The 144,179-nt window shown below is 44.4% G+C and overlaps 1 protein-coding gene across 2 annotated transcripts; it reads left to right on the top strand.

Moving 5' to 3' along the window:
- Nucleotides 1-40,995: 40,995 nt before the first annotated feature.
- LOC144770369 (CD209 antigen-like protein C) lies at nt 40,996-133,620 on the top strand. 2 transcript variants are annotated; one of them, XM_078654836.1, is made up of 7 exons: nt 40,996-41,386; nt 94,694-94,747; nt 113,983-114,093; nt 115,206-115,268; nt 118,962-119,113; nt 126,956-127,056; nt 132,605-133,620. In XM_078654836.1, exons 1-7 carry the CDS (start codon nt 41,269-41,271, stop codon nt 132,759-132,761), a joined length of 756 nt encoding a protein of 251 aa, XP_078510962.1. In that variant the 5' UTR covers nt 40,996-41,268; the 3' UTR covers nt 132,762-133,620. The 2 variants fall into 2 exon arrangements, with proteins under 2 accessions (XP_078510962.1, XP_078510963.1); XM_078654837.1 differs by lacking the exon at nt 94,694-94,747.
- The last annotated feature ends 10,559 nt before the right edge of the window (nt 133,621-144,179 follow it).

The following is a 144,179-nucleotide window of genomic DNA, read 5'->3' as shown; positions in this document are numbered from 1 at the left end:
TCCCGACATTCTTTGGCTTTTGCCGACGTCACGCGACGCCGGGAACGCCCCCGATTCTGTTCCGGCATTGCCGGCACCTCCCTTGCTCCCCCTCCCGCTTGTTTCCTGGTGCCCGCCTTCGTGCTCCGGCCGGCCGTCGTCAGCGTCTCTCCTCCCCCTTTCCCGCCCCCTCCCGCTTGTTTTGGTGCCCGTCTTCTGCTCCGGCCGGCCGTCGTCAGCTCTCTCCTCCCCCTTTCCCGCCCCCTCCCGCTTCTCTCTGATGCAACATTAACGAGAGTCTTCATTACACGGAAACAGTCAGAAATAAAACAAAACACATCAATTTATGCACCATAGAATGTTAAGCGTGCACAACAAAATACTCTGCAACCCACACATCAGGTGTGGGGGCGATCAGTCAGTGACAGCAGCATCACGGGGGCTGCTCCTGATAGCCCAATGATCACGCCGGAGGCATCAGTGCCAAGAGCGGCTCTCGCTCTCCCCGGGCTCAAAGGGGGAGTAAAGTCCACGATCCCTCGCTCTTCCGTGTGTGACAGGTAGCTCGGGCTGTGAGAGCACGCGTGGTGGTGACCTACGGGAGTGAAGACCCCAGGGAGCTGAGTCAGTGCTCGTGAAAGGTGCGGGGCCCGCTAAGGTGCACTGGCGCTGCTTGGTCAGCGCTTACCCAACCCACCTCATCCTGCCCTTTCTCTGCCCGAGCTCACCCGCCGTTGCTGCCTGCCGCCCTCTGTCCCTTGTCATCCTGCCCTTGACCTTGATCCCTCGGGCTCACCCGCGCTGGTCCCCCCCCCCCCGCATCTACGTCCTGCCCTTGATCCTGCTTACCTGCACGATGTGTGTGACAAACTGCAAATATTAGATCGACAACACATAAAAACATCCAATAAAAATCAAAGAACGACAAGACCAATTAAACAAGGCACACGTAGGGCCGTGGAGCTTCAGAGTGCAGAGTGGAGCTTCAGAGTGCAGAGTGGAGCTTCAGAGTGCAGAGTGGAGCTTCAGAGTGCAGAGTGGAGCTTCAGAGTGCAGAGTGGAGCTTCAGAGTGCAGAGTGGAGCTTCAGAGTGCAGAGTGGAGCTTCAGAGTGCAGAGTGGAGCTTCAGAGTGGAGCTTCAGAGTGGAGCTTCAGAGTGGAGCTTCAGAGTGGAGCTTCAGAGTGCAGAGTGGAGCTTCAGAGTGCAGAGTGGAGCTTCAGAGTGCAGAGTGGAGCTTCAGAGTGCAGAGTGGAGCTTCAGAGTGGAGCTTCAGAGTGGAGCTTCAGAGTGGAGCTTCAGAGTGCAGAGTGGAGCTTCAGAGTGCAGAGTGGAGCTTCAGAGTGCAGAGTGGAGCTTCAGAGTGGAGCTTCAGAGTGGAGCTTCAGAGTGGAGCTTCAGAGTGGAGCTTCAGAGTGCAGAGTGGAGCTTCAGAGTGCAGAGTGGAGCTTCAGAGTGCAGAGTGGAGCTTCAGAGTGCAGAGTGGAGCTGCAGATTCAGAGTGGAGCTGCAGATTCAGAGTGGAGCTGCAGATTCAGAGTGGAGCTGCAGATTCAGAGTGGAGCTGCAGATTCAGAGTGGAGCTGCAGATTCAGAGTGGAGCTGCAGATTCAGAGTGGAGCTGCAGATTCAGAGTGGAGCTGCAGATTCAGAGTGGAGCTTCAGAGTGGAGCTTCAGAGTGGAGCTTCAGAGTGGAGCTTCAGAGTGGAGCTTCAGAGTGGAGCTTCAGAGTGCAGCTTCAGAGTGCAGCTTCAGAGTGCAGAGTGGAGCTTCAGAGTGCAGAGTGGAGCTGCAGATTCAGAGTGGAGCTGCAGATTCAGAGTGGAGCTGCAGATTCAGAGTGGAGCTGCAGATTCAGAGTGGAGCTGCAGATTCAGAGTGGAGCTGCAGATTCAGAGTGGAGCTGCAGATTCAGAGTGGAGCTGCAGATTCAGAGTGGAGCTGCAGATTCAGAGTGGAGCTGCAGATTCAGAGTGGAGCTGCAGATTCAGAGTGGAGCTGCAGATTCAGAGTGGAGCTTCAGAGTGGAGCTTCAGAGTGGAGCTTCAGAGTGGAGCTTCAGAGTGGAGCTTCAGAGTGGAGCTTCAGAGTGGAGCTTCAGAGTGGCGCTTCAGAGTGGAGCTTCAGAGTGCAGAGTGGAGCTTCAGAGTGCAGAGTGGAGCTTCAGAGTGGAGCTTCAGAGTGCAGAGTGGAGCTTCAGAGTGGAGCTTCAGAGTGGAGCTTCAGAGTGGAGCTTCAGAGTGGAGCTTCAGAGTGGAGCTTCAGAGTGCAGCTTCAGAGTGCAGCTTCAGAGTGGAGCTTCAGAGTGCAGAGTGGAGCTTCAGAGTGCAGATTCAGAGTGGAGCTTCAGAGTGCAGAGTGGAGCTTCAGAGTGCAGATTCAGAGTGGAGCTTCAGAGTGCAGATTCAGAGTGGAGCTTCAGAGTGCAGATTCAGAGTGGAGCTTCAGAGTGCAGATTCAGAGTGGAGCTTCAGAGTGCAGATTCAGAGTGGAGCTTCAGAGTGCAGATTCAGAGTGGAGCTTCAGAGTGGAGATTCAGAGTGGAGATTCAGAGTGGAGCTTCAGAGTGGAGATTCAGAGTGCAGATTCAGAGTGCAGATTCAGAGTGGAGATTCAGAGTGCAGAGTGGAGCTTCAGAGTGCAGATTCAGAGTGGAGCTTCAGAGTGCAGAGTGGAGCTTCAGAGTGCAGATTCAGAGTGGAGCTTCAGAGTGCAGAGTGGAGCTTCAGAGTGCAGATTCAGAGTGGAGCTTCAGAGTGCAGAGTGGAGCTTCAGAGTGCAGAGTGGAGCTTCAGAGTGCAGAGTGGAGCTTCAGAGTGGAGCTTCAGAGTGGAGCTTCAGAGTGGAGCTTCAGAGTGGAGCTTCAGAGTGGAGCTTCAGAGTGGAGCTTCAGAGTGCAGCTTCAGAGTGCAGCTTCAGAGTGCAGAGTGGAGCTTCAGAGTGCAGCTTCAGAGTGCAGAGTGGAGCTTCAGAGTGCAGAGTGGAGCTTCAGAGTGCAGAGTGGAGCTTCAGAGTGGAGCTTCAGAGTGGAGCTTCAGAGTGTCAAGAGCAATGCCAATAGCTCTAACTTTAACAAAGGCAAAACCATTGCATTGTAAATGCTTGTTTAGTTGTAGGTTCCTAGATCCGTCCCCAAAGCTGGTCCGCGGTGCCAGGCAGCAGCAGAGGCCTCGATGGGCAGAGCACACAGCTCCTGGGCTTGGCATTATCCCGGCTCCTTCACGCCTCCTCCTAATCAGTTGACACAAGTATTTAAGACCTGGTAACGGGAAAGAAAGCCGGTTTAAAAGCCAAACTGCCCAACAATTACATAGGGCTCGCTGAGAGGAGTGATGGGGCTGCCAATATTATCCTTGTATCTCTGTTTGGTTCTCTTTTGTAACATGTACACGCCACTTTTCTCTTGTAACACATTGTTTGCTACCTCTCACATTTTGTTTGCTTTTGATACTTGCACAAGTGCCACCTTTGCCTACATAACGTTTGTTCTTGTGCCTCAGTGTCTAGCATATATTGCAGTATATTACCTCTAAATGTACTTTGTTTTCTCTTGTAACCTGCACACTTGTCACTCTTTCCTCCTGTATTGCACTGTTTGCTACCTCATGTATTTTGTTTGCTCACAATTGTCACTTTTACCTCATGTAACTTATCGTCTGCTTTTGTAATTTGTTCATTTATAATTTTCTTTTCCTATTGTGAAGCACTCTGACGCCTTCGGGTAAAGTCTGCGCTATATAAAAACGCATAAATAAATTAAATAAATAAACGATATGAGGAGGGCGGTTCATCACCCGACAGCGTCACCGAGGCGGGGCGCTGCCTGGCGCCCGAGGGCAGGTTCTCTAGGCACTAGGAGGCGCTGCTGCACACACTAACACCCTGTGTTTTGGTGAGTAAAGCAAGCAGTGTCTATGGCCAGCAGTTTTAGTGTTTGTGTAGTGTAAACACAGTTCTCGAGATTCGATTATTACGCTAATAAGCAGGAGCTTCACCATTTCATTCTGCTCTCCCACACAGAACTGCAGGCTAGGCAGCAGTGCAAACTTCACACACATACACATGACTGGCACCCTATGGCAAAAGCAGTGCTGCACATACACGTGCTTTCACAAACATACAGACACACATACACACACACATCAGTGGCGTAGTACAGTAGCACAAGCTTCACACACACACACACACACATGACTGGCACCCTCTGGCAAAAGCAGTGCTGCACATACACGTGATCTCACAAACATACAGAGACACACACACATCAGGTACAGTACAGCAATATCAGAACAAGCTTCTCACGCTCTCGCTCACTTACATATGACATGTACAGTCAGGCAAAAGTAGCACAAGCTTCACACACACACACATGACTGGCACCCTCTGGCAAAAGCAGTGCTGCACATACACGTGCTCTCACAAACTTACAGAGACACACATCAGGTACAGTACAGCAATATCAGAACAAGCTTCACACGCTCTCTCGCTCACTTACATATGACATGTACAGTCAGGCAAAAGTAGCACAAGCTTCACACACACACACATGACTGGTACCCTCTGGCAAAAGCAGTGCTGCACATACACGTGCTCTCACAAATATACAGAGACACACATCAGGTACAGTACAGCAATATCAGAACAAGCTTCACATGCTCTCTCGCTCACTTACATATGACATGTACAGTCAGGCAAAAGTAGCACAAGCTTTACACACACACACATGACTGGCATCCTCTGGCAAAAGCAGTGCTGCACATACACGTGCTCTCACAAACATACAGAGACACACATCAGGTACAGTACAGCAATATCAGAACAAGCTTCACATGCTCTCTCGCTCACTTACATATGACATGTACAGTCAGGCAAAAGTAGCACAAGCTTCACACACACATGACTGGTACCCTCTGGCAAAAGCAGTGCTGCATATACACGTGCTCTCACAAACACAGAGACACACATCAGGTACAGTACAGCAATATCAGAACAAGCTTCACATGCTCACTTATATATGACATGTATAGTCAGGCAACAGCAACACAAGCTTTACACACACATAGCAGGTACAGTACAGCAGCTCATGCTTCATACACACTACATCTACAGTACTGCCACAGCAGTGCAAGGTTCACACACACAGAATGGTCACAGAATTGTCTCAGTAAAAGAAGCGGCAATGCAACCTACACATACACACAATCACAATTACATATACACATTATAAAAGGTACAGTTGTGCACGCAAGTCGGTCAGTTTAAGGAGGCAGTTGGTAGAACTTTTTTAAATTTGTGACCCCATGTCTAATTGCATGTAAAATAAATTTGTATTAAAGTGCACTCTTTTAAAACATTTTTACACAGGGGACAACCCCCGATTCCCCTTTTGTTGATCGGGCTTGCTTGGTTCCGATGTAACACTCAGCCCCAACTTTTACGCCCTACTACTTTCAAAAGTCACCAGCCGCCACTGGAAGTGCCGGCCCATAAATCTGCGCTCCCATCATTAGACACGTTGGCCATTATCGGCCACCATCTATTACAATAAGGCAGAGTTAAATGTACCCCAAGGAAGCGCAGGACTAACTCGAGAACCAAATCCAGCAATTATGGATAAAATATGCTTAGCTAAAAACTGCCACGGCGGCGGCGTGGGGGCATTTAGGGCACGCCGCTGGGTTCGAAGGGCTGGAGTTCTTGTCCTATGGAGGACATGTGGGTGGGACATGGCGGGCCACAAGCACTGGGACAATCTTGGTCTATGTTTTTTGAGACGTCAGTAAGCCCAGATCAGGAAGAAAGGTTATTTCCTCTAGAAGGTCACTGGGGCTGGAGTAGAGTTGGCTCTGTCCGCCTTTCAGGGGCATGGGTCTCCTTGGCACATCTTCCAAATTCCTTACTTTAGGCAGGGCCGCTGGTAGGATCCGATTTTGTGACAGTGACTTTTTACCACATGATTGTGGATTGGTATTTGTCACATATTGCATCAACTGCAGCCTAATCTGCCGATTTTGAAAACATTTGTTTGTAGCTCGGACAGATCAAAAGTTAGTGAAAATGCAAAGATGTTTCAGCGCAAGGCCTTTCACAAAGTTGGGTAGCGCTCTTTCAGTTGCTTATTGCTATATTGAGGTATTAACTGACGCTAGTCTTGTTGTTGTCTTCGCAATGGTCCGTGGGCGTGGCGGCGCGCAGTTGTTGTCTATGAGTCTGCACGCCGCGGGCTTCAGGGTGGGGGCGGGGCTGGGTACAAATGCGTGTAATTTTGTCATGCGCATTGTAAAGTGCACATGATTTAGTACAACAGACTTCGAAGAACTAAGGGTGCAGCCGCCGTTCGTTGTACCGTTCTAGAAGAACAAAGAGTATTAGCTCCTGCCTGGCCCTGCCCTGGTGGCTAGCCTCGCCCAGGCCCCAGTGTCGCACTGTCTTCTGCTGCCCGCAGCCCACCCCGCTCTCCTTAAAAGCTACAGGCCAGCCCAGGCATAAGGAGGTGAGGTGCGTGAGCGATGAGTATGTGTGTCGTGTGTCGTCCTGCTGCTTAGGTCGGCCTCTCGTTCTCGGAGGATGTAATGATTGAAGCCTTCCGGCTATGCATTCTCAGGGCGGTGAGGCATTGGTGGTATAGGAGAGACGGGAACCTTTAAGGAAATAATATCCCTTAGCAGCAGTGCTTCCAAGCTGAGTACCGGCACTTCTCTATCAAACAGAGTACCGGTACACGTGAGCATAGATGTGTATGTGCCCCCATGGAGGATAGCAATCAGAAGGCCAACTCAGCCTCTGCTCCAGCATGGGCTCAGAGAGAACTGAAAACCCTCACCCACTCACTCCCTGGGTGTCTGCCATGCTTGCCACACTGTGTGCATTTTCAGCAACCAAACATGAATGAAGGCGAGGAAGGTAAAGGACGTCGGTTAGTGCAACTTATGTGCTATTAACAAAGTGGTGAATTAGACACTGAAATCCTCCAAGTTGACTACAGTTAGGTAAGTATTAGCAGTGGTTGGGTGACAAGCTACACATCATTTCTAAAATAAATGAAATATTTGTAATGCTATGGGAGAGGAGACAGGAGAGAAGATGTGATTTGTGACTGAGTTCCCACAGCCTATATAGTCTGACTCAAAAAGGTCAACTGGTTTCTTTGAGGACTTCCCATTGTATCCTAAGTACCTGACTGAGTTGGTATATTTGCGTAGCACCTACATATGCGAAATGGGTGTCTAGGTGCTGGTAACCTAAAAACTGCATATTAAAATGAACAGCCTTTGAGCAGAGGAGGAAAAAAGTATTAATCTAGACTCCGTAGCTTGGCAAAAAAGCAAGACCTTCCTCACAAAAAATCCATGTGGTATCTGTGAAATAGCAAATCAGATGAAAATTGAGTCAATACATAAAGAACTAAAAGAATAGAGAGGTAGTGATCAGTAGTTTTAAAGAAGTCAGAAAATTCCACACTGGAAAATTTTGTAAAAACTGTGTTCAATGTTATCAATGTTATCCTGTGGAAAAAGTAAAACATGTTTTCTCTACAACTGTAACTTAGGGGCTGTCAGTGGCTCACCAATGAGTGAATGTGGTCAGATAGAAGTTTGTAGGTAGTACAGCTAAAAGAGCTTGTCATTGAATGTAGACACTTTTCTGGAGGTGGAAATATTTAGGGAGGCGAGCTTGGAAACTGTAGCCCAGAAGTGTCTAGTGAAGTGTGACATCTTTGCTGAGCGCCTCCTCAAAGATATCGGAGGGGAGGAACCATGAAGATAAAGCAGCAGATGTTGCCTTTTCTTTGGGAAGCCATGGCAGGTTTTCCTAGTCTTCCAGGGGAAGTAGAAAAAGTGATCCATTCAAACTGGTCAACTGGAATCCTTTCCGAGTGCAGCGGCGTCCTCCAACCCTCTTAAGACCTTCTGCACCATCATCCCATAGGTGGTGCAGGGAGGGCATCATGGTGGGGCAGCTGGGGCCCATCCAACAATAAAAGTATAACATAGAGTAGGGCGGTACACACTTCACCCACTCTCCATCTCAAGCCGGTCATACAACTGAAGGAAATTTCTCTGCATATACCATAAAATCAATAGATCAATTTACATGAAAAATGAAAGCCTTTCCAAACTATATATTTTAGTATTTCTACTGGTAGTTGTTTAATCTCACATCAGGGCTCTAACGGAGTCAGTATATATTGATGAACATCATGATCCCTGTAATAGGCAATGTTTCCTTAATTCGCTTACCACTTTAACGTGTTTATCTACTTTAGTTGATCATTATCGTACTAAATCCTATTTTACATCGTCATTGACATATTAAAGTCTTTAATGTGGATTTAAGTTTGGCTAATATAATGTTTGCTGTGCTCTCATTTCTCACGTATGTCTCAGTCATGTATTAGTTATTCATAAAAGACATTCCAGCAGTTTGGCCATATACCCCCCTCCAAAACTTAGAGCTGCCTTTATCAAATGCCTCAGAGCATTCTACGAGGAGCAATGTGTATATATGCCTATCTGTGATAAACGGGGTACTTCTACCACTTGTGGGTTTAACCTGAGGAATTGCTGGACTGAGATGTCGAGATGATATACTGTAGGTGGTGGGCTGGGTCACCAGGGGGGCCCCCTCCATGTGCTTTGCAGGGGGGCCCCCTCAAATTTCGTATCGCCACTGACCAGAGAGGGATGAGAGCCAGGAGCCAGGTCCAAGTGCACAGAATGCATCAGAGGACACAGGTGCGACAAGTACACAGCCACCATCCCAAAACTCAGAAATGGCTCCAGAGCTGCAGGCGTCCCCAGAACGTACACAATCCCCACTGTTACTGTCATCACCAGAAATGCATGCATCACTGCCTATGACAACACCTGCATCAAAACAGAGCAGGAGGCATGTAGTTGCCCCACTAGTGGAAATGGAGTCATCAGCAGGTGGCATGGAGGGGGAAGACACACACACCTTGCCTGGGGAAGGTAGCTATGCCACACTGCAGTCCAATGCAGAGGTGGGCCTTACCGTTACCAGACGCCGCAGGTTCCAAGAAAGCAGTGTAGCAGCACGTGTGGAGGGTCCCAGTGTGTTCCGTGGCCTTGAGGGGAGCATGGTAAAAATTCAGAGCATGCAGGGGAAGGCCATCATGTCTGTCCAACGCCAAATGAGGAACCTACACAACAATATGGAAGACATAGGGAAGGGTATCAGAGAACTAGTTGATGTCAACACGGAAATGGCTGCCGGGATGCGTGATATGACTCAATCGGTGCAGCTACAGTGCACCAAATTAGATCAGGAAATGTCATCAAGGCGCAAGGAGAGGCAGCGTGCGCAGCAACCAAATAAAGCCATCAATCGCCTGGCCACAGCCACTTCCCTGCTATGCAGGAGATGCATAAACATGCAAGAGGGACTCACGCAAAATAGTAATGAGGTGTCCAGGGGCATTGCTAGGATGACCAGTGCTGTTGAGGTGCTGATAAATGCACAAACAGCACAAACTGCTGCTCTGGATGTGCCAGAGAGTGAAGGAAGCACAAGTAGGAGCAGCATGGCAAGCCCCTTGCCGTTGAGACACGGAGGAGCAGCAGGCGCCATGGTGAGGCAACAGCCCAAATGCCAAGTGAAGACAGCCAGCCACCAACATCTGGCACGGGTAGGCGTGGACACAAATGAGTGGTTCAGTAAGGAGGAAGTGACCCAGGACTTCCATCATTGAATGGATACAATTGGTGTTGCATAATTGTGCTTTTGAAACCTGCGTAGTGACAAAATTAAACTACGTTGGGTGCATACTCCACCTGTCTGTGTCTCTTTACTTACTAAAAAGTAGTTGCGTGTGATCTCTGCCCGTCTGTGTCTGCCATCTGTTGGTGTCGCAACTCCGGCTGTGTTGGGTTCGGGCAGTGCATGTTCGTCATCATGGTCCTCATAGTCACTCAATTCAACCTCTGTGCCATCCTTAGTAGCGAGGTTGTGCAACATTGGACAAGTTGCAATCATCTTACAGCAGGTTATTGGTGTATACTGCCATGCCCCTCCACTATTGTGGAAGCAGCGGAATCTGCTTTTCATCAGCCCAAAGGTGCTCTCCACAATGTTTCTAGTAGATTTGTGTGCCTTGTTGTATCTCCTCTGGCTGGGGGTGGAAGGGTTGAGGTAGGGTGTCGGGATGAAAGAGCGGACGGCATATGCACTATCCCCTATTAGAAAATGAGAAAGACATTACTCACATGCACACATGCACATACACCTGCAATATCTATCAGGGATTGTCACAAGTGCTTTACCTAGCAGGTATCCTTCGCCAAATTCCCCCGCTGTCAGGCGTGTGTAGATCCCACTGTTTTGAAAGATGTAGGAGTCGTGGGTACTTCCTGGGAACTTGGCCACGATGTCTGTGATAATGTACTTTGCATCACAGATTACCTGTACATTTATGGTGTGGGTTGACTTTCTATTTCGGTAAATGTACTCTGCGGCAGCAGGTGGGCATAGTGGGATGTGGGTGCCATCAATACAGCCGATGACGTGTGGGAAATGTGCAACTTGATAAAAGTCAGTTTTGGTCTTCAGCAGTTCTGCGTGAGTTTCAGGGAAGCTGATGTAATGCTCCATTCTCTGCATCATTGCCTCTAGGAACTTCCTGAAAAAACGCGACAGGCAGCTCTGAGACACCCCACCTGCCACAGCGATCACACTCTGGAAACTCCCAGAGGCAAACAGGTGTAGGCTACACAGCACCTGCACATCAGGTGGGATGGCGTGCGCCCTTGGTGTTGGGTGGATCAACTCCAGGATGGTTTGGGGGTGTAGCCTGTACCTGTGTAGGATCTCTGGCTCAGTCAGTTGGAATAGGGTGATCCTCTACCTGCAGACCTGCTCCTCCCTTCTCCAGACCCTCTCTCCTTCTGCCTGTAGCCGTAGCCGCCTTGCAATTACGTAGAATGCCACCATTCTGGTCACACTGCTGCATTTTGGGCCTTTTTTTATAGCCTGCACCTGGTTACCACCTGCTTTCAATCCATGGTAATTACAGACACTTAAATACCGAATTTCAAGCAAATTCGGTATTTTAGAGGTCACCTACATCTCAAAAAAACAATTTTACCAATTCTTATTTTCCGATTCGGTAAATTTACCGATTCGGTAAATATACCGATTCGGTAACTTTACCGATTTGTAAAGTTTACCGATTCGGAAAATTTACCGATTCTGTAACTTTACCGAATCTGTAAATTTACCGAATCGGTAAATTTACCGAATCGGACGATTTTTTGACCCCTACATCTCAATATCCAAATACCTTCGGAAACAGCCGAAATTCGGTATTTTCGGCCGTTACCGACCGGTATTTCGATACCTACATCTGGCCCAAGATTCTTATTCCTCAGCTCATGTGATGTGTGTATACATGTGCAACCAGTTATTTTCTGATAAATGAATGCCCAAGGAGTAAGGGCAATATTTGAGGTGACTCAAGCTTGACTGATGGATGTTATGAATCATTAAGTGAAATGTGGGGCCAGCTATTCCACAAGCCATGGTGGCACAATCTGAGATTAGCTAGTAGTAATCAGTCAATGTAGCAGGCACAAGTTTTAAGTATGTTGCCATCCTTTAAAAGTTGGCTGCCACTCGAGATCTGCACTGCTTACATTCTACACCGTGTGGGGGGTGCTCCCAACCTGAGAGTTCCAGCACATCATAAATGCCTCAGCCCACTTAATAGAGGTGATCACGCCCCTGCTATTTGTTAAAGGGAATCTGAAGGATCACGTGTACTATATTATCAAAGGCCGTCAAAAGGTGAGCAGCAATACTGGTGCTGCAGAACTCCCATCTCTCGCCGCATCTGTCTCTTCCTACCATCCATCTTGGCCGTCTCCATGTTGTGGTGAAGCCTTAACGTCACTGAAGATTGCCAAGAAGTCAATGGGACTTGGGGTGACATGTAAGCCTTTGCATAACCACTGTCTCCAGTATTTTAACATGGAAGGGGGTCCCTATGATCAGCCTATCCATAATAGGGGCCGCAGAGCTCAGGGAGGGCTTTCTCATCACAGGGGTTACCCATGACTGGTTAAGGGATGCTGGATCTCAGCCTGCCTTTATAAAACGTTGGGGATTTATTTGGGAAATGTGCTTATTTAATTATTATTTATGTATAAAAATAGACCAAAAAATGATTTTAGGTAAGCTAGAAACTGCTGAATATTGTTCACATTCTTACATTTTCCACAAACGGAATAGGCTTTGGCAAAGTTTAATTTACTGCTAAACAAAGAGAAACCCCGTACCCTACCACTTAAATTATGCTCATAAATCTCACGCATCAAATACAAGGCTAATTCATCTCGACAGCGTTTATTGCAGAGGCCATTGGGCTAGTATTTCAGAGATCATGTCAGCCTTGTCTGAAGATCCACTCTACAAGGTGCTCTCACTGTCTTGTGTCTCTGAAAGCAGAGCTATCACTCTGGCAAGAAAGACCACACATATCCCAGACATCTTTCATGTTGCTCTGGTCCTGCAGTTGTTTGCCACTGAAAGCAGAGCGGATGTTGGTAAAACCACACCAGTTCACACCATTGGCAACACGAGGTGAAATGCTTCCCCCTCGAGGGGGGCAGCCCTTCAGGGGGCTCCTATTCATACAGAGTCCTATAAAGTTAAGTAAGATATGGGAGTCTCTGGGGCCCCTCGCCACTTACTGAAGGCGGGACTTGTCAATTGTGTTACTCTACTGGCGCATCTATCCTTCATGTTACTCTGATCTTATAGTTTATGCTTCTGACAGTAGAGCTATCCGCGAGTTACAAAGGTATGGCTCACATTTTTTGTACTGACTTAGAAGCGTCCCTCGCGAAGCACCCAGAATAGAATCACAACAAAAGGGGATTTCCTCTGTTTTCCATTCACCCACTTGTCATAATGTTCTCACTTCATGACCACAAAGAAGTGAAATAGGAACTGTTGTGAAAATGTCTCCTTGCGGTCTGAAAGAGCGGCCAGGAGAACTGACTGGTTTTTCCACCAAGTGCGGAGTCAATCCTAGAGATGTGAATGTTTGCGAAACCATACATTACAGCAGTTTGTGAGAGCTTAACTAACCGAGTGCTGTCTGCTCAGTGGCTCCCATGTCTTAAATGGACCAGTTACTTGCTTCAGACCAGTTATATGATAAAGCACATAAGACGGTGGCCAAATTCTCAAATTATCGCATTGTACTCAAACTTCCACATGCACATTTTCGCTTATCAAGTGCAAACCACTTTTTCCAATCTAGGCACGTTGGTTTTACGCCCCTTGATTTACTCACACTAAGATTTTCATATGACTGGATCTACCACCAGTGATGGAGAGTGGGCGGGGAATGGGCGATCCAGGGTGGTGATTTGAGTGAGCTCTTCTTGAACACACACAAACGTAGAGCCCGTCTTTCCATCCTGGACAGGGATAGAGCTTCACTCGTTACAACTACGGGAATAAATCCCTCGACATGGGAAAGCCGAAAGAAACACCCCCATAACTGGTATAACTGGTGGGGTGCAAGACAAGGGGTGTCTTCACGAGGAAGTTTTTTCCCCATGCTAACAAATAAAGGGAGTAAACCCATTTGTACTGGGGCTGTCGGTTTAATCATAAAAATCATTATGCATACTTTCTGATAAGAACATGACATTTCCTAAAGATATCTAGGAGTATGCCAGAAATCTGAGACTTAGGCAGAGTTATCTAAAATACAAAGGGCCAGATTTACAAGCCCCTTGCGCCGCCGGTGCATCACGTTGCGTGACGCACTGGTGGCGCAGCCTGCTAAAGGATATTTACAAGCACAGGTAAAGTCACCCTGCATGACTTAACCTGTGCTTGTAAATATCGCCCCTGTTCACGCAACACTTTGCGTGTTAGGGGCGGGACATGGCTGTTGCTGTGGGTGTTCCCGCGCAACACCCATGTCCACTGAGGCATTTCCAGATTTATGAGAAATCGTAAACCTGGAAATGCTTCAGTTTGCTGCGCCACCATAGGGGTGGCGTAGCCAAGCGAAACGAGGAGACATGTTTTCATTTCTCCTCGTTTTTTCCTCTTTCAATGCATGCTGCATTCTACAGCACGCATTGAAAGAGGAAAATGCCTGCAGTGATCGCATTTGTGCAGGAAGGGGCCCCTTCCTTCACAAAAGCAATCTCCTCATGGCGCAGGCATCCTTGCACCATGGTGCAAGGGTGCCTGCGCCGGCGCATGGCAGCTGTTTCTGCGCCAGCACAGAGGGGAGAGCACAGGAATGCGACATATCATTGTAGATATGTCGCATTCCTGTGTTCTGAAAGTGCCGCAGCGTGGCGCAGCCAAAGGGCTTGCAGTGCCGGGCTGCGGCACTTTCTTGTAGATCTGCCTCAAAAAGTCGAACGTGTGCTCCCAGGCGCTGTCGGAAAGCTGCAGGTGCGGAATCCTGAATTTGCTGTGAATGAGTCTCATGAACGTAATTTGTAATTTGTAATTTGTAACTGGGTTTTGTATCGCGCCAACTCACCGACAGGTCTCAAAGCGCTACTGACCAAGTACAGCAACAAGAAACAAGATGAGAATATAGAAGTGTCTGAGGCTAATAACGACTACTGAAATGTAAATGCGTCTTTGAAGAGTAAAGTCTTCAAGGACTTCCTGAAGCGGAGAAGGTTAGATTCTCTGCGCAGCGCCTCCGGTAGCTTATTCCAGATGATGGGGGCCTGAACAGAAAAGGATCTGCCTCCTTTTGTTACCAGCTTAAAGCGTGGGCCGGATAGCAGAAAAGATCCGGACGATCGCAGGGCGCGCTTAGGTTCATATATTTCAAGCCTATCTTTTATATAGGCTGGCGCCTGTCCGTGGATTGCTTTGTGGCAGATGCACATACTCTTGAATTCGACTCTTTGGGCTATAGGCAGCCAATGTAGCCTATACAGCAAAGGGGAGGCATGAGTCCGCCTCGGCACTCCGAATATCAAACGCGCTGCGTCATTCAGAATAACCTGAAGACGGTTGATGGAATTTTTTGGGAGGCCAAGGTATAACGCATTGCCGTAGTCAATTCTAGACACTATTGTGGCTGAGACAATGGTTCGAAGCATATTCCTTGAGAGTAGGGGGACGAGCTTACGCAGCTGCCTGATCAAATTGGTACAAGAACCAACTACGGCGGATACTTGGTTAGCCATCGAGAGTTCTTGATCGATTTTCATACCAAGGCTCTTAACACTAGGGCACGGTTTTGGAGTAGGTCCAAGTTCTTGTGGCCAAAACAAATCATTCCAGGGGGAGGTGAAGGTTGAAACTACGAGAACTTCCGTTTTATCTGGATTGATTTTCAATAAATTAGACGACATCCAGTTTACTGTAAATCGTAATATGTCTTGGGCCTTGGACTGAGCCGATGGTGTGTTGTCGATACTCAGCAGCAGCTGAGTATCATCGGCATAGTTAAAGACTTTACAGTTCATGTTAGCCAGGGACTCTATCAATGGCTGTAAATAAAGATTAAATAAAAGTGGAGAGAGCGCAGAACCCTGCGGGACTCCACAGGCTAAGGTACCCACATCGGAGACCTGATCTGCTAGCTGGATCCTCTGCGTCCTCCCTGATAAGAAGGCTGTTAACCATTTGAGGGCTTGCTCTCCTATCCCAAACCCGGCCAATCTACCCAGGAGCAGTGCATGGCTGACAGTATCAAACGCCGCTGAAAGATCTAGTAATATCAGGGCGCTTGGCTTTTTACTGTCAGCCATGCCTCTGAGCTCATCTAGTACAGACAGCATTACTAGTTCGGGGCTATGGTGGGCACGAAACCCAGCTTGCCACTCCTGGAGAAGGTGGTGAGATTCCAGGAGGGATGATAGGGATTTTAGCGCGTGCTGTTCTAGTACTTTTGACAGAAATGGCAGCTGGGAGATTGGCCTGTAGTTCTTCAGGTTGGTTGGATCTGCCCCAGGCTTTTTTATCAGGGGTCTGACTCATGCCTCTTTAAAGGAAGTTGGTAACGATCCAGTAGCTAGTGAGGTGTTTAATAGGTCTAAGATCTGATCCTCTAGAATCGGAATTGCTAGTCGAAGGATGTCGGGTGGGCAGGGGTCAGCGGGGGAGCCTGACTTGGTGGATGCTACAAGTTGTCTCAGGGTGGTAGGGTCGATTTCGGGGAATCTGGAAAAGATAAGGATTGAGGAGTTTAAAGGAGGCAGTTGTTCAGTATGTGAGGTTGAATTGTCCTTCTTGATATCAGACAAGATGGTCGCTACTTTTTCAAGGAAATATCCTTGAAAGGTATCACAGTCGATCAATATGTCTGCCTTTTCCTCTTTCTTACTTAACTCTTTCAGGATTTGGAAGGTTTCTCTCTGGATGTTTGTAGCGTTATTTATACGTGTCTCGTAATAATCCTTCTTAGCTGAAACAATAAGCTTTTTATATACTTGAAACGATGTTCTATATGATTCCCTATCGGTATCCTTTTTGGATCTCCTCCAACATCTTTCGAGATAGCGGAGCTTTCTTTTTTGTTCGCGTAGACTTTGGGTGAACCAAGGGGCTCCTTTCTCGGCACCCTTTACTTTTTGTGTCTTTTCGGGGGCTAACTCATCGATTGATTGCCTGAGGGTAGTTATTATCGCATCATACTTTGAATCAAGGTCAGTACCATCTGGAGAGAGTAAGGAATTCTGTTTGTATTTGGGCAGGATTTTGGCCAGGGTATCGCAATTCACTTTTTTCCATTGGCGCACTTTTTTAGTTTTTAAAGGGAGTTTAGTCTGGAAATTGTTTTGCGGTATGTCGTACAGGATTAGGTGGTGATCCGACCAGATACAGGGTGTAATACTTGTAATGACCGCCTTTGGCATAGAAGACCAGATGAGATCTAAAGTATGGCCTTTTTTGTGGGTTGGAGCTTCCACAAGTTGTACCAGTCCAAGAGCGGTCAAAGTGGTCTGTAACTTCTGGACTAGCGGATCTTGATCACTTTTATCCCAGTGGACATTAAAGTCACCAGTTACCAGAATGTTTTTGTAACGTGTAGTCTCTAATGTTCTTCCCTTATTAAGCGCCGTTATTCTTCCTTTACATAGCTGTCTCCCTAGTCCAGGGGGCAGATGGCACTGTATGTACGACAAGAGAACTACTTCCAGGTATATATTTGTTCAAAAAACAGACCTATAGCGCCAGGGTTTGGTGTGGGCCTAAGCTCTCATTCCTGGAAAATGAAGGCCCCATGACAATGACATGCAAGACAACGCAGAACCTTCATTAAAATGCATGAGGTGTATGGATGAAAATGCATTAAGTTCCTGCATAAGAAAAGGTTGGATCCTAAATGTGGTCTGATAGATCTGGCATCTTTTGGTGTGGTTCCCCCTGACTTTTTGCCTTCTAACCTGTTTTCACTGTGTGCTGAGTTTAGTTTTTGCTGGTTTTAGGACTCAGTGCACTTTCTCGCTGCTGACCAGTGCTAAAGTGCATGTGCTCTGCGTCTAAATTGTCTAAAGGTGTAGTGATCTACTCCCTGCCAAGGGAAGGGAACTTAATATGGAAGGGCCCACCAGTGATGATGGGAGGGTCTTCAACCATGGAGGATCATGTGACAAAATCACCCACTGAGGCAGTCATCAGGAGAATGAGGAAACCATTGTTCATCCACTCACCCATAGTAATCTAACAGGTCCAAGCTCTTTACAGGTTGAGTCAGCAATGGCTCCTATTGGTAGTGAGAAAGAAGGGGAAACAAAACCGGGTTGGGATAGTGCCTTGGATCAAGTTAAATCTCTGGTGAGACCTGCTCTATGGATAGGCTGCATGCCCTAGAAGGAGCATTGAGGGACTTGTCGTCTAAAATTGATCATCTATTGGCACTCCCAGCTTTTAAGCAAGTGTAATCCAATGCTGGAAGTAGTGGAAACATCGCCACCAATCTAGAGAATCAGATATCCCAGCCATTCCAGTTGCCTGCTGTTCCCTCTGCTCCATATCCATCTGTAAATCCATCAACTTCAGCTAAATAGCCCTTGAGTTCATCTGTACTTTCCAGGGCCCCTGATGATAGGGAGAACCAAGAAGAGGCTAATAGAGCTGGCAGGTGGTTTCCTACAGGACCGTATGACACATTTCCATGATTGTCGGCCCCAGCCCAAACTTGATCTACCTCCAGATTGCTGCCCTTACACAGCTTTTTTGCTCAGAGAGCCATCATTGTGCCACGGTAGAGAGTAACCTCATGGGAACTGAAGTGCAGAGCGAACCATTGGCTAATACCAAATTTTTGATTATGGAGTATGATGATATCCTACAAGTAAGGAGAATTGGATGGATTGGTTATACCTCCAAAACCACTGAAGGGTACTCTGTGACCATAAATTGCAGATATCAAAGACTTGGCACATCGGTTGATTACAATTGGATGTAGACTGGGCTAGTCAGATGCTGTAAAGAGCATTCTTCTACTTGGGTTCTTTTGTAGACCAATTCCACCGAGCCAATTGAATAGAGGAAGGTCTCTGAGCTATCAACTCAATGGCATAGGAAACTATGATGGCCCAATTAGTAACAAATTTACACTGCTATCTGGTTTGTATAGAAATGATCTACTCTTTTGTAGCACAGGATATGGTTATGGGATCAGTAGATGTCACAGAAGCAAGAGTATGCCCTGATGCCTATGAAATAAATGATGGCTCCTCTTTTTCAGAGGAGATACAAAGTAACAAAAGTACCCAAGTTACTTATTCCTCTCCACTAGGAATTTTAGAACCCACTGTGCACCTCTCCCCTTTGCTCCCTTATTTTCATCTCAGGTTGGCTCCTTCAGTATTGCCCCCAATTAGGTTACTCCGTTAATAAGTCTTATAATCTGGAATGTAGCTGGTCTGGTGGCTAAATTAGACATTCCAGAGCGGTGTGATTTTATTGACCAATATGATGTTTGTCTTTTCCGAGAGGCATGGTCTCTGCAGCCCTCTACCATACAGAGTATGTGAATTTTTACGTGGCAACTATTACCATAGGTGCGGGCAGGCCTTCAGAGAGTCTTCCGCTGCGTGTGAAAAACACCATCTAAGGCCTGTTGAAGGAGGTTATAGTGGACTTCCCTGACATATTCCTCAGCTTGGCTGCTCACTCAGATGTAAAACATATTATCTTTATATGCTATACTGCCGACCCATCGGGGATAGGATGGAATTTATTGTTGTAGATTGTCTGAATGAGCATTTAGCTTTACTTCCAGCTACTGAAAGGAAAATTATTAGGGCAATTTTAATTCAAACCATTGATTATAGATAGCCTTGCCTTGAAAGCAGATGAGTATGCTATCTCATTACAAATCAATGCGCATTCATCAATCACGCTTGCAGTGGCAGATCAGTCTCTGATAAAATAGGTAACCACACGTTTAATAGGTAAACAATACCAGTCTAAGTCATTATATAATGTTGGAAGTTAAGCTTTGCCCATTTTGGTGGATCTGGTAGTCTTATCACGGTTGGACAGTGACCACAATGACTTGACTCTCAAGCTAAGTTTGCCCATTAGTGTACAACATGACCCTAGTGGAGCCCTTTGATGGGAGACTGAGAGTCACTAGTAATAGTGTTAAATGAGTACATTAAAACATTCTCAGGAGTCTAATAGTGAGTTGTAGGATCGTTGCCACAGGTATGGTGGGCATGATAGCACTGGCTTGTATGGGGAATTCTTCTGAGTCACTAGGGGTGATAATTGACACTTGGATGTATATGAATCTTAGGAGCTTTTTTCTAGTTAAAACAAAGCGCGTAGTGGACAGGACGCACCCTAGATCCTGGTATAATAAAGTGTGTTGGGAACCTAAGTCTGCTCTGATCCTTGCGATCAGTCAGAGTAACAGACCATTGATTTCCAGGGCCAAAAAGGAATGGGATTAGGGAAAATGGGAGGTCCTCCTTCATGTTGCCAAACTGAAAGATCATTGTTCCTTCTGGAACTTGGTAGCAACTGGTAGCAGGGATGGGTTCAGCGCTATAGAAAAAACCATTGCAGCAAGAGATGGGGTGGCACATTTCTCCAGTTAATATATGCAGAAAGAGGAGCATCGATATAACACTGGGAGACAGTGGGTGTTGGAAAGTGGGTTATTGGTAGGGGCAAATGTAGGGCAGCTACTGGCAATAAGACCACTAACACATGATGGGACCCAGCATAGGTCTTAGAAAATTATTACTATGCTCAACACTTGGCAACGTGGCTGCGAGCAGACAGGCTTAACTTCAAAGACAGGTATGTAAAGCATTTAAAAACACAATTTCAGTAAATAATTAAGACACCACACATAATTAAAAATCTAACACCAATTTATAAAAATGGGAAATATGTTTATCTTTAAAATGACACTAAAACAACAAAAATCCAATGTAGAGAACCAGAGATTTGAATTTTCAAAGATTTAATAAAATATAGCACTTAGAACATTGGAGCATCATATTGTGATACCTGCTTGTATTTGTATTTGTATTTGTATTTTCAACTTGTAGAGCGCCTTATCACCCCGGGGTCTCTAAGCGCTTGACAGGTGAGTGAGTACTGGCAGGGGGAAAGCAGACTAGATATTACCCCATGCCTCTTGGAAAAGCACGGTTTTTAGCTTTTTCCTGAAAGGCAGGAGTCTGGTTTCCTTGCGCAGATTTTCAGGCAGTTTGTTCCAGGCTTTGGGCATTGTGTGGGAGAATGTCCGACCACCAATAGTGGATCGTTTGATCCTAGGGCAGATCAATAGGGCGGCGTTAGCTGAGCGTAGGTTCCTGTTAGGGGCATATGGGACAAGTCGTTTTTTAATATATTCCAGGGCTTGCCCATATAAGGCTTTCTGCGTGCCCTTGAACTTCGCTCGTTGATTCACTGGCAACCAGTGTAGCTCCCGGAGGAGGGGGGTGGCCGGTGTCCTTCTCGGTTTATTAAAAATAAGTCTAGCCGCGTCATTCATGACGATCTGCAGTCTCCTGGAGAGTTTTTTCGTGATGCCGAAGTACATGGCATTACCATAATCCAGACGGGCTAGAATTAAGGCTGACACTGCTCTTCTGAGAGTATCTGCCTTTAGAATAGAAGCTAGCTTGCGCAGTTGTCTCAGGAGACCTACACAGGTGCCCACCACCGTCGAGACCTGGGCTGACATCGTAAGATTTGTGTCTATGATTATGCCCAGGCTTTTCACTGCTGTTGCCGGTATTGGGGGGGTACCCAGCTCCAAAGGCCAAAGGAGGTCGCACCAGGGGCTGGATGAAGTGGTGATAGGAAGGACCTCCGTCTTATCAGGGTTAATCTTTAAAAAGTTTGCCGTCATCCAGTTGACGGTAAATTTTAAAATATTCTTCAAATTTTGATCAGTCAAAGGGGAGTCGCCTATCTGGATGATGATCTGGGTGTCGTCAGCATAATTATATATATTACAGTCCATCTGATTCAGAGATGCAATGAGGGGCTGCAGATAGGCGTTAAACATCAAGGGGGACAGTGCGGAGCCCTGCGGGACACCGCATGTGATTTCAGCAGCCTCTGACACCATATCATCCAGTTGTACTTTCTGGACCCGTCCACCTAGGAACGAGGTCAGCCAGGCGTGGGCCGTGCCCTTGATGCCAAACTCCCCCAGCCGCGACAGAAGAAGGTCATGATTGACCGTATCGAATGCCGCGGAGAGGTCGAGAAGCACCAGGGCACAGGGATCTTTATTATCTGATTTAAGACGTAGGTCATCTAGCACTGATAACATGACTAGTTCTGTGCTGTTGTGAGCTCTAAACCCAGCTTGGTTGGGTTGTAGTAGTGCGTTGCTCTCGAGGTGGTGCGAGAGGGCAGACAGCACATGATGTTCCAATATTTTTGCTAAAAAAGGCAATTGAGATATGGGCCTGTAATTCTTTAGAATCTTGGTGTCGGCACCGGCCTTTTTTAGCAGGGGTATCAGTCTCGCCTCTTTCAGAATAGAGGGGACTAGTCCCGAGGTTAGGGAGCTATTTAGGAGTGATAAAATATCCTCCTCCAGAACTGGCCAGGCTTGTTTAAATATCTGCGGGGGGCACGGGTCCGCCGGAGAACCTGATTTAATTTGGTTCATCACTTTTGTCAGGGAGTCCTTGGTAAGTAGGGGTAGGGAGGTTAAAGGCTCAGTGATTGTGGGAGGTGGAGTTAGCGGAGTAGTCGGGCAGTCAAGCCTAGGGGTGCTTTTGATTTCTCTCACAAGGTCGGATATCTTGGAGGTGAAGAAGGATTGGAATTTATGACAGTCCTCTTGCGTAAAGGAAGGCGGTTGGTCCTTCTTTTTCCTCAGTTCAGTGAGTTCTTGGAAAACTTCCTTCTGGGGGTTAGATGCTGTGGCAATTCTGTTCTCGTAGAACTCACTTTTTCTGGTTATGATGGCTTGTTTATACAAGGCAAGCTTTTCCTTATAACAAGTCTGGCAGTTAAGATCATACCCCTTTCGCCAGGCTCTTTCACACTGTCGCAGGGACCGTTTTAGGAGTCTCAGATCATCATTGAACCATGGGGCGCCTTTACCTTTTTCCCTGATTTTTATCTTACGTGCTGGGGCTACCACCTCAACTGCAGATACTAATTTTTGCGATAGCTTTTGACTGGCCTTCTCTAGGTCATCTTCCGGTAGCCTGTTTAAGTGGGAGGCTTGCTGTAGAGTAGATAGCAAAGTATCCGGGTTAATGGCGTTCCATCTTCTCACAACCCGCCATTTGTCAGATGAGGTGCTTTCTTGTTTCGGGAAAGCTAAGCTACCTTGTACAAGATAGTGGTCTGACCAAATGCAGGGCAATGAAGTGACTGGGCACAGGGCAGGAACAGAGGTCCAAATCAGGTCCAGTGTATGGCCCTTTATGTGGGTTGGGCCTATCACAATCTGGGTTAGTTCTAGTGTGGTCATTGCATCTTCTAGCTGTTTGGATGTGATGTCTCTAATGGGCACCTCCCAGTGGAGGTTAAAATCGCCCATTACCACGAGACCCTCATATCTCGTACGGAGGTCATGGAGCAATGCCAAGAAAGGTTCTAGAAATGTTGGGGGGGTTTTAGGTGGGCGATATACAATGATTATCGTGAGGCAATTGGTGGGAGAGCAAAACTTAACACCTAGGATGTCTGCTCCCTCAATGCATTCAGCACAGATAGTTTCTGCTTTGCGATAGACAGGGGGCAAAGTCAAAGTTTCAGGCCGGGCACGATGGAGCCCTAAGCAGCCATGGTCCCCGGCAGGTCCTGGTCTCAGTTTCTACCTTCACACTTAGAAACTTTCCCGGAGCTTTTCTTCTCGAGGCCCCTCAAAGCTCCCAGTCAGTCCGGATTCGGTGAGGGTCCGCCGGCTTGACTTGTGATGAGGTCCCGGTCTACTTCCCTGGAGCGGACGTAGAAAATATTTCAAGTTTGCTTCAGCGAGAAAACCCAGAAATCCAGGCCCACACGGGATGGAAGGCAGGCGGCTTGGCTCTCGCGGTTGCTCCTGGTCACCTTTTCCACAATCGTACTTAGAAACTTTTCTGGAGCTTTTTCTTGCGGGGCCTCTCGATGCTCCTCATGTAGCTGGATCTGGTGAGGGTTTGCCGGCTTCAGATTTTTTCTAGTCCCAGTCAATCTCTGGAAGTTGGAGCTATGGAGCTTTTAGTGTGACAAACTGGTTAGCTTGGCCGGCTGCTCGTGGTTGAAGGCAGGCGGCCTGGCTGGCCAGGTTGAGTCAGTACCTCTATGGAGCTTTTTTCAAAGTTGGTCCAAAGTTCTTCAAACTTCTTGAACTTCTTCCTGAAGTTCCTCAAGGGGTCCCAAAGTGTCTCCAACTCACTCCAAGGGTCTGGAAGCTCCAAGATGGTCCTTGATAGTTGAGGGCGTCAGTTACCACAATCCACTTGTACAAAACCCTTACAAATCCACTGATGGGTCTCCAAGGTGTAGATTTAGTTGGTGATGTTCCAGTTGAGCTGCTTGAACCTGTGGCTTTCACTCTTTTGTTTTTTTTCCAGCAAGATAATCCACAGGGCTGTAGTCTCAAATGGCGCAGTCTTCAGAGGTCAGACCTTAGAATCCTATGCACAGCAAAATCTTCTCAGCAGGGCACTTCTTGCTTCATTAAGTTTCAAGCAGCAGATCTGGAGGGCTCTGCCCCTCTCAGATACTTATTCAAAATTACCTGGGTCAACCAGCAGGTCACTCCTGACCAATGAGAGAAGGGTAACTCCTCAAGGCGATGACCACATCCTGTAGAGTGTGGCATTATTTTGTCCCAGAGTGCATCACATCTTCCAAATCCATAATGGCTGATTTTCCAGCAGAGAGTCAAGACCTGGCTAAACACACCCCCAGGATTGGCTCATTTCCTTATACTCTCCCACTACGATCTGCACATACCTACCTAAGCCTAGCACTGACTTTGGGTCAAAAGTGTAAAAGTGCAACTGACACCCAGGCCTCCCCCCTGCCTTTGAAGAGCATGGTTTACAACTCCACCCCCTGGTCTGGCATTCCTATGGACCAGAACACGACCTTCCCAGCAGAGCTGGTATCCCCAAGGGCTCTTTATCACCTCTTCAAAGCAGCCTGACTAATCCACTTAACTCTGAACAATCAGGGCAGACCACTGGAAGTCTGAATTTGGACTTACAAACAAGAAAGTCTTATTACGTTTTGTAAGTACACTTTAGGAGAACTTCAACAATATGATTTTGTTGGATTTACTACTACCATTCTGGGACATTTTTGAATGGCCAGTCTAGTCCTCTCCTATCAACAATTATTAATCAATAACTTCCAACCATGTTAACCTATGTAACAAGATATCTGCAAAGGGAAAAATGACTTGGGCCATTTTTCCAGCCTCAGGCCCTACACAAATATATTTTATAAGTACTTGCCTTATATCTACAGGAACCCCACCTCATGTGCAACCTGGGGAGACTTTAGGGGTTCTGAATCTGTAGAAATATTGCAGATTCTCCTTTACTGTGCTCCTAGCATCAAAGTCGAATTTGAGCAGCACTTTACCACAATGTGGGGGGTGAAATGTGAAATTTGACTTTACCAGGCATTTACAAACTCATTTTATAAGGGTGTACTTTATAGATAATTGACCCCCCACCCCGGGGATACCTAGGGGAGACCCTGGGAGTCCCTAATAAGCCAAAACATTGTAGGTCTTCCATTTTTAAGTGCCCCTACCACCAAAGTGGAGTTTGGGCACAATTTACTTTTTTAAAAGCAGTCCTGGCACCCAGGCATGTTTTAAACTGACCTCAGGCTTCAGCAGTGCACACATGCACGTGCAGAAAAAACTGCTGGCCTCTAAACTGCCATGCCCTAGGGCACTGGGGACCTCAAGATAGTTTCAATCTCCTGCCCTATTTTATACTAGGGGTGTATGGGGTAGGTCATGCCAACTACAGGGGTACCCCACCATACCATAGTGTACCCTAGTGTATGTTAAGTGTTTTAACTGTATTCTAGCATGTCTCTTTCAGCTTAGCACTGGCCCTGGGCCCGGTTAGGTAGAGCCCAGGGTCAGTCAAAATCAGTTACCACCAGTATCAGTCAGCAAAAAGTTGGGAGGTGCCTAAGTCACAGGATGACTTTGCAACAGTTGGGTTCTGGGGAAACCTGTCAGTCATATAGTGTTAAAGGAGAGGTGGTCATGGGTGCTGAGATTGTCTCCTCAGGGTCCATCCTCTATGCACAAGAAGAGGCACTCAAGAATAGTTCAGTGGAGGAAATAATCTTGGCAATTAGGGGAATAGTCACCAATAAGCCCCAGGGCTACACAAAGTCACTGGCAAGCTATTCTTGAGTGAAGAAAACACTCTGGAGTGCTTACTTTGAAGTGTTGTTTACAGTGATTCTGAAGTATTCCACACACTTGGGTGGGGACCATAATAATCCCCATTTTATAAAAGAGCTCACATGACTTGCCTGCGAACTATCGACCAATAAGTCTCATAGATAGTATGCAAAAGCTTTTTAGAAAGGTGATCCTGGGTAGACTACAGAATTGGCTAGCTGACAATGAGAGTCTTACACCCCTCCAGGTGCTCTTTAGAGAGTTCACAAGTACAATTGATCATGTTTTCTGTTTACAAATATTGTACTGGGAGACCGTTTCAATGGGAGAGGGACAAACCTACATAAGTTTTGTAGATCTGTGTTCTGCCTTTGATTTGGTGCCAAGATCAATGCTTTGGCAGGTCCTTTCCGAGATGGGAGTGCCAAGTTATTTGCTAGATACCATGGTTAGGCTGCATTACAATAACTATGCGTAGATGAGGCATGGTAGCGCAGGTGAGCTAACTGATCCCTTCCCTGAGTCAGACCGGAGTGCATGTTGGCCCCCTTGCTTTTTACACTCTACATTAATGGCCTTGTTGAATTCCTGAATCAGTGTGACTACGCCGCTCCCAGATTAGCAAACATGAGGGCTCCTGCCCTCATATTTGCTGATGGTACCTTATTGCTCTCCAAAACCCTGAGGGGTCTCCAGAAGCTGTTGGACCAGTTTTAATGTTTCAGCCAAATGACGGAAATGGAGATTAACGTGAGCAAAACTAAGTATATGGTCCTGAATCCTGGGTTCTCGACCAGGACTCATCTCACTCTAGCAGAGGCGCCACTGGAATGCGTGCGTACAATTATGTATTTAGGCAACACTTTGACTGTACATCTGTGGTGGCAAGCTCACATAATGCAGCGATGATTAAAAATGGAGCAAGTATTGGGAGGTATTTTAAAGTCATTGCACAGCTCACAGTATTGTTCCATCCTGCTAGCAATATAGATTTACAATCTTAAGGCCTTAGGGTCAGCGGCGCATGGTGTTGAGTTGTGGGGGCATCTGTGTGCGATTCCATTGCCAACGGTGTTCAATCACTTTTTATGTCAGTTGGCAGGTGTACTTGTAAGAACACGTTTGCTTTCACTTAGGTTAGACTTTGGGGGTATGAGACCTCTCCGACACAATGGCTCGGCACCCCTTACTTTATTGGATGAGGATCTGGGCCACTCAGGAATTATCTGCTTATTGACTAGAGTTAGAGGAAATTTTGTCTCAAGTTGGTTCGTTTAGAATTCCATGGCTAAATCATGTGAAGGGTACACTGTCAGACCTTTGTGGTCTATGGAGTACCCATGACCAGCCTGGGGCCATTTCCAAATCATTCATCAAAACAGCATATTTGCAATATAGAGATAACCATTTACACAGTCAGTTGAGCCGTGGATCGTTAACAAATGCCTTTCTTACAGTTAAGCACTCCTTTAAACAGGAGGACTTTATGTATGAAATAGAACCCTCTCTCGCTACCGAACTGTTTTTATGATTCCGGTATGGAAAATTGCCCCTCCAGGTCTTGACTGCCAAGTGGGAGCTTATGCCACAGGTCAATGAGCTGCAGTGTCCGACCTATGGAGACTCAAAAGAAACTATTGAGCACATTATCTTCTTCTGTCTAGCCTATGTGACCTGTAGGAGGTGCTGGATAATTCTGCTCTGTTGGAGTTTGGGAACTAGGGAATACATAAAAGCACTTCTGAGATATGATACATGTAGATTGATAGTTTTTGCTCTCCCGTTTTCTGATGGGTGTGCGGAGAATAAGTCACAAGATAAGCATTTGCCATGAAAATGTGTATAGTGGCGATCTGTAAAACAGTAATTGAGATTTCTGTTGGAGAATAGGATGTGAAATAGTTATTTAAATAACTAGCTTACCTGTCGCGCGTTGCTGCGATCTTTGAAGAAAAGAAATTCAAGGAAACTCATTATGATAACATTCAATTTACATTGTGTCATTTTTATTGAAACTTATTCATTTTAATATGGAAAACATTTCAAAGTGTTGTTTTAATTCTATTTATTTATTCGAGTGCTTGTGAATACACAATTTTTTTATTTTCCGTCTGGTGCATATTTCAGAATTTGAAAGATTATGAGGGCCCTGGGGGGGCCGATATTTCAAAGAATTTTATGCCAGAAACCTTTGCAGTTGTGTACTCAACAACTTCCCAAAGTTTCCTGGCGATCGGATGAATGCTGTGTTAATTCCATTTATTTATTGGAGTGCTTGTGGATACACGATTTTTTTGTTTTTCCGTCTTGTGCGTACATCAGTATTTGAAAGATTATGAGGGCCCGGGGGGGGGAGGGTGATATTTAAAACAAATTATGCCAGAAACCTTCGCGGGAGTGTACTCAGCAACTTCCCAAAGTTTCCTGGTGATTGGATGAATGCTGTTTTAATTCTATTTATTTATTCGAGTGCTTGTGGATACACAATTTTTTGTTTTTCCGTCATGTGAGTACATCAGTATTTGAAAGATTATAAGGGCCCTGGGGGGGGGGGGATATTTTAAAGATGTTTATGCCAGAAACCTTCACGGGAGTGTACCTAACAACTTCCTAAAGTTTCATGGCGATCGGATGAATGGTGTTTTAATTCTATTTATTTATTCGAGTGCTTGTGGATACACGATTTGTTGTTTTTCCGTCTGGTGCGTACATCAGTATTCGAAAGATTATGAAGGCCCTGGGGGGCCGATATTTAAAACATTTTTATGCCAGAAAGCTTCGCGGGAGTGTACTCAACAACTTCCCAAAGTTTCATGGCGATCGGATGAATGGTGTAGTAATGCATAAAGGAAAAACAGACAGACAGACAGACATACATTCGTTTTTATATATATAGATATAGAATACTTTTTAGAGTATTTAGATATTTTAACCTTTAGTGACTGGTCAAACTACTTTAGTGTGTACTCATTTATGTACAGCTTGATGTGCAGTTATAGGATTAGCTGATTACGCAATTATGTTAATAAACAACATCAGTCAGGGATATACCTGGCACTAATTGACATTTTGCAGGAGCCTACCTAGACAGTAAGGAGTTAGCGGCTGTCATAATGTCTATAATATTGCACATTTTATATTACACATCTTAACTGTTTTATTGTATTTTTTTATCTTATGTGCTCATAGCTGAAATAAAGTTTTACTGAATCAAAATCTAATGGTATTTGGTTTTTCCATGATTGGCATATTTGATTTACTAATAAGTCCCTTGTACAGTGCACTACATGTGCCCCGGGCCTGTGAATCAAATGCTACTAGTGGGTCTGCAGCACGGATTGTGCCACCCAAGTAGCCCTTCAAACCTGTCTGAAGCCTGCCACTGCATAGCCTGTGTGTGCAGATTTTGACTGCTATTTTGACCTAGCAAGGTTACCTTCTTGTCAGGCACAAACCTTCCATTGTATTACATATAAGTCACCCCTAATGTAGTCTTTACGTAGCCCCATGGGCAGGGTGCAGTGTATTTAAAAGATAGGCCATGTACTGTGAAGTTTTAAATGTCCTGATTGCGAAAAACTGCTAAATTAATTTGTCACTACATCAAGGCCTATCTCTCTCATAGATTAGCATTGGTACTGCCTTGTAACACTTTCCAAGCGTAACTTCCAATTAGGAAAATATAGGAAGAGTAAGTTTGTTGTCAGTGGAGTCACAATTTAAAAACACATATTTTAGTGAAGTTGTTTTGCATTTTTAGTTTTTAGTAATTTTGTGCCTTTTACTGTCCATAGAATGCACGTCTGGGTTGGGTGACAGGTGGGCTTTGGACATTCCATTTAGACAGTCACCTAAAAAGGGATCTGAGGTGTGCCCTGCATTTTCTGATAGCCCATCACCATTCTGATCGATCTTCCTGAGCTAGAGTGGGAGGGAGGAGCTTAATCTGCACCTGAATAAGGTTGTGCTTGTCCCCACAGAGAGAGCTACATACCCCCTTGTAGTGTGTCTGGAAAATCGGCGAATTGCTGCTGTCTGCACTGAAGCCTTGGATAGGCTCGTCCAGTGCGTGATGCAACAACTTTGACTTACAATGCTTCCCTGAGCTTGCCGACGCAGTGCCTCCAAGGAACCACTGCTGTGTGAGACTCGATCAGTGCATCGCGGACGTCTTCAATTCCCTGTCCCCGAATGTACTCTGATACATTCCTGGCCCCAGGTGGTTTCGCACCAATGCATCACCTTCAGCCTAGTAGTTCGGTATCAAAGCTTCAGAACCAACACGAAGCTCTCTTGACATTGGCACTTCAACAACTTTGCCTGTCTTCAGATCTGATGCATTACATGCGAACATGTAGCATCACCTCCATATTTCCACTCATGGTCCCCGAGCATCGGCGCATCTAAGGTACTGCCAGTGGGTCTACATTACTTCTGTATCCAGGCCAGGCTGCATCAGGGTCAGACTGAACTTTTCGATTTACCAAGTCAAGCTCATTCAGATAGCCCCAGTTGGAGCTCCTGATTTCTAAGTAGTGCAGTTTTGATTTAATCTTCCAAAATTCATATTTTGACTTGTGTATGTTGGATTTTTGTTGTTTTGGTCTATTTTTCTAAATTGGTGTGTAGTACTTTTGGGGTGTTTTCACTGTGTTCCTGTGTGTGTGTGCATAAAACTTTACAGGTTGCTGCTTTAGTTTGGCAAACATCCTTTACAACGCAACTTTTACCACGCAGTGCCTTTACGACGCAACTTTTACAACGCAAACCATTACAACGCAATGCGCTGGGGGGCGCTCTAAGATAGGGAATAGGTTTAATGTACTATCCAACACCTTCCCTACTATCCACGGGGACTGGAGTTGGAATAGTAAATTAAACTATTCACTATCCAGCGCCTAAAAGCACTATGCGTTGTAATGGTATGCGTTGTAAACCTTGCAATGTAAAGGTAGGCGTTGTAAAAGTATGCGTTGTAACATCATACATCCCTTTAGTTTAGCCTGACTGCTGTGTGCCAAGCTTCCAGAGCACAGGCAAACTTTTAGTGTGTACTTCACTTACCCTGACTAAGATTGTGGTTTCCTGCTGGGACATGGTGCATATCTCTGCCAAACAGAAACCTAATTTTAACAGATCACCTGAGAGCTCTGAATGTAGGACTTGGCAGCATAGCCCACTTCTTTCCCTAGAGAATCTTTCTTGCCCCTCTTCCCTAATACTGGTCTCAACTGTGAATGGTAACCAGCAGGACAGTCAGGCAGGGCTTTGAGTGGGCTGGGTTTCTTCATGTCTCAGGCCAGTAGCAATTCTAAATGGACTTTGAAACAGGTCTCTATCTGGCCTTGTATTCATGTCCTTAACTTTACTGGTAAAAACATTGATGATTTCTGAACATTTACTGTATAAATGTTAAAGTAATCTGTGTCAGTGAATTAGTTCCTGTTTATTTTTTGCATGTTCTACTTAATCTTGCAATCTATAAGGGTGTTTGTTAGTAGTTTCCAGGATGTTGTGTTTCTGTACTTTTTCGTGTACCAAATTACTCTTGTATAGTGCATACTTTCAACATAGTCGCCTCAAAGTGTTTATAACAGACCACAAGTGAGAGCTCTGGAGTCGCGGCTAAAGGCACTGCAGGTTTCTCACAGTGCTTGTCAGTGGGTCAAAAAAGAAGCTCAGAATAAATGGTCATCCAATCCTTTGACTCATTGACAAAGCCAACAATCCTGGCAGGTTTTAGGTGTCTGCCAGTTATTGTGCTGCATATTTGAATGTAATAGCGGACAACTTGCAGAGACACCAAAATTCCAGTCAGGTAGCACACTTTGGAAATCAAAGTAATTTAGTTTACGTTTTAAGCCATGTCTATAATCACATAGGCCATGCCCCTTTTAGAGACCCCCCTCCACCACCACTTTTTTAATCCCACCTAAAGTCCTGCTGTCAGGCATGCACTTGATGTGAAATGGAATGCAGGCAGAGGGCAGCTCAGGATGTGGAATCAGTACCCTAACAGGAACATAGAATAAAGAGAGAAAGAGATCTTAGAGGAAGAGGGATGAAGGAGAAAAAGGAAAAAGAGAACAAAAACATTAGAGGGATTAACGGAATGGGAGTGGGGATAGTGGAGTGAGATAGAGAAGAAAGAAGGGAGGATAGAGGAAGCATAAATAAGAAGATAGTCCGAAATGATAAGCAGGGGAGTACGTTTACATAACAAGAGGGGAGAACAGAAGAGAGGAGAAAGAGAAAGAAGAGAGAGAGAGAGCAGACTAAAGGGGGGAAGTATAATATAGAATGCAAGGGAAAGAACTAGATAGTGGTAAATGTTTTGTTCAAAATGAAAATCACAATTGGCACATTGATACCACACCGGATGAGAGGACAAGAATATACTAGCCAAGGTGTCTATGCTCCACCTAAAGCCTTCTCACCCCTTTAATGTATTTATGAGAGTTGAGTGAGTAGGCATCAGTGCATCATGTGAGGAGCAAACACAAGTTGGCAGTGTGAGGAAAAGGCACTGGTGGGCAGTTTAAGGGGCTGATTCAGATGGTTGGTGATATGAGCATGGTTAGAGTACTGAACATTTTCCAGCTCATCTATCAGACCACTCGGCAGTACAATTAGTTCTCTCACTATCAAAGAACAAAACCCTCCCCAGATGGACTGTAGAACGGTCTATATTCAAGGACTCACAAAATATAAACCAGCTTGAAACTGTCTCTACAAACTATTTTGAGGATAATGCAATCGGCACCTCGACACAGACTACCTGGGGCGCCTACAAGGCTGTGATCAGAGGGAAACTACTCAGTTTAGGCGCTCATAAAACAAAGATTAAAAAACAGGAGATTATGAAAATGGAAACAGAAATTAAGGCAATAGAGCTACAATTAGAGACCGGAAATCTTTTAGAACCAAAGGAAGATCTGGTTGAGAAGAGCCACAAACTAAAAGAGTCCCTAACCGAATATTTGGACAACATAGTACAAGAAAAATGGGAAAACAGCAAATTGTCAAACTATGAATATGGGGAAGGGTGCGGGAAAATGCTTGCATGGAAAACTAAAACAGAGCAATCAAGGAATAATATACCATGTATCCAGACTCAATCCCAAGACCAAATATCACAAAGCTCAAATGATGCTACTATAAGACAGGAGTTCACAAAGTTTTTCTCAAATATTTACAAAGAAGACATAAATCCAACAAAAGAAGAGATTAGGAAATATCTTGACGTCATATCACTTCCTACCTTAACAGAAGAAGAACTATCAGAATTAAACAGCGAAATTAAACCCGAGAAAGTTAGAGCGGCTATAAGGGGCTTAAAAAAAGGAAAAGCTGCAGGCCCTGATGCTCTACCAAACGAATTTTACATGGCATTAAAAGAATCCCTAGTTAATCAGTTAGCAGAAATTATTAATAAGGTATACGTAGACCAAGAAAAAATACCTGACTCCTGGAATGATGCGACAACTAGTATTATCTTGAAACCTGGAAAAAATCCAAAACTATGTGAGTCTTATAGACCTATTTCGGTACTTAATTGTGACTACAAGCTATTCATGCAAGTTATTTCTAAAAGGCTGGCCACGGTAATGCCTAAGTTGATCAACCCGGACCAAAAGGGCTTCATAAAAGGACGACAAATACATGAGATAACACACAAATTATTTGCAGCAATAGATGTTGCCACTTGTGATAAACTTCCCTTGACTATAATTACCTATGACGCGGCCAAGGCGTTTGATCGAGTCAACTGGCATTCCTAAATGAATCCATTGAGAAATACAAACTAGGGAAAAGCTTTGGCCACATGGTTAGGGAAGTGTATAAGAACCCAAGAGCGAAAATAATAGTCAATGGAAATCTGACTAGTAACATCGAAATACAAAGGGGCACCAGGCAAGGCTGCCCACTGTCGCCATTACTTTTCAACTTATATATTGAGCCACTGGCCTGTTCGATCAGAAACCATCCCTTAATAACACCCTTCATTTACAAAAACTGGTCAAAAAAAGTGGCATTATATGCAGATGACCTAATGGTGTTTACGAACAACTATGAAATTTCCAACCAACCAATAGAAGATATGATGAATAAGTTTGGTAAAGTTTCAGGATATCTAACAAATAAGGATAAAACTGAGTCGATGAGTTGGAACACGAACCCCAACACCTCAGTCACTAGGGATAAAATAAAATATCTGGGAATCACATTGGTAAATGAGCTCGAAAACATCCCTCAACTGAACCTCAATATAGTAGCCAAAGAAATGAGAAGACTTCTTAAAGTCTGGTCAGGAATACCATTAAGCTTCCTGGGGAGATCCAATGCAGTAAAAATGACCATTATTCCTAAATTTACGTACCTATTTAATACTATACCACTAGAATTCAGAAAAGAATCACTGAAAAAGATCCATGGAAAAATATCCAGTTTCATCTGGGCATCAAAATGTACAAGGATAGCATGGAATAAACTCAGAAGAAAGAAAGAGCAAGGCGGAATTGCAAGCCCGGATGTACACGAGTACCACAGATCGTTTCAATTTAAGAACATTAGATCCCTTTTAAGGAAACATCAATTATACCCAAATTTCCTACAGATTATGACGAATGGAGTAGACCATTTTCTTTTCAGGTTTGGCCACCCAAAATTTTTCAAAAAAGTGAAGCTAAAGGTCCTGAATAATGCTGCAAAACTCTGGAGTCAAATCAGAAACATAGTAAATATGCCGTATTATAGTAACATAGCCCCAATATGGGACTCTCCTGTGACCCCAGACTGCCTGAAAGACTCCTTGGCGATACCGCTCAAAAAAGCAGGAATTGAAAGATGGGGACAACTGCTGGTAGAAAACGCCTTAATATCATGGAATGACTTATTCACGATTACCGAAGGCAAACTATCAAAATTCCAATTCTACCAACTGAGTAGCTGGGTTAACTCCCTATCAAAAGGAAAAAATGACAACAAAAATCTTGAACTCGAAATGACAAAAAATACACCAATAAAGAAAGAAATAGCAAAATGGTATTGGACCTTCATTGAATCAGGAGATAAAAACTTTTTAATACCGGAATCAATATGGAGAAGAGATATGCCTGATCAAGATCTAGACTTACAATCTATCTGGAAGAAATCTGCGGAAAAATGTTGGTCCTGTGTAAAACCAGCCTCTCTAAAAAGGAATCATTTATTCTCACTACACAGAGCACATTGGACGCCAAAAAAACTGTCTAAATTCAAAGATTCAAATATAAAATCATGTCCCAAATGCGGAGAGGCAAAAGCAGATGACATCCACATGTTCCAGAAATGCCCAGCACTTTCCTCCTATTGGATCGAGATTGGTAAGACACTAACCATGGTAATGGAAACCCATATAATTGAAAGTACCCCTCTTATTATTTTTGGGATATATAACAACAGTGAAAATGGTATGGGCAAGCTAAGCAAAAATCAGGAAAATCTGATGTTCATGTTAATTCTACTAGCACGAAGTGAGATATGCATCAACTGGGTTAAACCAGCTCCGCCTACACATAATAACTGGTTAAATTCTATAATAAAAATTAACAAACTTGATAGGAAAGGGAAAAACTCCAAGAGAACAAGATTCTGGGAAATTTGGGAACAGCATTTCCAGATAAATCATTAGCTCCTCTCTAGATACCGAAATAAAAAGTTCAATGATTAATGCGGAGACAATAATTTCCAGGCAGGAAGGATTCTTGCTGAGTAGCCTAATAGGCTAGCTCCTCCCCCGAACTCCGAAACTATTGAATACGATAAAGGGTAAGAGGAGTAAATTGATTGGTCGTACCAAACAAGGGTATACTCCCCAAGTACAACCGATAACAGCGGGGCAGTGAAGGCCTAGAACGAAGAACCTTTCAGACTCCCGAAACCTCCTTATCAAAAAAATCCGCAAGATGAGGAAAAAAAAAAAAAAAAAAAAAAGATATGAGCATGGTTGAAAGAGAGAGAGCAGTGCCCACAGTGAGGAAAGATGGCATTGGTAGGTAGGGTGAGGAGCAGGGGTGGACAGTGGACAATGTAATAAGCATACATTTGTGGGCATTGTGAGCATTATGAAATTAATGTTTTACATTACAGTTAGCACACCTTTTATTAGCAAAACTTGATGTGCTTTCTTACACTAAAGGATGCAATTCAGTGAAATATTGAAATGATAATATAATATTTTGTGGTGGTAAAAGTCTGTCTTCACTTTTTATGTATTTTTTTCACAAGTCACGTGTTTTTTATTTAAACATTACTTTTGACATAACTCATTAACTCGTGAGCAAGTAAACGTGGTTTCCGAAACGCGTAGAGGGTTTGCCATCAAATAAACTCTGTTGAAAAGCATTTGTGGTGCCGTGGACCGTTGTTTGTGCTTGGAGAAATACACAACGGAATTGTGGATATTTGGACGTCGCAAACCCACCACGGCCCGCCGTCGCAAGTGGCTCGAGTTGAAGCAAACTTTGTTCTGTGGATATTTTGTATCAACTTTTGCCCGCCCTGCTGTTTGGATATCTAACGCTTCCCGGACAGAAAAGCCTGTCATTGAAGTTACCGCAAACGGAAAATTGAAAACTTTGGAGTGAGGCAAGAAGAACTGGATAAGCGAGACACCTAATATCTGTGTACAATATTTAATTTTACAGCTAGAGGGCAGACGGAGTCCTAATGTTCGTCAGTTATCTTTGACTTTCCTGAAAGGATCGCTTTTCACCAGAGGCGCGCTACGAGTGTTTAAGTTTGTTAACACCAACACAATGGCAATGCAGAGAAATGCTAAACGCAATGATGCGGCAACATTAATGTTTGAAACTAACTCTATCAATGATGATATTGTAATCACAGAAGGTGCCCCTGACAGACCATTAACCCAGAATAAGAGGCAACTGTGGGATAAGCTATGGAAAGCACTAAAATCCAAACAAAATAAATGGTGGGAAGCGACCTCTCTACAAAAATACATTGTCGTGGGAAGGGTCTAACGCGGACTACGGATTTTTATAACACCAACCTTTACCAACCACGACCCTGAGCTGGTCGAGGTGTGGGCGGGTAACAGCCACAATTGCTCCACAATAATGCTGGGCCTCCTCGTCAAATATGCATGTAAAGACTGTGAAAGACTGGCTATTGAAGGTGGCGAATTAACAACCAAATTAAAAGACTGTTGCACCCCCGAAGAGTTCCTGTCTGATATGACTAAAATAGAAACTAAACTCGAAAAAATCGAGGAAGACATAAAAGCCAAGAAACAGCGTAAATATCACAGAGATCAAGTTGACTACGAGAAGGGACAATTTAACCTTCGCTAAAAAGATATGATCATTTGCGAACCCAAAGACAAGATCAAACATTGAAACCAAAGAAAAGAGTCCGTATTATCAGCTCAAAGTCTAATGATGCAGAGAAATCAGGAGAACAAAGTGAGACTGGTGACAGTGATTACTATGAGAGCGATGCATCTGCCTTTTCGGGACACCAGGGGGTAAAAAACAAAATTTTAAACGAATTTACTCTAATGGCACAGGGAAGAACGACGACCCAATACAAGCAAGGTGCCGGAGGCTACAAAGGACGTGGCATGATAGGAGAAAGAAGCAATACAGCAGTATCAACAAGAGTTGTTGACAGCCCAGTGGGAAAAAGAACAAGTGGCCAACAGAAATCAAAATGAAGAACACGAACAACAAAAGAACAGTTGTCAACCTTTGAGGTCGGATTTTAAGCCAAGCAGAGATTGAAGTTCTCTCTCTTGGCCTCTCTTTTTGTCCCACGGCTAACTTTAATTATACACAGATTCGCATTGATCTTTTCCAATTCTCTCGAAAATTAAAAATTAAGAAATGTTTTGCCACAAAAGTAACTGCCCATAATGATTAGACTCTTCCCATACCTAATGTCTTAAGTATAGATGACATTGAATTGCTACATGACATGCATCAGCTACAAGGTGATGAATACCTTAGTGATGACCCGTATCTCAATCTCATTAATGACAATATTCAATTAGACTTGTGCCATGCGAGTGGGTTCAAGCCTAAATCCATTTTTCTTCCTCAGATAACTAATGATGTGATAGAGGTGTTTGAGAAGGGGATGATGCAAGAATTTGTTAAAGTACGTAGGAAAAAACACTTTAAAAGATACAATCTTAGTCAAGTACAATTGAATGCAATTCAATCCATAAAAAATGACAAGAACATTGTAGTCAAAAAATCTGACAAAGGGTGGAACGTTGTTGTCCTCTCTAAGGAGATGTACCTCCGTGAAGGACATCAGCAATTGAACAATAAAGACAACTACGAAATAACCGCTAAAATGAAATACGAACAGCCAAACAAGGAATATTGTGAACAGTTGGGAGAATGGAAGGATCGAGGATTGCTGGCACAGGAGGAATATGAGTTCCTCAATTGCAAATATCCGAAACTCCCAGCCTTCTATCTTCTCCTAAAACTACACAAAAACGAAACGAACCCCCCTGGAAGGCCAATCGTTTCCTCAAGGGGTAGCTGTTTAGAAAACACTTCACGTTATGTGGATTTCTATTTGCAACCGCTTGTTCAGAAACTCCCATCCTATATCAAATATTCAAGTGACTTTTTAAGACTTATCACTAAGATCAAATGGGAAGACAGTTACTTTTTTAATGACTCACAATGTTACGAGTCTATATACGTGTATCCCTCATGAGGCAGGGATCAAAGCTTGCCGCCACTTCCTGAGGAATAGATCAATTTCATATCTGTTCCATAAGGAGATGATTGTCAGCATGATGTATAAGTGTCTCACACAAAACCATTTCATCTTTGATAAGGTGATATACCATCAGATACTTGGAACTGCGATGGGGACCTGCTTTGCTCCCAGCTTCGCAGGACTGTATCTCGTTGGTGGGAGGAGCAGGTCGCCATCGCACTTCCTCTCTATAAAGAATGTGTGATCACATGGGTGAGATACATAGACAACATTTTTGTTGTCTGGAATGGGAGCGTTGAGCAAGTCAACCAGTTCGCAGAATGTATTAATGACAACACTCTCAACCTGAAATCCAGCAGCAGTATTGAGAAGGAAAAAATTGAATTCCTTGACCTGAACCTAGAGGTGACAGGGCACAGACTAGAGAATTTCTTATTTCGCAAGGAAACTGCTGGGAACAGCTTACTCCATGCGGGAAATTGTCACCCTACATACCTCATACACAGCATCCCCTTGGGGGAGTTGCTGCGTGCCAAGAAAAACTGTAGTAGTACTGTGGGCTATGAGATGGAAAAGGAGACTATGATTACACGCTTTCCCGAGAGAGGTTACTGTCAGAAAGACATTACAAAAGCTTGTATAGAGGTTGACAATAGATCCAGGAATGACCTCTTAAAAGTTAAAACAGTTGAAATAAATGAGAATGGTGCTGAAAATAAAATCAGGTCCATTACCACGTTTTCTAATCAGGCACACGAGGTTAGAGAAAGCCTTCAGAAATACTGGCCAATCCTAAAAACTGACAGTGACCTTACCCGAGTGGTAGAACACTACCCACAGGTGACCTATCGAAAGGACAAATCTCTTAAAGACACTCTTTGTCAAAGTACAATAACATAAGCACCTAAAACTGCTAATCAAATATAAGGTTTTTACACATGTCAGCGATGTAAGGCCTGCAAATATAGCAAGAATTGTAAACAGGTTGAATTGTCTCCAAACAGCAAGCCATATCTGATCAAGAAACATGTTAACTGCAACACAGACAATGCCGTATATGCTCTGATATGTCCCTGTGACACGTTTTATATCGGCAGTACTATCCACCCGGCAAAAAAGAGGGTTTTAGAACACCTAAGGGCGATTACAAAAGATGACAAACAATACCCGATAGCCAGACATTTCAAAGCAGCACACCAACAAAACACTGGTCTCCTATCATTCTGTGTCCTAGACACCATCCCTTTGAGAGAGAGAGGTGGCAACAGGGTCCTAGAATTAAGACGTTTAGAGTCCAGATTAATAATAGAATACCAGACAATACAGCCTTTTGGGCACAACATTGACGAGGAACTTTCGGTCCATTTGGGTTGAAATGATAACAGTAGCGCCCATCTTTCAACAGACATACAATAGTGTATGAGGTCATTGGTTAAGTCTGTATCAATTTAAAAAGTCGTCCTTTTGCTGTTTTCATGTATGTCTTTTAACCATGTTATATGAGCCACTTTGTGACCCTGTTTTTATCATGTGTATTTTTTACAGGTCTACCACCTAACGAGTTTTGGATCACGAGTTTTAACTCTTGTTGCACATATTGAGGAGAGCAGCGGAGATTTGAGAATAGACCCCGGGACTGGTAAAGCATAGATGGGTGGCCGTTACTTGTGTTAAATCATTAATTCCCCTGAGAACCCAATTATTAGGTTGTCCAACAGCAACCCACAATTATATATTCACCAACCCCATCTCAAACATGCATCTAATCACATCTATGCATCATTTGATTCCACCCATCGATGCAGTCTATCGACCCACACACATGCATTCACCAATCATTCCATTCACCGAAATCCAGACATTCATTCTTTTACACGGAGAACGACCTATTTATCATTCAAACCTCCTTGTATGAACCCTACCTCAAACCGCCCATCCCAACATCCATAGATCCATCCAACAACCCATCCATCAACCTGGCCAGCAAATGTGCGAATATCTTGTTTGTGCTTCTTTCAATGTTGTCATTTGTGTATTGTCTTTTTATGTGTCTTCAGCCTTGCTGTGCAGGAATGTCTGTATGCTTTCTGCTCTGTGCCTTTGTATTCGTCCTTTGAAAATATGTATTGTATTAAAGAAGACGAAACATAACATGCAATACATTGTTCATCGCGTTTACATATTTAAGCGCACGTCACCGCCCCTCCTTTATTTTCCAATTGGTACTCAAAACATTCTACTCCGGACTCCCAAAAACATTATTTACTTTGCGAATCTCTCCATCTTGTGAGCTTCTGTCCTCGGGTTTAGACCGGAGCAACCCTGACAGGTAATTCTGGCTCCACAGCTGGTGCTTCCGGGCGAGAGGGAAAACATGCTGTTGCAAGAGGCCCTGGTTCCGAATTTCGACATGCTTACCGCGCTGCATCTCGTTATCCGGTGATTTCCTGCATCCCTCTCGTTAGCCCGGTTGTGTCATTGTCCAGCAAGCACACACCCTGCTATTTAACCGAGGTTTGGGCTGTTGGTTTCGCTTCTCTGTGCCAGTTTTTGGCAGGTCCGTTGAGAAGCGCCTAGTACCGTCATGAGACACGGAGATTTAACCTGAATTTCTAACGCGAGAGCATTTGAACTTAAGCCGTGCTTCGCTTTGGAGTCGGGCAAAGAGGCAGTTGGTGCGTTGCTTTTGAAGGATCCTCTTTCCCTGCATTGCTGCCCAAGAGTTGAAAGATGTCGGCTCCCTCCATTTACCAGGACTTAAACTACCAAGACAGCAACGTCTACTCCGTGCTAGAAGATGTACCGCGAAAGCAGCAGCAGCCTTATTGGAATGTGCCAACTTTACAAGGTAAGACCCTTGTGTACTCAGATTTCCTGCATTTCTGGCAAGGGAGCGCTGCGTGAAAAATTGAAGCGCTTTGTTGTGAGACGGGCAGAGCATAGCACAGATTCATAAGAGTACCTGCCTATGGCAAAATCGGTAGGGTTTGCGCTAAATCTGGATGTGCGCAGAACGTAGAGCCTCGTGCTGTGGCACATATGAGATTCAAGGCTGTCCTATGTAGGCTGTGCGCAGGCGGTACATAGTTTAGCGCGATCTCCTATGAGGAAAGGCAGAGCCACTTTGTATGGCTTTTCATGGCCTCATAAATACAGTGTGAGGTACCACAGCAGAAGTGGCTCTGTTGCCTTACACTGCATCATGGAGGCATTCCATGGACATTGCAGTGGGTGTTCATATGCAACACCCTTTAGACGCATTCCCAGATTTACACGGATCTGTAAACATAGGAATGCATCAAAACCGTAAGCCTCCCAGGGCAGGCATAACAATGAGAAATATCTTTATTTCTCCTCTTTTTTTCGTCTTTCTGTGTAAGCTGCAGAATTTCCACTTTCCATGTGTGCTAAATTCTGCAGCGCACATAGAAAGAGAGAAACGCCTCCATGGATTGTTTTTGTGCATGAAGGTGTCCCTTTCTGCACAAAAACAATACTTCCAACAATGCAGACACCCTTGCACCATGGTTCAAGGGTGCCTGCATTGGCGCTCAGCTGGTAATTGTGCGCTTGCTGAAAGGACAGAAAATACACTACCTCGTAAATACGGTACATTCCTGCCATTTCGAATTGGCGTAGGGCAGCGCAGCTAAATGACTTGCGGTGCTGCCCTACTTCAAATGATTTTAAACGAGCAGCCGCGGTCGGTAGTAGTCGTTCCTGCAGGGCGGTGACGTTGGGAGGGGAGGGGCAGGGTGGGGGTTAGTAATGTATGGATTACGGAGTTTAACAGGTAAGTAAACATATAAAGTAAACATATTGGGCTTGCCAATTCACCTGTATCAGTTTAGGGAGAGAGCACTTGCACTCGGGCTGGGCAGCAGGCCACAGTGCAATTTCAGATTCATAACCATCAGCGTTTAAGCAAAATGTGGTGGTGTGGCCATACAGAAAGGGCACTTTATGACAGATACAATCAAACACCGAATGAGCTGGTACACATAAGAGGAAAAGGAAATGAAGGCACAAACATATGGAAGGACAGATGTTTATATAAATTTATTATATGTTTGTGCTCTTTGTTGCTGAATTCAAATTTGAATTAGAAGAACGATTTGTGTCAATACTAATCAATACATAGCTTCTTCGTAAAGGAAGCCTCTTCTTAAATAAATTCAATTTACAGGGTGCTGGAGTACGTCACTGTCTGTGACCATTCAATCACTGTCCTCTTTAGAATGGTCACCTTTTGTAACAATGTTTGTATATGTGTGGGGATTCGTATACAGAGTAAACATAGCTGGTAAAAAAAGTAACATTGAACTGAACAGACATAGCAGGAGGGTTAAAGCAATTCAGATAGTAATATGGGTTGTTTTAGCAGATCCTGAGTGAATAAAAAGAGAAAGCCTGCCTTCAGGTCTTATATTTCTTTTATTCTTACTTGTTTCCCATCTGGCAATGTCTGGGCTTCTTGTGCGACAATGTTTTCCAAAGATGGCTAGTTTCTTTACTAGGTATGCTGTGGTTTGGTTTCTGAAGGCCTGTTCTGGCGAGGCAGCGGTTGTTGGTGATGAATTGACCTGAAAGGGGGAGACAGCGTAGTTTCTTCACTATTGGGGTGATGGGTTCGAAAATAGTTTCTCCTGTTACTTGCAATGCACTCTGCAATCAGTGGCATAGGACTGGATTCATATTTTGGAGGTAAAAGCAGGTGACTAGTCATGCCAAGAATAAAAGTGCTTTATTAGGTATTATCTATTTAAACAGATGCTGGTTACATGGCTAACATGCCTCCACTTAAATATTATCACGTTTTCACCCGATTCCTCTGGGAAGTATACTTTATAATCAAAAATATACATAAAACGCATTGACTGGTTTCCAAATCACATAAATATAGCAGATATTCCTCACACATTTTAACATTATGCTAAAACTTTCATCTAATAAATTATGAAGGCCTTGCGCCGCCGGTGCGTCACTTTTAAAATGGGAAAAAGTGACGTACCAGTGGCGCAAGGCCTTCATAAATGAGGCCCTAAACTTTTTCCTCATGTTGTTATTGCCGGGAGGCATGCCTCCCCCCGCCCAAAAAAAAGAAAAACCCACTTTGCAGGACCAAATCTCCCATAGTTCCAATAGAAACACTGAACCATAAAATAAGTATTGGCCTAGAAGAAGTGGTGACCTTCAAAATTGTAAATAAAAAACCAAAAGAGGAATACTGTGCCAAAGTCTGAACACTAAGGGTCAGATTTATGATGACTGGCGCATCCCTGGGGATGCGCCAGTCATCCTGCGCCGCTGCTCCGCCACCCATGGTGCGCCGCATTTATAATGCAAACACAACAGTGATGGACAGAATGTGGATCAATGTCACACATTCACCCCAGTCCAAAGATCTGGGCCCAAATCCATCGTTTTTCCACTCCACACCACCCTGGGTTAGACAATGGCGATATGCAAATCAGCGCTGACCCTGTGCCCCATGGGAACAGTCCAGTCCGAACTACAAAAGCCATGTCCTTCCCAGAACGGAATCAAGCATCCGAGGACCGGCCCGGTTTCGAGGTAACACCTCTCATCAGCCCGGCTAGCTTGACTCCAGTGGTGTGGAGTGCCTGGGACTCACGTCTGAGCATCCCCAGTACACTTAGAGCGGTAATTGCAAACACAACAGTGATGGACAGAATGTGGATCAATGTCACACATTCACCCCAGTCCAAAGATCTGGGCCCAAATCCATCGTTTTTCCACTCCACACCACCCTGGGTTAGACAATGGCGATATGCAAATCAGCGCTGACCCTGTGCCCCATGGGAACAGTCCAGTCCGAACTACAAAAGCTATGTCCTTCCCAGAACGGAATCAAGCATCCGAGGACCGGCCCGGTTTCGAGGTAACACCTCTCATCAGCCCGGCTAGCTTGACTCCAGTGGTGTGGAGTGCCTGGGACTCACGTCTGAGCATCCCCAGTACACTTAGAGCGGTAATTGCAAACACAACAGTGATGGACAGAATGTGGATCAATGTCACACATTCACCCCAGTCCAAAGATCTGGGCCCAAATCCATCGTTTTTCCACTCCACACCACCCTGGGTTAGACAATGGCGATATGCAAATCAGCGCTGACCCTGTGCCCCATGGGAACAGTCCAGTCCGAACTACAAAAGCCATGTCCTTCCCAGAACGGAATCAAGCATCCGAGGACCGGCCCGGTTTCGAGGTAACACCTCTCATCAGCCCGGCTAGCTTGACTCCAGTGGTGTGGAGTGCCTGGGACTCACGTCTGAGCATCCCCAGTACACTTAGAGCGGTAATTGCAAACACAACAGTGATGGACAGAATGTGGATCAATGTCACACATTCACCCCAGTCCAAAGATCTGGGCCCAAATCCATCGTTTTTCCACTCCACACCACCCTGGGTTAGACAATGGCGATATGCAAATCAGCGCTGACCCTGTGCCCCATGGGAACAATCCAGTCCGAACTACAAAAGCCATGTCCTTCCCAGAACGGAATCAAGCATCCGAGGACCGGCCCGGTTTCTTGGTAACACCTCTCATCAGCCCGGCTAGCTTGACTCCAGTGGTGTGGAGTGCCTGGGACTCACGTCTGAGCATCCCCAGTACACTTAGAGCGGTAATTGCAAACACAACAGTGATGGACAGAATGTGGATCAATGTCAGCTTGACTCCAGTGGTGTGGAGTGCCTGGCACTCCACACCACTGGAGTCAAGCTAGCCGGGCTGGTGAGAGGTGTTACCTCGAAACCGGGCCGGTCCTCGGATGCTTGATTCCGTTCTGGGAAGGACATGGCTTTTGTAGTTCGGACTGGACTGTTCCCATGGGGCACAGGGTCAGCGCTGATTTGCATATCGCCATTGTCTAACCCAGGGTGGTGTGGAGTGGAAAAACGATGGATTTGGGCCCAGATCTTTGGACTGGGGTGAATGTGTGACATTGATCCACATTCTGTCCATCACTGTTGTGTTTGCAATTACCGCTCTAAGTGTACTGGGGATGCTCAGACGTGAGTCCCAGGCACTCCACACCACTGGAGTCAAGCTAGCCGGGCTGATGAGAGGTGTTACCTCGAAACCGGGCCGGTCCTCGGATGCTTGATTCCGTTCTGGGAAGGACATGGCTTTTGTAGTTCGGACTGGACTGTTCCCATGGGGCACAGGGTCAGCGCTGATTTGCATATCGCCATTGTCTAACCCAGGGTGGTGTGGAGTGGAAAAACGATGGATTTGGGCCCAGATCTTTGGACTGGGGTGAATGTGTGACATTGATCCACATTCTGTCCATCACTGTTGTGTTTGCATTTATAATGCGGCACACCATGGGGAAAAAACGGCACAGATGCGTGACGCATCTGTGACGTAAAGGTGGCACATTGCTGGAGCTGCGTCGCAAGCGGGACGCAGCTCCAGCAAGGCTCGGGGGTGCCCCATCTCTACAATGCTGCGTCAAGACCTACGCCTGCTTCAAGCAGGCGCAGGGTTTTGACGCAGCATTGTCCTGAAAGTGACTGAGTGAAATCTCATAGATTTCACTCAGCCACTTTTAGGAGGTGTTCCTGCGCAGGAACGCCCCCTCCCCCTGCGCCGGAACGCCTCCTTAAGGCGCAGGGCTTTACAACGTGACGCATCTCCTAGATGCGTCACGTTGTAAATAGGGCGCATTGTTTGCGCCGCCGTTGCGTCAAATAAAGTGACGCACCGGCGGCGCAAGGCCTGCATGAATCTGCCCCTCAATATATCACTCAGAATATAAGGAGGATGCTAACAAAAAGCATATTGTGATTTCTAGCAGGTTCACGGAAGAAAGCGCCTGATATTTCAAAGTCTGTGTTTGAAAACACATCAAATGTTACCAGACGAATCACTTCATGGGCCTCTGTTGCTTATATTCCACCAGAACTGGTCAAGGGTATCTGGGGGCGCTGCAGCACCTCCTGCACCTCTCGTTCCAGCGGTGACGTTTGCACTGCTTTACAGAGGCGCAACTAGAGCGACATTTCGGGGTGGAGGGCTAAGAAAAAACTTCGGGGGTGGGGCTGAAACTTTAAGCAATAGGCTGAGTGGAGCGGCAGGGGCTCTTGGAAGGGGTAAAACAACAACAAAGCCTACATGCCCGGGAGCCGTCTGATCCCTGGCTGCCACTCACGACGAGGGGGGGGGGGGGGGGGGGGGGGGGCGCTGAATCCCTTTGATCCCAATGGGTGTTGCGCGCCTGCTGCTTTATGTGTCTGGCACACCCATAGTGATCAAAGTGCGTCACTGCCACAGCTGAAGATTACAAAACATCCAGCACAACTAGAAAGCGAGAAACTGCTGCATTACTGAGGCATGTTGTGAAACACACACTTGCTGGGTCAGTGCCGAAACACCCATTCTAAGACTAAGTAGGAGTGTTGCTGTAAATGGGTCACGAAACTCCAGGCTGTTGTCATAACGTGGTGTGAGTCAGCGCACAGCAGTTTTCATAGCTACTAAAAAACTCGGCTAAGAGGTGGAAGCAATTTCTGTTTTCCCTTTGCAGAAAATGCCTTCTATTATCTTTGCAAAGCCCGTCATTTTCTTATTGATTTAACCCTCTCACTGTTTCGTAAAGGGGCCATCCAGGCTACAGAAAAACAATTCTCTTATCTCCTGACACTTTCCTGTATCCCTAGAAACCACCAGCAATAGGCATTATAAAATGTTGCTTTGTTCCATGACGTCAACTTAGGTTTCGAGATATACTGAGACATCAGTCAATGGATGGGCCCTTTAACTAGATTCGCCATCTCTTTCAAAGGCGTTTGACACTTTAATGAGAATGGTACGTTTTATAGGGCCTGCAAAAAGTGTCCAACATGTCTGAGAGAGCTCTTCAAAGGAAAAGATGTTGGTGCAATATTCTTCACTCCTAGTTTATTGACATAATATTAACATTGTGTGTAGTACATACATGTTCATATTCCCTGTTTATGATGGAGACAGCAGCTTTACACGGATGTACATGCGTTTCGCCCTTTGCGGATGTATGACGATGCAACGGATACGACAACAACGCATACCATTACATCGCATTTTTTACATCGCATGCATCGTTGCATCGCATGCATTTACTACGCAAACCATTAACTCCCACTCCGCCTCCACATGCATGCAAAAGACCTTCACAACGCACACAAATACCGCACATTCTATTACACCGCAAAATTCTCCCTAACGGCCACCCAAAACACTCTACGATGCCCTGACACAAAACATTAAAGTCTATAAAACGCTCCAACACAATGAACTAATATAGCAACGTACCAAACACAGTACGACCCCCCCTGACACAACCCTCAACCCTAAGGCGTAAACAGTAAAGCCAAACACAGTACCATACACTACTCTTAACCCTAAGTCCTAACCCTAAAGCCTAAAACACTACCATATCCGACTCTTAACCCTAAGCCCTAACCCTAAAGCCTAAAACACTACCATATCCAACTCTTAACCCTAAGCCCTAAACCCTAAAGCCTGAAACACTACCATATACGACTCAACCCTAAGCCCTAACCCTAAAGCCTAAAACACTACCATATACGACTCTTAACCCTAAGCCCTAAACCCTAAAGCCTAAAACACTACCATATAGGACTCAACCCTAAGCCCTAACCCTAAAGCCTAAAACCCAACCATATACATCTCTTAACCCTAAGCCCTAAACCCTAAAACACTACCATATACTACTATTAATCCTAACCCCTAAAGCCTAAAACAGTCCCCTCTACTACACTCCCCATCAACTACCCTAAACCCCAAAACACTACAAGTACAGCATCGTCCTTACCTGTCTCTCGTCGGTGTTCCAGCGTTGTCTCCCGCCTTCCGTGTCCCGGCACCCGTGTTGCAAAAGCGCCCACGATGTAATGGTGCCTGCGATGTAATGGCGTGCGTAGTGAATGCACGCGTCGTAACGTCACATGCATTGTGACGCCAAGCAACGTAAACGCATGCGCTATAACGCATGCGTTGCGATGGTCGTTCGCCCTTTACACAGTACCTGGTTATTCTAGCTGGCTCAGGATGTGTCTGGGCCATCTTAAGGGGGAAGACATACTTGTCGGCTGTTCTCTGCGTATTGTGGGCATTGTGCTCACGTGTGAACTATCCTTCAAGGGTGAACATGTCAAGGTGGATTCTACCACTATTATCACTGGCCGCCAGAAAATGGGAGAAAGATGTCTGATTCTTGCAAGGCTATATATATTTTAGCATAATCTTGAAATCCCAGACCCTAAAGCTGCAGATGCTGAGAAAAAAGGAAACGAGGATACGCTGAAACCGAATAGATGTGCATACCATTATAGGTATTATAGGTGGCGGGAGGTGGGGGAGCGGCCCCTCCATTAGGATGTAAGAGCGGCGCCCCCCTGCCACCACCCACAAATAGAACAGTAATAAAACGGGTTTCTAACACGTTTTATTATAATCCTCCTGGACCTGCCCTCAGGACTCTGACAAGTCCAGGGGGATTACACTAATGGGGGAGTAGTAGCGCATAAGGTGTTTGGCCGGCTGTTTTAGGCGGGCCAATCATCTCATGCGCAGTGAAGTTTTCTCCAGCCCGAGCTGCATTGCTGGGGCTGGAGAAGCAGGCACGGACTCCCAGTCTGCCTGGGAGAGCAAAGTCATAGCTCTCAGGCCAATCCTGACGCTGCTTTCCTGAATCGTCAGGATGACCGCAGTGCAGTCTGGAAGCCTGTCCTAGAAGCAGGAAGAGCACGATGGAGCAGATGTACGGCAGAGGTCGCGGCAATCAGGTACATTTAATTTTTATTTTTTTTCCCAAACCACAACCCCAACCCCAGCCAGCTACTTGCCACTTTTGGCACGGGCCGTGACTGATCCCGACCCTCGAAAGAACTCCATTGGCTAACAAAAGGGCAAAGAGTGAAATTGATGGTGTTCGCACGTACAATTTGTTTTGGTAACGTGCCTGGGATTTGTCCTTTAGCTAAGCCTTCCAGATCTGCCCCACTGAATGTAAAAATGGGAGAAACCTTATATAACAGACTGTCTTGGCTTTGGGACAAATGCCATGCAATAGCTTGGACTTCTGCTGTATGGCTCAGTCCAGCCATCAACCATTCGAGATGAAACTCAATAACATTTCTTTTCAGACAAGCATTTATCTGCAAGCCTGATTGGTGTAACATGATTCATCAAGACTTTGTGTGGTTACTTAGACTTAGAAAAACTTGAGGGGCATATCAGCAAGGCCAGGTGATAATTATCGCAGAGTGCACTTAGCACTAGGATAATTATCTCTGGCTATCACTTGTTTTTATCGCTGAGATAGTGTGTTATCAGCAACACTTATCTCAAAAGCGATAAAACACAACCGAGTTAGCTACCAAATGTGCAATTAACGCTCGGATTCCTGCGATAATCGCACAACGTTTGGCGCTACGTTGCTGATAGGGAAGGGCATGCTTAACCATGATATCCACCTTCCATTGGATATCATGGCTAAGTCAAACTAAAAGCAGGCATAAGGAAAGTCGCGATAACCGTGGTTAGGGCTACTTTTCTTATCGCTATGCTTGTTAGTGGGCCCATTGATAATTGGAGAAATATTGGTTAGTGACATTTCTCCAGTTATTTTGGGAAGAAACGCCCACTTTGCATCTCATTAGAGATGCAAAGGGAGGTGTAGGGAAAAAGGGTGCTAACATGTGATTATGCATGTTATCACCCTCTTGGTGATAGGGCGAAAACATAATCTCCGCTTTTCTGGCATTTAAAGCCAAAAAAGTGGAGATAAGGCCCTTGCTGATATGCTCCAAATTTCGGTAAATGCAATTACAAAGATAAAATACATTGTTACGTTCAGTGGTTAGGTTTAGGGTTGTCCTAAAAGGTACATTCATATTATTTATATGAACCAGGACCTCCACACTTCATTCAAAACCACAGGAGACATGGCACATTGTCATGACAGAAGAAACCCCACAAGGTCGCTGCACAGCATTATCGACACAAAGTATTGCCCCTTCTCCGTGCAATACTCCAAAGTTTGATCACACAGCAGCATCCCTGAAGATATAATCAACTCTATCATGTTTGTAAAATTCCCACTCACAGAAAGAATTGTTTAATGCGTGCGGCTGAGCATGGTTCCATAGGCAATTTAGATGATTTTTGTTTGGAAGCCGGTGTTAACTATTCCTCAGTCTTCAGTGAGCTTACAGCTGCAAAAGAGGGTAAGAGGTGACAGGATGGTGGTTGGACAATTTGCCGAGGCAGAGTTTGTTGGCGACAGAGACCCAGATGCTGCTTATTCAGAAGTTGTTGGGTACCTGGATGGCAGCATTACAGTTAGTTCGTTGGATGCTACAGGTACTGATGATGGATTGAAAAACCGTGTATGCAGGAAGGGTTAACCTATGTTTACGAGAGACATGAGAGTTAAAGAGCTTTAGCAGCAGGGACATTACAACAGTGTGTGCAACCCTAAGGTGCCAGAGTTGCAGACAGCAGGAGGGACGTGTGGAGTAGGCCTTCCATTGAGGCGAGGTAAAATGCACAAGTCAGTTGTAAATCAGAGCAATGTGGACGAATAATAAGGAATTGAAGGCCAGATTACCAAGAAGGGCGATACATTATCACCGCTTTTATCGGCAGGAAACTGCTGCTAAAGGGGCGATAATGGGCTTGATAATATGTCCTTGTGAATTCCCATAGCAGCCCAGGTTCTGGTGTTAACCTGGGCTGCTATGGGAATTCACAAGGGCATATTATCAAGCCCATTATCGCCGCTTTAGCGGCAGTTTCCTGCCGATAAAAGCGGCAATAATGTATCACCCTTTCGTGACAATATGGCCAGTAGTTCGATGGTGGCTAGAAGAGTAAATCCGCTGTGCTTAAGCGTTTGTGTTGGGCAGGGGCACGGATTCGACTGGGGATGACAGGCAATCTTTCATCTGATCCTGGGTATGAAACTGATGGTCTGAAGAATTTTCGATATTTCAAGAGGCGTTGTGGGAGGGTTTTGATGAAAAAGCAGATAAGATGCTGTAAGTATGTGCACATTTAACCCCCATGAACTTGTGCATATCTCTGGCTTCAGTGATTAGGTGTTGACCTTCCAATTGTTCTTCATGATTCACCAGTATAATAGCAAGTGAGGAATTCAAAGCATGTTATTAATGAAAGGTTTGACATGGTAATTGAGACCATTTGCTTGATGATGTAAGAAGAGAAAGCATGCTGTGCATGCGTCTGCACTTTACAAAGGGAGGTGTCCATTTTGCTGTAGAGAGTGTGTGTGTGGGCGTGTGTGCGTGTGTGTGTGTGCGCATGTGTGGGTGTGTGTAGAATACTAGACTGTGGGTCATAAGGGGCTCATTTATGAGCCCCAGCAGCACTTTTGTGCCACCAGTGCATTACTTTTTTTGACGCGCCAGTGGCGTAAAACATGCGCCATGTTGCGCCATATTTATGAAGTGACGCATCTAGTTATATGCGTAACTTCATAAACCCCTGCGCTACATTATACCTGCGCCAGCTATAATGTATGCAGGGTGGGCGTACCCCCGCAAAAAAGGGTTGTAGGAGTGGCGCAATAAAATCAATGAGATTTCGCTGCGCCACTTCTAGGACGCCAATGCGTCAAAACCTTACGCCTGCCTCATGGCAGGCGTAAGGGTGATGCAGGCCCTTTCACATGGAGCTTGCCCCATGTGAAAGGAACATTGCTGAAGTTGCGTCAGGCTTCCGACACAACTCCAGCAATGCGCCACTTTTTGCACTGACAGATACGTCAGTTATACTGACGTATCTGTCCTTCCTTGCGACATGATGCGTCATATTGTAAATATGACGCATCATTGGTATGGCACAGAGGGTGCACTGAGAAGTGGCGCATCGCTGCTTTCACGCAGCGATGCACCACTTCTCGTAAATGAGGCCCTGAGGGCCCTATTTATGAAAACTGTTGCATTGCTGCGTGAAAACAGCGATGCAACAGTTTTTACTGCGCCCTCCTTGCGACATGATGGATATATCATATTTACTGAATGATGTATTCTGTCGCAAGGAGGAACAGATAAGTCAGTATTTCTGACGTATCTGTAAGCGCAGTAATGACGCATTGATAGAGTGTGTCAAAAACGTGAGGCAGCTCCAGCAATGAAGCCTTTCACATGGGGCAAGCCCCATGTGAAAGGACCTGCGTCAGTCTTACGCCTCCTGTGAGGTAGGCGTAAGATTTTGGCACAGTGGCATCCTAGAAGGTGCAGTGAAATTGATAGATTTCAGTGCGCCACTTCTAGGAGGCTTTTCAAGTGGGAACGCCCACCCTGCACACATTATATCTGACGCAGGTATTATGAAGCACAGGGCTTTACAAAGTGACGCATCTAAGCAGTTGCTTCACTTGGTAAATAGGGTGCAACATGGCACAGTTTTTACGCCGCCGGTGCGTCACAAAAAGTGATGCAACAGCAGCGCAAAAGTGTCACAAGGCCTCATAAATAAGGCCCTGAGTATGTAACACCACCCTATACAGTACATGTCTAGTTCAAAACTTGAATAGCAGAAATTCCACCATCCAATAAAGGTGCGGCTTGAAATTCGTGGAGCAAAGTGGCTTCTTCAGTTCAAAAAGATATTTATTAGGATAAAAGAATGCAATAGCGTACAAAATATAAGAACAATAAAAATAATTAGATTATACATAATGTATCAGTTGGATTGGAAAGTATGCAAGGAATAAAAAAAAGCAATCTAATATTAACTAAACAATGAAAACATCTATATCATATATCACAGTAAGATGGAAAAAGAAAAAAGTTAAAATTTCATAAAACATTAGAACATATAAGAAATATAAATAGAGCTATATAATAACATAGAGGAAGTCATGGAGGTTTAGCTACTTCTTGCTGCAGAGGTGTAGAAAGGGGAAGGCACCTAGCACTAGTATCAATGAATAGTATAACCGGTTCCCACAAATCTAAACGTTTGGATGCTAAATGCTGTGGATATACAAATGTAGTGTCTAGTCTATGATTATAACAAACAGCATACCATCATGCTTGATATGAAAGTTTGGTGGAAGGAACAGCCTCTGGCAGCTTGCAGTACATGGTTACATGTTCAGTTGCCCATGTGAAACTGGGGGAAATTTCCTCAGCTACTGGATACCAGCAGTCAATTTAAACAGCCTGCAAGCAGTCAATCATGGTGCTCGATGCTAGAACAGCCCAGATTATATTACTCACGGCACCCTTTAGCCCTGATATCTGCTATATCCTCATTCTATTAGAGCAGTTGAAACTAAAAGTGAATAAAAACAGCCCTACCACATAAAATAGCAGTAGGTTCCCTTCTCTACCTAATTATACCTGCAACAAACCCTTTAGCACACATAAAATCAATACTTTTTCCCCTCCCAACTAACTCTCCCCACTCTGTCCAAAAACACACACCCCTAGCACGCAAATACAGTCCCACAGAGCACCTTCATGCACAAATATGGTCCAAACTATGGGTGGGCGGACATTTCCATTCCGCCCACGGAATGGGCGGAGATTTGCCCCTTCCGCCTTCCGCAAAGAAGGCGGAGAAACGGGGCAAATCTCCGCACACTCGAGGGCGGAACAGAAGTTGGCCGCCCGCCTCCCACCCACCTCCCGCCCGCAATATTAAACAAAAATTAAAGCCTAAAGTAATATTTAAATAACACTTACCTTATCGCAGGTCATCTTCCTGGTCTATCGCGCCTTCTTCTTGAAACTGCGCATGCTCAGAGGCATGCGCATTCCTGGTAAGGAATGCACATGCGCAGCCTCCCGCGCATGCGCAGTTTCAAGAAGAAAGCGCGATAGACCAGGAAGATGACCCTCGACAAGGTAAGTGTTAGTTAAATATTACTTTAGGCTTTAATGTTTAATATTGCAGGTGGGAGGCGCGGGTGTCACGTAACGGAAATTTGCAGAGAGGCACGGAGATTGGTTCAATCTCCGTGCCTCTCCGCGAAAGTCCCTTACGTGACTTCCGCCCACCCCTAGTCCCAACTCTTAATGCATACTATTTCCTCGTAATCTCTCCAAACATGCAATAAAAAACTTAAAAAATAAACTCCTCAAAGAATACCCAGAAACACGAATAACTGACATTTATTACAGTCCACCAAACAGAGGCCTTACTACAGACTTTATATTCTACACCAAGGAACTTGCCAAATGGAAAGTAATTTTTCTACACCACCGACATATAACCAACACAATCCCCATCTCATACAGATCCAAACTCACTATATCTCCACAACAGAAGTTAAGTGGAGAACTGTCCATATCCATATATGGAAATGGAAACATCCTAATCCAAGCCACAGAATAGAACCTCTCCATCGTTGACTGCCAATTCCACATGCTCTGTGCCACCATGATATCTGCACAATCCCTTGTTTCCTCCCCCACAGAACACACCCTCACACTCTCTCTTCGCCTAGTAGAACTTGCCTCTCCCTAATCACCTAGCACCAACCCCAACTACACCCCCCACATCTCCTTCCTTCCCTAATCCCCATGAAGTTCTGCCAGAATCAAAGAACTATCACCCACACTCCAAAGGCCACTTACTCTGCTCAATCAGACCAATCGATCACACCTGACTATTCCCAATCCTGGAACCATATCAGGCAAGACCTAAACATAGACTCCACTCTATCCTACGATGATCATCAGTCTAATCCACTCTCTGCCACAGATTCTACTACCTCTCAACTGATCCCTTTAATCACCTGTCTGGAACTTAAAATGAACATTATACTGGAAGAACTCACTTCAATACAAAAGGGCACTAAGATCTACACGAACACACTTACAAACCACATATCTATGGAGCTCACGGATCCTGCACCAAACGCGCCCTCGGACTACTACCACCTTACTCCCAGGTCAACTATCCCCTTCAGTTACTATCACCTCAAACCTAGATGCAACACCTCCGGAATTATGCAACTGGAAGCAGAAACATATACAAGAATGTACCCAGGCAACACTGCTACCTCAAGATTCCAGTTATCCTTGGCACCAGCAGGGTCCCCCCTTCTAAATACCGTCCCAGGCCACCTGCCCAACTAAATACCATCCAACCCAATAAATCTGAACCAAGAACAGCACCCATGTTAAACTACATGCTTATAAATTGTCGATCAACAGTCAAGGATTCCACTGAAATAGCTGTAACTATCCTACATCAACATTATGTTAGGTGACCTAAACCTACACTTGAACAATGCCAGTGACAGAACAATACAAGCCTTATCCAACCTCCTTGAAATAAAAGGTCTCATTCAACACTGCACAAAGCTAGCTCATAATAAAGGTTCCACCCTCAATGCAGTCATTACTAACCACCATACCTTATCCTCCAATTCCATCCTACCTGTTGACTGGACTGACCACCACCTAATATTATTCGATCTCCATGTCAACCCATCTAAGCTCCTCACCAAAAGTACCTGTCCTAAGGACCTGTCAAAGAATATGCACATTATCCTCCAATCAAAGCTTGAATCCTTAATCAGCTCCCAGATTCTACCGTCACTTGACCTCACCTCGGCTGACGACCTCACCTCCCAAATATAACAAAAAAATGACAGAACTTCTTGACACTGTTTCACATTTAAAGCTCAAAACATCAAGAAGTATCCCTTCCTGGTTAAATAAAGACCTTAACTAGGAGAGATTGCAACTTAGGCTGAGTGAAATAACCTAGACCCATCTCACTCTCCTCCAAGCTAAATGCTTAAAATGCAAAAAATACATCTACAGTCCTCTTTCTTCCAAGCCGAAATTGACCACTCTAGAAACAGACCTAAAAACGTTTTCAAAATCATTGAATAGCAAACGTCCTTTTTACTACAAGATTCAATTGATGACTCTGACAAGTGCTGTGAAGTGTTCGCCAGATTATTCTAAAAAAAAATAACAAACATCGAATTCTATCTAGACCCCTCCACCGCTACACCACCACGCCTACCATGCCCCTTCTTCCAAAAATGGTCCCCTCGCTACCACACCTCCAACTATTGTTGATCCCCAAAACTCACCCCTTCGGTGAACCAGAATACCAACAACCACATACAACTGAAAAACATTGCAACCTGGACCAAGTTTGAAATTATTCCTGAAAAAGAAGTCACTGAAATACTCTCATCCATGATGCCGACATCACAGCTCTCATGCCCTCTTCCCTTCCCTCTTGTCAAAAATGTCAGATACATCTCCACAACATGCACTAAAATCATCAACTCTTCTTTATCCAACGGCTCTATGTCAGCCTCCCTTAAACTCAGCCAAGTTACTTCCCTCATCAAAAAAACAGATGCCAGCGCTAGTGACCTTAACAACTATAGACCTATAACTAACCTTCCTCTCCTTGCCAAAACGATTGAAACATGTGTGATCTCCCAATTTAACAACCCCATTAAAAAATCCAAACTTCATGACACCTTCCAATCTGGTTTCAGGACAGGATGCAGCACTAAAACTGCAATTCTAAACATCATTGATGACTTACACTGAGTTTTGGACGATGATGAGTCCTGCCTCTAAATCCTCCTAGACCTCTCAGTAGCCTTTGATACAATACAGTCAACCACAACATTCTCCTAATACCCTCTCACAGCGGCAAGGTATCAATGGTACTGTTCTACAGTTGTTTGCTTCATACTTGGATCAATGATTCCATCTAATCAAATTAAACAATTCCAACTCACCAGTAGAATCTGTCCCACAAGGAGTTCCTCAAGGATCAATTCTGCCCCCGCTTTGTTCAACCTCTATATCGAACCCCTTAAAATTGACTTATTCTGATGCACTTCTCCCAACGATCAAAGAACCCGACCATCTCTACCTCAGGACATTTCTGCTCCTCTATTCCTCCAATCTCTGAATCAACCCTCCATTGTGACCCATAAACCTTTTCACCCATCCACACCACCCTCTATGTTATATTATTTCTTGGATAACTACTATTTTTTTTCTTGTGTACTCCTTATAAATGTTCATAATGCAAACTGTATAAAGTGCTCTAACACCTTCAGGTCAAACTCGAAATAAATAAAAAAAGATTGCTGGTAACATATCTTGATATCCAAGTTAGATTAACTGAGCAATTAAACAATCTCTATTGAATATTTATGTTTAATACTAATACACATTTTACAAAGATTTTAAAAACTGTAAATCATATCATATTTTGGTTCAATAAAAAGAAACATTCTTTTAGAAAAATAATGTCAGAACACAACATATATTTTAAAGCCATTCTATCATACATTCACTCGCAAAGATAATTAATTTACTTTAAAAAAAACTACAAATTCAGTGAAAAAACAAAGGTTAAAGTAATGTTTTAGTTAGGTGAATTTGTCAGTGTGAACATTGGCATTCACTATTTTGACTTTCTCTGAGCAGTTGTATATAGGTGTCACACCATACTCAATAAGGGTTTCCCATATATCTGTGTCTGGTTGTTAATATGAACTTTGCTATGTGTCATAGCAATTTTTACAGCACTATGCGGTAAAATGAAGCTTGAATTATGTCATTTGAGATGTCATCAGTGATGTTATAAATTACTTCATAGAACATGTATTGGAACATGTCATGAATGATGTCATATGTGAGGTCATAAGCAGTGCATAACCACACACACACACACACACACAAACACACACAGACATATATATCTATATATATATATATAGATATATATGTCTTTACATTTGCTCCCACGAAGACCCTGGAAAGCAGTAAGTGGCACACTCAAGCTGAAACTGTGTCCATTAATCATTGCAGCAGCACTCCCTTCATCTTCCCAACGCGTTTCGACAGTTCGTCTTGATCACGGGATTGACATTGCAGGAACTCCTCAGTCCCCCAGGTGATCTAAATATATGCAAAGAAATTGTGCGTCATCGCTGCAATGCATCCTGGGCAAGGTAGTTTCAATTCTGTCACAATCATAGGTGTCAATATGCTGCAATCACATTTTCGAGGGTTTAGCTTGTTCCACCACGGACCCACAATCATCGCGGCCCTGGTAGACCCTCGTCGTTTTGGAGGTGACGCCCACTTCTACCGGCACTGGGCTGTGCCGCTAAATATGTCTTTACCTTTGCTCCCACGAAAACCCTGGAAAGCAGTAAGTGGCACACTCAAGCTGAAACTGTGTCCATTAATCATTGCAGCAGCACTCCCTTAATCTTCCCAACGTGTTTCGACAATTCGTCTTGATCACGGAATTGACATTGCAGGAACTCCTCATTCCCCCAGGTGATCTAAATATATGCAAAGAAATTGTGCGTCATCGCTGCGTGCTCCCAAACCCGCTCGAAGGGCCTCCATAAACCACCACACCTCCATCCACCCAAAACAACACTCTCTAAGTAATTGCGAGTTACTACTGGCCCCTGATAAGGCAGGTGACCCCCTTGTAGTTGTGACACTCACCGAGTTCATGAATTTCACGAACCCGAACAGGTGTCCGCCAGGAGGGTCTCCCTAAGAACACAATCTGCAAAAAGAATAATACGTGAGGCTGCTGTACCTTCAATGTGTAAGATCTCCCATCTGAGACTCGACCGTGGTACAAAAAAACGCCCGTGGGAGCAGCCAAATGCATCCGAAGGTTCAGAGAATTGACCCTTTCCCCAAGCACCTTACCGTTCTGCAGGCCAGCCCTGTCCAATCTGCCTGAGTCACGGGACACCGCAAAGGTAATTAACGCCGTGTCCCATCGGTCTTTCAAGGGAAAATGACCCCTGACCTGTTGCGTCCATAGCGCTCCACGTGACTAACGTCATGTCGTCGTGACGTTGCACGCGGGGCGTCTCCGCTCAATGAGGAAATGTAGTTCAGGGATATAGAGCCGCCCGACAGACATGCGCGGTATGTAGTTAAAAGTGTAGGCTAGCTGTGTTCTGTGTTACACCGCCCATTATGACCTCGTGGATTTAGCCATACGTGAAACGGGCACAACGCATTAAAACAACCAACAGACCCATGTCTCAGATGTGGTTGTAGTGGCCAGACCTCCCCCTAGTAAAGATCCTCCGTTATGGAATCACAGTTAGTTGGACATGATTCATATAATCCATGAAAACCATAAGGTTCAGGCTCTATGGGGGCTACGAGGGGAAATATTGTGTCAGTCATTGTGTTACAGATATCAGTATGGTATTACAGCTGATATGTCTAGTGTCCACCCAGAGACTGCCAAGGGATGTCATAGTTTAATCCCACCAGATGACTTTTGAGGCGGTACACCCATCTCTGTTCTCATTGGAGTAACACCCTCTGGTCACCAGCTTGGTGTCTGCCAGGTTGGACCCTCTCTATCACGGTCCATCTCAGATCTTCTATGCTGTGTCCAGTTTCTGCAAAATGTGCTGTAAGTTTTGTGTTTGTTTTACCACACCGTATCTTACTGCGATGTTCAGTGATACTAGTTCGCACCCTCCTACTAGTCATCCCTACATACTTTTTCTAGCAAGGACAGGTTATCAAATATATCACATTCTGGGAGGTGCAATTTGTGTGGGATCTCTGTTCCCAAGGAGTGTGAAGTCCTAGATCTAAGGATGTGGTGTTGTTAGTCAGGTGGCACACACTACATGAACCACATCGTGTATGTCCCATCAATTTTGGTAAGCCTGCCATTGTAGTCGTTTCTCTTGTTGCCCCCAGGTCCCTGGGTCTAGTATGTATCAGGAGGTCTTTGAGGTTCTGGCTTTGTCTGAAAGAGAAAAGAGGTGTCTCTATATTCATGCCACCGGTGTTTAGTATTTTCCAGTTTTTCAAAACTAAACGTTTGATTTGGTGTGATGTAGTGTTGAAGGTCGATACGAACACCGGTTGCTTAGTCTGGGGTGTCATGTTTTTAGAGAGTAAATTATCACGGTTTGCATTCAATGCTCTTTTTCTAGCTCTTTTGATAATCCGTGTCGGATATCCTCTCTGTTGTAGTTTTTGTGTTAAAACTTCAGATTCCACGATAAAGTCATTTTTATCAGAACAATTTCGGCGAATTCGAAAAAATTGGCCAACTGGCAAATTTTCCCATATGGAGCGGGGATGGAAGCTCCCGAATGCCAGCAAAGCGTTCTTATCAGTGGGTTTATGAAATACCTTTGTTTTCAAGAACCCGCGACATGGTTCAATGACTTAGTCCAAAAATGGTAAATTGGTCTTAGTGATGGTCGAAGTGAAATGGAGGAACGGATTCTGGGCATTAAGCCAATCAAGGAATAGGTCAACAGATGTTCTCTCGCCCCTCCAGATCACTAAGACGTCATCAATATAACGTCTCCACAGTCTCAGGTTCTCAGCCCAGGGTCCATTGATGTTCAGCACTGTCACTTCTTCAAAAGCCCCTACATAAAGTCCCGCTAGACTTGGGGCAAAAACACTCCCCATGGAAGTGCCATGGGTTTGGAGATACAGCCCCCCTTCGAACTCAAAAAAGTTTTTGGTGAGGGCTATCTCAGCCAAATGCAAGATGAATGCCTGTGGGGTTTCATAAGGCCAATAACTTGCAAAGAGTAGTGTTTCCAGTACCCTGAGGGTTTCATACTGTAGAATATTCGTATATAGGGCCTCGATATCGAGCCTTATCAAGAACTCATTATCAGGATCGAATGGTATTTCCTTTAACAGATTCAGAATGTCCAGGGTATCTCTCAGGTAGGTAGGTAATCGTTGTACCATTGGTTTTAGGAAGAAATTGCAAAATTGCGAAAGAGGCTCCAGCAAAGACCCCATCCCGGAGACAATCGGTCTACCGGGAGGGGGTATTGCCATTTTGTGGATCTTCGGAAGACAGTAGAAATAGGGGGTCCTAGGTTGTTTATTCACAAGGAACTCCGCTTCTTTTTCAGTGATCCAGTCATTGGTTCTTGCCTCTTCCACCATGCTAATAATTTCCCTCGTGATCTCCTCCGTGGGGTCATCTCTGAGTTTTTGATAAGTTCTTGAGTCCGCTAGGAGCCGGGTACATTCCTGTCGGTAGGCCTCTATATCCATAATAACAGTGGCGCCACCCTTATTTGCGGGCTTCAGAATGATTTCTTTATTATTCCCCAAGTCCTTGAGGACTTTTTTCTCGCTGTTAGAGAGATTGGAGAAATGACTCCCTATTTTTAATCCTGGTAGGGGTACCTAATTGTGTTCAATAAAGTAATTCTTTCTATTGGCACCCTTAATCAGTTTTAAATCACTTTCCTATACTGCACCTTTTTGTCGCACTATCAGTCCCAGTCACAGGGTTTTGCACACGCTTTTCACCTCATTTCATGTTACTCGTTGTATGTGTTGAAATTATTTGGTTGTACGTCTTGTAGTGTGGAATTTATTATTTTTTTCCCCCTCCCTAATGCTCTGCCCTGGATGTGGCTACACCAGGGCGTTTGTAGCAGGCCCTATGATGAAGCATGTCACATACTTCGGTATGTGAGTGAGGGCAGTTTTTCAAAACAGAGAAATTTTTCTTGGTTATGTCTATTGTATACTCTATATACCCCTTTAGTGTGAACAAGGAGGCAAGTCACCCATGAATAAGAATGTACACAATGCCAAGTGTGGCGGTGATGTGCTGGACAGACTTCATAATGCAGAGCACAGACATGTCCATGTGGACATATACTGCTGGTGTTTGTAGTGTTGTTGACAGTGGATGCAACCATGTTACCTCAGGCAGTGGGGAAGACCTTGGTCATGTACCTTGGTCCCCCCCCCGGTAAGCGTAAGCAGAGTGAGCTGGTCTGGCATATGCCAGTCCAGCGTATGGGTGTGAAGACTTTGCTCTGGGCCCTGGACATGGTTTAGGTCTGGCCTGGACAAGAAAGTAACGAATGCGTGTGTCTCTGTTGTAGTGTCAGCGCCACCCGGCCCACAATCAACAATGTTGCAATGTAGCATGCACCGGGAGGGCGGGCTCGCATGAATGGAGAAATGAAGGAGTGCAAGACCTCTCTGGGTCTTGGCTCATACATGCCAAGTGTTGTGTGTATCTGTATTACCGCAGCATGAGCCAAATGCCTAGCCCTACTCGCAGCGCTAGTTCAGCCAGGCATGAACTCTACATCTGTGTCCGCCCTATCCTTACCATAGACCTACACTCACGTGGCTGTACACCTTCAACGGCCAACAACACAGTGTCATTGTCAGGCTTGTGGACATGGTCAGATAGGCATGACAATGGTGTGGCTTAGGAGTGCGAGTGATGCAACCGCGGAGCCCACATAAGTAAATGGGCTGGTGGGGAGTGAGGAGCAGCTGTGAGGCAACGTAACACACAGTGATGCCGCTCATTTATCACATGTAAGACATGTCAAACATGAATCCGAAAGAGGCACAAAACCCACCCCACGCCCAACAAGCCACGTCACATTTCCTGAATGCAAGCAGATGACAAACTACCATCAGGGATGAAAGCTCCTTTGTCTGAACTGTCAGTCGGGAGCACATCTGCACCTCCGACCTCGGAATTGCATGTGCCAGCATCCCCTGATAGACAATGTAGCAGATGATGATAACTCCCACACTACGCACAACCTGGCGAAAGACCAACATATACACATCCCACAGACAGAAGTCCTTGCTCGAAGTTATCTTGCATGGAATGGCCTTCACACATACTCCCACACCATTCCAGGTGTACAACTGTTGCACACTAAAACAACTAATTGATCTGAGCTGTGACATTTCATCCACAGAACTGGCACAGTTCAGAACAGTGCCGCTTCAACCAGAGCAACTGACAAAATGGCAGAACATCCCAGACACATGCACAACCCCTGTCACTTGGAACTGTACCAAGCACGTATGCTACATTTACTGGGGGCACTGCCATTATCAGTGCTGCAGTCAGTTACCGGCTAAGCTTCCACCTTGCCAACGTCACCTGCATTCAGCCTGTGTTGCATTGTTGATTGTGCATATTCGCGTGGTCCATGGATGTTTGCCTGTCCAACAGGACGGTAGCTGAACTGGATTTTGACATGTGTGTGTGCCCTCTGTTGGCACATGAACAGGAGTGTCACTGTATATCTGTTTATGAGATTACTTAATACTTGGCATACATGCTGGCAGCTGGCCCTGAGACATTGCGCAAATCCTCACGTGCAGTGACCACATTGAACGGCTCCCCTATTGGGCTGTAGTGCTAATTGGTGAAAGGGGGTGAATGCAGCACATCTGTCCTTACCTAGTAATGGATCGACTTGCCGTCCTGTTTGCTGAAGTCGACAGCGACCTCATGTTGGAAATGATAGCCTATGAATCTGCAATCGCTTTCATGGATGAGTAACTGATTGGAACCCATTACACATGTCCCAACACCTTGTTGCATCTTGGAGATCTGGTCATATATCCCACGATAACAGTGGACATGGCTGCATTCGCCTGGACTCCGAATACATGAGTGGACAACAATGCAGGTTAACACACACCTGTCAAAGGTGAGGCACTCCCCCAGAGTGGACAGCGGTGCTTGGCAACGTTCCTCATTCTGACATATTGCTGCATTGGTCTGCATGTTATGGCACTTATGTTGCCCGTACCGACACGCATATGCTAATAAAGTCTACGCACCTTTACTTGTATTCAACTGTGATGAGTGTTGATTTGAATATCGATGTGTGTCTCACTGCCTGTCTGGGTCACGGCCATACGTGCACATTGATAGCATTACCCAGGGAGTACTTTTTTGTTGAATCACTATCCCTAGATCATTCCATACTTACATACTTGATTGATCATAGCCATGACACATCTGTGTGAATCAGAATGTTTTATTCACATTCAGTGGAGTGTTGAAGCTGGACCAGCACAGGGCCATGCAAACCTCACTTCAGGTGCCTCACACTTCAGGGGCAGAGATGTGGATGAATTGGTAGAAGCAGCATTCATCCGAACCAGGCCTTGTGGTGGCAATGCCATGAAGACGATCTGTGGGGCATGGAAGATCACAGCTACATCTCGCTGATGTGCAGCCGTGGCAAACATTCTTTCCACCTGCATCCACTCCAAGCTCTACATCATTCCCCTTATGTGTCCCAGCTCCCGGCTGACATCCCTGGAGCCACTCTGAATAGACAGTAGTTCCTGGCTCAGAGTCATGACTCCAGCGATGTCAGCCATGTATTGTTGAAGAGCATGGAGCGGACAGTGGGTGTCCGTTAGGGACTGTAAGTTGTCCCTGATTGGACTTAGACACCCACGTCTGGCATCTAGTTTGGCTGCCATGAGGTCAAACCCCACCCACAGCTGATCAGCCATCTTCTCCTGGCACCCTAACACACGGCGTTGGAATGCCATCTGTTGGTCGTGGGGGTCCTGGGAAACAGCCGTGGTGGTGGGTGCTTCCTGCTGTGTGGTCTGTGCAGGGGGTGGGGTCTCCTCGATGCAGCTGGGCTGCCCTGCTCCTGGAGGTGGGGTGCCAGAGCTGTCCATGAGCTGTAGGAGGGCGTCAGTGTCGATGTTGGGGAGGTTCTCTTCATCATCAGTGCTGTGTTGTTGGGTCTGCTCTGCAGGAGGTGTTAATTCTCCCTCTGCAATGTGAAGGGGAGATGCATATTGACACTGTGTTCAGATGTATGTTCACGCATTGTACAAGTTTACTAACAGACTGCATGACAATGCACATTGTGACTGCTTGTGAGGAAATGCCTATTTGATGCGGGACAGTTGACATTTCTACACCATCACGGATGTGAGGTTGTACTTGTACATTGTCATCTCACCGTTTCCTGGTATGCCAAATGGGAATGGCCATTTTCTACACACAAGTGGCAGCAGGTGTATCCTCTGTTCTGTTGTGAAAGTGTTGCAGTTTGTACCAAATTGTTGTCAATGTTGAGGTGCTCTGATTCTTATGTGTGTGTGCTGCATTGTGGGTGAGTTGCCTCTTCTGCTCTGATTTGGCTGGTCCTTATCCCTTTCAGGCGGTGTGCCTTTCACTTCTGTGCTTATACAGTGCTGAAATGTTGCAGAGTTGGGTAAATTGAGCTCTTGGTCGGAGTTGTGACTCTTGGGCATGGTTTGTTCGCAGATATGCTATACTTAATTGTGCATATATGCCATTGTGTCCATCTCCCCTCTTCCCTGGTCGTTACTCACCCTGTTGCTGTTGGCTCAGGTCATGTTGTGCAGTGTCCGGTCCCCCAACTCCTGCCACCGTCTCCCCAATGATGGTCTCAGTCTGGTCCTCCGTGGGCTTCTGGGGTTCTGGTTGTCCTCTGTACTTGCTCTGGCTACCTCCATGGTGCTTCACAGTTGTTTTTGTTTTTTGTTGCCTCTGTTATAGTGATTTTTCCCGCCTAACTTGTGGGACTTGCCGGCATGGCCCTGCTTATCTCTGAGTTTTTTTTATCACAGTTGGGCCCATCGCAACTTTTTTCACGTTTGGGTTTAGATTTTTACCACTGTCCCGGTGATTTTCTCACGGACATTTGACGAGTTATCGGGAAACTATCACATGTTACCGCCGTGCTGTGAATACGACGTTAACACAGAGTTATTTTCCCGCGATAGACAGCGATATGAAAATTTGCCTTAACCTATTTTGGCGATGATTATCACACATTCTTGAGAATATCCCCATGTGTCCTTCCGTTTTTGTGTGGAACCTTTTTTTTTTTTTACTTTCCCTGGCTGCACGCATTCACACCCTGTCACACATCTTGTTTATTTTCCCTGGCTGTATGCTTTGAAACTGCTTTTGAAGGAGTATCCTGCATGCTACATCGGTGCCCATAAGGTCAAACTGGAATTATAAACCCATTGGAAACTAACTTGCTTTCTCACACAGAGACATACATGTTGATTCTTTCTGCCTTATCACTTTCAAATTTCATCCGTCGCCCTAAAAAAAAACGCATCGCCATCACCTTGTCTCCCCAAGGAAATCAATGACTTTTTCCTAAAATTAGCTACTGTAGTAAAAATGTGTGGTTAGTTTTATAGGCGAGCCAACCAAATATATGGGAAATTAGTCATTACCAATAAAAGTCTTTAAAAAACGAAACCTGGAGCCACACTGCCATCTTGTGGTGAATTATTCTCATTACGACAGTTGCTGAACATCTACTTTATCTCAGTGAGATTCAGAGGGAAAGCACATGGAAACCTCACTGTTCTCGTTCAGGCGAAAAAAGGTCAAAAGCAAGTGAGGCACTGCTTTCTGTCAGTAAAGAGAAAATCAAATATTAACGCTCATAAGGAGGCGACATAGCAATAGATGCAATAAGGCTCCAACATTTTTAATACAGAAACTGGTGAGTGTAATTGCTAGCACTTGCCCAAAAATAAATTCTTTGCATTCTGAAAAGATGAGGACTACGATGGATTTGTAATTCAAAACAAAATGAGAGGTACCCTCTGAACCAATATGGGACAGGGTAAACAAGATTAAAACAAAACAAAGTCCCTTATAAAAAGAATATGTACTAAGTCGTAATACCGCCTGCCACAGTAAAACTATCGGAGGAAGTAGTCGACTTACAAATGACATAGAAACCATTAAGAACTACCCTTGCAATAAATGTCTAAGGGATATAAAGAACGTCAGTTGAAGCTCTGTGTACGTCACCACGAATATAAAAAGCAGTAAAAACACTAAGGAACAATTAAAACCATCAGTTTATTTCTTAAAACAGTTTAGAACAAATCAAGGCTTAGCCTACACGTCAATACAGCATACAGTCATTTAAATCACAAATGTATACAGAATACACATTTTATTAAAAAAAACAAAAGTCGACGCGGCATTGCGGTGTTTTATGGGGATGAGAACACCTTCTTCAAGACGGTTTTTATCTCTAAAAAGAAATACAACAATTAAAATCTATATTACACAGAGTCCTGGTTTAACCTGACGTTCTTAGTTATATTCTTGCTTACACTATATCTTCCTGTGTAGACACATACCACATTGTCCTTTGGTTTGTAATATTAAAACTAAAGAGACATTTTCTTCGGTCAATTATTCAGAAGGAAAAGAGTAACAATTTGAAACATATCTATACATATAGAACTCCTTTCTGCTTGTCGATGCCTCATAACGTACCTTACACAACAATTGTACAGTATATTGTATAAGAAATCTTTGCAATTCCCCTTAATCAACACACTATTAGGTTTTAGAGAAAAAGAGGGGTAGCTGTTATAAACATGATTGCACATGTATCATACTTATATTTTCTTACGGTATCACATAGAATGTTTTAAATAACAAGTCGTGCATAGAGTATTAGAACCATTACAATTCCCCCATGAATAAACATACCTCAAATTTTGAGAGAATAGTATGAACATTTGCACATGGTGCCAACACGATACGGCTACTTGAACATTTAGCTTCGTATCTTGTAGTTTGGTTAGAGTTTATTAAACGTCCACCTAGGGCATAAAATATGTCGGGGCACTTAATGAGACACATGTTAATACCAGACATATTCACATTGTTAACTCTTATATTGAGGGGTCATACCTGTGGATAAGAATTTCATTGGTGTAGATAAATGCTGTACCAAGGATGACCACCGTATGAATAAAAATGGAAAACGAATCAACACGATCGTGCTAGATAAACAGAAATACACGTTGTTTGTTTTTAATTAAAGCGTTTTTTTGGACATGTATTAGAGTCTTTGTATAAAGTTAAAAGACATATCATGGATCAATACCTCCTATTAGATTGATAAGCACGATCCCATCATGAAGTCACGTTGTTAGAAAATCATTAGACTGCAAAAGCAGTTTAGTAGAGGGAACGCCTTGGTGCTTGTCACTTCTGCCGCTATTAGTATCTTCACATTAAGGCATTAGTCTACGAGTAAAAAATTACCTTATATTAGTAATAATCCTAATGTCTCGTCCACATACTTTAAGACCCTCTAAAGTTCGATCCTACAATGGTTATCACTAAATATTGGCTCTCTAATTCGGAAAAACCGATATCGCAGAGCCATGTCAAAACCTGGCGTTAAAATACCATTTATTTATGCGAGAGTATCTCTGTTGCGCCGGACAATCAGAGAGAATAGAAGCAGGCAATGTCACGAAACCCATTGTAACATCCCCCGCGGTTAAATGGCCCACGATTTTTATCAACGGAATATTCAAATGGGGCCGGTTAAACAAACTCGGTCAAGTTATAAATTTTTTAGCCATAATGGCTTACGAGCAACAAGTTAGCAAGATGCCCGCATCGCATTCGTTCTCCATACCTTATTAGAAATCAGCGGCCTCCCTGTCACCGGGTCTTGGTACAGCTTCCTGGTGTGCAGAGGGCATTCTGTCTTTACTAGTTATATATGCCTAGGGGTCAAGGGTCGCTAAAAATTAACCCGATCACGTGATTTCAAGTTTGTCGGCCATCTTGAAACGGGTAAACTAATTGATATAGCGATAGGATTCGTATCTACCGGTTTCAATCGGTATTTGTATTACAATTTTGATAAACTGGATTATTGATATTGTAAATTTACAAAATCAGTCTAAGTGAAGAATTTTTTAAGCAAGTCATTATATTCACAAAGATTCTTATATAGAATCGTACGGACTATTCATGTTAAAGTAGTGTTACTAACGTTTGTCGTCCATCTCGGAACAGGTGAATTATGGAGTTCCAAGTAACCACTAGATACATAACTCGATTATTCTGCTTATACCCTCACTAAATTAGTAATCTAAATAAGAAGAAATGGCAAACAGGTACTCATCGCTTAGATTTTAATTTGAATTTGTTCGTGCCATATGTGTTTGAAAAAATCTTACTCACATGTTGTGATGTTGAGACAAGATGTTAGTGTCTTGTACATTGCAATGTAAATGTGGAACAGTAATTGCCGCTATGGAAACATTGCTCTGAGAACTACAAATTTCTACCAATACTGTGGGGAAGCTGGAATTCACCCAGGAACTAAGACCTAACAGTGTTCAAGGATTGTGTAGGGAAAAGAACTCAGTCTAATCATACTATTCTTTCCCAATCCTCTTTCTTATTCAGTCCTTTTCGGACTGAGTTGAATTTACACATATAAAATTGTTCTCTTTTCTTTCGTTTTGAGGTAATATCGCCACCTCTCAATGAAAATGAACTTGACCGAGTTTGTTTAACCGGCCCCATTTGAATATTCCGTTGATAAGAATCGTGGGCCATTTAACCGCGAGGGATGTTACAATGGGTTTCGTGACATTGCCTGCTTCTATTCTTTCTGATTGTCCGGCGCAACAGAGATACTCCCGCATAAATAAATGGTATTTTAACGCCGGGTTTTGACATGGCTCTGCGATATCGTTTTTTCCGAATTAGAGAGCCAATATTTAGTGATAACCATTGAAGGATCAAACTTTAGAGGGTCTTAAAATATGTGGACGAGACATTAGGATTATTACTAATATAAGGTAATTTTTTACTCGTAGACTAATGCCTTAATGTGAAGATACTAATTGCAGCAGAAGTGACAAGCACCAAGGTGTTCCCTCTACTAAACTGCTTTTGCAGTCTAATGATTTTCTAACAACGTGACTTCATGATGGGATCGTGCTTATCAATCTATTAAGAGGTATTGATCCATGATATGTCTTTTAACTTTATACAAACACTCTAATACATGTCCAAAAAAACGCTTTAATTAAAAACAAACAACGTGTATTTCTGTTTATCTAGCACGATCGTGTTGATCCGTTTTCCATTTTTATTCATACGGTGGTCATCCTTGGTACAGCATTTATCTACACCAATGAAATTCTTATCCACAGGTATGACCCCTCAATATAAGAGTTAACAATGTGAATATGTCTGGTATTAACATGTGTCTCATTCAGTGCCCCGACATATTTTATGCCCTAGGTGGACGTTTAATAAACTCTAACCAAACTACAAGATACGAAGCTAAAAGTTCAAGTAGCCGTATCGTGTTGGCACCATGTGCAAATGTTCATACTATTTCTCTCAAAATTTGAGGTATGTTTCTTCATGGGGGAATTGTAATGGTTCTAATACTCTATGCACGACTTGTAATTTAAAACATTCTATGTGATACCGTAAGAAAATATAAGTATGATACATGTGCAATCATGTTTATAACAGCTACCCCTCTTTTTCCCTAAAACCTAATGGTGTGTTGATTAAGGGGAATTGCAAAGATTTCTTATACAATATACTGTACAATTGTTGTGTAAGGTACGTTATGAGGCATCGACAAGCAGATAGGAGTTCTATATGTATAGATATGTTTCAAATTGTTACTCTTTTCCTTCCTTCCTTCTAAATAATTGACCGAAGAAAATGTCTCTTTAGTTTTAATATTACAAACCAAAGGACAATGTGGTATGTGTCTACACAGGAAGATATAGTGTAAGCAAGAATGTAACTAAGAACGTCAGGTTAAACCAGGACTCTGTGTATTATTGATTTTAATTGTTGTATTTCTTTTTAGAGATAAAAACCGTCCTGAAGAAGGTGTTCTCATCCCCATAAAGCACTGAAACGCCGCGTCGACTTTTGTTTTTTTTAATAAAATGTGTATTCTGTATACATTTGTGATTTAAATGACTGTATGCTGTATTGACTTGTAGGCTAAGCCTTGATTTGTTCTAAACTGTTTTAAGAAATAAACTGATGGTTTTAATTGTTCCTTAGTGTTTTTACTGCTTTTTAAATTTGTGGTGATGTACACAGAGCTTCAACTGACGTTCTTTATATCCCTTAGACATTTATTGTAAGGGTAGTTCTTAATGGTTTCTATGTCATTTGTAATTCGACTACTACCTCCGATAGTTTTACTGTGGCAGGCGGTATTACGACTAAGTACATATTCTTTTTATAAGGGACTTTGTTTCGTTTTAATACGATGGATTTGTGGCAGTTCTCTGGCTACCTTTCTCCATTGTTGCGATGGAGTTGGTAGGATCTATAATGGAAAACCTGCTTTTAACAGTTTGGAAACCATGTAATGCTGGAGATTTCCTGCGGTGCACCAGTGTCTTCTAGTTCACAAGAAGTGAGTGGCATACATAATTAAAGGCAAAGCCACCAGGCAGCACTAGATTCCAAACATCAGATCTCATTCGGAGTCACCTGTTTCAAATGGATACGCACAAAAAAAGTAAAAACATACACCACCGGGCCAATATGCACTTGTTCAGCACATTTAACTGTTGGACGCAGCAAATTTTCTTTAGTCGGCCATATGGTTTACCAGAATGGGTTAAAGGCTTACAATATACATGTACAATGTTGTCACCTACATTTTATTTGCAAAACATCCTATGCTCTTCACCTTACCTCTCAGGGCTCTAATTTTGAAATTTATTTTTTCACTGCTATATTTAACTTCTAAACATGCAGTCACAAGTGCAGTTACCTTGCAGGCACTAGGGTCATGGCTTAAATTGTACAGTAGGTGTTGTGATTCTGGCGCCCAAAGCTCTAGGAACCCCTACAAACACCAAATATTGCAATATTTTACAACTAGTTAGGCAGTCAGAAGTGCAGTTACCTTTGCTATTACCAGGCAATTGGGTCATGATTTGAATGGTGCAAGCAGGCGCAGTGGTACTTGGGCCAAAAGTTGTCAGAACTCTTCTAAACACATAATATCGCTCTTACATCAATTCATTCTATTATTTCCCTCTTTCATTTTTTTATATTTTGCTATTACTCGCCATCACTATACCACTAGTAACAGCACAATATGTTGCCATTTTGTACATAAACAAGTCATAACACTTTAACAAACTCGATGTAACTTATATTGTCCAACTACTCAGCAAGCCACAACTTACAACAAAAAACAAAATACTATTAATCATGCAGGCCAAACATAATGCATTTAGCAATTCTTGTTTAATCCACTAACCTTCCTTTACCTCTATCTACCCCTGAACCCTAAAAAACCCTTACCCATTTTATCTCTGCTCACCCCATATCCTAAAAGCCCTTACCTTTCTTTACCCCCTCTACCTCAAACCCATATGTGAATTCATAACTATACCTTTCCACCTCCTTTTACACCTACCCTCCTGTGTACCCTAAAAATCCCTTACCTGCACTCACCTCTAACTGCCACAAAGCACTATCTTACCTTCCTTTTCCTCTACCCTCCATTAACCTTAGCCATCCCTTCATCATTACCCACCCCTCCATCCTTAAATACATTTTTTATTACATATTATTTATGTCATGTAAAACAAAAAATAACTTACCTGTGTGATAAAGTAGAGTGAGGTAAATTCAAAGAAATGGGCCTGTGTAGTATTTGCCTGCGTGGTACTTACCCGCACTGTATTATCCTGCAGGTTAATGATCGCAGGGTAAAAACTGTATACTGCCCCAAACATCTCCATTATTAAGTATTTATGGGACCAGATTCCTTCCAAAAGGAAAAATGCCATGCGAAAGAAAAAAAGAGGACAAATGAATACGCAATTCCACATTAACCTCATACATCTGCATATCCAGTTTGCAGATGCATGTATGTATTGGTATTTATATAGTGTGAACCTAAATAGGAAGCAATAGAGGGCTGCACATTACATCAACCAAGGATCACATAAATACATTTCATGTTTGTCCTTCGATATTGTGTCCTGGGAGATTCCTACCTTGATACCACTAGAATTACAGTTCACAAACTCTTTCAGTATTACAGCGGATTATTTATAATAGTGAATTATCCTATAAAGGAATGTAGTTAGGTTTAAAGCAGTTTGTTTCAATAGTTACAATATTCATTGGCATTTTGTACTACCCATATAATTTATCCTTCATGGACAGTGTGGAACCTAAAAAACAAAAGTATTGTTACTTGTGTAATCATATGGGTAAGCAGGGGATTCAATTTTTTTCATTCACATAAACTGATACGGAAATGTTACTAAATAAAAAGTGGGCATTGCTTTAGCTTTACTAATTCATCAAACATAGAAAAAAGACAAATCATATATCCATTTGGGCTCTCTTTGCTTCAGAAATAATGCTCTGTCCTCTCTTCTTATTATGATGATCGGCCTGCCTCAGTCCAATGCAAACAATTTCAACCCATCTGTTTTTCTTTTATTCATCTCCATGAAGTGTAGGATAGTTGCATTCTTGTAGTCCCTATTAAATAACCAGGATATGTTATGTTTTTTTCAGGCTGGGAATTGTGTTACCGGCATATTGTTTACACCCCTTGTAACTTTGTAAAGATTACACAATCTGAATGATTTTCTGATACAGAGTCATTTTACTTCTCAGAAAATGTATAAAAGAGCTTGGTTGCCACCTCCAGCAAATAGATTATATGCAGAGGCCACTTTATAATATGTACATTTGTGCCACATTTAAAAATATAATTTAGATTAGCATTGACTCTGAAAATGGATTTTACTATAATATTCTTTTTTTTTCTTTTCATTTTCCTACCATCTGGTGGCAGCAGCTCCTGCTGGGTCACATTACAGTGTGTAGCTGACAATTAGTTAGACCTTGTGAATTCCTCCCAGTAAGTCACAAAATAGAGGGATTAGGTGTGCCTTAATGGGTCATCTGCTAGCAGGGTAGGGGGCAGGAAATAGCTAGGCATAGCCCCATTTGGAACTGAATAGGCTGTGTGCTGCTTTCAAACAACAGGATAATCACCTCCATATTGCGGCATGGCAGCCAGTTTGGAGCCAGGTAAGGGAAGTCAGGAAATTCTAAGCACTTCAAAGAGAAGCCTCCAGAAACTTCTCCCATCTTCAAGGAAGGCACCAGGTGTAAACATAGATCCTTCAACCCTCTCTTCAGTTCACTCCTGGACCTGCAGAAGGACTCTCAGAGGACTGCCTGCAGCTGGGACCTGCTCTGCACTCTGCAAGACCCTCATAGGACAGCCCTCCTATTTAAGCCCTGCATTTTCACCTGAACCTAGGACTACCAGAGTGACTCCAAGGGCTTGTTTGCTGGCCTCCCGTTCAGAGCCATAGGGACTCAAAAGACTCCCACCATCATGAACATGCACCTGGATCCAACCTCATGGAGCCTTGAATGCCCTGTGGCGTGTTTTCTTTAGGACCCACTTAATTTATTCGTATTTTAGTTTGTTTGAACATTTAGGCTGCTTTGCATTGCACATGTTACACTTGACACATTTATTTTTATGTCACAAATGTATTTTAGAAAAGCACTGTGCATGCTTTTGTAATTGTTTCAGACTGAACATCTTCTACAAAGTCAAAGAACACTCTGCCCGGTCTTCTTGTGATCGGTTAGCGAACATGGCTTGTCACTTAGACACAAGATACATTTACATCTACTGTTTTCAAGAAGACATCTCGTAACATATACACCGAGATGCATCATTTTGAAAGAGAGAATACTTTCTAGCAGGGCAAAGGTCATTTTTTTTTTTGTCCTCATATATGCCACCAGTAGATGTTAGCTCTAAATAGACGTCCTTCAGGCCACTAACACAAACCTTCTTTAGCCGCCCTTGTGTTTGTGGATAGCCATTGAAGATCGCCCAGAGGTAAGGTTAGTTCCAGTCCAACTTCCTATCCCGATGTTACTTGCTACTAAGGGAGGACGAGACCACTTAACCTCTGGCATAATCATTGGACTTATTATTGTTATTTTTCACACCATACTTTTAAGGCAGACCATAACTTAACAGACTTAACCCCTCCGCATAGTAAATCCAATCTGCTCACCGCCATGATGTTCTTAAGGCAGTCCGCAAATTTTGGAGGGAGTTCTGATTTCCATTCTTTGCAGATCTCTCTTCCAACGATGACAATTACATAAAAGATAAACTGTGATATACAGCTATTTATGTTATAGTCAGGTAAAAAAACAAAAAGAACAAGTCTGGGAGTACATGTAATAGGAAATAACAGTACCTCTTCCAAGAAACCACATACCTGTCTCCAGAAATCATGTAATACAGGGCATTCAGCAAACATATGGATATCATCTGCTGCTAGAAACTTACACCTTGGACAGAAATACTGTACTGTTGATATTTTGGAAAGTTTCGCCGGTGTCCAATAAGCCCTGTACATTGTGAATAAATGATTTCTTCTCAGGTTCGATGGTTTAATAACTTTCTGAGATATTGTGAAAGAGTCTGACCAGACTTTTATTATGTCATCTGAAGTCTGTATTGCAGGGGTATCCCATAATTTAGTTATTTCAGCCTCCAAATTTTCCTTGTCTTTACTTCCCGTTATCATTTTGTACCAATCAGAAGTCTCACCCTTCCATCCATTCTGCCTAGTTATTAAGTCGAGCGGGAGGCTCTCCTCTTCCGTATTCCAATTCTGGCTTCCCCACCATGCAGACAATTGGTAAAATTTAAACCTTGTGATGGTGCCCTCTGTTAAGCGTGATAATGTTTCCCAACTTAATAAACTTGAAACGTCACAGAGGTCCCCCCATTTTATAAGGCCAGCTTTCTTCAAAGGGAGAGCTAGTTGATCCAATAAACATTCTGGAGTACCAGGGGAATCCCAGATTGGGGCTTGAGAGTGATAATAAGGGATACCTGTGATTTTCCGTATCCATCGCCAATTATCCAGGGCAGTCCGTAGAAGCTTTAGTCGAATTTTTTTAAAGAACTTTTGGTCGCCAAACTTAAACAAGAAAAAATCTGCACTATATGGGAGGTCTGATAACATAGCTTGAAACAGTCTGCCATGTGAAGTAGAATCCAACTTATTGGCTAAAAGTCTAAAGTTCTTAAATTGGAAAGCGTAGCAATAAGAAAGTAAATCTGGGAGTGCTAATCCGCCAAGTTTCAGTCCTCTTCTGAGCTTCTTCCAGGCTATTCTAGGGGATTTTGTAGCCCAAATAAAAGTACCAATTCTTCCTTGCAGATTGGAAATATCTTTTTTATTAAAGATTAAAGGAATAGAATTAAACAAGAAAGTAACTTTTGGGAGAATTATCATTTTAACTAAGTTCACCCTACCAAATATATTTAAGGGAAGGGTGTTCCATCTAGTCAAGAGTTTTCTGATCTCTTTTACAACTGTTACCCAGCTAGTCTTGGGAGTGTCATCCAGATTTTGAGTGAGATAAACCCCCAAATATCTAATTTTAGATGTTGCTTCTGCAATTGGGACAGGGTTATTCCAGCTTATTATTTCAGTTTTGTCCCTGTTAATGCTGTACCCTGATATTGAACCAAAATCTTCAGCCAGTCTAAATAATTTTGGTATCGCTTCCTCTGGGTTAGAGGTGTAAAGAAGTAAATCATCAGCATAGAGAGCTGTCTTCAGTTCTAGATTTCCTATTTTGAACGGTTTTATTTCTGGATCTTGCCTTATAGAACATACGAGAGGTTCAATCTAAATATCGAAAAGAAGGGGGGATAGAAGGCAGCTCTGCCTTGTCCCTCTAGAGATACTCAACCAATCAGTGAGACTACCATTAACCAAAATCTTAGCTCTTGGTCCTCTGTATAAAGTTTCAATTCCCTTGATGAATATTTCTGGAAAGCCAAAATGTATCATTAATTTCCAAAGAAAGAGCCAATTCACCTGGTCAAAAGCTTTGGCCGCATCTATAGCTACAATAGTGAGAGGTACTTTCGTTTCAATAGCGATATATATTGCTCCAATCACTTGGAAAGTCAATTCGTTCAATTGACGACCTGGTATAAATCCCCGCTGGTCTGGATGGATTATAGACTTAATTATTTTTGCCAGCCTTGATGCCAGGATACCAGAGTAGATTTTTAGATCCGAGTTTAAAAGTGAAATTGGCCGGTAAGACTCTATCCTTTCCGGATCTTTATTTGGTTTGGCTATTAGTGAGATTGTAGCATCTGACCAGGAGGAAGGGATTTGCTCTCCCTGAATAACATTTTTATTGAATAGTCTCTGTAATGGGACCAAGATTTCTTCCACATTATCCTTGTAAACCTCTGTCGGGAGTCCATCGGGGCCGGAGGCCTTATTTCCAGCCATCTTCTTCAATTGTAGTCTTATCTCTCCCTCCGTTATCTCAGTGGCTAAAAAGGCTTTATCAAGATCATTTATCTGGGGCAGATCTATTGAGGCCCACCAATTATCCAGTTCTCTCTGCAGCCCTTTGTTCTTCTCCCAATATAATTCTTCATAGAACAATCTAGCTTCTCTTTTTATCTCAATATCTTCTGTTAGGGTCAATCCAGTCCCACGCTGCATTAAAGATTTGATGTTGTTTCTACTCCTCTCCATCCTAGCCTTCCAAGCTAACAGGGACCCACATTTCTCTCCATATTCGAAATTGCGAAGCTTGCTAACTTCCCATTTATCTAGAACTATTTTTTCAGCTCTTGTTTTAAAATCCGTTTGCAGTTCTTGAATTTCTTTCTCTAATCTTAAGATATTGGGTTTATTTTCCAGGACAGCGAATGAAGTTGCTGTTCTTTTAATTTTATTAATTTAAGCTCTTGGGTATCTCTATCTTTTTTAAGCCTACGGTTTAAGATCATCTGAGAGCTATATATTCCTCTTAAATAAGACTTAAATGTGTCCCATATAATACGGTCTGAGGCTGTGTTCTCATTAAACCTAAAAAATTCACCTATACTTTCCTTCATTTTATGTCCAACCTCAGCATCTAATAAGATCGTTCTATCAAGTGTCCATCGATTCTCTAATATTTTATTCTTTAAGGTTATTTGTAACTCCACCAAAGAATGATCTGACAAACCCACTGGAGTATAAGAGACTGAAATGGTGTTAGTTAAAAAGGATTGGTCTATCAAAAAAAAATCAATTCTTGAAAACTGGTGATATTTTTTACTAAAAAAAGAATATTCTCTGCGGTCACGATATTTAGCTCTCCAAATATCTCTTAATGTATAATCTTTCATAATATTTTTTAAAGTTAGAAGAGATTTCTTTGGAGGATTATATTTGGCTTTTGAAGTGCGGTCTAATTGGGGGTCTAATAAAAGGTTAAAATCACCTCCTAATATAACTGGGATTGTATGCTGTAGCTTGTATTTTTCTAAATTATGCAAAAAACAGGCTTTATCTTCATTAGGGCCATAATATGCCCCACACAGAAATTTAGTACCACCAATTGAGACAACTGCAGCCAACCATCTGCCAGATTGGTCTGTACTCCAATCACAAACCCTAATCCCCTCGTTGGACCTCACTATTATTGCAACTCCTCTAGTCACACCTGTTTGTTTGGAACACAAGATATCCTGAACCCAATTATATCTACTAAATACATTTTTACATTCTTCTGCTCCCAGGTGAGTCTCCTGTAAGAGAGATATACATACCCCAGAGTTCTTCAGAAACTCACATACAGTTTGTTGTTTCTTAGGGCTCCCCAAACCATTTAAGTTCCAGGAGAGGATTTTACTACTAGCACGTGCCATTATCTATTATTGCTACCCCTACCTCCAAAATTAATAGCGACCTATAACTGAGTTTAAGCAAGTACGAAATTACGGCATATGAGGACATTTTCAACTGTTTTTTCCCTGTCCCTTTCCCCCTATGAACCCTCCCCACCCTCCCCCTGAGGAACCATTCCCTCCTGATGGGCGTCGATACCACACCCACACCTGTATAAAGCACAATGGTCTTTCAGCATGCTATATATATTTATATATTTTTTTTCTCTTTTTTTATTTTTTTTGAGTTACGCCTTTTACAGATCTTGCTTATCTTGCTTATCTCCTTTTTTTTTCCCCCCCTTTATTTTTTTTTTTCCCCTTTGGTGAGTATATATATATATATATGTGTATGTACTTTTTTAATTTTTTCCCTTCCTCCCCCTTTATTTTTTTTTTCACTACTATTAAACAAACACACTAGGAATATAATCAAAAAGAAAAAAAAAATGAAGTGGATGAGGAGATAGAAATTAGACGACTATTCTTTCATTTTAACTAGTAATTCATCAACTTCCTCGGGGAAATGACAGGAGAACATTTTATTGTTCCACATTATCTTAAGGAGTGCCGGAAATTTCATTTGAACCTGGGCCCCCAATGAACGCAGTTCTGGCATTCTGGAGCCAAGCTCCCATTGTCTTTGAGCGGTTTTGCCCCCTATGTCCGATCTTATTTGATAGGGGTTAGCGCGATAGTGCAGAGAAGTACGTGCCAGACAACGATTTAGGATCAACTCTTTCACGCTATATGTTTGAAAGTATACCAAAATCTTCCTGGGTGCCTTACGGCCTGAGTGCAGCCTAAATGGATCCCTGTGTACTCGTTGGATCTCTGCTTCTAAGTTGATGTCTGTTCTATCTTTCAAGATGTCTTCCCGGAGTAATCTACATACGAACCCCTTTATGTCCCCCACTTCTTCTCCCTCAGGAATTTTAAGAATCCTAAAATTGTTGCGCCTGGTTTGTATCTCCAATCTCTCCATATCCATTGTTAATGTGCGATTCTGCGCCTTTAATGACTCAATGTCTCTGGAGTTTCCTTTCGAAATCTCTGCCATTGCCGAGACTTTACCTTCCAAAGCACCAGTTCTAGTGTTAATTCCCTCCAGTTTAGCCTCTAGAAGGTCAAATCTATCATGCAGACCTCTCTGATTTCTCTCAGAAATCTCGAATTTTCCCATCAAGTCGTCTCTCAATGCATGAAGTAGAGAACTGAGTCCGTCCCCTTCTTCTTTTTCCCCCGATAACTCAGCTGTTCCATCAACCTGAGGAGTTGAACCTTGTATATCTAAGGCATCGAGGGGTAAGAGGTGTACATTGGCAGTACTGGTTGGAGGAATCAAGTAACAAGAAGCATCTGCATATTTAGAGAATGCGGATTGTTCTGATGGTGAAGAACCTGATTGTACTGCGTCCAGCAGGGTGTCTGAATCCACCTCAGTATCCCGCCCGGAGACAGACAGGGCCCTTAACTCTAATTCTTCATTGCCAGAGATTAAATCTAACACAGCGTACTTATTAGACAAGGGCAAGGAGGGGTGAGGGGGGGGAGACCATAATTTTATTAGAACTATTAGAGCCATTGCCCTCCACCACTATAGGTGCGTCCATTGCCTTAGGGTCTAATTGTGCCATCGCCTCACCTTTCGACCCTTCCTTAAAATTCACTGCCTTCTCCATAATTTTGAAGAAACTCTTTAATGAGGGGTTTCCTCTAGGTACTTGTGGTTGTTTTGCAGCTTTGGTTAACTTAGCCCTCCCTCTCCCTCTCCCGGCTCCCGTCTTCCTATTCTGTTTAAGAGGGGAGATAGGTATTGGGCCACTTCTATCTGCAGTATCAGAAAAATTCCAGACCCCCTGCTTCCTAAGGTCTGACTTAGACCTTAATTGGTATCGGTTCCTTGCCTCACCCACTTTTTCTTTGCCTGTAATATCCTGCTTGCTATTCTGCCTTACTGGGCGATCATCAGATGGAGCCTCTTCCGCAATTCCGCTAATATTTTTGCCTGCAGAAACTATAGAAGCGGTAGTAACACCCTCACTGTCCCTATCGTTTCGGGGGGCTGTTAAAGGTCTCGGTTTGTCTGCCTCCATGCAGACACCCCCCTTAGATATCTCCTTACCGCCTCTGAATGTGCCAGCCTCTTGGAATGCTAAAGCTCTCGCCCCCACTCTCACATGGAATAGGAGCGCTGCTCTTGAACGCGCCCACAAACTGCAACAGTTCACTCTGAATCCAGCCGGTCTCGCTTTCTCCCGTTCAGAGCCGCTGACCTGCTTCAACGTCTCCCTGCTCCTGCTCGCGCCGCTCCAGCTGCTAGTTAGTCTACACAGCTGACCTTGCTCGTTGCAGTATCGCCGCTCTAGCATTCCTGCTGGGTCCTAGCGCCGGATCGCCTCGGTGATACAAACCTCCGGGAAACAAGAGGTTTTATTTCAGTAGCGCATATACATTTTTTCCAAAGAAAGCAATAATCTGCCTCACCATGTATTCCAATATGCCCCCTTTGAAATTCAGTGCTGAAAAAAACCCGTCTCAGCTCATTTTCGGTGTCTCAGGTGTACGGCCTCGCAGCAGCCGCTAGCCTGCCGCCGCCATGTTCCCCTTCCCCTTCAGGGCATATTACTGATATTATGCCTAAAAAACCAGAGCAAAGGTCCTAACGAGAGAGAGAACCACTGCCTGAGATGTAGAACAACTACCTATGCATAGGAGGTATGGGGTTCATCACTAAACCTGTAGATCTATAATATAACTCTTCGTTTCCATAGTTCGGGTAGGCTGAGGCAGATAAATAATTCACTTTGGTAGGGCTTCTTATTGTTTATAGTTTGCTTGTAGCACTCCTTGCTATGTTTTCTAGTTGTAGCACAGATTTTTTTATTATAGAGCATGATCGGTTTCAATGAACATTGAAAACTGTTTCAATGGTTCCCTGAGGGGACTAGAATGCTGTATTCTGAGGTGCTAACCTACCTGTCTCTGTGGTTAGGTTAGGAGGGCAGGTACAGCACTATGAGTTTGGATTGTGGCTCATAGGTAATGATGTGGTATAGTGACTCAGTCCCTAAATACTAATGTTCTATGTTCCCAGGCATAGTTCTGTTTTTACAGAATATCCCTGCAACACTCAAAGTGGTGTCCCACCAGTTCTAGACCCTTGCTTGTGGTGCTAAAGGTGCCCAGCTAGCCAAAATCGAAAACTTAAAACTTAGAAACCTGCTCTTAGAATCGAGGGAAGACCTGTATGTACCTGCTCGTTAATCCACCCAAGGTGCATTGCCTCTCGGCCTGACTTTGCAGCTGTTCACGCTACATTCTTCTCCACATATGCAAATCCTGTTCAGCTGTCCTTCGCTGTTGCTTTCAAACTGTATTTCCTTTTATCCAAATACAATAAAATATTTGAACACAAAAGCTCGAGACAACAGTATGGACTCTTGGAAGTGGTAAAACGTAGTGAGTCATGAATCGATTATTTTTGTCCTGAATTGATTTGTTTCTCTCTCAATTCAACTACTATTAGATTTGAATCAACTAAACTGTTCAAGAAATCAAATTATTTTTACCTAGACTCAAGAATCAATCAGTTATCTGTAGGAAATATTACTTCATTTGTTATTTACTTTTCATTAAGAATCAATTTGTATTTGTTATTACTAGGTTGGATTCTATCATATGTTAATTTCATTTTGCTGTGAATCTATTTATTGTCATTATTTGGAAAACAGCCATTATCACGTAGCTGTTACCATGCATAACCTTAACAATACATGCCTTACAACGTGTTTACCTTTACCACACAGAGCCTTTACCATACATGGTTTAACAACTAGTATAAATTACCACCCATGCCTTTACAGCAAAAATCGTTGTAAAGGCGATAAAGGCTTATGCGTGGCAAAGGGTATCAGCGCTCTAGACTCTAAGCGAATGGGCAGGGGATGGAAGGTGTTGGAGGCACTTGGAGGGACTTCCTGCTTCTTGCGTGTACAGTGCCCCAGGGGAGGCTTCAGAGCATTTTTGCCTGCTGCCTTCCTGTGCAGGGCAGCGGGTGACTAGTTTTAAGGCACAGGGCAGGGGGCTGGGTTGTTTTTAGGGCTGGGAGACCGGTTTTAGTGCTCAGGACAGGGGGCAGGGCAGTTTTCAGGGCTGGGGACCGGTTTTAGAGCTCAGGGTGAAGGGCTGGAGGGTTTTTAAGTCTGAGAGGCCAGTTTTAGGGCTCAGGGCTGGAGTAGTTCTGAGGGTTGAGGGCTGAAATGTGGAGTTCAGAACGGGGGCCTGGGGTGTTTTAGAGCTGGGAGGCTGGTTTTAGGTTTTAGGCCTTTGGGTAGGATAGTTTTCTGGGCTGGGTGAGAGAGGGGAGTGTTACATAAGGCTTAGGGCAGAGGTCTTCAATCTGTGGGCCCTGCAGTCCTGGGAAGGGGGTCGTGCATTTCCAGGCCTCACTTCTGCCTGGCATCCACAACATGTGCGGGATGCCTCATTCCGATCGATCATTTAAACAGTTTCAGCTGAAGTTGAGTCTCCTGTGCTATGAAACAAAAAGGCCAGGCAGACAGGTAAAATAATCTTTTGTGCCAGGGTGCCTGCTTGCCTGAATGAAATGTGTGAAATGTGCGCTATACATTAATCTGCAAATGTAAAGGGTGCATGGAAGTGGTTCTGGCTTTAATTGCTCAAATCACTCCAAGCATTGTGATGGCAAAGATTTTTTTATTCTTTTTAGTGGTAGTACCAAGAGTTAACAACTGGGCTGTGAAGTGCATGCTTTTAGTCGTAATTTACACAGCGCTTAGTACCCCAGAGGAGGTGTTGAAGGGACAGTTATGCAAAAAAAAAAAGGCATTTCATTATGGTCTGGTATTATTAAAATCTACATTTTGGAAGCTCCATTTTACCCTAAAGCTATTTGCACAGTTTTTTAGCAGCCTATCTTATAATGTGTGTAATGCAAGTATAAAATAACGACTTACACATGTCATAGTCTGTGACCTCGTAGCGCTAAAAATATACAAGTCACTTTTCTCCACTGCACCAATCAAGATTTAATTCTGTTTCTCTCTGGTTACACATAGAGCTCTGCAGTACATTAACTAATAGAGGTTTCATAATATACTTCAGTGCTTCTCCCACTAGCAACGTTTTCAAATTTATTTTTCATTTAAGCTACCATTATTTTATATGTAGTTCCCTGGTGGTTAAAGAAAAAATGACCAAAATATTTTGGGGTTGATTTAAGAGAGGCTTGCGCCGCCAGAGCGTCACTTTTTTTGAAGCTCAAGCGGCACAAGTGTGTGAATCAATTCTATGAGGTGACGCAAAGTCACCTTTGCGGCTTTGCGTGGCCACATAGATATGGAGTAAGACAAAGCAGCGCAAGTCGCTGCAATGCCTTACTCTATTTCAAGTAGGCATTTCATGGGCATTGCAGTGGGAGTTCCCATGCAAAACCCATGGATTTTGACACTGCCCCTGATTTACAAAACCATGTAAACCTGGGGCAGCGACAAAACCTTACGCCTCCCCACGGCAGGCATAATAAAGAGAAATGTTTTAATTTCTCCTTGTTTTTTCCTCTTTCTATGTGCGCTGCATTCTACAGCACACATAGAAAGAGGAACACCCCTCTCAGAATGATTTTTGTGCAGGAAGGTGCCCCTTCCTGCACAAAAACAATCCTGCCTACTTTGGCCAAAACTCTTTGTGCCAATGCATGAGGAAAGGACAGGAATGAATCATATTTCATAAATAAGGTGCATGCCTGCCCTTTCACATTGGCGTAGGGCAGTGCAGAAGGAAGATTTGCAGCGCTGCCCTATGCCAATTCCTCATAAATTAGGTCCTTTGTTTTTAGCCACACATTTGACCACACCCCCACGCTCACTGACCTTTGGTTTGCTAAACACTGATATTTCCTCAGAGTAAAAATTATTTGCTGTGGGAATTGGGGGCGTTTATGGTTGTTGATATTCGTCAATGATGAGGAGTACCACAAGAAATTTGTGTTAGGAGGGGTCCTTACATCTAAAAAGTTTTCACAGGGGGTCTTGGCATCAAATAGTTCGAAGACCTCTGGCTTAGGGGCATGGGAGGGTCCATAGCGGGTGGCAGCAGTTGCAAAGTGGGTCTTGTGATCACACATAACCTGTACCACCCATATGCCTTTACCATTCATGCCTTTACAATGGTATTAGTTGTAAAGGCATGCATTGTAAAGGCATATGCGCTGTAAAGAAATGCGTGGTTATGGTATGAGTGGTAATCGCATGCATGATTCCATCATACAACCTCATTATTTAATGAGTTTTTGTCATTATTCAACTAGTGCTTGGAAGGAATTTATTAGTTTTTGTTATTAATCAATGAATGCTTTCATCAATATTTTTGTTAGCAATCAATTCAATTTTGCCAGACATAAAGTGTTTTTCCTCTAATAAATAGATTATGCCACTAATTATCTCCCTCCTTGTTATCATAAACCAATTAGCTTCTGTAATAAATAATTTATATTTTTGTCACTAGTCAATTAGATTTTGCCAGGAATTTAGCTGCTTTTGCACTTTCATTAATAGGTATTTAACTATTGTTAATTTAGTTAATTTGTTTTGTTTCAAATGTTTTTATATTTAAATAGTTTTTGTCAGGAAAGAAATTTGTTTTTTCATGAAGCAGATTACTATTTTTATGAGCGACATTCTTTCCATAAATGAGCTAGTGAATGTATTTTAAGAATTATCGGGGGGTCGTGACCAAGACACGGAGCGAAATGGCCACCTGATCCACTAGCTTCGTAAAACCTATCCCCCTCCCGTCTATCCGACCACAAAATCCGACTCACTGAGGCTGAGGAGAGCACTGGAAAGCAAGCGGGAAGTCATCCACTGACTCCCATTGCTAAAAACCTCCTGCGCACAAGGTTCTCGGTCCCCATGGCCGATTAATGCCTTGGAGCCGGGGGCTCAATTTTGGAGTCTCGCCGCTGTGAAGACCAGCAAGTGTGACCTACGCCTGAGCGCATTTGTGGAATGTCGGGTGAGTAGCGGAGGCCCTGTGGGGTCCCCAGAGATGCTGCCAACCGGGGCGAAGTGTTGCGGACAGCTTCTGTGACTTGGATAAGCCGTCTGCAACGGCCGTAACGGAGGCTGCAGGCGAGGCACCAGACCGGCGGCTGCCCCAACTCAATCAAGAGCACGCTGTGAGAAAGGTGAGGCACATGGGGGCCCCCAAGGTTGTGGAGGAAGTGGCTGGATATTCTCTCCCCCCCCCCTCCCTGTTTCCCACACTCAATAGAACTGACCGGCAGACCTTGTGGGCGCTTTACTGGAGCGAGGCGATGGCCCTTCCCCCATCTTCTCTGGACCACGGTGGATAAGGCGGTGGGCGGCGGGGGCTGCAAACAGAGTTGTACATCTGCTATCCATCGTGTGGGGCTGGGGGCCACCCGAGCAGCTGGGCCTTCCCTCCCACTCACCTGTGTGCCGCAGCGGGGGCCGTGAACAGCATTGGACACCCGCAATCCTTCTTGTGGGGCTGGGGGACATCCGAGCAAATAGGATTTGCTATGCTACTCACCTTTGAGTAGCATAGGCACTTTGTATGGCAGCAGGTGTGATACATGCAGTGTCGGGGGAGACCAGATCCCTCCACCCAGCTATCAACTACGTGAAAGACGGAATGCTTGGGGTACATGTGGCAGTGCACCTGGTGACAGACAGAGGAGGCCGTGTGGGCATACGGCTGGCACGAGGAACAGAACCGCGCGACTTCGAGACGATAATGGAGAAGAACAAGTCCGCAGGTGCGAGGGGGTCGTAATCGGTACAAGCAAAAAGACTGGATTGTTACACCCTCCCTAAAGACATGCTGCAGGGCGACAATCTCGGGGGGAACCTCCAATGAACAAGGAAAAGAGGACCAAGAGCTATCACTAAAAGACATCATGAAGGCAATCACTAATGTCCAAACCTCATTGGAACATAAAATGAATACCATCGCTATTGAGGTCAACCTGATACGAGCTGACCTCACTAAACTTAATCAGAAAGTCAAACAGCTGGAACTCTCCAATTCTAGTCTAGTGGGTGACGTCACTCAGCTTCAAGGTGAAATTCAGGATATACAATCATTTTGCAAGGCCACTGAGCTCAAACTAGATGACTACGAGGGGCGTCTAAGTCGCAACAACCTGAGCATCTTGGGCTTGCTTTAAAAGGTCGAGGGACAGGCCCCAGACCTCTTTGTGGAGGACCTAATTCTACAACATCTACAGCCAGAAGGCCTCAGTAAATTCTTTGTTTTTGAAAGGGCACACAGGGTCCCCGGAGGTCCCCCTGAGCCAAATACTGGCGAGAGTACTGAATTTCTGGGACATGGAAGTAATCCTTCAGAACGCTAGACTGGGGCCACCCTCCGCTATGAGAACGCAGACATATCCTTCTTCCCAAACTTCACACAACGAGTGCAGAGACAGTCATTCATTATGGTGAAGCAGAGACTCCGAGAAAAGGGACTGAAGTACTCCATGCTATTCCCAGCGCGTCTTCGAGTGGAAGCGGAAGGGAAAACCTGGTCAACGAAAAAACGGAGGCAGCGGCTGACTGGCTTGAATACCGGACGGAACATGCCTCACGAGATTGCAATGCTGGTGGTGATGCTGCATCTCCGGCCCATGGATGACGGGACCAAAATGAACATGATGGCTCCCCAACTTGGACCACTTCCTTGGGCAGGCCGGGACAGGTATCGGGCTGCGTGGCGGCCAAGCCTCAGGGGGGTCCTTCCCTCCTGATGGCTGACACTCAGAACTGCGGTGTGTGACTCACCTTGGGGACTTTATAACTATTACCTTTTGGGGGGGACGGGAAAATGGGATGCTGCGTCCTTATATTTTCTGTTTTTAGTTCTTCTATAGGGCGACAGGCATTCCGCAAGTTTTACATGGGCAGTTCCATGCCCAGAGTGCCAGGCAGTTGGGTGTGGGTTTGCTGGGTGGGGGAATTGTGTTTCTTTATTGTTATGTTTTTTGCATCAGTACTTGATTTTGATTCCACTACAGAGGATTCTGAGACTCACGAAGTGAATAGTAAGTTCAATGGGGGACAAGAATGTTAAAATATTGAGCTGGAATGTTAACGAACTAGGGGACAAAATCAAAGGCAGTGTAGTTCTCCAATATATTAAGCGAGAGGGCATGGATATTGTCATGCTCCAGGAGACGCACCTGATCAGAAATGTACGTAAGGCGATGCACAAAGGGGGTACAAGATGGTTGCACATGCAGGATTTACCTTCGGTCCCGGGGTGTGGGTATCATGGTGAGGAACAAGCTCCCCCATGCCATAAGCTCCACATGGACGGACGCTCGGGGCAGATACGTTGGGGTTTCGGGCATATGGGAGGGCCGTCCTATTACATTCATTCTCCAGGCCTACAGGGTACCACCTTTGCAGACCTGGGCTCGGTCCTACTCACCATTCCGGATGAACTCTTAGTCCTTGGGGGCGATTTTAATGCAGTGGTTTTGGGCACCCTAGACCGATACACCCCAAGGGAGGTGGGATCCTCTTCACGATGGTTGCCTGATTTTCTTGAAGCCATGAGACTGGTAGATGGGTGAAGAACATACCATCCAGATCAGATACAACACACCTTTCACTCTGGAGCGCCCCTTGCCTCTCCCGTTTAGACTACCATTTAGTACCCGCTGCACAAGCCGCATACATACACAAAATCAAACACCTAGCTAGAGGCATCTCCGACCACTCACCGGTATGGGTCCACATAGTCCTTAACCAGGTCAAGGTGGGAAGATTAGCCAATTAACCCATGGCACCTACGAGATCCAACAATCCGTAAAACCCTTATCGAAGGCATGGACAATTACTTTTCTGACAATGTGGGGTCAGTGTCCTCATCCCAGTCCTCATGGGAAGCATTCAAGGCTGTAATTCAAGGTCAGGCTTTGTCATTGATCTCTAGAATGAAGAAAGATTAACAAAAAAAAGTCCTAGACATCAAAGCTGAAATTTATAGGTTGGAGGGTGACCTGGACTCTGGAGTGACGCCAGAGAAGCTCCACTTACTGAGCCTGAAACAACACAACTACAAGCCTCTAGTTATGGACAGGGCCAAAACTCTGGGTAGGGAGCAACAGGGCAGGGTCTATGACCTGGGAGACATAGCAGGGAAACTCATAGCATGGCTAGACAGGAGGGAGTGGGCGAGCAGACTGGTCCAGAACTCAGGGTTGATGGGGACATCTCTCTCACTGAACCTCAAGAAATAGTAGACAGATTTGCCAGTCATTTCCAGACTGTTTACACGACAGTCACCACAGGCACTGAAGAGGACTCTCAGAAATTGTTGCGAGGCATTAGGCTACCCAGCTTCTCCCCAGAAGACTGTGATTTTATGGATAGTGCCTTAACAAAGGATGAGATAGCAAAGTCCGCTCCTTACATTCTGTGAAACCCCTTGGTCCCAATGGTATCCTCATCGAGCTATACAAATTGCGACCTGATAATCTTGTGCCATACCTAAAGTCTATGTTTGAGGAATCCAGGGAAGTTGGAACATTGCCCAGGGAACAGAGGATAGCCACCATAGTCACCAGGCATAAAGAAGGAAAACCCAAGACTGACTGCGCCTCATACAGGCCAATTTCCTTTCTGAACGCCAAACCTATAATACTGGCCAAACTCCTAGCCAACCTCCTAGTCAAAATAATCAGTAGCTTAGTACACCCTGATTAATCCGGCTTTAAACCCGACAAAAATACGGGCTTGAACCTGTGCAGAGTTCATGGGGTATTGGACAGAGCGCATACCATCCAAGAACCAGCTGTGAACGTGTCCTTAGACGCAACCATGGTGTTTGACACTATTAAATGCCCCTACCTCTGGGCAGTTTTGGCAAAGATGGGATTTGGCCCGAAATACTTCCAATAGGTACGTCTCTTAGACAATGAGCCTTTGGCCCAGGTGGTAGTCAACAATAAATTGTCGGCTACGTTCCTACTTAGTCGGGGATCCCGTCAGGGTTTCCCACTTTCACCTCTTCTCTTCACCCTAGCCGTAGAACCACTAGCAGCCTGGATCTGACGGGATCCTATGATACGAGGACTGCAATGGTCCCCTGACTTAGAAGACCACATCTCACCTTATGCTGATGACATATTGCTTTATTTGTCTTCCCCTAAGAAATCCCTCATAGTGGTATTGGATATCCTGGCGGTATTCAGTAGATTTTATGGTTTTACGGTCAACTGGGGTAAGTCACTATTATTCGTTCTTAGGGGGGATCCACCCATCCCCCAAGAGACTGTCCAATAGAGGTTAACACTGCTGCTTCTAAATATCTGGGGATTTTAATCTCTCTTGATCCCTCAATCCGCTATGCACAACACCTTCTTCCACCCTTGAGTAAGCTTAAAGAAAGATATTGCCAGCTGGAAATCACTTCCCCTCTCACTCTTGGGCAGAGCTGCCCTGCTCAAAATAATGTCCTCAACTAGGTTTCTCCAAGCCCGGGAGAACACCCTGGACCCTGTACCGATGCATTATTTTAAAGAAGTTGAAGGCCTCCAGAGAGACTTGCTGTGGGATGGCAAACCTCGCATCGCCCTAAATAAGTTGACACTAAATTGGTATGAAGGGGGCAGCAGCCTCCCAGACATCAAAAATTATTACTGGGCAGCACATCTCGCAGCCATCAACCATGATACTTATGTCCGTATCGACGACCCCCTGCTATGCCATGGATAGATGGCTCCTTCCCAGATGCAACTAGAAAAGGGCATTATATTCACGGCCGAAAAGATACACCTTGACAGGCCCACCAAACATGCCGTTCACATTTGGCACAACGACCCTAATTCTCTTGGAAAGGGACATAGATTGACATTAGCCACCCCACTTTGGTCTTCTGAGAGGATGGGCAACCTATGGAGATCAAAGGGGTTCGATAGGTGGGACATTATTGGCATTTCTCACATCAAAGACATTTGGGGAGAGGGAGGGCTCAAGTCCTTCACCACACTACAAACAGAATAGGAGCTGGCAGGCACTGAATATTTCCGATATGCACAGGTCCTACACTCACTTCAGTCTCTACTGCCCAAGGGGACTGCTCCTCCCGAAGCCTCACCCTTGGAGGACAGAGTTTTAGAAGGGCCACCTACCCAAAAAAACTATCTCCTTAATATACAAGAAACTAATCAATAACATGACGGATCCCCTCCAATCGTTGCGTGAGAAATGGATGCGAGATGGGATTGAAATAGATGATGACAACTAGCAAGAGGCCGTGGCCTCCCCTAGAATGGTTGCTATTCCAGCACACCTTAGATTAGTACAGCTTAAAATCCTCCATAGAATATGTATATATCACCGGGTCCCGCTTGTTACATATGGGGAGGTCTGATAGTGGAGAATACAAACAGCGTTGTGGCCATATTGGGATATTCATGCACATCATCTGGGCGTGTAAATATGTCAGTTCCTTCTCATACAAGGTTCATGATACAATCAACACAGTGTTGCATGTCTGCCTCTGCCCAGAGGCGCGTAGGTGCCTCCTGAATATATGGGAACCCACGGACCTGAACACTCACTAGCCACAGTGGGCTACACTAGGGTTCATGCTTGCTAAAAGAAATATTACACAATTATGGGGCGCAACTCACTCACCCACACTAGAAGCCTGGGAAAAAGACCTTGATTGGTGCATGTATAGAGAGAAGACAGTGTACTCAGCCAGGGCATGCCCCAAAAAGTGGTAACGTATTTGGAGTCCTTGGAATACATACCATGGAGAGATTTGTGTACTGCCTCGTTGTGCTGAACAAGTTGCCCTCCTCGCCACATAGCATTCCCCCCTATGTTATGTAATTGTATGACATTTTCCCTCCCGTACATCTTTACAGTGTATAACCTGGCTGATACCTCTGTATTGTTTATTGAAACCGATGTATGTTTATTAAGAAGATTTATAAACATTTTTTTAAAGAATTATCGTTTGTGAATTAGTATATTTTTAAGGAATCAGTTACAGTCTGTCAAGGGTTTATTCTTTATTGTTGTGTGTCAATTCTCATATGCATCAATTTAATTTTTTCACAAATCATTTACTATTTCTCAGAAAACAATGTTGTTTTTTAATAACTAATACAATAGAGTTACACATGATACATTATTTCAGAAATCAAGTCCTTTTTTAATCAGAGATTTGTTTTTATTATTAAGAATCCATTTGTTTTAGTCACAAATTATTTGTTTAGTCAGGTAGTTATTAGTTTTTTTCTTGAATACCTGTTTTTGTTATTAATCAGTTGGTGTTTGTCAGGAACGAATTTGTTTTTCCCTCACAAACCTGTTATTTATTTTAACAATTGGGTGTAACTTAGTAATTAATTCACTTAGCAATATCGCTAAAACAACTAAAAACTAAGCTGACAGGTCCCAGGTTCTCCCCCCTGCTTCAGGTCACCCAAGCAAAAATTCCACCAAACATCTCATTTGCAGCATTGCTCTGAGAGGGAGGGGCTCTAAGACTCTGCACAGCACTATGATTAGAGCTTATAGGATCCTCTTTAATATACCTACTTATGCCTTGGCGGCTCAGATCAGACCGGAATTTGGGCCCACCAATCAACACCTTGTAAGACAAGGGGCTACCTAACGAGCTGGAACAAGATTAGGGATGCCACTGAGAATACTTTAGACCATCTATTATGGAAGGAGCTGCAGCTCAGCTCACAGCGGACAGCCATGAACTATTTAAAGAGCAGACTAGCAACTACAGGGCTTTCCGTGCTTTAGGAGACACCAAGCTCGCATATACTTTTTAAAAAAGCAGTACGAAAGACAATCAGGACCCTTTCGCTAATAGACGACTATGAATAGCTACAAAACACTCAGCCCACTAACCTATTTCAGCTTGGGATACGCAAGGTCCTTAAAACATGGGGCCTCGTTTATGAGGCCGTGCATCACTTTTACGCCGCCGGTGCGTCACTTTTTGTGATGCACCAGCAGCGTAAATAATGTGCCTTGTTGCACCATATTTACAAAGTGACGCATCTAGGTAGATGCGTCACTTTGTAAACCCCTGCGCCACATTATACCTGCGCCAGGTATAATGTATGCAAGGGGGGGCGTATTGACGCAAGGAAGGGTCGTAGAAGTGACGCAGTGAAATCTATGAGAATTCACTGCGTCACTTTTAGGAAGCCGTTGCGTCAAAATCTTGCGCCTGCCTCACAGCAGGCGTAAGACTGACGCATGCCCTTTCACATGGGGCTTGCCCCATGTGAAAGGGAGCATTGCTGGAGTTGCGTCACTTTTGTGACACACTCCAGCAATGCGTCACTTTTGCGCTTACAGATACGTCAGAAATACTGACGTATCTGTAACTCCTTGCGTCATGATGCGTCATACATTAAATATGACGCATCATTGGTGTCGCAAGGAGTGCGCAGTGAAAAGTGACGCATCGCTGTTTTCATGCAGCGATGCGTCACTTTTCATAAATGAGGCCCATGATTTCTCAAACACTGACTAGGGAAATTGCCATCTATCCTGCATCTACCACCATGGCAGAGGGGGCAAGCTATAACTAACTGTTGTCTATGCAAAAAGGGAACGAAGGGCATGGTACACTTGATTTGCACCTGTATGCATTTAAGCGAGAAAGGGTTAGATTATTCAAACAAGAATTTAATGCCTGTGGGATCCGCCCACGACAGCAAGTAGTAATATCGTGCTTAAACTCCAAATATCCGCAACTAAATTGCAAATTAGTGAAGTTTTTAACCATCGTAGACATTAAAATGGAAGAAGCAAGGGCATTGGGGATCCTCACGGTCAGCGGGGAAGGAAGAACTATGCAGCCCACGGCCAATTAGAACAAGACGTTTCTATTAACCTTTTACCACTCAAATTCACATTTTTAACCTTCAACGTTTTACTTATTTATAAAAAATGATCTGAGTATAAAATGTGAGCTTTTCATAAAGAATGTGTAAAAGGTTTTCATTAATCAAATACAATAAAAATAACTAACATTAGTATTAGTGACAGGAATTTTCCTTTCTTCGGTTTATTTTTGGCAGTCATGAAGTAATTTAATGTGTCTGGATTTTGAGCAGAAAAATATTCTATTTGGCACAAGGCATTATGAATCACTTCTTTGTTTCATATTTAGTCTTTTGTTTTAACAAAACCAATTTGATTTTGCCATGAAAAACTCCTTTCATGAATCAATTTTTGACAAATAAGACCTTCTTGATCTCTACTTATCAGTTTTACGAAAAGGATGTGAATCTTACTAAACTCATGTTCCTACACAATGAAAAAAAAGTTGACTTATAACTGTATCCCATATACTGGAAAGGTTCAAATCTCAGGAGTAATGTAACGTGGTGTTGCTAAGTGGTACTTACAATTCTGGTCACCTGTGGTTTTACAGCGTTCAGCTCAGCACCAATATTGATCATGTGTAAATTGAAATAAAAACAATCATGCTCCCTTTCATAAGCTTGATTTTTTTGGAGAGTTACTTTTAACGCAATGAGCGATCCTGACAAAAAGATCATATAGATATGGCGCACGAATACATTCAAATAAGTGGTTCAGTGTTGAGTTGAGGAATCGTTGGATTATTCCCTGAACAGTAAGATTCAGTTCAAACATATTTAAAAACTCTCTTACAGTTAAACCAGAGGCAGGCATACAGAAGTCCTCCCAAGATGGACAGACTTTAAGAGGTAAGACTTAGAGCCTTATATACACATTAGTTATTAAGCTGTTAATTTTCAAAACTTTTTTTTTAAATGCTTACTACTTTTACTCCTACTGGCATCTACGTATTGGGTAGCCAGTAACAACAGAATCAGTAAATGTACAAAAATGAAACTAGGCAAAAAATACATAAAGTACGGCATCCATTTAGAACTACCACTAGTGTAGTAGTTGTGCCGACGCCAAAATAGATACTGCACCCTAGTGCTATACTCCAGCTACCATCCACGTGGATTACTTGATGGTTTACCCTTCAGGCAGTTTTACGGATCTGCCGCAACTGCAAATGCAGGTAGGATTTCTTCAGGGAAGCTGCGGTCCTTACTGAAAAACTCATTTCCCGAGGCTACCCGGAGAAACTGCATTGGATAACCACTGTGAGACCTTGCTTACACCTAAGGAAAAGAGGGTGAACTCACGTATCCCTTTTGTCTCTACTTTCTCCCCCACTAGCAACAACATTTAAAAAATAATTAAAAGAAACTGGAACACTCTTGCCCCTCTAAACATATTCAACGAACCTCCATTGTTTTCGGACCGCAGAGGAAAAAACCTTTTGGACCACCTGGTACATGCCATTACATGGCCAAAAACGAACACCAGAGACCCAGGGGCCAATGAGGCCTACCACCTCTACTTGGACACTACAAATGTCAAAGATGCACAGCGTGTTCCACTTCACTCAACACAAAGTACTACGAGTACAAGGGACAGAAACACCAACTAAGATGTCTCACCAGCTGCAGATCCCAAAATGTTATCTAAACAATACACTGTCCGTGTAATCTTATATATGTCGGTCAAACCACACAAATGATCAAGGACAGAATCATCCAACATCAAAGCCGCATAGGATGTGGTGTGTTGACAGCACCCCTTGTCACTCACTTCCAGGAACACAACCATAATGACACAGACTTCACCTGGATGGTTATTGACCAACCCACCTTACCCACCAGGAGGGTAAACATCACTTACAACGAAACTTTTACAACGCACTACCATTACAAGGCGGTCATTACAACGCAAACCATTACAACGCATTGCGCTGGGGACGCTCTAGGATAGGGAATAGGTTAATTTACTATTCAATAACCTTCCCTAGTGTCCACGGGGACTGGAGTTGGAATAGTAAATTAAACTATTCACTATCCAGCACCCAAAAGCGCTATGCGTTGCAAAGGTATTCGTTGTAAATACCGCGTTGTAAAGGTATGCGTGGTAAAAGTATGCGTTGTAACGTCATACATCCCACCAGGAGTGGTGAGATTCAGAGGCTCCTGAACAGGTGTGAATGACGCTGGATAGCTCGCTGCAATACCATTAAACATGGCTTTAACACTTTGGATGAATGGAACACTACACTCACAGGAGCCATCCATATTTTGCTTCTTACTTTCTATTCCTGATCACACAGAGCCTTCCCATCATTGTGTTCTCCCCTAACAGGTGTCTATTTAATTATTAATTTTAATTTCTTCAATCACAGATAGCCTACTTTTCAATGTAACTATCTTTACATGTCTTGTGATTAATTGTTCTTTACTGTGCTTACTTAAATGGCTGTATTCATAAGCTTTTTCTAACACTAATCCTAACACATATGTGCCTGTAACTTTTCATAGACCACTTAAGCAATATGAGCCATCTACAATATGCTGTTTATACTATGCTGTTAAAAATGAATCATCTCCAATATGCTGCTCAAACTAAACAGTCGTTACATAATGTGGAGTGGTGTGGCTCAATGGTTAGAGGCGGCAGTTCTGTAAGCAGAGAACGGCCCGGGACCAGGGTTCAATTCCCGACGCGGCAGGGTCTTGGACCGGGTCAACGGACTCGATAATTCTCGCCACAGTGCCTACTCTAACCAGGGAACACACTCGGTAACTCTGGGCATTAAGCTTTCCTCATCTATACAATGGCCCCTCACAGACGCCGGGGATGCCTGGTTTCACCCTGGACATACCCAGAAAAAGGGACCATCTCACAGGGAAAACCAGGACGGGTTCCCCAGCGGTCTACAGCGCCAGGACACTCGGGTAGAGTAACAGTGCGCTTTACAAGTATCCCACATTTACATTTAATGTGTTTCCTCAATTGAAAGTTACCATTTCGCCCTGAAATACCTTTCCCACTAAATTTGGAACAGCTTCACTTAAAATGCATTAAGCGCCAATTTACACTTATGATTACTGTATGAAAATTATGGATACATATGGGTGGGTTTACTCGCAATTCTTAATGCGAATACCCCAGTCTTTTCTCTCTTTCTGTCTTTCACCACTGCCAATTTTTCTGCACGCGCTCTATTTTTCCTTCAGCCAGAGTGCACCACGTGACTGGATTCGTGCATTTAGCTGGCACACGCTGAGAACGCACACAGAGACTGACTCTTGCCGGCCCGTGATGCGATTCGCCATGCCTGGAGCTGACTCCAACAAGTAAGTGTAGCCCACCGCTACATTCTCATGAGTGCCGCTCATACTGACCACGGGCCTCATGGCCACCCTATATGTTCATTACCTGACCGCCACATGACCCACTGCAGTAGCTCGTCAGCTCCCCGCCTCATGAGTACGTCCCCTCGCGGACTCCTGCTCACCTCTATGGAGGTCCTCCTTGCCTACTTATTAGCTCCATGCCCCTCTCCTCCCAGACAGCTAGGTGGTACTCTGGCACCGACCCTGCATAGTTCAGGACATGCCAGCCAGTACATGTCCTATTTCATTGCACCACGCCGGAGGGCTTGACCCGCACTAGTCAAAAAGATTTTATTTGATTTGGTACTCGACTGAGGACCACAAATATTATAAAAACAGATTCATTACTGGTTTAGTATAATGTCAAAAAAGATTTAAAAAATTTATAGAAATGATAACATACAAATTCATTGGGTGGGTGTTTGCACACAAGTAACAATTCTTTTGCAGTTAGAATTCTACATTTCCGATATATAGGATCCAGATATCTATACCGTGCTATTACTACATTAGCATTTGGGCATATAAATAAAAGGTGCTCAATGTTCTGATTTCCCCCCTGACAAAAAGTACATAATGGGGATCCACCTGAAGTCCATCTAAATGTAACAGTTAACACAGGTAGAATACCAAAACGCAACATTGTAATTGCCCTCCTTGCGCCGTGTGTGAGGGAAAACCCTAGGTAGGGCTGTACTTGCTTGTACTCCAATGTCTCAGCAAAGGATTTGTACAAAGATAATTTACTACAATGTGTGTGATCAAGATCGAAACTCAGTTTAGGAGTGAAACATTTAAAAAAAAGTTTAAGTTGTGAAGGTGACCAGGTTAACAAAATTTCAGTACTGATCTTAGCTAATTGAAATGCCACTGTCATATTTCTGAAGAATATTAAATTTGAAGCGTCTCGATCAAAAGTCTCGATCTTTAACATGGATCGTAGTGATCTTTCTTTAGTGTGAAGGAGATTATAAGCCCACCTGATAACATTAGCGACTGCCGTAGCATAAGAACTGGTGATTGAAAATTCAAGTCTTAGCGCTTGCACCGGTGTAGAATCAGGGACCTTCAAAATTTTCTTTAGTATTTTCCCTTCTTTTTGGTCCATATAGGACCACTGTTTTATTGGGATATATTCGGTGGCATAGGATAAAACAGGTGGAATCTTTGCTCTATATACTTTTAGCAATGTGGAGAAATGCCTATTCCCAGTGGCCGAATACAATCTCGAGAGGGCCCCAGCATGTAGTTCGGATTTCCTTTTTAGATGATTGATTTGTTTAATGTTTTTCAGACTCTTTGTGAAAATCCTACCGAGATAGGTATATTCCTCGACCTCTTCAACCTTTTCTCCACCAAGCCTCCAGCAGTACTTGACACTTTGTTTCCTACCAGAGAAAGAAACAACTTTTGTTTTATTTATGTTGGGGATTAAAAAGTTGTCTTTCGAGTATTTATGTAAAATGTCAAGAAGTTTTTGTAAACCAAAGGGCGTTAGGTCCAACATCACGATGTCATCAGCATATAACAAGGCGTGTATGCTTTGTGCAGCGATCTTTGGGGGCAAACTAGAGCCTTGTTGCAGATGAAAGGGTAGGTCACTGAGGTACAATGAAAATAATATCGGCGCTAAAAGGCACCCTTGTTTGAGCCCATTGGCCGTATGGATTATCTTAGTCAAACCTTTTTCGCACCCCATTTGAACTTGACACCATGTCTTAGTGTGGAGATTAATAACAACCTGGAGCAATTGATCTGGGATACCTAACCTCCTCAACTTATTCCATAGGGTCGGTCTATCAACTCGATCGAAAGCAGTTGAATAATCAATAAATGCTGCGTATATTGACTGAGATCTCCCTCCTATGTATTTATCAAGGATGGTCTGAAGTGTTGCTGTATTATCAATAACAGAATGATTGGGTCGAAAACCTGCCTGAAACATTGGTATTAGACCCTGCGAGAATGCCCAGTCTTTTAGTCGGTCCAATACTTCTGCGGCAAAGATTTTCCCGGTAGCGTCCATCAACGCTATTTGCCGATAATTACCGGCTATGTTCTTATTCCCCTTTTTATAAATGGGAATGATGGTACTTCCCTGCCATGACTTAGGTATTTTTCCGGTTTTAAAGATGTAATTAAAAAGAGGAGAAAGCATCTGGCTCCACTCCTTGGGGTCAGTTTGGAGGACCTGGATGGGTATTTGGTCAGGGCCGGAGGCACCAGTGCTTCTTGCTTTTCGGATATGCATGGCAATGGAGATTGCCGAGGTCTTAGTAATTTTAGTGATATTCCTTACCATAGAAGTATCGGGATCCTTTTTTTCAGAATTGGCTGGATTTGGTTTATATAAGTCACTCAAGTAAATTTCCCAGTCCAGAGGAGAGACTGGGATAGCTTGAAGTTTCTTTTTTGATCCAGTCATTTTGGCGATTGAAGACCAATATTTTCGCTGATTTTGTTGTTTAGCAGCTATTTGAATATCTACCCAGTTGCGGTCCTGCAGCATTTTATTATGTTTATTTTTCTCTCTTCGTACTTGATTTTTTAGTTTATTAATTTCTGCCTTAGTTGTTATTGAGAAATTCAAGTGTTGTGCTCTGATGAGTTTATTCAGTTTTTTTGCGGTAGATGAATTCCAGTTTTTATTTTTGTTATTGTTTTTACTTTTTCCAGATGTAACCAATTGTGATTTATTTAAAAACGCATTCTTGAGGTTATTAATTATATATTCGAAATTAGTTATTGGGTCTTCTGAATATATATTGGTTAGGAGTTGAGTGTGTGCAACCAGTGCGGTTATATTATCCAAAGTGGAAGAATTCCAATAGATCCGCCTCTGTTTGGTGTTGACTTCAGTTGAGGTATTGTGAAATATTATCTGACTTGTTAAGGAAGGAGTGGCCATCCAGAGGATAGTTAGATGTAAAAGTGCGTGATCGCTCTCATCTGTAAAGTGGGTGTGTAGGTGTGTAACTGACTCCATTTGGTCCATCCCACAGATTATATAGTCAATAGTTGAGAAAGTTCCGTTTCCCCATCTGGTATAAGATGCCGGTATATCTCCTTCCATGTTACCGTTCAAAATTGTCCCATTTAGACTTGGTAATGATGATAATAGCGACCTGCCTCTCTTATCCGATTTATTGCCCTGAGGAAATTTTGGGATGGACATTTCCAATGATACTTCTTTGTATAACTTTACCCATTTTCCAATTTCGATGTTTGACATTTTTCCGTTCAGGTTTCCCATGATTACATATGGCATGTAAGAGCGATGTTCTAATATGTGGATGATAGTTTCCATTATATCCTCGAATAGGGCATCTTGATAATTGCCGGGTGGGGCATATTTGTTAAAGAGCAGCATTGCCTTTTGGGGAGCGGTGATGTGTGTTTGCAGTGCCACCTTGATGCACTGAAGACTTTCGGAATTGGTCTCAACGATTTCTTGAGACCATAAGTATTCCTCTCTTAGCAGAATTGCCAATCCACCCTTTGCATGACCCCAAATGGATTCTTTTGCAGGGATGTCATAAACATAATAGCCTTTCTGGCAGAAAGTTTTTGTTGCCCAGGTTTCCTGTAGGGCCAGGATATCGGGATGATTTTTAGTGGCTTCGATCATTTTATTAGTAGTTTTCCCAGCCATGTTCCATGAAATGATCTCCAAGCCATTACTAAACAGTATATTGTTGGAGGTTAGTAGTTTTTTTGCTGTTTAGCGTCTCCGAAATCCAAGACCAAGGTTTTGTTGTTCTTTTGACCTCGCTCTCTTCTGCGTCTTGGCTCCATACTACCCGTTCACCGTTGTTCACTTGAATTTTTAGTGTATCAGTATTTAAACTTGAAGGGCCATTATACCCTTTATTAGATTTGTTTTTCCTTGATTCTGATTTTTCAATTACGTCATAGCCACTTTTGTGTAATATTTTCTTCTCTCTGAGAATTATCCCGGGAAGTACTGGTGACCAGAATGATACCACCGCTAGTTTGTTGTTTTCTTTTTTGGGAAAGATCACCAAGTCTATTTCATTACTTTTGAGAGATTGTAAGGACGGTATTTGTTGGAGAAGATTAATTATTCTTCCTCGATTTAGTGGCACATTGTCTATGGGAAAAAGTTCTTCAATTATTAAATGCTTTGACGATGTTCCTTCCTCACGCCAGGATGTCTTATCGTCATCTTCACTTGTTCCATTAGTTCTCAGCCCTGATTTTACGAGAGATGAAGCCGGGAGATATTCATCAGCTTTTGGGTTCAAAGATTTCTCGTTCGATATGGTTTTAGTAACTCTAGTTACCTCTAATATGGAAGTATTGGGAATTGTTGTAACATTTTTGCCCTTTTCGATTTTTAAAGGAGTAATTTGTTTTTGAAATTTAAGTTTACGCACTTTTTTTTTGTGTATTCTTCTTTGTGGCTTTCTTCTCCTTTTCCCCCCCCCTCATCCGGGGATTCTTTTGTTTTGGAGATCTTCTCCCCATGATCGGCTATGGGTACATTTTTGATGGTGGTTTCCTGAGCGTCTTTATCACACCCGGTTTTATAAGGATCTATTTTTTTGATTGAGTTCGAAAATATGGAATACTGTTTAAGAATTTTTGAAGGTTCTTCACTGAAGAGTTTTTTCAGAGAATATGTAGTAGAGGCTTTGTAATTTTTCCTTGGTTCCTTTATTTTTCTTTCTATTATTACTACTTCCGATGTTTGAGTACTTATATTACATTTTGTTAAAATTTGGGTATTTTTAGTAGAGTTTGTTAAATGACCTTCCTGATGTTGCATCATGTCAGATACTTGTTGTTTTTTTGTACATCAACTGATCCTTTTTTCTTTTTTCCTCTATTAAGAATTTGAGTATACCGATTTGTACATCAAGGGTATCATCCGAGTTAGCTAGAATATGACCTAAAAAGGTTAGGACAGATTCCAAAATTTCCTGCAAGGTAAAAAGAGCTTTTGACATAGGTGTTACAGAGTTTGCAGAATTTGTGTTAGGAAAAAAAGGGTCGGGGAAGGAATCAAGTGCTGGATTATGATCTGATGATTTTTCCGGAGAACTAGTGAATAACTTATCTGTACATGGTTGTGATTCTGATTTTTTATTTGCTGACATCGTGTTGATACCAATGAGATCCTCAGTACAGATTTGGCTTCCTAAAAGTTTTATCGGAGTTAAGGATGTTGAGTGAGACACCTCTTGATCCAGGATTTGGAGATCCTCTGAGGATGAGATTATCTTTTGATTTTCTTCGAGGTCTAGATCACTTAAGTTTTGAGAGAATTGTTGGATCAGAGAAGAGAGCTGTTTTTCCTCCTTGGTTTCCATGAGGTCTAGGTTATTACCTTCTTCCCGAGCGAGAGTAGGTGATAGTTTTTTCGGTGATAAGGCAGAGAAGTACTTACTTATTGCAGGGGTCCTAGTTATCCGGCCGTGTTTTAATACTTTGTCAGAGGATTTCCTGACTGCTTCCTCAGTGCCCATTCGTTTCATAAATATTGTACGTGATCGTAACTTTTTTAGTGCCATTAACTTGACTAAGGTTCCCCTATTAGGTGTAAGTTGAACTCCTCCTCCGGTAGATTATTTAGGAGATTTTCTTTTGAAGACTGATTAGAATCTACTAGAGGTATGGGTTTTGATTTATCAGGGATCGTTGACGACTCCGGATTCCTATGCCCGAACCTTGGTCTCAGTGATTCAAGTGATACACTCCACGACCTACCTAGTAAGTTCAATGCTTGACATCAAATAGCCAGGGATCCGAGAATGAAATGAAAATAAGGTGGCCCGTCCCGTCCTAGTACGTCCCCGGACGGCCACAGACGGTCCCGCCCTTGTCCCGGGCTTCTCCCGGCGCGCTCACGGCGCGCTCCCGCGTGCGCGGGTTCTACTTCCAGGTTATAGCGGGAGGGGGTGGGAAGAGGACCAGCTGCGGCGAGTCAGGAGAGCAACGCTCGCTGGTCCTCGCAGTCCCGCAAGGGTGGGTGGCGGGTCCTACAGCTCCACTCGATGGGGGTGTGTCCAGATGACGATGGCCTCGAGCGGCGCTCGCGGAGCGGGGGCCGCGGGAGTGGGGTGATTAACAGCGGGTAAGATTCTTGTAGCCCACGGAGTTTAGAGCACAGAGCACAACAGCCACGAAGCACCAGAAGCACCAGAACCCTCTTTCGACAGCAGCAGTGCGCCGAGGTCCCTGCCCGCAGTTCTTTTCTATCCAGGCGGGAGGGGGCGGGAAGAGGCCCAGCTGCGGCGAGTCAGGAGAGCAACGCCCGCTGGTCCTCGCAGTCCCGCAAGGGTGGGTGGCGGCTCCTACAGCTCCACTCGATGGGGGTGTGTCCAGATGACGATGGCCTCGAGCGGCGCCCGCGAGGAGTGGGGTGATTAACAGCGGGTAAGATTCTTGTAGCCCACGGAGTTTAGAGCACAGAGCACAACAGCCACGAAGCACCAGAAGCACCAGAACCCTCTCTCGACAGCAGCAGTGCGCCGAGGTCCCTGCCCGCAGTTCTTTTCTATCCAGGCGGAAGGGGGCGGGAAGAGGACCAGCTGCGGCGAGTCAGGAGAGCAACGCCCGCTGGTCCTCGCAGTCCCGCAAGGGTGGGTGGCGGCTCCTACAGCTCCACTCGATGGGGGTGTGTCCAGATGACGATGGCCTCGAGCGGCGCCCGCGGAGCGGGGGCCGCGAGGAGTGGGGTGATTAACAGCGGGTAAGATTCTTGTAGCCCACGGAGTTTAGAGCACAGAGCACAACAGCCACGAAGCACCAGAAGCACCAGAACCCTCTCTCGACAGCAGCAGTGCGCCGAGGTCCCTGCCCGCAGTTCTTTTCTATCCAGGCGGGAGGGGGCGGGAAGAGGACCAGCTGCGGCGAGTCAGGAGAGCAACGCCCGCTGGTCCTCGCAGTCCCGCAAGGGTGGGTGGCGGCTCCTACAGCTCCACTCGATGGGGGTGTGTCCAGATGACGATGGCCTCGAGCGGCGCCCGCGGAGCGGGGGCCGCGAGAGTGGGGTGATTAACAGCGGGTAAGATTCTTGTAGCCCACGGAGTTTAGAGCACAGAGCACAACAGCCACGAAGCACCAGAAGCACCAGAACCCTCTCTCGACAGCAGCAATGCGCCGAGGTCCCTGCCCGCAGTTCTTTTCTATCCAGGCGGGAGGGGGCGGGAAGAGGACCAGCTGCGGCGAGTCAGGAGAGCAACGCCCGCTGGTCCTCGCAGTCCCGCAAGGGTGGGTGGCGGCTCCTACAGCTCCACTCGATGGGGGTGTGTCCAGATGACGATGGCCTCGAGCGGCGCCCGCGGAGCGGGGGCCGCGAAGAGTGGGGTGATTAACAGCGGGTAAGATTCTTGTAGCCCACGGAGTTTAGAGCACAGAGCACAACAGCCACGAAGCACCAGAAGCACCAGAACCCTCTCTCGACAGCAGCAGTGCGCCGAGGTCCCTGCCCGCAGTTCTTTTCTATCCAGGCGGGAGGGGGCGGGAAGAGGACCAGCTGCAGCGAGTCAGGAGAGCAACGCCCGCTGGTCCTCGCAGTCCCGCAAGGGTGGGTGGCGGCTCCTACAGCTCCACTCGATGGGGGTGTGTCCAGATGACGATAGCCTCGAGCGGCGCCCGCGGAGCGGGGGCCGCGAGGAGTGGGGTGATTAACAGCGGGTAAGATTCTTGTAGCCCACGGAGTTTAGATCACAGAGCACAACAGCCACGAAGCACCAGAAGCACCAGAACCCTCTCTCGACAGCAGCAGTGCCCCGCACTACCTTTCATTGCGATACCTCACGGCCACCTCCCCCACCCAGGGGCCACTCCCCAGGCCGTGAACCATGGCCGCCCCATGCCGTTTTCTCTAGACCTCCCACCCCCACCTCTCCCGTCCCTCCCACACAGCCAGCCCACTCGACCATTAAGGTGACACAAGTTAGGGGCCTACACCTCCCCACCCTGGCTCTCTCATAGGACCGCCTACTGATCTGACCAGCAGCTTTTGGCTTTCTCGCGACGGGGAGCGATAACCTGTATCTTTTGCTGGAAATCTTGGGACCCAATTTACGTCCCTCCCAGTAAGCTCCGGGCATTGTTCCCTCCTTTCTTCACCCCCTCTTTTTCCCTCCCCGCATCATACCCTTGCTCAATTCTTCCTTTCTCACCCCTTAGACAGTACCTCCGGAGGTCCTATCTTAATTGCCTTGGACACTGCCCCACCTGGATTTCTGACAGTGCGCCCTCTCGCATAAGTCGTCTTGCCGCGTTGGGATTAGCGCTTTTTTGCACAATCTTTCTCTGAGACTAGTCATGCGACATTTTCTGTGGCAACCGTTGTCTCCCCTGTTTTTCTCCCCCCTTTTTCCTCCTCAACTTAGGCTCAATTTTAAGTAATTCTTATACTTTCTGCTATCTGTTCCTCTTTTTTGGTCCACCACAGAATGATCACATGTATACAGATATATACATATCCCTTTATCCCTAGCACTGCCATATAAGTAGCAGTAACCTGGTCCTGATGATGGCCTAATACTTCCACGGGCCGAAACGCCGTCGACTTCTACAGCGGAACACTCGACGCTCCCCTCAAGGATACCCCACTTGATTATTTTTGTATACATTACCATTTATTATTCGGTTATCCTAACTATGTACATTTTAACTTTACTTCTTCTTTGTTGCGCCCTTCCCTATTGCTGTACATACTTCCTCACGTGTCACTTACACCGTCACAATCCTTCACGAGCACTAGTGCACAGTATCCCACATGTTACATGTCATTCAATGTAACTTAGTGTCACCTTTCCATATGTTTGATCATATGAAGCTAAATATGTCAAATATGTATATTCACTCAAATACAATTTATATTACAAAAGAAATTTGCCTCCCTGGTTGTCTCCCTTTTTGATTCAACTCTCAGCAATTATTTGTGCTATATGTAACTGACCTCCAATTAACACCCTTTTGAGAAATTGTTGTATGTTATACATGATTGCCCTAGTCTTCTTAGGGTATATGGGCTACCTCCTGTAGTCTGATACTACAGATATACCAGAGGCAGGCATACAGAAGTCCTCCCAAGATGGACAGACTTTAAGAGGTAAGACTTAGAGCCTTATTCACACATCAGTTATTTAGCTGTTTATTTTCAAAACGTTTTTTTTTTTTTTAAACCTTTATTGTGCATGAACAAAGAACAAATACGGGCCCACAACCGTCAGGCCGGCCACAATAATTTTGGAGCACAAATGCGAGCAATACAGTTTCCAGGCGGCACCAGGTGACATCGCAACAATCAAGTAACGTTACACTGACTAGAATCATGTCGCCAGAAGCAGGAGCATTGAAGGTTAAGTTTAAAATTTTCTCCCCAAATATAAAACAGTGAAGAATAGGAATCAAGGAGAACTGAGTCCGTACAATAGCTTCACAACATGAGCAGGCAACATCATCGCATGAAACCACAATGGAAGCTAACACCCCAGGCAGCATGGCGGTACAAAGTAAAACAACAAGACCATCAGCTAGTATTTACGCACCATGCACAGCGCCACCCACTCCCTACTAACCCCAATCGCGGACCCAGAACAGAAATAAGTTAAGAAAAGCGCAGAGAAATAGAGAAAAATAAGGCCCATAGAAACTAAATGTAAAAAACTAAATCCCCCCCCCCCACCCTACATCATGCAGAGGCTACGGCCTACCCCCCCCCGGCAGTGTGTCTGTCGCCCACTAAAGAACCCGAAATATAGACCCAGAAAAGGAGGAAAAGAAAAAGAAAGTTTTAACACCCGAGGAGGGCCACATTCAAGTCTCCCGGACTCCCCGGCCATAAAATACTCTCCACCCTACACGTAATGACCAAATCAAGACCTGCATGCACTAAATGGAATAGGGAGAGACATCGCATGGCACAGCAGCACGCATTGAGGAAGCGTCCCATCCCGGGTCCCCACCTGCCCCTCAGTTACAGTACATAGGAATAGGGCCTCCCTAACCCTGGCCAGATCTCAAGCGTCTCCCTGAACATGAATCCGGAAAAGGACCCGCCCCAGATAGAACAAAGGGGTAAGATGGCCGCCCTCGACAAGGAGAAGGTCCCCAAACACAAAATGGACACCTACAGTCACACGCAATGATAGCGATCCAGAAGAGTTCCGTCCCCAGTTCTGCCCGCTGTTGCATAAAACAAGGAACTGAGGCCGCACCGTACATGGCAGATACAGTCAAGAAAAATAGTTGCAGCGCCAGCGGCTCCATGAACAAAAATAGAAATTCAGTATCTGGGAACCGTGGCAGGATGGGAAACAGTGTAGGATCGACGGGATGAGCTGACGGCAGTCCGCTAGAGTAATCTCTGTCAGAAAGTTGCTCCATTGCGCAGTCACGTGGCAACAATGTTTCTCTATCAATGCAAAGAGGGGGCCGATCGGTGCAGCAAGGGGAGCCGGCAGGCGAGGCACCCTCCGATCCGAGAGCGGCATCATCCAGCTTCGCGCCGAGTGCGCGAACACACTCATGCCATTCTGCCCTCAATTCGGCAATCGCGGCAATAACGGAGGCACGGGTGAAAACAGGCGGGCGATCCAATGTATCCACAAGCCGAGGTGCACCAAAGTATTCCACACACTTCTTGATGCCATGCAGGGCGACCCAGTCGGGAGCCGAGATGTAGTCCACCATTACCACAGAGGGGGCGGCCGCCATGTTGAACACAATAGTGGGTTCACCGATCGCGTAGGCGAGTCTTACAGTAGGCAGTGGGAGTGCGATCTCACAGCATAATCCGGGCCCGCCACTATTGAGCGACAAGCAACAAAGTGGCCCTCGTGCGGGATCAAGCTGGAAGAAGCACAAAGGCGAGCCCATGCGGCCAGGTCCGTGCCAACAAAGAAAGGAACAGCGCGGCACACCTCAGCGTCGCATGAAGAAGGAGCAGCAGTGGAGACCCACAATCGGTCGATTCACACCGTCCACTGGAGGGGCCGGTGCAGGCGCCCTCACAGCCCACAGATTGGCAGGGGATGGCAGTCACATCACTCATCGGTCAACCCTCAGGAGCTCCAGCCGTCTCCGGCGGTGCACAGCGACACGGGGACCGGTCCCAGGGTTCGGCAATGGCCGTCGGGTCGGCACGCCAATATCACCAGCAAGTGGGCAGGTAGGGACACCGGAGAAACACCCCCGGCAACGGCGCGCTTTCTTCGTCCTTCCGCGGCAGCGTTGTAACAGGATAAGGGACAGGATAGTGTTGCAGGAAACACAGGCTCGGGGAGCCGGGCGACTACTCGTCCGTCTCCGCCGCCATCTTGGCTCCTCCTCGAACGTTTTTATTTTCGAAATGCTTACTACTTTTACTCCTACTGGCATCTATGCATTGGGTAGCAAGTAACAACGGAATCAGTAAATGTACAAAAATGAAACTAGGCAAAAAATACATAAAGCACATCATGCATTTAGAACTACCCACTAGTGCAGTAGATGTGCCAATGCCAAAATAGATACTGCACCATGGAGATTAAATTCAAAATTGATATTGGATCTGTACATTCTGCAAATAGTTTGCATCATGTAACAATGAGAACTGCACATTAAAAAACTGAAGTGCAAAAGTCTTCATGTCCCTATAACCAAACATTAAAAACAAGGCTTGTCATGCCACTCCGAATGCACTACTTGCAACAGCAGCTGCTCTTGTCAATGACTGAACAGGAAACAGCATTTAAAACCCAGGCTTAACCACACGTGCCATTTCAATGCAAGCCGAACAACGATTGCCTTAACCACGCATATACCTTAACCACGCATATGCATGGTTAAGGCAGTCAGTGCTCTAGATGCAGAGCAGATGGGCAGGGAGGGGAAAAGGAAGGATCGGGACAGGAAGGACCAGGATGTGGCTTGGTAAGTAGGGCAGGGGCCAGGGGTTGGGGGGTTGGGAACGTTTTTAGGGCTGAGGGCTGGTTTTTGGGCTCAGGGCAGGAGCTGGGGTTGAGGTAGTTTTTAGGCCTGGGGGCTGAGTTTTAGGGCTCAGGGTAGGTGGTCGGGGAAATTTTTAGGGCTGGGGTGGGTAGGTTATATGGCTGGGGGCCGAGTTTTAGGGCTTAGGGCAGGGGAGGCTGGGGTGTGAATTTTACCATGCATATACCTTAACCTATCATGCCTTTACAATGACATTTGTTGTAAAGGCATGCATGGTAAAGGTGTGCGTGGGTCAGACACAGTCATTGTTAAGATAGTGTTGTTCAGGCATGCGTACTTTAGAGAGTCATTGTTCCATATACAACCTGACTGCACAGTTGAGTGACAACTTATGCCATAGCTGTGCATCCAGTTTTGCTTTCGTGATCCGCACAACAGCCTCCTTAAAATAAAGTGCTTGACAAACAAGAAGGAGCCTATTCCTGGTCTGTTTAACAACAAGATGATTGGTGGCTTTATGTAGATTGTTTTCTGGCATTCAATTTAGGATTGAGGAACCTTAGGCTAAGGAACTCTAGACGGATGCCGGACAAGAGTATTGGTTGAGTGACTGTTCTACATATGTGCTAGAGAACGAGGCCATATAAAGCCAGGCTTGAACACTATAGAATTAGGGGTTTCAAAACAAAAGCTAGGTATTCTAAGTTAATTGATTTGGCAAGTCCAAACATCATAAAGTGGCTAAAGATCTGTAATTATGGATTGTTTACAACAACGTTTTACAATATGGCCACGTGAACATGCGTAGAAAAATCTCATTAGTGTTTAAGTGGATTAAATGTGTTCAGTTCTGATTCAGCAGAGAAGCAGGTTAACTGTAAGGAGCAAGACCACATGCCACTTTGCATACAATTGAATTTTAGCGTGCAAATTCTATAGCTAAAATGTATTGCTGCATCCTTCTTGCAAACATCTCCCCATAGCTATGTTTCTGGGTTTCAAAAATGGAATAAACCATGACTTGTTCAGATCTGGGCACCTCTCTGGCACCTTCTGCTCCTCTTGGCATAGGAGAAACAAAAAACTCATGATTGTGGTGTTGCTCAAGGATAGAAAGGATCCCTGGATTTATCTGGGATAGAGCATGCCATATTAAAGGGTTGAATTCAATGAAAACCTTTGGATATATGGGTCTAAGAGAAGGCCGGCCTTTGAGGCTTTACAGTCCTTTGAAAATACCAGTTAAGATGCTGGTCCCAGCATTGCAGCTTACCAGAGAAGAGTTGCATGGTTTGAGTGAAACAATATGGGTAGAGGAAGAGGTATCACATGCCCATTGATCCAAGGAGACACCTCAATCTCTATTGAAAACTGGAGGTTTCTGCATGTTATGGAACAATAGCTATTAAAAGACATATAAAGCCAAGTGCCAAAAGCTAAAGGCATACCTTCTTCTAAAAGATCATTATTCTGGTTGTTCAAGTCACCTGGGGTGCAATGCCACTCAAAGAGATTGCAACTAGCATTCCAGGGGAGCACACTCTCCTAGCCACGCCTAAGTATTGTCCCATCTACAGAAGGAATAGGGTGCTGGGATGACCATTGCGAATATGAAGCACGTAGTGCAATGAAAGTGACTGGGCACTGTAACCTGAGACCCCTGTGGCAAAGGTTCACCTGTAAGGATGAGGCAAATGCTGCCTCATACTGATGACAGAGTTCAGTGGTAAATCTAGCGATTGAGGCTATCATTCCATCTTACTCGCAATGAATGATGTGCCTGGTAACAGGAGTTAAAACACACATGATGTAGTGACCTGGGGAAGGGCACTACGACCCTGCAATGGACAAGCGGGACAGTAGGGAACCGGACACCACATCCGGTCAAGAGTGTGGGGATGGGCACTGTGGAGAGACGGGGACGAGGAGAGGATGTATGCAAGACCAGCTGTACGCGAAAGCGGGGATATTCCAGGAGACAATAAGGCAGGTGTTAAGGCCGGTACAGAACAGCCTAAACTATAGTGATGACATTTTGGTATTTGGAAAGACAGATAAAGACCATGACACAGCTCTGCGTCAAGTGTGCACACAACTGGAGCAAGCGGGCCTAACATTGAATGGAGACAAATGAGAGCTAGGGAGAGGGGAATTGGTCTTCTTCGGACACATATTCTCCTAGCAAGGGATGAGGCCAGACCCCAGTAAAGTAGCTACGCTGAAGAATGCAACTCCACTGATGGATGTCGCAGAAGTGAGATCGTTTCTAGGGCTTGCCAGCTACTATACTCGATATATACAAGACTTTGTCATGGTGAGAACACCGCTAAGAGAGCTGACTAAACAAGGACAGAAGTTCATCTGGTCTCAGGAATGCAACAAGGCTTTCGAGGAAATTAGGCAAGCGGTGATGACGGTGGAACATCTCGCTTACTTTGACCCGCAACTCTGCACTGAACTGACTGTCGATGCAAGCCTGGTAGGACTAGGGGCAATACTAGCGCAGCATCTGCCAGGGAGAGACTCACCCAGGAAAATTGTGGCGTATGCAAGTAAAAATTTAACAGACATTGAGATGGCATACTCGCAACCAGAAAAGGAAAGCCTAGCAGTGGTATGGGCGTGTGAACACTATCACATGTTCATCTACGGGAAGTCATTCACCATCATAACGGACCACCAAGCACTGGTAACGACCTAAGGCAGCCCGTCAGCCAAAATGCCACCCAGGATTGACCGTTGGGGCATAAGGCTGATGGACTTTGACTTCACGATTGTGCACCAGCCAGGGAAAGAACACAACCCAGCAGACTACATGTCGAGACACCCGCTGGCACAGGCGCAAGTGACGACGTCGATGGCAGAAGAGTACCTAAATTTCATACTAAAGCAAAACACCCCGGCATCGATAACACTAGTGGAGCTAGCAAGGGATACTAAGGAAGATGCCACGCTGCCAATGGGCATCGAGACTATGAGACGACAGAGATGGAGACACGTCAACAATAACTGCACATGGGGAGAAGGAGTGTGCAAGGAAGAAGTGCTGGCTCTAAAGAAGATACATGAAGAACTGTCTGAGACAGACACAGGAATAATGATGCGAGGGGCAAGGATAGTGATACCAAGTTCACTCAGGCGGCAACAGGTAAATCTGGCGCATGAGTCACAACGAGGCATAGTAGCAACGAAGAAACTGCTAGGAGAAAAGGTATGGTTCCCTGGCCTAGACCGCATGCCACCTCTGTCAAGTGACAGGATCACCAGCCAAGAATGAACCACTCCAAATGTCCGAACTTCCAGGAGCGGTTTGGACAACATTAGCAGCTGATGTCTTTGGGCCGCTGGACACAGGCAATTATCTGCTTGTGGTCATTGATGAGTATTTGCGATTTCCTATAGTGCAGCATGTGTCATCAACCTCAGCAACAGCAAACTTACCAATACTGGACAACATATTTGCAGCATGGGGCTCACCAAAAACATTAAAAACAGACAATGTGCCTCCATTCTCAGGAGAAGAATTCCGCAGATTCATGGCCTACCTAGGGATAAATCACAGGAAGATAACTCCGCTGTGGCCTAGGGTGAATGGAATAGTGGAGAGGTTCATGGGAACATCAAAAAGGTTGTTCAAAGAGCAAAGGTGGCGCAGATATCACTTGCTCAAGCTCTGTGCCAGATGCTACGTGACTACAGAAACACGCCTCACAGCTCCACAGGAAGATTCCCGGCGGAGCTAGTACTGGGAATAACAAGCAGGACGAGACTACCACAAGTAGAAGCGATCATGGCACCAGAACACAGCAGCATTGAAGCTAAGGTCAAAGGGGCGAAAGAAAAGATGAAAAAGTATGCATACGCCAGGAGACACGCCATCCCGTCACACCAAAAGGAAGGGGACACAGTGGTAGTGAGTCAACGACAACAAAGGAAATCAGACAGCATGTTCTCCAAAGACCTGCTAACAGTAACAAAAGTGAAGGGCCCAATGATCACGGCAGAGTCAGAACACCAGAGGATAACAAGGAACAGCTCACACTTCAAAGGACTGAAGGAGGAGAATGAAGAAGACCAAGATGAGGAAACAGCTGAACGAGAAGGGTCGGAGCGCAACAGACAGGAAACACACAATAGTGAGGGACCAGCAGAAAAACAACAGATGGAGGCCGGACCAAGAAAAGCATGCAGACAGCCTAAAAGACTAATAGTAGAAATGTAATGGTCGGAAGCACACCGGCATGTGCTGAGGCAGAGTTGCATCTGCATGTGCATTTCTTTGGGACAATGGGGGGAGATGTAGTGACCTGGGGAAGGGCTCTAGGACCCTGCAATGGACAAGGGGGACAGTAGGGAACCGGACACCACATCCGATCAAGGGTGTGGGGATGGGCATTGTGGAGAGACAGGGACGAGGAGAGGATATATGCGTGACCAGCTGTACACGAAAGAGATAATAAAGAAGTCACAACCTCATACCTGTGTCCGGTGTACTTTGTGGGGTCCGTGGATGTGACACATCACAATGATGATTAATGGGGTAATCACAACCCCCAGAGATACCATTTCAGCAAGTGGTATCTGCTGGGGCAGGAATGACCATCTTCATTACCAATTGCTCATAATGTGCGCCAAACTCTGATGGCTGCAGAAGCGCACTAATGTACCCCTAGAAATGAAAAGTGAGAGAGAATTGCTGTGTCTGAGTAATTGTTTGTATGAAGGATGCAAACTGCCAAGGAATGAATGGTACCTGTTGCAAAGATAGTCGGAGATTGATATCTGCCAATTCTCATTTTTTACAGAAGGGAAAGACCTTGAGAAAAAGCTTCGCCTCTGGAGGATAATAGCCATCACTGTGACCCTACTCATCATATTCGTTATCATACTTGTAGTCGCCATCTTCTTTACACAATGTAAGTGCATTTCATATGAGCATACCTGAAAAAAACTAAAAAATCCTTAAATCTTCGTTGCAATTGGGTCTAGTGTCATGATTCCTAAGAGAATCTCACACGTTCTAGCCTCAAGTCAGAAAAATATACTCATTTCCATACATGGTGGCAACAGTGGCCAACTGGTGTTACATAAAGTATAATAGACATTCAGGGCCTTATTTATGAGCCCCTTGCGACACTTTTGCACTGCCATTGCGTTACTTTTCGTGATGCAGAGGCAGAGTAAAAAAAATGTGCCACAATGCGCCATATTTACAAAGTGATTCATCTAGGCAGATGCATCACTTTGTAAACCCCTGAGCCACATTATACCTGCTTCAGGTATAATATATACAGGGTGGGCGATCCCCTGCAAGAAAGCCTCATAGTAGTGGTGCAGTGAAATCTATCATATTTCACTGAGCCACTTCTAGGATGCCTCTGCGCCAAAACCTTACGCATGCTTCATAGCAGGCGTAAAAGCGACGCAGTGCAATGTATATGGGCCTCCCCCATGCATTGCTGGAGTTACATCATGCTTCCGGCACATCTCCAGCGATGCATGAGTTTTGCGCCAACAGATACATCAGAATTCTTGACGCATCTGTCATTGCTCATGATATGGAGTGCCGCACAGTAAATACAGTGCATCCATGGTGTTGCAAGGATAGCGCACTGAAAAGAGTTGCATCACTGTTTTACCGCAGCAATGCAACACTTTCATAAATGAGGCCCTCAGTGTGTAAGTTTGTCACAACTTATGTTGACTCAGTCTTTTCTCAGTCATTGGTCCAAGAGTAGAATGAGCTGGCCTACCTTTTAACCTCATCATTGCGGCCATCCTTATCGGGTGGAACATTTGACCTGGACCAGAACTGGGGAAAACTGAATACAAGAACTTCCTAATGTGGGCCAATGCACATTCCTTTGTCTCTCTGCACCAGCATCACTCCTGCATAATAAAGTGTCACTTGATAGTCCAAATGAAGACCAAACCACAGTAGAAGGAACTTTGGTTAAGGTTATTTAAGAATACATTGCTCACTATCAACATATACTTGTCAATTTACATCCACCTTTTTTCCTTACAGGTAAAAAAGAGATCGGCAATTCAGGACTACAAAAGTTGAAGGCAGATATCTGTGTGAACAACGGTAATTGACTGAGTGTGTACTTCAAGCACCACTACCACATATACTACCACTTACACTCCTACTAATAGGAATAGGACAAATTGAACTGCATTGTTTATGGCTCCTAACCAAGCTGCTCATGGTAACCACGCTGTTATTTATTGAGATTATGTTTTTAGGTCTGATCTTTGAAACAGATTTAGTTGTCTCGCCAGACTACTGGTGTTAAAAAACATACCTAATATACACACATATGGGGCTTTTAGTCTAAAGCCTTCATTGACTGGCCTGTTAAACTGTCATTCACAATTTGGTTCCGCCCAACACAGCATACAACAGGCAGATCCACTTCAGCCATTGGCTCCCTTTACTCTGAGTGACAGCATTTTTCCCTTGCACATATGCACATCCTCATTGTTGTCAAGCATCTCCTTTAATTTTATTGTATTACTTAATGTATTGGACGCTTTGACTCCAATACTCCTACGATATTAAAGCAGCTTGTTGCTGCAGTTCATAGAAGCATAACTGCATCTCTTTTCATTTCACTTTCTTTAGCATTTATATCAGACCTTAATTTGAGCCGGTGGTTTCCGACACTGGCACTTAATTTTTCAACATGGTACTGTCTGTCTATGTTAGAGAAGAGCACAGCAACGGATGTTTATTAACTAAATATACATTAAAATAACTAATGCCTGTTGACCAAGGCATTCTTATAGCATTGGTGGTAAGGAATAATATTGTCACACTTGTAGGAGTGTGATAGTGGTGGTGGTATGAGACAGGCACCACTGGCAGGGGGAATGGATAGTGCAAACTGCCGTGGCCTAATAACGAGGGCCGTTGTACTTCTGTTTTTTTAAATTACAAATTAAGCACTGCTGTGCATGTTCTTCTACAACCTATACCAGGTGCTCCTGCTGCTAGCGAAGGCATCGCTCATCAGCGAGGGAGCAGCATCTGAATTACATTTCATTGCTAGGGTGGCCACCTGTTCTTTATTTTGTCCAAACGTTTGTTGTCCGATAACTGCTGTTCTTATTGACGCATTGTTTGTAACTTTACCCCTGCATGCCTGTTAAATGACAACAGCTAATCAGATGGTGCAATATATCCGCCAGTCACTACCATGTGTCCGGTACTCTGTGGTACACTGTAAAATGATCTAAGATTGGCTCATCTCGCAGTGAGCAGCAGGGGCTGGAGGCCAATACATTTTTTCCAGGGTTGTAGTTGGTAGTGTGTTGGCATTACAACAGATTGACAGCCCTGTGCCACACCACACATACACAAACAAGCTGGCTCTGAAGTGAGGAAGCAGAGATATGCTTCCTGCGTCTGTGCGTCAACCACAAACAGATTGCATGCGCACAGCGCGTGTTGTGGTGATTATCTGACAACACAACGCGCCAATGTTTGTATTACAAAACCTCAAGTAATCTTCCTTCTTCAATAGGAAGGTACTTTTCTGGAAATGTTACGGAAAATCCTTGTGAGCACACGCGGAATCCTTACCTCAGCATGAGCGTACAATAGGAGATAACAGACCTCACTTGCGGTTAAGTGTAAATGAGGGTGCCCCTCTTGCAGAGGAGCAGTAGGTTGACAAAGACAGAACATACATGATGTGCCAGAGGGTACAGCTGGAAGACCTATGGTGAGTTAGCCTGGGGTTCCACAATGCAGAATCTTGAGTACATTGCAACTGTATTTGTTCTTTGATCAGCAGCCTTTGAAGTTCCTTTGATATAGGTGCAATATGGTCATATAATCACAGACAATGATGCAATTCTCTGCTAAATGTCATGTTATGTTATGCTAAAACTATTTATATAGAGCACATACATCAGACAGTTTCATGGCGCTGGATACAGGAAAGAGCTTGCAACTCATCAATTCATTCATATGCCCAAGAGAACAGCCAGATTTTCAAGAGTCGTCTGAATCTTCAATAGCACGATGATGATCTGATGTTAAGTGGATTGAGTTCCAGAAACAAGGGCCAGAACGGAAAATGTGGATCCGCCTAGCCTCTTCGTTTTAAAGGCGCAAAAGAACAAGAGGTCAAGGTGTAAGGATCTCAGGTTACGAGCGGGGGTGTACCTGTGGATGCGTGAAGAGATAAATTCAGGGCAGGTGCCGTACAAGGATTTGAAGATGATACACCCAATCTGAAATCCAGTGCTCTATTTTACTTGTACCCAGTGGAGTTTCCTCATCAGGGGAGTGCTGTGGCACCGTTATGGCTGTTGGTAGATCAATCTAGCTGCCTGGTTTTTAACAGCTGTAGTCTCGTTGTAAGGTATTCCAGAAGACCAAAATAAAGGGAGTTTGCATAGTCGGTATGAGGAAATGACTAGTGAGCGAACAACCTCAACAGACCCGAGCTGAGGCTTCATTGAAATATTATTATCAATAAGGACTCCCATGCTCTTCGCTTAGGTAGAGAGCTGGGGCGGGGGCGGGGGTCCCAGCTCAGCAGGCCAAAAGTTGGAGTTCCATGGGTTTTGAGAGCCTCCAACCAGAATAAGTTATGTCTTGTCTTGATTTAATTTGTAATGATTACTATTCATCAAGTTCTGGATGAACAACATGTTTTTTTTTTCAAAGTTAAGTCGGAGTATTGCTGATTGCAAAAATAAGTTGCATATAATCAGCATAGTTAACGGTGCACATTTTCATTTTCCTCAAAGACTATACCAGCGGAAGAATATACAGGTTAGACAGGTGAGGTGACAGGGATGATCTCTAAAGCACACCACAGGTCAGTTTGACTGTAGGAGATCTGTATTGGGAGAGTCGTACCAATTGGAAGCGTTCATCCAAAAAGGATGCAAACCATTCAAGTGCTTTACACCCTGAATACCCGTGGCCTCGAAACGATCCACAACAAAGTTCATGGTCAACTGTGTCAAAGGCTGCGGATAGATCGCAAAGCACTAATGCCTGTGTGGTGCCTTTGTCAGCCTCTTCCCTTATTTCATCCAGCATGGTCAGAATTACTGTCTCAGAGTAAGAAGGGTGGAAGCCAGCTTGGTGTGGATCAAGAAAATGAAATTGCTCAATATTAATAGAGGCAGTTGGCAACATGGACTTCCAGCAAAAAAGGAAGAAGTTATATGTGACAATAATTTGTCTGAACAAATAGGTCTGCACCGCGTGTCTTAACAAGTGGGGCTACAATTGCTTCTTTAAAGGCTCTAGGAACAAGGCCATGTGTTAGTGAGTAATTAAGTAAACACAGAGCAGGTTCAGAGAGTGTGGGAAATGCTTCCTTTAGGAATTGAGGGGAGCAACTATCAGAGTGAGTGCCAGATTTTATTTTAATCAGCAGGTTAAAGAAGAGATCCCTGCTGATAATAGGTAATTCAGTCAAAGAGTAAAAGTTCCTACCCGTGACCGGTTGGTTTCCAGGAAAGGGACAAGGAGGAATGCAAGCTTTAATGGCAATAATGTTGTGAATAAAGAAAGAATTAAGCGCATCACCAAAATATTGATTCCGGGGTATTTTTACTGTTACTCTGTCAGCAATAGATAGATAACCTACAATAGAAAATATATCATCCTTCTGAGTAATATGAAAGAGTGATTTATTGAAACTAAATTGCTTAGGCGTTATGTAGAAATAAATTAATAGTGCTTTGTTTTTTTTTAATGAGCTTAATTAACATACTATGCCCGTTAACATGTTATTATTTTCTGCATTGACAGCACCATCCTGCACTTACTGTCCCAGTAACTGGATCTACCACTCTGGAAATTGTTATTTCTTTTCCACTGACTCACTCGAGTGGACAGCCAGCAGAGATAACTGCAGACGTATGGATTCTCAGCTTGCAGTAATTAAAAACAGAGATGAAGAGGTAAAGAAACACTTTGAAGACCAAATGTGGCATATCATTTAAAGCCAATGCACAGTGTGTGAAGGCTTGTTTATCATCATCATCGTGTTTTTATGCAAGGGCAATACCTGTCTTGTCCAGTCCAGGCCCGTGCAGGTAAGAGCATTGGGGCCGGTTTGGGGCGGGGGGATTCGACAGATGACCACGAGGGGAAATTAAATAAATAATACATTTTTCCTCTAGGTCGTCTGTCAAAATCCCCCAGCCCCCCCCCCCCAATCCTTTGCCCCCCCTCTGACTCCCCCCGGCCCGACCGCTCTTACCTGCACGGGCCAAGGCTGGTCGTGTTACAGTGCAGCAAAAGATTTAGCGATGAAATGGCAATGCCAGAAAAACGTATGCATAACCTTGAAACTTACGCCGTTAACTCTGATGTAAATGTATGCTGTGCTGAAATAGCTACAGATATATTTTCAAGATTCGGCATTCCAAGAAGGGACCTCTTCCCTGCTTATTTACTGCAATTCTGGGTTTCAGAAGAGATGATAGGATGCCACACAGATTAACTCAACATACTTGCACATGGTTGTAGGTATTTGCTTGAAGCAGAATCTGCTTCACCTGCAATTTCTTGAACATAATACCTTCTAATGACAGTTCAAAGGTTGTTCCAAAAGATTACAGAAACAGAGAGAGGTGACGGACTAACCGGGCTGCATCTCATTTATTTAACAATTGTAGGGGCAGATTTATGATGACTGGCGCATCCCCAGGGATGCGCCAGTCATCCTGTGCCGCTGCTCCGCCACCCATGGTGCGCCGCATTTACAATGCGGCGCACCATGGGGCAAAAACGGCACAGATGCGTGACGCATCTGTGCCGAAAAGGTGGCGCATTGCTGGAGCTGCGTCGCAAGTGCGACGCAGCTCCAGCAAGGCTCGGGGGTGCCCCATCTCCACAATGCTGCGTCAAGACCTACGCCTGCTTAAAGCAGGCGCAGGCTTTTGACGCAGCATTGTCCTGAAAGTGACTGAGTGAAATCTTATAGATTTCACTCAGCCACTTTTGCGAGGCGCATCTGCCCTGGAACGCCCACCCTGCGCCGGAACGCCTCCTGATGGCGCAGGGCTTTACAACGTGACGCATCTCCTAGATGCGTCACGTTGTAAATAGGGCGCATTGTTTGCGCCGCCGGTGCGTCAAATAAAGTGACGCACCGGCGGCACAAGGCCGTCATAAATCTGCCCCGTAGTATACATGACCCGTGCACAAATCCTCCGGTACTTGTCGCCCTTAAATGCAACTGTAAGACAGATTCCAAAGTTGTTGAGAGCAAAGAGGCGCACCAGGAAAACAAATCCAGTCTTATATGTTTTGTAAAGAGATCATTTATTCCAAATTCATAGTAAGTGCAATCCAGCCAAATCATTCCGTTCCAAACAAACACTCATGGAACTTCGTCAGGGCTTTGTATTTAACTAGGCTAATATGCCTCTAATATCTCCAATGTCCCGGCAACATACGTTAGTCAACATGGGCATTTCCAGGCCCCATAACTGCCACTCTGATAAGTGAGCTTTCTCGTATAATTTCATGTGAGTGGTCTACAGGTGGTGGAATCTTCTCTCAAGAATAGCCAACTCAGTTTCAGTTTCATCAACTTTTATTCGATTAACGATTAGTATAATCATAAAAAGTACATACAAAAAGGTTATCAGCACGTAAATGAGTTTAAAATAAGTCACAGAATAAATGATTTGTAGGAAAAGGTAAAATTTGCGATTCTATATAGTTCTTTGTTAGCTTGGAAGATTACGACGTATTGTTAAGACTGCTTTAAGATAAGTTACTGTAAGTTTGGCTTCATGTGACGTGTTCAAAGATTGCAAATAGAGAAACGCCGGATAGCATTTTCTGTGGCCACTAGAACGAAGAAGTGGGATAATCCACGTTTTTCGTGGGAGTTTATAGTATTTGCAAAATAGAACGACATGGATCGTAGACTGTGGGGAAATTCCATCGCAGGGACAGTTCGTCAGGTTGCGGTAATGGAATAGCCAACTCACCCGCCATTTAGTGATGTCATGTGTATTCACTTGGACCCACCATTATTCCTACAAATTTAAATATACACTCACAATTTATATGGATTGAAGTGAGGTCTTATGGTATAAAGTGAATTGCAGCCTTAAACGTAAATCTCCATCACCTACCCTAAACGATTTATGGGTTCTCTGGAATTTTTGGACTATATGAACAGTATTGAAAAGAAAATAGTAGATTTCTTTGGGTCTATTACTTCAGTAAATCACCTAGTAAGTATTTGATCATTCTTTTGATTTTATCAATTAAATAAACATTATATTTAAGATATTTTATATCAGATCCTATTTTTTCTTCTGTTTTGCTATTTTGTTTGTCACTTTCATCCTATTCTTTTTCATACGATATTTCGTTTTCAGCTTATTTTGTATTAATGACCAGAATGTCACTATCATTTATATTTTAATTATTTTGTTTATAAAAATACTGTTTATCTTTGTTGGTATGCCTGTTTAGTTTGTGTCAATATTACGATTACTATACCATTTAACGTGCTTTTCATACTACTTTTAATAAATTGCAACATCCTCTTCGATGCTGCTCTCATCTGAACATTTCACCAAAATTGGTCAGCAAAAAAGAGGCCTTTTTAAACAAACAAAAAAAACATGCTGCAATTGGGAACCCCACAAGAACACAGCCAGTTAAGACTCCCCTGCTTTTCAGGAGGAACTGTATTGTTCCACCACAAAGACACTATGAAATGCAGAGGACACCGTTTAAATCAGCTTTTTCCTGCCACTATGTGTCTTGAGCAATAAAAACATTGACAGGATAAGAAGATCAGATAGCAGGATTAGAAATCAACCTATTTCTCATATCACGTTTAAGTTATAGATTTGATGGACACAAATTAAGCGAGACTACAGCTGCTCCAGTCATTGCTTGATTCTTTGGAGACATGAATGGAACAGCATTTCGGGTAACAGGTCAGGTTGGAAATACAGGGCCATATTATCAAGAAAGGGCTATATATTATCGCCGCTTTTATCGGCTGGAAACTGCCGCTAAAGCAGCGATAATGGGCTTGATAATATGCCCTTGTGAATTCCCATAGAAGTCCAGGTTCTGGTGTTAACCTGGACTTCTATGGGAATTCACAAGGGCATATTATCAAGCCCATTATCACCACTTTAACGGCAGTTTCCTGCCGATAAAAGCCGCAATAATGTATCGCCCTTTCGATAATATGGCCCATAGTTTTTTCATATACTGCTGCAAGCAGGCTGTCTACAGTGGACAAAAGATCATCTCTGACACACCATTGAAACCAAAAGGTTGGTGGGACGAGAGCAGAGGTGATTGACAGGCTATTTGGATTACATCTGAAATTTGCTGTAATCTAAAGGTAACAAGTTTGAATCGTGACAAGTCACACTCAGCCCTCCATCATTCCACATATATTAAATTGTTGAATTGTAACACTTGGTATTACAGTGATGGACTATATTATATAGAAATATTCATTATTACACGACTGGCCATCTTAGCAGTCCTTTAGTAAACACCATCATGATAAGGACAAACGTGATTCTCCTTGAATTTACCTTGCTTGTGGTGTGTGCTTGGAAGTGTCAAGGCACAGTGGGAATGTCTGTGGATGCACCAATCATGATTCTAAAAGGCATGCAGAACTCAAGGGTGCTATACGAGAAAAGCATTACTTCACTGCCTGGGACAATCACTACCAGCAGTAATTAATTTACTGGACAGTGTGAGGAATTAAGGGGCGTGGATATAAGGAGGGAACAACCATTTTTGCCTGTTCACAAGTGGGCCTCCATTTCAGCCTTCCTTTGACCTAAAAGGGCTCACAGATCACCCATCCACACATTCATTATGCTGGAGTAGTAGGCAAGCTGTTGACCCAAATTATTATAGTACTGACTGGTAACAGGATGCTCATCCAAGCTGTATCGTTTTGGAAATTTGACTGGTGTATCTCTCCATGTTCCACTAAATTTTATGTAACCAATTTGGGTTTGCTCCTTCCGTGCTCCAAAATCAATATATGTGCCAGTGGTAATGAAGAAGCTTTTTTGTTCCATAATCAAGTTATTGCTCCTCTCCTGTAAAGGTCTTTGCTGCTTCAAGTTAATTATAATTTTCAGATTCATAAGGTAAACAAGCATTGGCAATCCGAATAGGGCTGGCTTTAAAGGAATATGTTATGGTAAGGTGAAGCATTACAAGTAAATAGCATTTGAATAGCTATGCATTTGTGTGAAAGCAAAGAAGTGTAGAATAATATTGGTGTACATTAAAACGTCAGGTGATAGTTGCACTGTCAAGCCAGACCTACAGATCCATGTCGGCTAATGAACGCTCTCCTCCAATTTGTGCTGCTGCCAGAGAAACACAAGATCAATTATCTAGTTATCCAAGATACTGAAATAGCATTCCAATGTTTTTGTTTTTCCCTATAAGTTCAAGCTTAGGTAGCTGGATAAATAGACAAAATGAGCACATTTGGGTGGCGGGTAAGCACTTTTTTTAAGGAAGCTCACACCTTCTGCTCAATCAAAACATGTATCCTGGCTTGCAACATGCGGGCGGAGCCAAAACAACCCTCTCTAGTGACCCTCACATAACTGTCTGGTGACAGCTATGCTGTAAAGCCAGGCAATAAAAATGCTGCTGTCCATCCAACTACATACAAAAGGCATAATGAGAGGAAGCACAACTATAGCAGGCTACCAGCTTTTCGATGGCTGTACGTTAACTAAAGATAACCCACCAGTCTCCCCAGAGGGGTCTGCTCAAGGGTGTACATTACCCTTGTAGAACTGGATCATACAGGTCTCTACAAAGGTTCAAGACTGCATAGACTGAACTCACAAATCAGCATTATCAATGTAGAACAGTCTACCCTGCAAGAGAGGGAACAGTTACTAATTCCATAAAGTAGTAAGAGTGTTGATTTGCACTGTTTGTCCTTTTTAATTCAGCTGTCTGGTGAAGTGAGACTCACAACTTTCTGCTGCAAACTCCATATCCATGTTCAATAAAAGGTTTCTTCCATATGAATTAGGATTTCAGGTTTGGTATGTGCAGACATCACCAAAATTATATACCAAATGTAATTTGGCCAGAAACATACAACTATGTAATCAGGTTTATGGTTCCCATTTTAGGGGTCGATTACTATGCCAGTCAGAAAGCATTCCAACCTAATCAGTCTCAGAATGGTTTCCAACCAAATTGGATCCGGGAAGTCTGACCGACCGATTACGAAGCTTCTGGATATGATTTGGTCAGACTTCCAGTGACTTCAATGGGAGCCTGTGTTCCGACCGAATACACAGGCTCCCATTGAAGAAAGGGGTGGCTGGGGTAAATCGTGCACCATGTGGTGGGTGCCCCTTGGTGCCTGCCACACTGTGTATGGATGGTAAGGGGAGTCCCTTCGGTACCCCAACGGGCCCTATTTAGAAGGCTGTGGGTGACAGGGAGACTGCTACAGTCCCCCAAAGTCAGATTCCTACAGCTGATCCGAGTCGGAACAACAGATTCGGAAAGACTGTCCGAATCTTACATCGTAATCACTCAGTCAGAAACGGGGTCCGTAGACCTGTCCGAGTTGGCTCCGGACAAATCGGTTCCTCCGAATGTCATCCGGAACCGGCTTGGAAAGTACGAAATCTTTAAAAAACATTCCAATCAGGAGTTCGGAAATCTTTCTGAATCGGTCGGAAAGACGGGTTCCGAATCGGATTCGGCAGACCCAAATCCGATTCAGAGACTTTATGGATGGACCCCCTAGTTTTGTGAAATTTGAGATAAAGCATATTGCGTGTCTAATTCAAATTCAGTGTAATAAGGAGGTGTATACTTCAGCTAAAGCCATTTCACAACATTTTAGCCTGTTTGCGTAAGAGAAAATGTAATATCACATCTCTTGACTGCCTTCCTAACAGAAACCTAAGCACCAAAGGCCTCATTTATGAGGCCTTGCGTCAGTTTTGCGCTTCCGATGCGTCACTTTTTTGTGACGCATCGGCAGCGTAAAACATGCCTCCTGTTGCGCACTATTTACAAAGTGACGCATCTAAGCAGATGCGTCACTTTGTAAGCCCCTGCGCTACATTATACCTGCGTCAGGTATAATGAATGCAGAGGGGGCGTTCCCCCGCAAAAAGCCTCGTAATAGTGACGCAGTGAAATCTATGAGATTTCACTGCATCACTTCTAGGGCACTGTTGCGTCAAAATCTTGCGCCTGCCTCACAGCAGGCGTAAGACTGACGCAAGCCCTTTCACATGGGGCTTGCCCCATGTGAAAGGAAGCATTGCTGGAGTTGCGTCACTTTTGTGACACACTCCAGCAAGCGTCACTTTTGCGCTTACAGATACGTCAGAAATACTGACGTATCTGTAACTCCTTGCGACATGATGCGTCATACATTAAATATGACGCATCAGGTATGTCGCAAGGGGTGCGCACTGAGAAGTGACGCATCGCTGCTTTCACACAGCGATGCGTCATTTCTCATAAATGAGGCCCCAAGCCTCCAATGGACCCCGCACAATAATCAGGAAGAGTTGACTGGTGATGGATTTGCATTTATGACTAAATAGTACAGGCCACACTTATTTATTATGGAGAAGGGCTTTACTAGATCCAACACTTCCTGAAATAATGTTTGCAGATAGTGCTTCAGTTCCTTTCAAGTGGAGCAGCCTTTAATCTGTGGTAGTTGTTGAGTTAACGGGAGACAAGGGAAACACTTAGCTCTACAAGGACACTGTGGGTGAGCTCTTGCTGGTAGCAGAGTAGAGTACTCTACAGGGGTGGTCTAGTGATAAACATGCAGATCAGTTGACAGGGGACTTGTGGCACAAGTCTCCAGTGCAGGGACTCAAGTTGTCAAGACTTCTTACACCAGCGACTTCTCACATTGAAGCCACATTTCCATATTTTGAGCCCATATAAACCTAATGAGCGGGGTCATTCAGAATATTGCATAGTTCATCAGTTGGTCGCTAACATGTTTCGTGCTGGTTTTTCGGTCTTCAGTGGGAAATGGGTAGAATGATTGTATGCCTCAATTTCTCTTTGGCCTAGAGCCACAAAAAGGTTGAACCGAAGGTTCATTTTACATCATCCATGGGCATAGGGCCATTCCAGTGCAAAACCAACTGAAATAAGTGTATAAAATGGTAGTGTGTTGCCACACTTTACCTGGAGTATTACACCACTGCTAGTCCAGATAACCCCCTGAAAGTCAAACCAGGCAGTTTCGGGCATAGGGCTAAGTATGAGCAGGCTAACTTCAAGCACCTACAGGTGTGTGCCAGAGATGTTGCAGCCTATTTAGGGCCTCTCCCAAAATACTGGTGCGAGTGCAGTGTATTGTAAATTAAAAGGACATCATGAGGTTTGTGGTTCCGCGCACTTTCATTCATAACAGGAACGTTTCTCACAGCATATATACATAGAAAAGCTGAGCTTGGCAGTTTAGTTTGTACCCTAGTATTTGTAGTACAAGCCACTTAGCAAATGTAGCCACAATCCTGGGATTCCGCCAAGAACACCTCCTAGTAAATGAGATCTCCCCATGAGCTATAAAATGAGTCAAGTGGTGCGACCAGCATCTGATTCCCTCCTGAGTGTAAGTTCTTTAAAGACCAGTTGTAAGTGATGTTCCGTTGGGGATTAAGCTGTTATAGGAGAAGTTACTATTTTCCCAAAACGCGTTTTCTCGGCTGATGTTTATAAACATGTGGTGATTAACCTGATTTTTCCTGTTTAATTTTCAGACATTTGTAGAACACCAAGGCCAGGGGCAAACGTGGATCGGTCTGTCCAAGGCGCAGGACGGTTCGTGGATCTGGGAGGATGGGACCTCTTTAGGTGACAGGTATGTAAGGAGATGTTTGTAGACAGCGAGCCAGATGAAACCACGCCCAACAAGCTGTTGGGGATAGGAGGGTCTTAAAGACGGGTAACGCTGCATGGCTGGCCAGTGGGCTTCGGGGAATGGTGGACTTGGTGAGGACCACACCACGCACCAAGAGCCCACTGTGCCAGGCTGCTGCAGTTTGTGGCCTGCAGACTGCAATGTGGGGGCAAGGGGTGGCCAGAAGGTATCCCCCTGCACCCAGAGCCGCTTGTTTCCTGCAAGCTTTCATGACATGGAACAGAGAACAAAGGGGGGTGGAGAGCAGTACCTAATTTGAGCCGGTGGTTGCTGTGAGGGCCACCGGCACTTATTGTTGGGATGAGCACTTCGTTCTGCTCATCAGACTTTGACCCAGTCTAAGAGGGAGAAAAACACAAAAGGGGGAAAGAAGAAGTAAGAGACAGAATATAAAAAAAACAGTAACAGAGTAAGAAATCAGGAATCTGCAGGAGTGAGAAAAAGGAACAGGGAGTGCATGGTGGTAGAGGAGGGAGGGATGAGGTGGAATCAAGACTATCCAGTCTTGGTACTTGACACCCTGTCCTTTAACAGCACCTGCCACGGGCTTTGAGCAAAACTTTGGACCACTTTTAGAAATGAAGCACTGGTAAAGAACCCCATGTGCTTCGAGCACACTGGACTTCACCTCATGCCATAGCTTGAAGGCTTGGATGTCAAGTTGGGTTGGCACAGGGCAAGGACCAAGGCCACGCCCTTTGCCCAAACCACAATGGCCATGGACGAATGAGGTACCCAGAATACTCTTCCGGCAAGGTGGAGTCGGGTTCCAAGTGTGCGAATCCCAAAATATGTATATACAAAATGGCCATCACTAGAGGCTCAGAATAAATAAAGGAACTGAACGACAGATAGATGGGTGTCCCGGAAATATATGAGGAATGAGTACAAATTAGAGCTGATTTCAGTCCCATACCAAGATTATCAGCAGAATTGTAAATGAATAAACAATACCCTCGAGAACAGTCTATATGTCGCCTTTTAAAAAAGGAACGCGCATAAATTAATATGTATTTCATAACGCACTATTATGCTGTATAGTAACAATATGTTATGCTTATCAAAACAAAATTGCCAATCAAAAGCAAAATAAAGGCGGTAAACATAAATAAACTAAACTTAAATGACACATGGAGAACTTTGTATACTAAACCATTTCAAAGCAGTTGCCAAGGGCACCAGCAGACTGGGAAACCAGACTGCATTGAGAAGCAACACATATTGGAGCATATTATCAAGGGGGTTTATCTCCGCTTTTTTGGCTTTAATAGCCAAGAAAGTGGAGATAAAATTATCTCCCTATTACCTAGCTGTCGCTAACACCAGTTAGCGACAGCTAGTAGGAGATAGCGACCATCTTGGGCCCCACTTTGCATGTCAGTGATATTTATCACTAATGACATGCAAAGTGGGCGTGCCAAGATGTTAGCGACTGGAAACAGTCTCTAACATCGCTATCTCCTATTACCAACTTTTGGAAATATTCGCGCTAAGCGCGAATATCTCCAAAAGCTAACACCTGCCCCTCAGCAGTTCTTAGCCATGTTATCCAATGGGAGGTGGATAACATGGCTCGGTAATGCATGAATATCGCTGACTTTTCAGCGATATTCATGCATTGCGGACGTTTTTTATCGCATTTGCGATAAACCTTGGTAATACCAAGGTTTATCTGCGATAAAAATCGCCGCAGCTCTGCGGTAAATGTTTGTCTCTAACCAAGCAATAGCGATAATTATCGCTATTGCTTGGTAATATGCCCCATTGTTTCATTACCTCCTCATCCAGCATTCTTCACCCCATTCCTTACAATTTGCAGCAAGGGAGCGCTGCTCTCTTATATCATCAGTCTTCCGTTTCTATTAACATTTTAGGACCCATCCCTTACTATGTGAAAGCCATCTGTGCCTACCTCCCTTGAGTTTCCTGTTTTTTTGTTTGAAGGGTCGCTTATGGGAATTGTTCTAAGCACTAGTCATAATGGGCTCGACATGTGTGTGTTAATATGAACTTTTCTTTTTCCTCATTTCCCTTTTGTTTGGAAGGGATACACGGGCCGGCTTTATTGGTTTAGGGTGACAGGGCAAGGAGGTGGCAAACAGGTACCTTGCTGGGAGTGGCAGATGTCTGTGCACTGGTCCCAAATAAGTACATGAATCCACATGCTTGTTTCAGATACTGACCAATGATTGTACGGCCTTACAACAGAGGCAGCAGTGATTTGCCAAAATTTCTCAAGGCCGAAGGATGGCCGAATGTTGAAGACAATATTTGGGATGCAAAGCAGAGTAGGCCTTTGTTAATGCTCTGTGGCCCAATTAAATCTGGCACCCCCAATCGAGATGTTCCTCATTATGGTGTAATCCTAAAATTATTACTGATATTGATCCTGCTACAATGTCTTCCTGGGCTAATGGAGGTCTTACGTTGGTTAAACATCGTTATGACTCCAATCATGATCCTCTTCCTTTTCCTTCTTTGGCCAGCAAATATAATCTAACAATATGGATTTCTATTATTTTTTCAAATTAAAGGTTGCCCTATCTAAAGTAACCCTATGTACAGACACGGTTACTATTTCACTTCTATCCACGTGGTCTCGTTCATGTCATACTGCCTCGAAAATATATACACTTTTACCTGCGCACTTCCCACACAGGTTACTATCACACAAGATAAATGGTCATATCATTTTGATAGTGATATTTTCAAGCATATCTCACAAGAGTCATGGCAGCTAATTGGAACGGATTTACTACAGAATAAGATTGCTCCTTCTGTTATGCAATCTAAATTCTTTACTATGAATCTTCTGCATTGGACCCCTGCTCTCTTATACAAGTTGAAGCTGAGGGATAATGATCTTTGCTGGAATTGCAATTTGGTCTCGAGCACTCACCAACATATGTATTTTGAATGTTCGTTACTACAATCCTTTTGGGTTAGTTCAGAAACATTTATCACTAATCTTTGATATTCCGTTGGAGCTCTCATTACCTATGATTTTATTGGGACTGTGGGCTGCTTGTACTACTCCAGATGATACTGATATGCAGCTATTAGATCTCCTTATATCAATTGCTGTCAAAATTATTCTAAGTGAATGGAAATCCTTTAATCTCCTGTCTTTTCATACTTGGTGGGCTTGGGTATCATTTCTCCATGGGGCCCATACTTATGTTGAAGAGAAGCATTGTACTCCTTCCATCTCTAATACTATTTGGAGGAAACTGGATAAATATATGAAACTGTCCTCTCAAGGGTTGATAGCCCAATATCCTTTAGTCTCTACTTCTTAATTTATTTTCCCCACTGCAGCATGTGTCTCCATCTAGCTATTTATCTATTCATTTACCTCTTTATCTATCTATCATCCTCTCTCTCTTCCTTTCTTTCCTTGTTCCTTCTTCTTTCTTCTTCCTATCCTTTCTTTTTCTCTTCTTCCTTTCATTCTGATAGCTTCTGTGCAATATATCTAATTTTTTGTTATCAATCTAGAGTGAGATATTCATTGGATATTATATATTGATTCTGTACTTTTTGAGATATGATTATTTTTCTGACATGAATTCTATCTTGGTGTCTGTATTATCTCAGATTTTTTACTTTTTTATTGACCATTTTCCTCTGTTATATTGCACTCTATTATAATTGTATGAACTCTAACTTTTTAAAATAATAAAGATATTGAACAACAAAATCTGACACCCTCGCTTCTGCTGGTGAAGAAAATGAGACAGTAAAATAAATAAACGTTATTGTTGCATCTTTACATGCCTAAGCCATACAATAAGACAGAGATTTAATATAGAGAAAAAAAAAACTCAAGCTCGAAATGAGATATTAAGATGGGCAAGCCAACAAATTAACAATGAGAGCTGAGCCAGAGTGGCCCCGGCCAAGCGACTGGTTTAGCACCAAGAGCTTGTGCATGAGTCCAGTGTTCAAAATAGTTGGCATGTAAATTATGCAACAAATATCAAGTAAACATGCTATGGAGTCTTTTTTTTAAAAGGATATTTTTCGCCGTTTCACATCAGTATATCACAGTATATGTTATGTTATGTTATGTTATTGTTTTTTGTTTTGCGCACAGCTACTCCAGCTAAGGAGCGTCCTGGCGCATTTGACAAGGAGGAACATAACACAACAGAAGGAAGTGGAATACTAAGAAGGGACCACTCTAACACCTCATTTGGCAGTATTGTTCAAAAGGCATACTTTTTAGACGTAACCTTTGAACATTTCTGCTCCCACCTCTCTGATGAGAATGCCATAGTGAACTAAGGGGCATATTATCAAGAACGTCGATAAAAGTATCGCCGCTTTAGCGGCAGGAAACTGCCGCTTATGCGGCAATAATGGGCTTGATAATATGCCCTTGTGAATTCCTATTGCAGCCCAGGTTAACACCTGAAACTGGGCTGCTATGGGAATTCACAAGAGCATATTATCAAGCCCATTATCGCCGCTTTAGCGGCAGTTTCCTGCCCCTAAAGCGGCAATAATTTTATCGACGTTCTTGATAATATGCCCCTAAGAGACAAGTCGGTGGCCATATACCCTAAATGTGACCTAGATTTCCTATTTTAGATGGAACAGTCTATGAAATCAAACACAAAAGGTTTTTGTACAGCAGGCGTCCTGAACTCAAATGTCTGAAGCGGCTCTCATGAGCGATAATGATTAAAAAAGGTGACTCTGAAATAAGATGTTTGCATAGGATCACACAAATTGTGTGTAGGTCAGCTAGGATTGATCAAAAGTGTTTTTGTTTAACATTGTGCAGTCAGCCACTAGACTAGAGGTGTTTCCTGTTTTACATCAAAAGTTAGTGCATTGTCTTCAGTTCTTGGTGCATGAGGCTAGTGTGCAGTGGCTAGCAGAAGTCACATGAATGCTCAGGTTGTTTTGGACTCAAGGGTCCAAGAGGGCCTAAAGATGAGCCAGAGCCAGGCATCTGATTTGAGATTATAGTGGCTCCTCAATTTCTATGAAGCAGCTCAGGGGACCTGGGTGGAGACTTTTGTGTTCTCGGGCCAGTCCCTGGTTGATTGCATCAGAGCAGTGACTGGCCTCTGAAGAGGAACCTCTCCACACCTTCCCCAACTCATCTGATTCCCTCATCATGCCTCTGTTCCACTGGGGCCAAATTACTGCTTGAGTGTTGTTGATGTGTGGTGGCAGGGGGGTGAGAAGGTAATGGGAGGGCAAGGAATGGTGTAGACGGGGCATTAGAAACGTCTGCAGCATAATAATGATTCAAAGCACTTTAACTGAATCACTGGAGTCAAGTGAGAAGGGAACTGCTGTTTGCATGATCTTAACGCAGAGAGCTCTGTGCACCCCTCTGAAGATTGCCCACCTTGTTCTGGACCCAGCAAGCTTATGCAAAATACAGTCCTGATGCCAAGTAATTGCCAGTATAGTGAGACGAGCTGATGCGCCCGTGGATTGTTGTCTACAAATAACTTTGTCTTCTTTGCAGTTTTTGGCAGCCGAATGAACCTAGCAATGATGGTGGAGTGGAGAGCTGTGTGGAATTTGCGACTGTGGTCTACAACTCAAGTGGATGGAATGACAACCAATGCCAGCTACCCCTACGCAGCCTGTGCAAACGACCAGCAGGCGTGTTAACGGCTTAACAGGAAGAGGGTTAAAGACACCACCCGCACATTGAATGAGGTTCAATGGAAACGAAATCACAAAAGACATAACTCCTGTAAGACTAAAACAGTCATGACTTTAGGATACTGAACTCCCTTCTGACAGTTGTACTTCCTTCAGCACACCTGATCTTAGAGCACATGAACAATATGCTAACTCTTTACTTTCTTCCAGCTAACCATTTGCAAATTTCTGAACTATATTTCCAGTGAAAGCGCTCTTCAGTCACCTGACTTACAGTAGGCCCGTTAACCATTTTAGCACATCTTTTTGCTGCCGACTAAGGCAAGGGTAGAATCTACATATGTGTGCACATGCATTTTTTGTCTGTGAGTGCGCGTGCGTGCCCTTTGCTTTGATACTGAGAAGTGCATGTTCCACACAAAGTAACATTTGCCGTGCTGAAACACAAGAGGTGACCTTGCCGTCTTCTCCAAGCGCCCGACAACAAAAAACACAAAGACATAGAAGACGGCAAATGAACAGAGTCATTTTTCAACAATAAAAGTTGAAACCAAATAGCAAAGTGTGATTTCAGAACCTCTTAATGTCGGCCACTCAGAGTCAAAATGAAGTTTTTTAGGGCTCTAATGGATGTCCTTAGAACTGATCTATCCCAGCAGACATTACGCAGCAGCAGGGAGAACTTCAGAAAAGCATTTTGACAACAGTGTTCCAAGCACTCATCAACAGCCTGTAGGTGCACTCCACCCTCACATTGTGTTCGCCTTTCAAAATAACTGTTTAACTTTAAACCCATACCTCAGAAAATATCCCATCAACAAACTAAATTAAAAGTTGGTTTTTACAATAATAATTTTTTCTGGCAGAAACTTTTATCTGTGTCCTGTGTTTTTTAAACTATAATATTTGTATAATTTTTTGATGGAACTAGCATTGGACGTTTGTATTGTCATTTATTGTCATTTGAATGCGAATCTGTGATTACGTGTTATAATTTGTGAAGTGTATTTTTATAATTTTGAAAATGATTTACATCTTGGCACTAAGAATACTCTCTTGCGCAGTGACGAAGTATGCTTACCGCCCAGATAATGGTCCACCCACCCGATTAAGATGGGGATGGACCATCGGTTTAATCACGGCAGAGACTATTCAGTCTCTGCCGTGATTAAACCGATGGTTCGTCCTCATGAAGTAAGGGCCATTGGAGGCAGCAGACCTGTAATTCCGCCCACCTGATTTAGATGGGTGGAATTAGACGTCAGTTTTCACTTCTGGTCACCGCCTGGAAAACCCTGGTGGTAAGGGACAGTAAAAACTACCAAATGCTCTACTCACCATGATAGATGACTCCCATGGGGAGGGGAGAATTGTCTTCAGTATTTTCTTTTTGAAAATAAAAAAAAACAAATGTTTGGTGCAGGTGTGGAATAAAAAGCCTTTTTAGGGGCTCAGTGATGCACCAGTCCTTAAACCAACAAAGAAGAAATTGGCACGGAAGCTGTAATATTAAAGAGAATATATTTATTAACCTCACATGAGGGAGACTGCATCAATACGGTACCCTTAGGCCACTGTATGAAGCAGTCCAAGGAGTACAGAAACCATGGGCCTTTTATGGGCAGTTTAATGCTGAGTAAGCATGAAGACTCAAAAAGAGGCGGTACAAGTATATACATGAATAGCTATTTCACATATATGGACTAACAGAAAACACTTATTCAACAGAGTGGGAGGAGTTACAATATTGCTGACATTAGTTAAAATAGCCTGACAGTTACTTCAAGAGCAGGTGCATTCTCCCAGCTACAGGCCTTTCTGAGCATGTGCAGTGCTCTGGCTCAGTGCTGAAGGAGTTAACTGTAACTGATGACTCAAGCAGAATATAAATGCAGGCAACAGTGAAGAGGGAGAAAACAGATGGCAAGCACATGGCTAACTAAAATGACTGCCACAAATAAAATGGTTTCAGCTGATGCTAACAGCGATTTCAGCTAGTTTTCACACAGGGTTCTGTCATGTTGACAGAATCCTTCAACGAATAGCGAAATACATTGACAGGAACCACTGTGATGGTGGTGCCTGTCAATGTTTTATACATGACCGCCAGCTTGGCTGTCTATTGTAAATTTGGCGGGTAGTCCCTCCACCAGGGCAACAAAGTAATCTACTCTGTCATGCTGGCAGAACAATGGTCAGTCCACCAGAATATAAATCAGGCCTTTGGGCTTAAATGGGAGTGCTTATTATAAATGGTTCAATGCAATGCCTAAATAAACAACAAAGAATTAAAAAGGTATGAGAAAGTATCCCTTTCCATACAAAGTAGAATATACCCCTTTAACCAATAGGTTAACAAGACCGTGTTGGTAAATAGAAGAGCAATGTTTGACTTTTCATTGAAGCACCACAGCCAAATAGTAGCATGCACTGAGGGCCCATCTAAATTATTACAATGCGCCTACTTTTGTGTGATGGGTAACCACAAATAGGACTTTATTGCTTACCCAAAACAGGCGCAGAGTGGCACCATATTAGCTGCTGTTTAATGCACATGATACTATTGCATTGCGCAAAATCAATTTCTGTAGGGTCAGGGTCACTCATGTTGTGCAGGAATGGGTTCCAAGCACAAGCCAATGTTCATTTTGAATTCATTCACTTGAAAACAAACGTGGATCCAAAACATGCTTCCAACTCTGTGACATCTAACTCAAATTTTTAATGTAGTGAGGGGCTCAAATATCTCCAGGTGACAAACGGATTCAACTCCATTCTCCAACAGTACTCCAGCATTCCCCTTAAACCCATGAAGCTTTCTGAAGAGGCAGGTCCCTGCACCCCCCCACACTGTTTCTTACAGTCCACATCTGTTAGAAATGGGGGTCCCTAGTAGGCAGTGGCTTGCACCCTGTCCAAGTAGGGGCCATATCTTCTAGTCAGGGTAAGGAGATTGCACACCCAAGAAAACCCCTGCTCACCCCCTTGGTAGCTTGTCACGAGCAGTCAAGTGTATCTCAGAGGCAATTTGTACATAGAACACACAGTAAAACAGTGAAAACACTACAAATGGACACCACACCTGTTTAGAAAAAAACACTCTTTATCTAAAGACTAAAAAAAGGCAAAAATCCAACATACAGAACTCAAGATATCACTTTTCAGAGGTTTGAGCAATTTTTTCCATTGAACTCTGGTTGAATTGATTTTAGCACAAAGTATCTTTGATGCATCAAAATCCAAGAAGAAAAACAGTCGTAAAGGAGATTTGCATTGGAAAACATGTGATATCTTAGTTCTTGAAAGCGTCAGTTCTGCTGCACGCAGAAGTGTTACGTTGATTCCTTACTGCGCGGAGAACCGATGTGTCGAAATCTGAACACCTGCACTGTATGCATGGCGCATTGATGCGCTGGAAACTTGGCACACAGGTGTGATGCGTGGAATAACTGGACGCGCTGAGGTTGATACTCTCAGTCGGGAACAGGCCCCGCATCGATCCTTCGGCCCTAGCCTGGCGATTCAATGGTATTTCAGCTGCACAGCTGGGCCTGCAGCAGAGCAGTTCAGGTGCCTCATGCATTGGAGACAAAGTGCTTGGGGCTTGGTTTACAGAAAACTTGGAGTCACGTGAAGCAGGACAGCATAGAATCTCCCAGCTGCAAACAGGTGCAAGAAGAACAAATGACAGACCAGGGTCCAGCTCAACCAACCCACTTGTACAATCAGTAACAAGGTGGTGCAACACACTTCCTGCACCCGTCGTCCAAGGATGCCAGTCACAATCACAGTTTTAAAAAAGAAGGTGGGAGGTGCACTCGTAGCGAAGTTAGACACGTAAGCAGTAGTTTCAAAAAGTACTTCTTTTATTGAGTCAATCCTTAAAAACGGCACACAGCCGCAACTTCGCTACGAGTGCCCCTGCCACCTTCTTTTGTAAAGCTGCAAACAGGTGCGTCGATCTTTCGGCTACAGCGTAATTATGGTTTGGTTTTTCAATTGCAAGGCAAGCTTGTGGTGTGAAAAACAGTCACAAAGTGTTCGCACGTGGATGTTTTCTTTCTGAAGCAAAGCCACCTCCAAAGGCCTGGAACTAGGCAGGTCAGAACTCCCAGCAGAGGAGTCCAGGGGCTGCAAGTGAAGTCTTTAATGGGCCTGAGACTAATTACCAAGAAGCAAGCATACACAAGCTCTTGGAGATTCTTCTCAAGCAGGATAGGATAGAAAAGCAAAGTCCAGTCCTTTTCCTCTCAAAGACAAAAGCAGCAAATGCAGTTAATCCCAGCAAAGCAACACCTTAAAGGGTCAATACTCCTCCTGGCAGCTCTCCAGCTATTCCTTGTGGAAGTCTCTCCTCTTGATGCGGAAGTGATCTAACAATGTGGGGTTACAGGTCCAATACCTATACCCCTTTCTGCCTTTGAAGTAGGTATACTGCAACTGATAATCTTTTTAGTGCACATACCCTGTCTTGCCCTGACCTGGCTCTAAACACACTACAGGTGGGATGAAGACAGCATTGTGAGACAAGAGTAACAGCCCTATTCAGGTGTCAGTGACAACTTCTCCCACCACTCTAGCTCAAGAAGGCCCATCCGCCTGGTGATGGGCAATTAGGATATGCAGGGCACACCTCAACTCCCTTTGTGTGACTCTGCAGAGGGAATGCACAAACAGCCCAATTGTCAGTCTAAACTAGACGTAGATTCCTCAGGCAGGCAGAGGCACAGGATGATAAAGGAAGAAAATGCCCACTTTCTAAACGTGGAATTATCAACCACACAATTTGAAAACCCCCTTCACTGAAAGGTGTATTTTTAAATCCTGAGTTCAGGGAACTCAAACTCCAAATCTCTATTGTTTCCTAGTTCAAAGTTACACTTTGAAGATGTGACAAGGCAGGTCCAATGATAACTTATGGGAGAGCTTGTCCTTGTCATAGTGAAAACGAAATTAGCATTATTTCACTGTCAGGACATGTAAACACACCAATACATGTTCTACCTTTCACATAACGAGGCACCCATCCCATATGTGCACCTTGGGTCTACTTTAGGGGTGCCTTATATGTAATATAAGGGAAGGTTTGAACCTGGCAACTGGGTGCACTTTCCAGGTCGACATGGCAGTTTAAAACTGCATTTGCAGACACTGTAGAGACTGGCCTAAGACATGTTTGAAAGGCTATTCATCTGGGTGGCACAATCAGTGTTGCAGGCCCTCTAATAGCATTTGATTTACAGGCCCTGGGCAGACACAGTAAACTTTACTAGGAACTTACCAGTACATTAAATATGCCAATCATGGAAAACCAATTACCAATACAATTAAGCCAGAGAGCTTATGTACATTAGCACTGATCAGCAGTGGTAAAGTGCTCAGAGTCCTAGAGTCAACAAAAACAGGTCAGAAAAATAGGAGGAATAAGGCAAAATGTTTGGGGATAATCCTGCAAAAAGGGCCAGGTCCAACAACATTCACAACACAGACCAGTGAGAAAGATAGGGGGCATTCAAGGGTTCTCCGCATTCACTTTGGCAAGCTAGTCGCTTGAACGGTTTGTAACTTTGCCTATGCCTGCTTAGTGAAGTTGTTTTAGTTTTTTCATTTTGCTATCTTGTTTAACTTCTTGATGTTTACAAAACGTTATTTTTATTTTGTATTAGTTTCACAAACGAGAAAAAAGGTTACTAAGCATTATAGTGCATTATTGAGCAACATAATTAAGAAACACAGGTACGTTTTCCATGTACAAGTGTATTTTCCGCCTGCAAAACGGACGCGTAGGAAATGACGCATCTGCACATACAAAGAGGAGAGGTGAGAGTGGACATTGCTGCAACTATCCCTACACCATGGAGGTGGTAATGCTGCGACTAGCAGCCAGACGGAGACGACCAGCACCAGGAATCCCACCACAACCCCCCGCCCCACAAAATCACCCCCCCCCAAAGGCAACGCCGGAGAAAGGAGCGATTATTCCATCAAAGGAGCGTCCTGAGAGGCCTCAGGGATGAGGAGGTCATAAGTCTATTCCGCCTCAAGAAGCAGACCATAGAACACCTTCTACGACTCATTGGACCAAGGCTAGAGGTTACAACCAACAGGCCTACCAACATACCGCCAGAGGCAAAGCTCTTGGCTGTGTTGCATATGCTAGCGTCGGGCTCCTTCCAAACAACAGTTGCCAAAGTGGCAGGAATATCCCAGCCAGCTTTCTCAGCATTCCTACCCACTGTCCTGGATGCCATCATCCATCTGACACCACGCTACCTCCATTTCCCCAACAACCCACAACAGCAGATGGAGATCAAGCAAGGATTCTATGATATAGCAGGCTTCGAACATGTGCTGGGTGCCATGGACTGTACACATGTGCAATTAGCACCTCCTGCAGCAACGGGACATCTGTACATAAATCGAAAACATACTTGTTCCATCAATGTACAGGCCATTGTGGATCACCGTGGACTATTTACAAATGTGCTGGCCAAATACCCTGGCAGTGTACATGATGCCTTCATATACCCTCTTTTGTACTGCTTTTGGCCACCATAAGTGTGGCAGGGTATGCTCAGACGTGAGTCCCTTGCTCACTTTGCCACTGGATTCAAGCAAGCCGGGCTGAAGACGGCTGGAATGCCAGAAACCGGTCCTCGGAAGCTTGTTTCCGGTCCAGGGAAGACATGGCTTGGCAGTTCGTGGCTGGACTGTTCCCATGAGGCACAGGGTTAGACTGATTTGCATATAGCCATGTCTGAACTGGGGTGGCAGAGTGGACTAAAGAATGGTATTGGATTAAACCCAGATCTTTTGACTGGGTGTGAGTGTTTGATTGATTCAGATGCTCCGTCCATCACCACCCCCTTTTGTACTGCTTTTGGCCGCCATAAGTGTGGCAGGGTATGCTCAGACGTGAGTCCCTTGCTCACTTTGCCACTGGATTCAAGCAAGCCGGGCTGAAGACGGCTGGAATGCCAGAAACCGGTCCTCAGAAGCTTGTTTCCGGTCCAGGGAAGACATGGCTTGGCAGTTCGGGCTGGACTGTTCCCATGAGGCACAGGGTCAGACTGATTTGCATATAGCCATGTCTGAACTGGGGTGGCAGAGTGGGCTAAAGAATGGTGATGGATTAAACCCAGATCTTTTGACTGGGTGTGAGTGTTTGATTGATTCAGATGCTCCCTCCATCACCACCCCCTTTTGTACTGCTTTTGGCCGCCATAAGTGTGGCAGGGTATGCTCAGACGTGAGTCCCTTGCTCACTTTGCCACAGGATTCAAATCAGCCGGGCTGAAGACGGCTGGAATGCCAGAAACCGATCCTCGGAAGCTTGTTTCCGGTCCAGGGAAGACATGGCTTGGCAGTTCGGGCTGGACTGTTCCCATGAGGCACAGGGTCAGACTGATTTGCATATAGCCATGTCTGAACTGGGGTGGCAGAGTGGGCTAAAGAATGGTGATGGATTAAACCCAGATCTTTTGACTGGGTGTGAGTGTTTGATTGATTCAGATGCTCCGTCCATCACCACCTCCTTTTGTACTGCTTTTGGCCGCCATAAGTGTGGCAGGGTATGCTCAGACGTGAGTCCCTTGCTCACTTTGCCACTGGATTCAAGCAAGCTGGGCTGAAGATGGCTGGAATGCCAGAAACCGGTCCTCGGAAGCTTGTTTCCGGTCCAGGGAAGACATGGCTTGGCAGTTCGTGGCTGGACTGTTCCCATGAGGCACAGGGTCAGACTGATTTGCATATAGCCATGTCTGAACTGGGGTGGCAGAGTGGGCTAAAGAATGGTATTGGATTAAACCCAGATCTTTTGACTGGGTGTGAGTGTTTGATTGATTCAGATGCTCCGTCCATCACCACACCCTTTTGTACTGCTTTTGGCCGCCATAAGTGTGGCAGGGTATGCTCAGACGTAAGTCCCTTGCTCACTTTGCCACTGGATTCAAGCAAGCCGGGCTGAAGACGGCTGGAATGCCAGAAACCGGTCCTCGGGAGCTTGTTTCCGGTCCAGGGAAGACATGGCTTGGCAGTTCGGGCTGGACTGTTCCCATGAGGCACAGGGTCAGACTGATTTGCATATAGCCATGTCTGAACTCGGATGGCAGAGTGGGCTAAAGAATGGTGATGGATTAAACCCAGATCTTTTGACTGGGTGTGAGTGTTTGATTGATTCAGATGCTCCGTCCATCACCAACCCCTTTTGTACTGCTTTTGGCCGCCATAAGTGTGGCAGGGTATGCTCAGATGTGAGTCCCTTGCTCACTTTGCCACTGGATTCAAGCAAGCCGGCCTGAAGACAGCTGGAATGCCAGAAACCGGTCCTCGGAAGCTTGTTTCCGGTCCAGGGAAGACATGGCTTGGCAGTTCGGGCTGGACTGTTCCCATGAGGCACAGGGTCAGACTGATTTGCTTATAGCCATGTCTGAACTGGGGTGGCAGAGTGGGCTAAAGAATGGTGATGGATTAACCCCTTCGATGCTGATGACGGAGCGGTTCCGTCATCAGCATCGGTTGGGCTGTGCTGAGGCGGAAACGTTCCGTCATCAGTACAGCCCTGGGGGGGAGCGCTGGCGCTCCCCCCCCCTGTGCAGCGATCTTGTGTTTTTTTGCAGGGGTGGCAGCGGAAGACTTTCCGCTGCCACCCCCTGGCCCCCCCACGCTTCCTGGTGACGTCAGCGCGCACAGCGCGCGCCGACGTCATCAGGAAGCGCTGGACGCGCTGGAAGCCATTTCTTTCCAGCGCGTCCAGCAAAGAGGTTCGTGTTTTGTGCTCCGGTGGGGCGGGGGGGCGGTTTTCGGTGCCTTGAGGCATCGGGGGGGAGGAAACTGTGTTTCCTCTCCCCTGATGTCCCAATGCAGGGCATTCCTGGTGCACGATCGCGCACAGCGTCGCGATCGTGCACCAGGAATGCCCCACTAGACACCAGGGATTGTATTTGGCCATAAATATTTGTGCAGGAAGCGACCCCTTGGGCAAGGGTCGCTTCCTTTGGGGGCTATAATGGTTCTCAGACTTTTCTGCCCCCTTGGGGCAGATCGGCCTTTTTTTTGGCCGATCTGCACCCAGGGGGGTCAGAAAAGCCCACTAGACACCAGGGATTGATATTTGGCCATATTTATTTGTCGAGGAAGAGACCCCTTGGGCAAGGGTCGCTTCCTTTTGAGGCATGAATATTTTCAGACTTTTCTGCCCCCCCTGGGGCAGATCGGCTGTTTTGTTTGGCCGATCTGCACCCAGGGGGGGGCAGAAAAGCCCACTAGACACCGGGGATTGATTTTTATTTATAAAGGAAGCGACCCCTTGGGCAAGGGTCGCTTCCTTAGGGGGATAAAATATTTTTCAGACTTTTCTGCCCCCCCCTGGGGCAGATCGGCCGTTTTTTCGGCCGATCTGCACCCAGGGGGAGCAGAAAAGCCCACTAGTCACCAGGGATTTGTTTTTTATTTGAAAAGGAAGCGACCCCTTGAGGAAGGGTCGCTTCCTAGTGGCCCTAATATTTTTTTAGACTTTTCTGCCCCCCCTGGGGGCAGATCGGCCGTTTTTTTGGGCCGCATCTGGACCCAGGGGGGGCAGAAAAGCCCACTAGACACCAGGGATTGATTTATATTTATAAAGGAAGCGACCCCTTGGGCAAGGGTCGCTTCCTTAGGGGGATGTAATATTTTTCAGACTTTTCTGCCCCCCCTGGGGCAGATCGGCGTTTTTTTGGCTGATCTGCACCCAGGGGGGGCAGAAAAGCCCACTAGTCACCAGGAATTTGTTTGGATTTGAAAAGGAAGCGACCCCTTGGGGAAGGGTCGCTTCCTAGTGGCCCTAATTTTTTATAGACTTTTCTGCCCCCCCCCCCGGGGGCAGATTGGCTGGTTTTTTTTACTGTTTCTGGACCCAGGGGGGGGAATAGAAAAGCCCACTAGACTCCAGGGTTATTTTTTTTTTATAGGGAGCGACCCCTTGGCCAAGGGTTGCTTCCTTGGGCCCATTTGTTTTCAGTATGTTCTGCCGTGTCTTTATTTGGCCTCTCTGCCCTCCGTAGGGTTGCTTCCAGGGGGCCCACGTTTATAATGATTTATAATCTTCCCCCCTTGGGGACAGACACCCCATTTGTGACATACCCTGTGACATAGCCTGTTGTAATGTGTGTTGTTTTTGTTTCTTCTAATGTGTATTGTTTTTTTTTCTCTTTAGATTGTTGCAGTGTGCGGTTCTGTTACTGGTGGTTCTGTTGTTCTGCTGTTTCTGTAGTTGCATGTGTTTGGTAAGAGACCTTTTTTTGTTCAATTGTAATGTAATTGTTTATTTTGCAAAGTGTGTAGTAATACGAGTATGTTTTGTTTCTGTTTGTTGTAATTGTAAAACATGTTTTGCATTTGTTTTTGATGTGTCCTTCTGTAGATGTAAGTTTTTTTTTCTTCTTTCTAGTGGGATATCGTTGCCTATTTGCTGTATCTTTGCAGAGTAGGTGCTGGTGAGTGCAGTTGTGTCTTGTAAGTGAATTGTATATTTTTTCTAAATATAGTTTTTTGTGAAAAAGTCTTAAATTTTTTATCTTACTTTGCGCAGTGTTGGGGTTGTTGAGTTGTTTATGCAGACTCCTTTATTTATAAGGATAATGGAGCGGTTCCGTCATCAGCATCGGTTGGGCTGTGCTGAGGCGGAAACGTTCCGTCATCAGTACAGCCCTGGGGGGGAGCGCTGGCGCTCCCCCCCCCTGTGCAGCGATCTTGTGTTTTTTTGCAGGGGTGGCAGCGGAAGACTTTCCGCTGCCACCCCCTGGCCCCCCCACGCTTCCTGGTGACGTCAGCGCACACAGCGCGCGCCGACGTCATCAGGAAGCGCTGGACGCGCTGGAAGCCATTTCTTTCCAGCGCGTCCAGCAAAGAGGTTCGTGTTTTGTGCTCCGGTGGGGCGGGGGGGCGGTTTTCGGTGCCTTGAGGCATCGGGGGGGAGGAAACTGTGTTTCCTCTCCCCTGATGTCCCAATGCAGGGCATTCCTGGTGCACGATCGCGCACAGCGTCGCGATCGTGCACCAGGAATGCCCCACTAGACACCAGGGATTGTATTTGGCCATAAATATTTGTGCAGGAAGCGACCCCTTGGGCAAGGGTCGCTTCCTTTGGGGGCTATAATGGTTCTCAGACTTTTCTGCCCCCTTGGGGCAGATCGGCCTTTTTTTTGGCCGATCTGCACCCAGGGGGGTCAGAAAAGCCCACTAGACACCAGGGATTGATATTTGGCCATATTTATTTGTCGAGGAAGAGACCCCTTGGGCAAGGGTCGCTTCCTTTTGAGGCATGAATATTTTCAGACTTTTCTGCCCCCCCTGGGGCAGATCGGCTGTTTTGTTTGGCCGATCTGCACCCAGGGGGGGGCAGAAAAGCCCACTAGACACCGGGGATTGATTTTTATTTATAAAGGAAGCGACCC

The sequence above is a fragment of the Lissotriton helveticus genome, chromosome 7 (assembly GCF_964261635.1).
Source record: "Lissotriton helveticus chromosome 7, aLisHel1.1, whole genome shotgun sequence".
NCBI lineage: Eukaryota > Metazoa > Chordata > Amphibia > Caudata > Salamandridae > Lissotriton > Lissotriton helveticus.
Note: the sequence above shows the minus strand (reverse complement) of the source record. Positions and strands in the feature narration are given on the sequence as shown.

Excerpts from the sequence above, each read along its gene's own strand:
- LOC144770369 (XM_078654836.1), top strand. The coding sequence starts at position 41,269 with ATGTCGGCTCCCTCCATTTACCAGGACTTAAACTACCAAGACAGCAAC. Across the intron at positions 94,748-113,982 it reads AGATGGACAGACTTTAAGAG|AAGGGAAAGACCTTGAGAAA; the intron begins GTAAGACTTAGA and ends CATTTTTTACAG. Across the intron at positions 115,269-118,961 it reads AGATATCTGTGTGAACAACG|CACCATCCTGCACTTACTGT; the intron begins GTAATTGACTGA and ends CTGCATTGACAG.